This window comes from Zingiber officinale, chromosome 1B (assembly GCF_018446385.1).
Source record: "Zingiber officinale cultivar Zhangliang chromosome 1B, Zo_v1.1, whole genome shotgun sequence".
NCBI lineage: Eukaryota > Viridiplantae > Streptophyta > Magnoliopsida > Zingiberales > Zingiberaceae > Zingiber > Zingiber officinale.
This window is the reverse complement of record NC_055986.1, coordinates 68,459,464-68,603,642: the sequence shown is the minus strand read 5'-3', so window position 1 is coordinate 68,603,642 and position 144,179 is coordinate 68,459,464. Positions and strand designations below refer to the sequence as shown.

At 41.4% G+C, this 144,179-nt stretch overlaps 1 protein-coding gene across 1 annotated transcript; it reads right to left on the bottom strand.

The window, feature by feature from the left end:
- Positions 1–96,591: 96,591 nt before the first annotated feature.
- On the bottom strand, positions 96,592–97,896 carry LOC121970578 (xyloglucan galactosyltransferase KATAMARI1 homolog). Its single transcript, XM_042521403.1, has one exon. The coding sequence runs from the start codon at positions 97,828–97,830 to the stop codon at positions 96,592–96,594; it is 1,239 nt and encodes a 412-aa protein (XP_042377337.1). The 5' UTR covers positions 97,831–97,896.
- Positions 97,897–144,179: the final 46,283 nt, after the last annotated feature.

The window sequence follows — 144,179 nt, the reverse complement described above, 5'->3', positions numbered from 1 at the left end:
ACAAAATGCGGAAGATGGACTTAGACAGCTCTGAATCACATGAAACAAGTTCTTATGGCTTCGTATCGATCTCCTGATCATAATGATGATCTCAAACATTTTTTCTATAAAATATATTTGGGTGAGTGATTTTTGGATATAAAAATCACTTTACCATTTTCAAACTCTAGCTTTTTTCCCCTAAGTCAAAATCCATCTAATTATTATTATGATTCAAAAAATGTATTAGGTATTTGAGGTCATCATTATGATCAGGAGATCGATATGAATCCATAGAAACTTATTTTATGTAATTCGAAGCTCTCAAGATTCATCTTTCACATTTTGGACGTATTTATTTTGATTTTTAAAAAATTTAAATTCTACGACGAACTTGGAAATTCATCCCAAATCTGGGATGAACTTCCAGGTTCGTCACAAATTAGGGATGAATTCCAAAATTCATCCTTATTTTTTTTTAGTTATACTTTTAAAAATTGGAAGATGACCCTAGATAGCTCGGAATGACACAAAACAAGTTCTATGGGTTTGTCTCATTCTCCTAATCTTATTAATGCACTCAAACAAAATTTTTAACCAATACACCGACATTTATAAATTTTTACCCCTAACTACTAATAAATATTAAATCTTATTTCAAAAATTTATAAACATCGGTGTAATGGTTAAAAATTATATTTGAGTGCATTAGTAAAATCAGGAGAATGAGTCGAACCCATAGAAATTTGTTTCGTGTTATTTCAAGCTTTCTAGGGTCATCTTCTATCTTTTTAAAAGTATAACTCAAAAAAAAAAATTGGGGACAAATTTTGGAATTTGTCCCTAATTTGCGACAAAACCTGGAAGTTCAACCCAGATTTGGGACGAATTTCCAAGTTTGTCACAAAATTTAAAATTTTCAAAAATCAAAATAAAAGCTTCCAAAATGCGGAAGATGGACTTAGACATCTCCAAATCAAATGAAACAAGTTTCTAAGGTTTCGTATCGATCTCCTAATCATAATGATAACTTCAAACATTTTTTCTACAAAATATATTTTGGTGAGTGGTTTTTGGATATCAAAATCACTTTACCATTTTCAAACTCTAGCTTTTTTCCCTAAGTCATATGATTTATAAACTCCATCTAATTATTATTAAGATTAAAAAAATTTATTAGGTATTTGAGGTCATCATTATGATCAAGAGATCAATACGAATCCATAGGAACTTGTTTCATATGATTCGAAGTTCTCTAGGTCCATCTTCCGCATTTTGGATGCATTTATTTTGATTTTTGAAAAATTTAAATTTTGGGACGAACTTGGAAATTCGTCCCAAATCTGGGACGAACTTCCAGGTTCATTGCAAATTAGGACGAATTCAAAAATTCATCCCTAATTTTTTTTAAGTTATACTTTTAAAAAAATGGAAGATGACCCTTGAGAATTCGGAATGATATGAAATAAGTTTCATGGGTTCGTCTCATTCTCTTAATCTTACTAATGCACTCCAACATAATTTTTAACCAATACACCGACGTTTATAAGTTTTTTTAATTACCCCAAACGACTAATATATTAAGTTCTTGTTCCAAAAATTTGTAAACATCGGTGTATTGGTTAAAAATTATGTTTGAGTGCATTAGTAAGATCAAGAGATTGAGATGAACCCATAGAAACTTATTTCGCCTCATTCTAAGCTCTCTAGGGTCATCTTCCATTTTTTAAAGTATAACTTGAAAAAAAAATTGGGGGACGAATTTTGGAATTCATCCCTAATTTGCGATGAACTTGGAAGTTCGCCCCTAATTTGTGACAAATTTACAAGTTCGTCGCAAAATTTAAAATTTTCAAAAATCAAAATAAATGCTTCCAAAATATGGAAGATTGGCATAGAGAACTCCGAAACACAGAAAATAAGTTTCTTTGGCTTCGTATCGATCTCCTGATCATAATGATGAACTCAAATATTTTTTTTTACAAAATATATTTTGGTGAGTTATTTTTGGATATCAAAATTACTTTACCATTTTCAAACTCCAACTCTTTCTCCCTAAGTCATACGGTTTAAAACTCCATCTAATTATTATTACGATTAAAAAATATATTAGGTATTCAAGGTCATCATTATGATCAGGAGATCGATACAAATTCATACGAACTTATTTTATGTGATTCGGAACACTCTAGGTCCATCTTCCACATTTTGGACGTATTTATTTTGATTTTAAAAAAATTTAAATTTTGCGACAATCTTGGAAATTTGTCCCAAATCTAGGATGAATTTTCAGATTCGTCGCAAATTAGGGTGAGTTCCAACATTCGTCCCTAATGTTTTTTTAAGTTATACTTTTAAAAAATGGAAGATAACCCTAGAGACCTCGGAATGACACGAAACAAATTTCTATAGGGTTGTCTCATTCTGCTAATCTTACTAATGCACTCAAATATAATTTTTAACCAATACACTGATGTTTATAATTTTTTTACCCTTAACGACTAATAAATATTAAAATCTTGTTTCAAAAATTTATAAACATTGGTGCAATAGTTAAAAATTATATTTGAGTACATTAGTAAGATCAGGAGAATGAGACGAACCTATAAAAACTTGTTTTGTGTCATTCCGAGCTCTCTACGGTTATCTTCCATTTTTTAAAAGTATAACTTAAAAAAAATTGAGATGAATTTGGAATTCATCTCTAATTTGCAAAGAACCTAGAAGTTTGTCCCAGATTTGGGACGAATTTCCAAGTTCGTCGCAAAATTTAAATTTTTCAAAAATCAATATAAATGCTTCCAAAATGTGGAAGATGGACCTAGACAACTCCGAATCACATGAAATAAGTTCATATGGCTTCATATCGATTTCCTTATCATAATGATGACCTCAAATATTTTTTCTATAAAATATATTTTGGTGAGTGATATTTGGATATAAAAATCACTGTACCATTTTCGAACTCTAGCTTTTTTTCCCTAAGTTATACGATTTATAAAATCCATCTAATTATTATTATGATTAAAAAAATTTATTAGGTATTTGAGGTCATCATTATTATCAGGAGATCGATATGAATCTATAAGAACTTGTTTCATGTAATTTGGAGCTCTCTAGGTCCATCTTCCGTATTTTAGATACATTTATTTTGATTTTTGAAAATTTTAAATTTTGTGACGAATTTGAAAATTCATTCCAAATTTGGGACAAACTTCCAGGTTCGTCGCAAATTAGGGATGAATTCCAAAATTCATCCCTAATTTTTTTTAAGTTATACTTTTAAAAAATAGAAGATGACCCTAGAGAGCTTGGAATGAGACTAAATAAGTTTCTATGGGTTCGTCTCATTCTCCTGATCTTAGTAATGCACTCAAATAGAATTTTTAAATAATACACCTATGTTTATAAATTTTTTACCCCGAACAACTAATAAATATTAAATTCTTGTTCCAAAAATTTATAAACGTTGGTGTATTGGTTAAAATTTATGTTTGAGCACTTTAGTAAGATCAACAGAATGATACGAACCCATAGAAATTTGTTTCGTGTCATTTCGAGCTCTCTAGCATTGTCTTCCCTTTTTTAAAAGTATAACTTCAAAAAATAAATTTGGGACGAATTTTGGAATTCGTCCCTAATTTGCGACGAATTTAGCGATGAACATATATTCGTTGCTAATTAGCGATGAATCTAGAGATTTGTCGCAAAAATTGCTTTGTTTACATCAGCTTCTACGGCGAAGAATCTTTTTTGTCACAGATTTTATAAAATTTCCAACGAAGTTTATATTTCGACGCTGATTGGGAACGAATTCTGTGATGAAAATATATTTGTTGCTAATTTGTGACAATGTGACAAATGTTTTTCGTTGCTATTTTTGTTGCTAATGTGCGATGAATTAGGTTTGTGTTGTAAACTCCATCACAAATTTACAACGAATATAGGGAACACTACTCTTAATCATTCCTAGTCGAGTATTAACATTCAGGGACGATGTTAATGCAATAAGACTAGCATGTAGGTCAACTCGATGACTTGATCTCACAAGTCATGGATATGGAGATATCAAGTTGACACATGGGTATATATTGGAGAATGTATACTGAATGACCCGCCATGAGAAAGTATCATGGATCGTTATATGAGTGTCATATACTTTCTCATGTGGCTATTAGTATGACTATTAGTCCTTAGACCTGAAGTCACCATGGATCCCTACATAAGGAGTTATATACTCGACCCCATGCTATTAGAATGGATGAGTATAAGGGTGTATTACATAGTTGACACCTTAGATGAGAGTATCGTTGTATTACATATATATATATATATATATATATATATATATATATATATATATATATATATATATATATATATATATATATATATATAATTAAATGTTGATATAATTAAATGATTTTAGGGGAAATAAAAATCTTTTAGTCGATAATATATCATGAAATAATATTTTATGAATTTATAAAATTTTTTCAGAATTTAAATGAGTTATTTTAAGTTTTAAGGGTATAAATAGGTAAGGGAAAAGTTTGTTTAGAAATATCCAATTAAAGTGAGAGTTGATTGAGTATATAAGCTAAGGTTTATTAATCAAACCCTAAGTTGGTTTCTATTCCTGTCTGCGCGACCACCGTATCCGTGAGACCGCCGACACCTGATATCCTCTCACAGCCACCGTCGTGTCTCTCCTCCACTCTTCGATGGGATCTCGTGCCGTGCGATTCATGTCGATTCCGCTCCTCTTCTTTGTACGGCAGCGCTGCTCTCCGCCATGCAACCGATCCAAGACCACCATCGCCGTTGCCTTCCCCACGCGTGATATACGCCTCACAGTTGGCCATCAGCACCGTGCGCTGCTGCCCACACCACCGTCCTTGGTGGTCGGCCGAAGGCAAGCCACCCGCCCGTTCACCCCACCGTCGGCGGGGGTTGGTACTCGCTGAGTGCCTTTCGCGAGAAGCTTAATCGCGGTGACCATCGTCTCCTGCTCTCCTGTTGTAGCCCACTGCCCTCTTCTTGCAAGTCACCATCCTTGCGAGCAGCCATGGCCGGTTTTCCCTTGTCGTTGCTGCCATCCTCCCTCCCGGTCGCCTGCCTTCAAGTAGCCACGAAGGGCACAGGAAAACCAGGAGAAAGACTCTCCTTGCTCATTGTCGCGAGCTCCTAGTGGCCGGCAACCCTTCTTGTTGCCACTGATCTGACGAGAAATTGTTAGTGCCTACAGTCGGACCTGCTACCGTTGCCAGCAGCAATGACCTCAGCCCCTGGATGTTGGTTTCATCGTTGTCGTCCCTGTCCTTCCAAACCAACGACAGTCATCATGTGCCAGCACATCTAAGTCATCGTCACAAACCAGTAGGTAAACATTAATTAATTCATTAATTATGCTTTGAATTAATTAATGTTGTTTGGTTAGTTTAATTAGTGTAATGTGGATGATAAATTAATTAGATTAATTATACGAATTAGGTGGTTACCCAACAGATATTTCATAACTTATGTAATTACAAATATATATATATATATATATATATATATATATATATATATATATATATATATATATATATATATATATATATTTGGGTTAATGGTTTAACATAGGAATCAGTTAATGGGTTGATAAACTGATTAAATTGGGTTATTAGGATTGTCCTAGTACTTAGTTTTTCTACTTCGTATCTTATACTTGTAGGATTCGAGCATGAGGCAGATCATTGACTTGAAGATGATTAGAACGATCTACAATCAAGGTGGGTAGATCCTGCTTATCTTCTTGATAGTTTTGATTATAGTGCATGATTGGTTATTGTCATGCATTGATGAGGTCGTAGTTTCTTGATTACCTTATGTCACGCCCCGGGGGAGTCTCTGCCAGAAGAAATTTCAGCAGCATCTCCCCTGTACGGGTGACAATCTAAAACTTTCTACATCAATCCAAATACCTGATCAACCAACACAGCTCGAACAATATATATATATATAAATAAGCAATCACCACGCAGTTTAATAGTAAAACTAAACAAATACAACAATAAGAAAATCATGTCAAAAAACCTACTCAACTACACCCATAAAGCTCAAAACCGATATCCTACTCCACTACACCCATAAAACACAAATCACAATGAACTCACCTCTTCTGTCATCCAGGCAGACATGTAGCAAAAACACATTCAAATAAAACTCATCAACAATAAAGATAACACAATATCCAAGTGTCAAAGCTAGAACAAATCTAAAAAGTACAATAAGAAACCAAAAGATAAAACACATCCTCGCGATCTGCAGGGGACTAGCGACTGGAACTCTCCGGACAACCTCAACATGAAAATAGTAAATATCCACGGGGTGAGTCAACTCCTCAGTGGGTAATATTGACATGCATAGTAAGAAAATAACAACTAGTACTAATCATGCGTACAGTCTCCTGATATAAAAATGATAAATGAAACTGAAATAAACAGGAGAAAACTATACTAACTAGGACCTGGTGTATGAATAATCAACCGAGAGGTATAGGAATCCTCTATGCATGTCAAACAAATGCATCCATCCAATATGCAGCATACAAGTGTAGCAAACACAAGCAATAAATGCATCAATGTGTATGATGCCAATGATATGTTCTGGTCACCCCTACTCTCCAATCAGCCGTCTCACACACGATGGTGAGACCGAGTGGGTAGAGCTGTGACAACCGTGCACTTTGCCATCACTGCTCCTGATGAGTGACCGAATGGACGGGATGCTGTCAGAGTACACCTATCCTCCTACCCTAAATCATAAGTGGGGGAGCTCAATGCTCTCATCTCCCTGAGCAAGTCCAGAGGCGGGATCCCTGTCCTGCTACAACGCTACGTCACACTATCCATGAGTGGACCAACGGAGCCCTTGACAGAGCACCTGCTGCAACACATAGTACCTGATAAAAAAACCACTAATCCATGAGCGGTTGTTTGTGCAGATCTATGTAACTGGTGATGTGCTCAACAATAATGGAGACAACTATCGCACAACATGTAATCATGCGAGATGGTGCATGATACTAAGCATGGGAATATCCTGAACCTATCCATATATATAAAATGTGTACCCTAGCATCAATAGATCAAATCCAAAGATCTAAGGTACACAGGTAAGGTATGATAAAAACCTAGTCCGGTATATCAAAAGGCATGGTATGTCATTACCTCTATGATCATAAGCAATCTGAAAGGTATAAACATGAACGCTAAACAGGTAACAATCAAAGCATGCTCAGGTAATAGATAATGACATACCGATGCAGATATAAACATAACTATTACTCTTTGTTAAAATCTACTATGCATATCAAATGACCATATCAAAAGATAAGTCAAGGTACCCACCTCCAATAGAAAAGTCCAATCCAGTCCAAATCCGACGTCGAGATACTCGTCTCTCGTCAAAGTCCCGTGTCATCAATATAAATATATTTTATTTATCTACAATTCTTATAAATAGCTAAATAAAATCTCTAACCCTAAATTAGGGTAAAACCCTAATCACATGACCATCATCCTGCCTAAACAAAATTGACGATCAATTAGGGTTAGTTACCTAATCCCCAATCAACCATTAGATTAATAATAAAAACCTAATTCCTTTTACACATAAATAACTAATTACATAATCCATAATATACCTAATTCAACTCATATATCAAATTCCTATCCTTACCTTATATCAAATCCCTACCCTTACCTCAAGTTTACAGTCGTTCTTGCTGCTGGAATCAAAGAGTTGCTGGAATCCTGTAGCTTCTATGGTAGCAACACAGAAAATGCCAATCTTCAGAACAGCAAGCACTAGGAACTACGACACAAGAGGAAGAAAGGTTACCTGAGGTAGGGCAGAAAGAAAGGTTGCTACCGGTGGTTTCGCTGTCGCGATCAGCGTCGAGGACAACTAGGGTTCGACTGAACCTGGTGCTCAGATGCTGGTGGTACTAGGGTATAGGCGACGGCGGTGCTAGGTCGGACCTGGTGGTTGACGACAATGCTAAGGCACAAGGCGTCGGACAATCGGCCAATGGGAAAAAGGGCTCGACTCCTTGCTCCTATCTGAGACCAACCCGAGCAAGGTGGCGCCTCCGATCGGGAAAATGACAGCCTGATCAGGTGCTAGGGCGCCGTTGGAATGAGGGCTCGCGTGTCGATGGAGGTGGATTGGCCGAGAAGGGACAGTAGCACGAGGAAAGATCCGTCGGTGATGATGCCCAGTGTCAGTTGATTGGAACGATGGGGGACCGAGAGTAGTGGTGGCCGGCAATCGCGCGGTGTCTAGGATCTCTGTGACGACAAGGCGACGGGCAGAGGAGGGGAAGGCAATGGTAAGTCCTCAGAGCTTTCCTTGGCCGATGACTTTTGTACTGAAGGGGAAGAAACTGTCGCGTGGCAACGGTTGAGGAAGGTGAAGTGGCTTCGGCGTCGGGTGAGGGAGAGAAAACGACGTCGCGAAAGAAAAAGAGGAAGTTGGGGGAAGGAAACGGGGAAGAGAGGAAAATAAGGAAAAGGAAACAAAGAAAAAGAAAAATAAATAAATAAATTTAACTTTTCCTCTCCTAAATGGGGTACCATAAACAAGCATTCCCGGGGCCCAGTTTTATCCCCGTAACTGAAGCCATATGGTTTCCCAAAAATTCCAGAAAATTCTCTTATGGTGATTCGCCCATTTTTCAGTATTTTACTTTCTCCCCCTCTAATAAAAATTTGTTCCCCCAAATTTCATTATCTACCATCAGCAAATACTAATAACAGAGAGAAAGTATAAATGCTGAACGGTAAATTAATCCACATACCTCATGTGAAAAGGTGGGGGTATCGAGCTCGGATCGTATCCTTGAGCTCACAGGTAGCCTCCTCGTCCGTATGATGTTGTCATCTGACTTTAACCAGTTGGATAGTCTTGTTCCGCAGCCGACGCTCTTTCTGGTCCAGAATCTATACCGGAACCTCCTCGTAGGTAGCGTCAGACTGAATGGGAACTGAGATATCTGTCAGCACATGTGTCAGGTCGGATATGTATCTCCTCAGTATAGATACGTGGAATACGTCGTGGATGCCTGCCAGGGACGGTGGTAGTGCCAGATGATAAGCTACTACTCCAATCCTCTCCAGGATCTGGAAAGGGCTAATGTACCGCGGAGCTAACTTACCTCTGAGGCCAAATCTCTTCCCCCTTTTGTGGGTGAGACTCGCAGAAATACATGGTCGCCAGTAGAGAACTCCAGGGGTCTTCATCTCCGATCAGCATAACTCTTCTGGCGGTCCCGCCTCTAACATCTTCCGTCTGATAGTACGGATCAACTCTGCCTCATGTTGAGCTCTATGCGGCCCTAGCAACTAGGCCTCCCCAACCTCATCCCAGAGGGTGGGTGTCCGACAAGGCATACCATACAACACTTCAAACGGTGCCATCTGGATAGCCGAATGAAAGCTGTTGTTGTAGGCGAACTCTGCCAATGGAAAATGGTCCTCCCAACTACCTCCAAAATCCAATACACAAGACCTCAGCAAAGTCCTCTAGAGTCTGAATGGTTCGCTCTAACTGTCCATCTGTCTGCGGATGGAAAGCTGTACTGAAATGGAGCTGAGTGCCCAAGGCCTACTGCAGACTCTGCTAGAATCGAGACGTGAACCGGGGGTCTCTATCCAAAATAATAGTCAAAGAAACACCATGTAATCTGATGATCTCCCGGCAATACAGATCTGCCAATCGATCCAGGGAATCAGTCTTCCGGATCGCTAAGAAGTGCGTCGATTTGGTTAATCGATCAATAACTACCCAAATCACGTCATGGCCTCGACGTGTCCTAGGCAAACCCACCACAAAGTCCATGGTAATGTGTTCCCATTTCCACTCAGGAATAGGAATCCGCTGAAGTAATCCGGCAGGTCTCTGGTGCTCAGCCTTCACCTGCTGACAGACAAGACATCTAGCTACAAATCCGCGATGTCTTTCTTCATACCGTTCCACCAGTAGAAACGCCTCAAATCTTGATACATGCGGGTCCCACCTGGGTGGATCGCAAATCGAGAGTGATGAGCCTCCTGAAGTAGCTCCTATAAGACCGGGTGAGACTGAGGTATGCATAATCTATCTCAGAAGTATATAATACCCTCCTCATCTCGTGTAAACTCGGTCTACTGCCCGGAAGCTATCTGGCTGCTAATAAACTGTAAATATTGATCACCGGCTTGGGCCTCTCAGATCCTCGTTCTAATCGACGACTGAGCAATCATGGTAACAAGAATACCCTGCTCTGTCTGTCCCTACTCCTCAAGGCCCAACTCGGAGAATCCCTGAATCAAGTCCATGACTGAAGCTCCGAAGCAAGCCAAAGTCCCTTTGGACTTCCTGTTGAGTTCATCGGCAACCATATTATCTTTTCCCAAGTGGTAGCTAATGGTACAATCATAATCCTTTAGGAACTCCATCCATCTCCTCTGTTGGAGATTAAGCTCCTTCTGGGTGAACAGATATTTGAGACTCTTATGGTCAGTGAGAATCTCAAAGGTAGTACCGTACAGGTGATGCCGCCAAATCTTCAGAGCAAATATAATAGCGGCCAACTCCAGATCATGTACCGGGTAGTTCTTCTCATGTTCCTTCAACTGTCGAGAAGCATAGGAGACTACCCTGCAGTGCTACCTCAGAATAGCGCTCAAACCCTGTAGAGATGCGTCGGTGTAGAGCACGAATCCGTCCTCTCCAATGGGCAAATCCAAAACTGGTGCCGACACTAATCTCCACTTCAGATCCTGAAAGCTGGTCTCGCAGTCTTTTGTCCAAGTGAACTTCATGCCTTTCCTGGTCAGGCGTGTCAGTAGTATAGCAATCCGGGAGAAACCCTCGATGAACTGTCTGTAATATCCTGCTAGTCCCAGAAAACTGTGGATCTCCTGTACTGATTTCGACTGCTCCCAACTGGTGATATCCTCGATCTTCTGAGGGTCTATTGAAATACCTCGGCTAGAGACCACGTGTCCCAGAAAATCGACTGAGGATAACCAGAAAGCACACTTGCTGAACTTCGCATACAGTTGATGTCGTCGAAGAGTCTCTAAGACTGTACGAAGATGTTGCGCATGCTCCTCCTCGGAACGCGAGTAGACCAAATATGTCATCGATGAAAACGATAACAAACTGATCAAGATACTCCAAGAATACGCGGTTCGTCAAATCCATAAATACCGCTAGAGCATTGGTAAGCCCAAATGACATTACCAAAAACTCTTAATGGTCGTATCTGGTATGGAATGTTGTCTTCTGAATATCAGATTCTTTGACTCTCAGCTGATGATATCCGCACCGCAAATCAATCTTAGTACACTAATGTACCTCTGACCTGATCAAACAAATCCTCGATCCGTAGTAAGGGGTATTTATTTCTGACGGTCATTGCATTCAGCTATCTGTAGTCAATGCATAACCTCAGTGTACCATCATTTTTCTTGACAAATAATACCGGAGAACCCCATGGAGAAGCACTAGGGCGTATAAATCCCCGGTCTAAAAGCTCCTGGAGTTGAACCTTCAGTTCATTCAACTCTTTTGGTGCCATACGATAAGGAGCTTTCGATGTCGGCGTAGTTCCCGGAATCAACTCAATAGCAAACTCCACTTTCCTTCTGGGATGCAAACCTAGTAGCTCCTCTGGAAATATATCTGGATACTCTCGGACTACTGGAACATCGGAGAGTTGAGAACTACTATCGTCTTCAGTATGAATCAAAGATAATAGAAAACCCTGATAGCCATGTGACAGCAGCTTCTGAGCCTGAATCACCGAAATGATCGATATGTCGTCGTCTCTAATGCCAGTGAAATCCCACACGAGTTGATTCGGAGGCCAGAATGTAACCACCCTCATTTGGCAATCAACAGTGGCATGATATGCTGACAAATAATCCATGCCAAGAATAATATCGAACTCGACCATTTCCAGTACTAATAGATCTACCATAAGTATATTGTTGCCAAAGTCTAACGGGCAACCTTTGACCTCCTGGGTGACGTCCAAAGCATCACCGGATGGTAGAGAGACGGTCAGTCGCTGCGGTCTGAAGGTGGGTAATCTACCAATCTCCCTCATAAAGGTACGGGATATAAAAGAATGCGAGCTACCAATATCTATCAGTATATCAACAGATAAGGCATAAATAAAAATCATACCTCGGAAAACGGATCCATCGGCCTGCTACGCATCCTCTCTAGTAATCGCGTGTATTCGTCCAGTCTCTGGCGAAGGTAGAGGTGGTAACGCTGCCAGCGACTGCTGCATCTGGGCAGGAGCTTGCCACTGAGGCGGTGCTGGAGACTGTGCCAGAGGTGGATGAAAGGGCTGCAACTGATATTGTACTGGTAGCTGAGACTGCGTCTGGTACTGAACTAGTGGCTGGGGCTGCAGATCTTGGACTAGGGGCTGAGGCTGCAGCTGATACTGCCCCTGAGTCAAATACTGTGGTCCCGGAACAGAGCTCTGTGGTACTATGAGAGTACTGAGGTACTCATGTCCGTGTTGGTTGGTCCTAGGAAGATCGTACCGGTTCCACTGTACAAAAATTTTGTACAAGTGTCGAACCTTTCCTAACAACCTATTGTGTTCTTTAAAAATTAAATTCAGAATCGCAAACGGAACTTAACATTATTGATTCCAAATTTAACTTATATGTTCTTAATAGTTTAGACTTGGATCGCAAGCGGAACTTAACATTATTGATCCAAATCTACCTATATTACAAATTCAAATAAATATTCATTTTGGAAATTGGCTCCCAGGTCAAACATGGTAAGGCACATGACCTTCTTGGGTATAGGAGCATCCAACACTGCCTCGACAAAGCCTCTTAACGAAATTCAATATTTAATTTCCTAAAATAACATTAGGTTTAACTAAAAAAAAATAATCGAATCACAAGATCAAAAAAATAAAAAAAACACAACTTCGAATATCTAATCCGAAAATCTAGAATCATATGCCTCTTGTGTTTAGAATTCATACAAAGAAAAACTAGTATGATGCAGAAAATAATTACTAGTTATACCATTCTTTGTACGCAACGACCTCTTGATCTTCTACCATATTCCTTTTCTTATCTCGGACATTGTGTGGGCAATGATCTACCGAGATGAGAACCACCCAAGCCCTTCTTCTTCCTCACCAAGTTTCGGCCACCACCACCAAGCTCCAAGGGATGCAAGAAACAAAGCCTCCTTTCTCTCCTTCTTCTCCAAGCATTATCCGGCCACCTTCCAAGCTCCAAAGGATGGAGAGTTTCGATCAAGGAGAAGAAAGAAAAAGGAGAAGGGAGAACTAGAAGGGCCGACCACACCACCAAGGAAAAGAGGAGGAGACTAGAATAGAGTTCTTAGCCATGAAGACACCCCTACCCCCTCTTTTATAATCCTTGGTCTTGACAAATAAGGAAAATTTAAATAAAAAACTTCCTTATTACTTTTCCATGAAAAGGAAAATTTAATTAATTAAAACTTATTTCCTTTTCTTAAACAATATGTTTGGCCACCTCATAATCCCAAACAAGGAAAGTGTTAACAAGAATTAAAACTTTCTAATTTGTTTCCGGAAATTTTAAAATAAAAATTTCTCTAATAATTTATCCCTTCATGGTTGGTTATAAAAGGAAATATATAAATTAAAATTTCTCTATTAAAACATGTAGATGATTTCTAAAAAGGAAAGTTATATTTAAAATTAAAATCTCCTTACAATCTACAAATAAGGAAAGATATCAAATCTTTTCATAATTTTTTGTAGAAACTTATAAAAGGAAATATTTAATTTTAAACTCTCTTTTTAAATCATGAACATGGATACAAAAAAGGAAAGTTTTATCAAAATTAAAATCTTCCTTTCAATCTACAAATAAGGAAAGTTATCAAATCTTTTCTCAATATTTTGTAGAAAGCTATAAAAGGAAAGATTTAAATTTTAAACTCTCTTTTAAAACCATGGAATCCACATAATAAAAATTTTAAAATAAAAATCCTTTTAATTTTCTTAGGGCCGGCCACACCATGGGGCTCTAATCATTGGCCGACCACATACTTGGCTTATCCTATTGGTCTTGGCCGGCCCCTAGCTTGGGTTCCAAGCTAGCTTGGCCAGCCCCAATAGAATGGGTATAAAGGTGGGTATAGGTGGGTATAATACTTTATAAATAAGAGGCTACGATAGGGACCGAGAGGAGAAATTGATTTTGGTCTCCCGATGAAATTAAGCTTCCCGTGTTCGTCCCAAACACCCAACTTAATTTCATCAATAATAATTCATACCACTAAAGAATTATTATTGAACTACCGCACCAATCTCAAATTATGTTTTGGGATCCTTCTTATTATGAGTGTGTTAATCTCCCTGTGTTTAAGATGTCGAATGCCCACTAATTAAATGAGTTACTGACAACTCACTTCTCAACCTTATCATCATGTCGGGCTAAGTCCACCTGCAGGGTTTAACATGACAATCCTTATAAGCTCCTCTTGGGGACATTATCAATCTAGATTACTAGGACACAGTTTCCTTCTATAATCAACAACACACACTATAAGTAATATCATTTCTCAACTTATCAGGTCTATTGATTTATCGAGCTAAATCTCACCCTTTGATAAGTCAAATAAATAAATACTAAATATATGCGCTTGTTATTATATTAGGATTAAGAGCACACACTTCTATAATAACTAAGGTCTTGTTCTTTTATTTAGTCAATATAAAAAGAACTTACCTTAAATGGTCCTACTCAATACACTTAGAGTGTACTAGTGTAATTTATTAGTCAAGATAAACTAATACCTAATTACACTGCGACTATTCCAACGGTTTGCTTCTTTCCATCTTAGTCGTGAGCTATTACTTATAAGAACCGATAACATAATCTTCTGTGTGTGACATCACACACCATGTTATTTACAATATAAATTAATTGAACAACTACATTTAGCATATAAATGTAGATATTGACCAATATATTTTTTATTTCTAAGTTAATGTTTATATAAAAAACTAGGCTTTTAGTATACATTCCAACAATCTCCCACTTATACTAAAATATTATGCTTCCATATATCCTGCTATACATCTTATTCTCATCCCTTCAACATGCCCATCAAAAGCTCTTGCCTTAAGGGCCTTAGTGAAAGGATCTCCCAGGTTATCACCTGATGCAATCTAGGCGGCAACAACTTCTACTCGTTATACGATGTCTCGTATTGGGTGGTACTTGCGCTCTATTGTGTTTACTTGTCTTATGGGCTTATGGTTTCTTCGAGTTTGTTACTACACCACTATTATTATAATAAATTGTAATAATTTTTGGGTAAACCAGAAATCATGTCTAAGTCCATTATGAAGTTTCTGAGCCATATAACTTCTATGGCCACCTTAGAGGCTGCCACATACTCAGCTTCTATGGTGGAGTCCGAAAAAGCACCTATGCTTAATACTCCTCCATCGTTATGGCTTCATCTCCTAAAGTAAACACAAAACTCCGAGGTCAATTTACTATTGTGTCTATCTGATTGGAAGTTAAAATCCGTGTAACCCACAGGGATCAAATTATCTGCCTTGTAAACTAGCATATAACCTCTAGTTCCTCTAAGGTACTTTAATATATGCTTTACGGTAGTCTAGTGTCCCGGTCCTGGGTTACTTTGATATCTGCTAACTATGCCCTGGGCAAAAATAGATATCCAGTCTCGTACAAGCATAACATAAATTAGACTTCCGATTGTCGAAGCATAAGGAACTGCCTTCATGTCCTCTATCTATTTTGATGTCTTCGGAGACATCTCTTTAGATAAAGATTCTCCATGCACAAAAGGTAGAAAAACCTTTCATGGAGTCTTGCATGCTTAAATGAGCTAGGATAGTATGAAGCTCGGGATAAGCATAACATTCTTTTCTTGTGATCCCTTTGATCTCGACAATATGTGCGCACTCTCCCAAGCCCTTCATATCGAATTGTTTGGACAATCATACCCTTACTTCCGACAACACTTTGATATTGTTTCTAACTACCAAAAATGTCATCTACATATAGTACAAGAAATACCACCACATTTCCATCACACTTCTTGTATACACAAAACTCATCCGGACACTAAATAAATCCATAGGTCTGGATTACTTCATCAAACCGGATGTTCCAAGACCTTGAAGCTATGTTTCTGTCCATAAATAGACTGATTGAGATTACATACTATATGCTCTTTTCCCTTTACAATGAACCCCTCTGATTGCTTTATATGGATGCTTTCTTCAAGACTTCCATTAAGGAAAGTTGTCTTGACATCCACTTGCCAAATCTCATAATCAATATGAGCAACAATAGATACAAGAATCCGGATAGACTTAAGTATGGCTACTGGTAAAAGGTTTCCCTTTTTCAACAAGCCTTTCTTTGAAAATTTTCACCTTCCCATCTATCCCTCTTTTTCTATTGTAGACTTATTTTCACCCAATGGCTTTTACACCATTTGGTGGTTCTATAAGCTCAGTATGCATTGCTCTTTGCCAAGATGCTACATCTTTATCTTGAAGTGCTTTATCATATGTCCGAGAATTAGGTTCATGTTCACCAGGGATCAAGTCTAAAAACTCTCCTAAAACATGAATCTTTTAGGTTGTCTAACAACCCTCCCACTACGACGAGGCACTTTGTCCAATTATGTATCATTTGTGATACGTGTTACAGTTTCTTGTGATATCTCATCTTGTACAGTTGGTACTAGATTAGACGTGTCCTTTATTATTTCCTTAAGAAAAAATTTACTTATGGACTTGTGGTTCATACATAGTCCTTTTCTAAAATCGGGCATTGGTGCTAATAATGACCTTCTGATTTTTAGTACTATAAACCTTCTTTCGTTTCTCTAGGATAACCCATAAACAAGTGAACTCTTGTTCTTAATTCCAACTTATCAGTGTCTCCCTTCAGCACATGTGCTGGACTACCCCAAATCCGACTATGCTTTAGACTAGGCTTACGCCCATTCTACAATTCTATGGGAGTAGAGGGTTCTGATTTAGAAGGTACTATGTTCACTTTCGTTTCCAAAGTATATCCTCAAAATGAATTTGGTAATAACTCATCATCGATCTAAGAGTCCTATACCTTCTTTCTGTTAGTTAGAGCCCTAGAGCCAATCATTTGATGATTGTATTATGGACTTGTTGTATCATATTCTTATATAAATAAAGGCATGTGTTTTGGTTATTATACTTACTTATATTGGTGCAAAATAAATTAAGTATAATAGCGTCCTTGAGTAGAAGGTTCTCACCTATATCAATCGGTTAGTTGAACCAATAGTGAGATGATATAGGGAACACTACTCTTAATCATTCCTAGTCGAGTATTAACATTCAGGGACAATGTTAATGCAATAAGACTAGCATGTAGGTCAGCTCGATGACTTGATCTCACAAGTCATGGATATAGAGATATCAAGTTGACACATGGGTATGCATTGGAGAATGTATACTGAATGACCCGCCATGAGAAAGTATCATGGATCATTATATGAGTGTCATATACTTTCTCATGTGGCTATTAGTATGACTACTAGTCCTTAGACCTGAAGTAACCATGGTTCCCTACATAAGGAGTTATGTACTTTGGTTTCATCAAACGTCACCCGTAATTGGGTGGACTATAAAGGCGATTACTGGGTATGTAATGAATTATGCAGAGGGATGTGAGTGATGTAGATGCGATCTATCCCTCATATATGACGGGAGAGACATCGATATTCTTGAGACCACGAAGTGCATGGTCATACCCAAATGAGTCAATATGAGATATTAAGCTCATTTGATTTAGTGAGTCTACTTGGAGTTCAAGATTTAGTTTGATCAGAGGATGACACGGTCTATGCCTCACATTGATCAATCTAGATGTCTAAGATAGAAGGACACTTGTCATATATTGTGAGGAGTCACAATTAGTAGTCACAAGGTGATGTTGGATCTCAACATTCTTGTAACTTGGGTAGTAATGATGTGTTGCTAGATACCGCTCATTACTTATGCCCCTAAATGGGTTTAGGGGTGTTGCCAATGTTACAAGAACCTATAGGGTCACACACTAAGGACAATTAGATAAAGATTAGGTTCATATGATGAACCAAGAGGATTAGATTCATTTGATGAATCAAATTGGATTAAGAGTAATCCTAATTGGGCTAATTGAGTTGGACTCAAGTTAATTCATGTGTTCAATGAGTCTAATTTAGATTATGACTCATTGAATCAATTTAATTAAATGAATTAGATTCATTATATTAAATTGGCTTGAATTAAATGGTTGGATTAGATCAACCATGAGAGAGATTAAGTCAAGTTTGACTTGACTTGAGAGGAAGATGAAGAGTCAAGTTTGACTTGACTTTATGCCACCTCATTGGTGAGTTGGCAAGATGTGGACCAATGATGATGCTCCACATCATCATGGTTACTTAGGTGTGTGCCACATCATGGAGGTTACAAGCCTCCTTTCCTTTTAATGTGGCCGGCCACATTAATTGTAGAGGAGTTACAATTGTGGCCGGCCACACATAGTGAAGGAAAATTCATTTTTCTCATTCAAGGCTATTCACTTCTTCCTCCTTGAGCTCTCTCTTCTTGCTCTCCTTCTCCTACCTTGGCCGAACACCCTGGTGCTAGCACACCTTGTTTGGTCCTTCTCCATCTAGTGTGTTCGTGTGGATACGTGTAGAGGAATGTTTACGTTGACAATCTTGAGGTCCGGCAAGCCATTGGACGAGCGGGATACGAAAAGGGCACGCATCGAAGGTATAAAAGGTTTTCCCTTTGTAGATCTACTATAGATCGTAATTTTGAAACTCGTACTTGTATTTTTTCGAAAGATTTTTCTTTGCACGGATCCGGTGGCTGGGGCTTTCGGGGTTTCCGCGACGCGAAAAGGCGGTTTTCATGGCCCGAAAAACCCAACAGTGGTATCAGAGCCACGTGCAAAGAATTTTACGAGTTTATTTTTGATTTTTATGAAAAATATAGCTTCTGTGATTTTCTGTAAATTTAGGTTTTTTATAGTTTTCATGGGTAATTTTCTCGTAGAAGCGAAGCACAAGTGTTTCAGCACTTGTTGGCTTCCGCTACCGGGAAGATTTTTCCAAAACGGCTTGTTTCGCCCCAAATCCTTTTGGGACAGCAGGCTAAGGCGCTATAGGATCGCTAAGGAACCCTCGCGATGGTTAGATCACAGGTAAGGGCACTTCCCCTGGCCCCGCAAGGGGATTCGTTCCGCGATTGCGCCCGAAAACCGCTAAACGGGACCGCCGGGAATTTTTACTCATAATAATTGTAAAAATTGGTATTAAAATTGCAGAAAATTATAGAAAATACATAATTTAGAATTAAGTATAATTTGTGATAGTCATGGCCCAAAAGACCCAATTGGAGTGGAATAAATGTGTTGTAATTCATAATACGGCCTGCGTGCCGTGATGTGATGTGCGTGTTGTATTTTTATTTTTATTTTTTTCGCGACCTGCGCGTCGTGCCTTTCTCTTTTATTCTTGTTGTAAATTAGTTTAGACTCGAATGTAACTCGAGTTTCAAAATTGTAATGTACAAAATTGGAGCTGTGGAAGGTCCACATGAGACGGAGTTACGAGGAGGGCGCGAGCAACACAAGGTGGTCAAAGGAAGAAGCTTGAGAAGCTGTTGACCTTAGGTTGACCATCTGATCTTCTCATTGGCTTGAGAAGATCGTAGTAGGGCCATGACTAAATCACAAATTAATTTAATTAATTACTTGTGTATATGTGATGCATAATTAAGTAATTAATTAGTGCCTAACGATTAGATTAGATCTAAGTCGTGCACATGATGCACCCTTCGATTAAATTAGATCTATCGAGTATATGATACGCATCATCGTTTAGATTAGATCTAAATCACGTCAACTCCAATGCCTACCGTGCCGTGATACCTATCACTACCTTGATCACATGTGTTGTTGAATCTGCCAAAGCAGAGCAACACATATTACCTTGGTAGGGTACGGAGGGACAATCTTGGTCCCGCTTATCAACGCATGGGCGAATACAAACTCAATTAGATTGAGTATTCCTAGTTAACTCGGTTGGATCGAGTACAACTATAGGCATTCTTCCAATGGTTGGAAAGATAGGACATAAATCACATTTATATTAATTCTTGGGCGTATTAGCCAAAGCTAACTCAAGTTTTAATATAACTGCGGATAATGATCCTATAAACAAGAGTTGCATAGAGATGTAATTGGTAAATCGTTACCTACCGATCATACTAAGTCTTGGGCGTATTAGCCAAAGCTAACTCAAGGGTTAGTATGATGTGGATCTTGTCCCACATGAATTATAGAATTCAGTGGGAGCATCATTTAGTTAAAGGCCTAATTAAATGATTTAAAGAATATGATATTTATTTTATGCATTTTTCTGTTGTAGATAAACCATGACGTCGAATACGAACACCTTCTCTCTGCGTTCTGTCCTTGAGAAGGACAAGCTTAACGGAGCAAATTTCCTGGACTGGTACAAGAACTTGAGAATAGTTGCAACCCATTCCGGAGGCTCCTCCTGCCAATGCCCCGCGAGCTGATAAAGATGCTTACAAGAAGCATCAAGATGACGCATTAGATGTGTCCTGTCTAATGCTCGCGACCATAAACTCTGAGCTTCAGAAGCAACACGAGTTAATGGACGCTTACGATATGGTTGAACATTTTCGTCAACTGTATCAAGGACAAGCGCGGCATGAGAGATTTGAGATCTCAAGGGCATTATTTCAGTGCAAGATGTCAGATGGGGCTCCCGTAGGCCTATATGTACTCAAAATGATTGGGTACATAGAAAACCTACAGAGGTTGGAATTCTTGCTTGGCCAAGAGCTGGCCACTGACCTGATCTTGCAATCCTTGCCGGATAGCTATAGTGAGTTCGTTCTAAACTACAATATGAATGAAATTGACAAGCCACTGCCCGAGCTGCTTAGCATGTTAAGAACTACTGAGCTAAACCTTAAGAAGGCAAAGCCCCACTCTGTTCTGATGGTTCAGAAACACAAGGCACTGAAGCCTAAAGGAGGAGTCGCCAAGGATGCTACCTGCTTCCACTGCGGTCAGACCGGACACTGGAAGAGGAACTGCAAGGTGTACCTGGAAGATCTTAAGAAGAAGCGAAGTAAAACTTCCACTTCAGGTATATATGTTATAGAAGTCAATCTATCTATTTCTTCATCATAGGTATTATACCGGATGTGCATCTCACATTTGTACTAATGTGATAGGGCATTGGCGAAGGGCGAGGTGGACCTACGCGTAGGCAATGGAGCATGGGTTGCTGCTGTTGCTGTAGGGACTTATCATCTATCTCTGCCCTCTGGGCTTGTATTAGAATTAGATGAATGTTGTTACGTGCCTACATTAACTAAGAACATAATTTCAGTTTGTTGTTTGGACAAGAAAGGTTTCTCTTTTATTATAAAGGACAAAACTTGTTCTGTTTATTTAAAAGATATGTTCTATTGTAGGCACCTCTGATGAACGGACTCTACATTCTAGATCTTGAAAGCCCTATCTATAACATAAATACCAAGAGGTTCAAGTCAAATGACCTGCTAAACCAAACCTATCTCTGGCACTGTCGCTTAGGTCATATAAATGACAAGCGCTTATCCCAGCTCCATAAGGATGGTTTGCTGGACTCATTTGATTTTGAATCTTATGAGACGTGCGAGTCATGCCTACTAGGCAAGATGACCAAGACTCCCTTTAGTGGGCACAGCGAAAGAGCGACTGATTTGTTAGGACTCATATATAGTGATATATGTGGCCCTTTCAATGTCACAGCTAGAGGCGGTTATAGGTACTTCATCACATTTACTGATGACTTTAGTAGATATGGTTATGTGTACTTGATGACACATAAGTCTGAATCCTTTGAAAAGTTCAAAGAATTCAATAATGAAGTACAGAACCAGCTTGGCAAGAGTATTAAGATACTTCGATCAGATCGAGGTGGAGAATACCTTAGCCATGAGTTTCGTGACTACCTAGCTGAGTGTGGGATTCTATCCCAACTCACTCCTCCTGGAACACCACAGTGGAATGGTGTATCCGAAAGGAGGAATCGTACCCTATTAGATATGGTACGATCTTTGATGAGTCACATAGATCTTCCGACATTCCTTTGGAGCTATGCTCTAGACACGGTAGCTTTTATACTCAACCGAGTTCCATCCAAGGCCGTGATAAAGACACCATATAGGATATGGACTGGGAGATATGCCCAGGAGTCTTTCTTGAGGATTTGGGGTTGTGAGGCTTACGTTCGACGTCAAGTCTCAGATAAGTTAGGACCCAAATCCGACAAGTGCTACTTTATTAGATATCCCAAGGAAACTAAGGGATATTATTTCTACATTCCCAGTCAGCACAAGGTAGTTTGTAGCAAAGACTGGGGTCTTTCTAGAAAGGGACTTTGTTTCTAGAAAGACTAGTGGGAGCACGTTCGATCTTGAAAAAGTTCAAGATGTGAACAATGGCACTGAAGCCTCGATGGAAGTTGAACTGGAACCACAAAGTGTTGTGGATGATGTTGTTCCACAAGGAGTTGAGGAACAACAACCAGTTCAAGTAGACATACCTCTTCGCAGGTCTGATAGGATACGTCATCAGCCTGAGAGATACGTTGTGCTCATAGATGATGAGCCTACCACCTATCGGGAAGCTGTGATGAGACCAGATTCGAGAAATGGCTAGAGGCCATGAGATCCGAGATGGAATCCATGTACACCAACCAAGTATGGACTTTGGTTGATCCACCAAAAGTGGGTGTAAGTGGGTCTTTAAGAGAAAGACAGATGGATGGGCTTATCTATAAGGGTCGCTTAGCTAAAGGTTTCAAGCAAATTCATGGTATTGACTATGATGAAACCTTTTCTCCAAGAGCGATGTTTAAGTCCATTCGGATCATGCTTGCTATTGCACCCACCATGACTATGAGATATGGCGGATGGATGTCAAAATCCGCGTTTCTGAAAACCTGCTCGAGGATGTGTGCATGACACAACCCGAGGGTTTTGTAGATCCACAAACTACCAGAGTATGCAAGCTACATAGGTCCATTTATGGACTAAAGCAAGCTTCTCGTGGATTCTTCGATTCGATGATGCAATCAAACAGTTTGGTTTCATCAAGAACGAAGATGAGCCTTGTGTCTACAAGAAGGTTGTAGAGGATATAGTTGTCTTCCTCATATTGTATGTGGATGACATACTACTCATTGGGAAGGACATCCCTATGCTTCAAGACATGGCTAAGGAGTTACTTCTCAATGAAGGACTTAGTGAGGCATCATTCTATGGAGATAGATCTATAGAGATAGATCTAAGAGATTGCTTGGCCTAAGTCGAGTACATATATTGACAAGGTACTCCTTGGTTTGCCATGCAAAAGAAGGGATTTCTGATGTCACATGGCGTGAGTCTTTCAAAGACTCAAGGTCCCTCTTCTAGGGAGGAGAGAGACCGCATGGATCAGATCCCTTATGCCTCAGCCATAGGATCTATCATGTGATGTCTCGTATGCTTTGAGCATGACGAGCAGATACCAGTCAGATCCAGGTGAAAGTCACTAGATAGCGGTCAAGAATATTCTTAAGTACTTAAGTAGGACTAAAAATATTTCTTGATATATGGAGGCAATGATGAGCTAGTCGTAAAGGGTTACAAGCTTCCAGAATGATCGGGATGATTATCGATCGTAGTCGGGGTTCAGATTTTGCATTAATGGTGATGTGTCGGAAGAGGACACAATAGTGATTCTACGATAGAGGAGTACATTCGCATCAGGCAAAGGAGGCGCTGATCCGCAAGTTCATCATCAACTTGGGGTGGTTCATGACCCTATTGAGCTCTATTATGACAACAATGGAGCTATAGCACAGGCGAAGGAACCTCGCTCACACCAGCGGACCAAACACATACTACGACGCTTCCATCTCATTCGAGAGATTATCGAGAGAGGAGATGTGAAGATATGCAGAGTACCTATAGAGGCTAACATCGCAGATCCCTTGACCAAGGCTTTGGCACAGAGGAAGCATGATGGTCACACTAGGTCATTGGGGCTTAGACCCTACACTGATTGACACTAGTGCTAGTGGGAGATTGTTAGTTAGAGCCCTAGAGTCAATCATTTGATGATTGTATTATGGACTTGTTGTATCATATTCTTATATAAATAAAGGCATGTGTTTTGATTATTATACTTACTTGTAATGGTGTCAAATAAACTAAGTATAATAGCGTCCTTGAGTAGAAGGTTCTAACCTATATCAATCGGTTAGTTGAACCGATAGTGAGATGATATAGGGAACACTACTCTTAATCATTCCTAGTCGAGTATTAACATTCAGGGACAATGTTAATGCAATAAGACTAGCATGTAGGTCAGCTTGATGACTTGATCTCACAAGTCATGGATATAGAGATATCAAGTTGACACATGGGTATGCATTGGAGAATGTATATTGAATGACCCGCCATGAGAAAGTATCATGGATCATTATATGAGTGTCATATACTTTCTCATGTGGCTATTAGTATGACTACTAGTCCTTAGACCTGAAGTCACCATGGTTCCCTACATAAGGAGTTATGTACTTTGGTTTCATCAACGCACCGAATCGTGGCACTATAAAGCGATTCTCTATGTAAACAATTATGTGGAGATGATAGATGTAGATGGGATCTATTCCTCCAATATGACGGGAGAGACATCGATATTCTTGATAGAGTGAGACCACGAAGTGCATGGCCATGCCCAAATGAGTCAATATGAGATATTGAGCTCATTTGATTTAGTGAGTCTACTTGGAGTTCAAGATTTAGTTTGATGAGGGACGGCTATCTCATGCCTCACATTGATCAATCTAGATGTCTAGGATAGAAGGACACTTGTCATATATTGTGAGGAGTCACAATTAGTAGTCAGGTGATGTTGATCTCAACATTCTTGTAACTTGGGTAGTAATGATGTGTTGCTAGATACCGCTCATTACTTATGCCCCTAAATGGGTTTAGGGGCATTGCCAACGTTACAAGAACCTATAGGGTCACATACTAAGGACAATTAGATGGAGATTAGGTTCATATGATGAACCAAGAGGATTAGATTCATTTGATGAATCAAATTGGATTAAGAGTAATCCTAATTGGGCTAATTGAGTTGGACTCAAGTTAATTCATGTGTTCAATGAGTCTAATTTAGATTATGACTCATTGAATCAATTTAATTAAATGAATTAGATTCATTATATTAAATTGGCTTGAATTAAATGGTTGGATTAGATCAACCATGAGAGAGATTAAGTCAAGTTTGACTTGATTTGAGAGGAAGATGAAGAGTCAAGTTTGACTTGACTTTATGCCACCTCATTGGTGAGTTGGCAAGATGTGGACCAATGATGATGCTCCACATCATCATGGTTACTTAGGTGTGTTCCACATCATGGAGGTTACAAGCCTCCTTTCCTTTTAATGTGGTCGACCACATTAATTGTAGAGGAGTTACAATTGTGGCCGACCACACATAGTGAAGGAAATTCATTTTTCTTTGCATGGATCCGGTGGCTGGGGCTTTCGGGGTTTTCGCGACGCAAAAACGCGGTTTTCACGACCCGAAAAATCTAACACTTTCTGCCACACCATTCTGTTGGGGTGTACCAGGTGCAACCAGTTGGGATTGAATCTCAACTTCTGATAAGTGACTCCTAAACTCTCCTAAGAGGTACTCACCACTATGAACTCACCGCAGTGTCTTGATACTTTTACCTTGATGTTTCTTCACATCAGCCCTGTACTCTTTTCAAAGTACTTAGACTTGTGGCGCATCAAATAAATGTACTCGTATCTTGAATAGTCATCTATTCAAAACCACCTCTTGCCTGGATAGTCATAGGTCTACACAAATCAGAATGAACCAATTCTAACACTTCTTTGGCTCTATACCCCTTAGACTTAAAAGACCTCTTGGTCATTTTTCCTTCCAAGTAAGACTCGCTGCTGGTTGGAAAGTTTTCCACCACCAATGAACCCAAAAGTTCATTGGCTATTATCCTTTGAATCCTACTCAAGTCAATGTGACCTAGCCTTAGATGCCAAAGATATGATTGGTTCATCTCCGAAGGTTTCTTTCTCTTAAAGATGTGTTATTAATTTTCATTTGTTGCATCATGAAATTTATTGGATTTATATAAATTGTCAACCAACGTACCAGAACAGATAACTTTCCTCTTTTTCTTGATAACAACTTTGTTATTAAAAGAGATAGAACATCAAGTTCTTTGATAGTTTAGAAACCGAAATCAAATTCTTTCTAAACTTGGTACGTAAAGAATAATTTCTCAAAATCCATATTTTATTCCTATCAGAGGATAAACATCTCCCACTGCAACAGTTGCTACTTTTGCAGTAGTGCCCATGTAGACAGTGTTTGCCCTTTCATATGGTTGTCGAGTTTCCTAGAACCCTGCAATGAATTGCAGACATGATCAGTGGCTCCTCGTATCTACTCACCAGGTACTGGTAGATAACACCACTAAATATGTTTTAACAACTAATGAATAAAATACACCTATATTGTTCTCAGTTCTGAGAGGGCAGTCCATCTTAATGTCCAAGTCTTATTTCCAATCATTATAATTGGGGCAACTAAGTCTATTCTATAGTATAACAACTAGGGGATTGACAAACATTTGAAATCCTAAGAATCACAAAAATATTTGGTCAAGACCAACACCTTAAAATCCACGTGAATTTTGTATGCCACGATAGTGTGGACGTATACAAAATCAAAGAGGAGATTTTATCCATTAATTTTATTATCTTGTCAACCTAACTTTATGACAAATAAAATTAATAATTGATCTATCTCTGATCAAATATTTGGTCAAAACTTTGAATTTAAAATAATATTGATTCCTCAAAACAATATTATTTAAATTCACCAACACCTCAAACACCGTGAATTTTGCATGCCACGATAGTGTGGACGTATACAAAATCAAACATTTGTAAGAGGAGGGTTTAGCCCATTAATAACCTTGTCAATCTATCTTTATGACAAATAAAATTATCTCAAACACCGTGAATTTTGCATGCCACGATAGTGTGGACGTATACAAATCCAAACATTTGTAAGAGGGGTTTTACCCATTAATTTTATTATCTTAACAAATAAAATTACCTCAAACACCATGAATTTTGTATGCCACGATATTGTGGACGTATACAAAATCTCAACATTTGTATGAGGAGGTTTAATTTATTATCTTGTTAACCTATCTTTATGACAAATTAATAGTTGGTTTTCCTTCAGTCACACAAATAATAGCAATGACTCTGATGGGGAGGATACTATTAGATGTGCCTAATTGTATACCATTACTTGACACTTAGTCCATTAATTAAGATTGTGCCTCTTCCGATGGGGAAGATCACACGCTCCTAATTAATTTTCTATAGTCATCCAAAATGGAAGTTTGATCTAGTGATCCAAAGACAAACTCATCCGATATTGAGGAAGGCACTCAGAGCCAACGCGCAAGTTTGTTTGCATCACTTACAAACCAGTAATGGAGACCATGGAATTTATTTAAAAATCTCTCTCCCACTTAGTTATTTAAGATGAGGAATTTTAACCTAGCAAGCACACATCACAGTAAATAAAATATGGAAATTAATTTTCCAACTATTATGGCCTTTTCCATAACTGTCCTTCGCGTGCTGCCAACCCTAGGGTTCATGCCGTCGGGTCCATCGAGCTTCCTTTTCCGCTGCGCCTCTAGTCTTCCAATAGCACCACGCCTCGCAAGGATACGATCCGCGAAAAAAAAAAAAAATTTTACATACATCGATCCTATATTCCACAAGGGAATGTACATCAAATCTAGATCGAACATAAATGTAAAATTCTAGGGCTAATATAGCTCCTGCTATATTAGTTAAATACAATCATGCACACATAATAAAATGCCCTTGACATGTCCAAGGGTCCAATCACACACAATATCTATAAGCCATAATAGTTGGAGCCTGCAATCACAGAGTTAGCACATCCTACTATTATCCTGCCTAAATTATGTATGACATGTGCATAACTAAATTGAAAACCAAACACACAGAGGCAAACCCTAGCTCTGATACCAATTGTTGGTTGGTCCTAGGAAGATCGCACCGGTTCCACTGTACAAAAATTTTGTACAAGTGTCAAACCTTTCCTAACAATCTATTGTGTTCATTAGAAATTAAATTCGGAATCGCAAACGGAACTTAACATAATTGATTCCAAATTTAACTTATATGTTCTTAATGGTTTAGACTTGGATCGCAAGCGGAACTTAACACTATTGATCCAAATCTACCTATGTTACAAATTCAATTAAATATTCATTTCGAAAATTGGCTCCCAGGTCAAACATGGCAAAGCACATGACCTTCTTGGGTATGGGAGCATCCACCACTTCCTCGACAAAGCCTCTTAACGAAATTCAATATTTAATTTCCTAAAATAACATTAGGTTTAACTAAAAAAAAAACAATCGAATCACAAGATCGAAAAAATAAAAAAAACACAACTTCGAATATCTAATCCGAAAATCTAGAATCATATGCCTCTTGTGTTTAGAATTCATACAAAAAAAAACTAGTATGATCCGGAAAATAATTACTAGCTATACCATTCTTTGTATGCAACGACCTCTTGATCTTCTACCGTATTCCTTTTCTTATCTCGGACATTGTGTGGGCAATGATCTACCGAGATGAGAACCACCCAAGCCCTTCTTCTTCCTCACCAAGTTTCGGCCACCACCACCAAGCTCCAAGGGATGCAAGAAACAAAGCCTCCTTTCTCTCCTTCTTCTCCAAGCAATATCCGGCCACCTTCCAAGCTCCAAAGGATAGAGAGTTTTGATCAAGGAGAAGAAAGAAAAAGGAGAAGGGAGAACTAGAAGGGCCGACCACACCACCAAGGAAAAGAGGAGGAGACTAGAATAGAGTTCTTAGCCATGAAGACACCCCTACCCCCTTATAATCCTTGGTCTTGGCAAATAAGGAAAATTTAAATAAAAAACTTCCTTATTACTTTTCCATGAAAAGGAAAATTTAATTAATTAAAACTTATTTCCTTTTCTTAAACAATATGGTTGGCCACCTCATAATCCCAAACAAGGAAAGTTTTAATATGAATTAAAACTTCCTAATTTATTTCCGAAAATTTTAAAATAAAAATTTCTCTAATAATTTATCCCTTCATGGTTGGTTATAAAAGGAAATATATAAATTAAAATTTTTCTATTAAAATATGTAGATGATTTTCAAAAAGGAAAGTTATCTTTAAAATTAAAATCTCCTTACAATCTACAAATAAGGAAAGATATCAAATCTTTTCTTAATCTTTTGTAGAAACTTATAAAAGGAAATATTTAATTTTAAACTCTCTTTTTAAATCATGAACATGATTATAAAAAAGAAAAGTTTTATCAAAATTAAAATCTTCCTTTCAATCTACAAATAAGGAAAGATATCAAATCTTTTCTCAATCTTTTGTAGAAAGCTATAAAAGGAAAGTTTTAAATTTTAAACTCTCTTTTAAAACCATGGAATTCACATAAGAAAATTTTAAAAATAAAAATCCTTTTAATTTTCTTAGGGCTGGCCACACCATGCTTGGGGTCCAAGCATTGGCCGACCACATACTTGGCTTATCCTATTGGTCTTGGCCGGCCACTAAGCTAGCTTGGCCGACCCCAATAGGATGGGTATAAAGGTGGGTATAGGTGGGTATAATACTTTATAAATAAGAGACTACGATAGAGACCGAGAGGAGAAATTGGTTTTGGTCTCCCGATGAAATTAAGCTTCCCATGTTCGTCCCGAACACCCAACTTAATTTCATCAATAATAATTCATACCACTAAAGAATTATTATTGAACTACTGCACCAATCCCAAATTATGTTTTGGGCTCCTTCTTATTATGAGTGTGTTAATCTCCCTGTGTTTAAGATGTCGAATGCCCACTAATTAAATGAGTTACTGACAACTCACTTTAATTAATTTCTTAGTCCAAGAATAGTACCACTCAACCTTATCATCATGTCGGAATAAGTCTACCTGCAGGGTTTAACATGACAATCCTTATGAGCTCCTCTTGGGGACATTATCAACCTAGATTACTAGGACACAATTTCCTTCTATAATCAACAACACACACTATAAGTAATATCATTTCCCAACTTATCGGGTCTATTGATTTATCGAGCTAAATCTCACCCTTTGATAAGTCAAATAAATAAATACTAAATATATGCGCTTGTTATTATATTAGGATTAAGAGCACACACTTCTATAATAACTAAGGTCTTGTTCTTTTATTTAGTCAATATAAAAAGAACTTACCTTAAATGGTCCTACTCAATACACTTAGAGTGTACTAGTGTAATTTATTAGTCAAGATAAACTAATACCTAATTACACTACGACTATTCTAACGGTTTGTTCCTTTCCATCTTAGTCGTGAGCTATTGTTTATAATTCATAAAGAACCGATAACATAATCTTCTGTGTGTGACACTACACACCATGTTATCTAAAATATAAATTAATTGAACAACTACATTTAGCATATAAATGTAGATATTGACCAATATGATTCTTATTTCTAAGTAAATGTTTATACAAAAAGCTAGGCTTTTAGTATACATTCCAATAGTCTGAGCATGCCAAATACAGCTGCTGCAGGGGAAGCTGTCCTCTGCTGACGATGTGAGGATTGGGCTCTGTACCGTCCTCGCTGAGTCCCTGTTTGACTGAGCTGAACTCCATGACCAAAAACTTCGAAAGCAATATGCTGAGCTTTCAGCGCACAATCTTGGCTCATGTGCCCAGGTAGTTTGTAATAATAACAAACTGACTGCCCCAAGGTGTAGGTTGATGTGGTGTGCTCTTTGGACTCACACCGGGCGTAGTGGATGTCACTGATGGTTTGTTTCCGGGTCTACTGAGGAGGTCGGAAACGTCCTGATGAAGACCGCCTCGATTCTGTGGCTAACCAGAAGCCCCAGAAGTACCCTGACCTGGCCAACTACGACCAATCTGCTGTTGTGTAGCCTGTGGCTGCTGGATCTGTCTAGATGTCTGACCCGTCCGCTTCCTTTTCTTGTCCGGATACGCTCTCTGGTGAGCTGACTCTATCATCATGGCTCGATCTAGTGTCTCTATGTAAGATGCGTTCCCAATACCGACAAGCTTTACTTGCAGATGTTCATCCAGTCCCTGAATAAACTGCTGCATATGGGAACTGTCCTCAGCAACTAGTTCTAGACAAAATCTGGCCAATCGGTTAAACTCTGCATTATACTCGGTCACCGAGCGGTTGTTCTATCGTAGACTTAGAAAATCCTGATGGCAAGTCCTCTGATATGCCCGTGGGAAGTAGCGGCTCTCAAAAGCCTCTCTGATTCTGGCCCAGGTGATGTTCTGCTCGCATATGATGGAACGTTGCGTAACCCACCAGGTGTCGGCCTCATCTTGTAGATGGAAAGCAGCCAGCTGCTTTCTCCCACTCAGAGCAAGCCAGGTAGAAGAAGGTCCGTTCCATGGTCTCTATCCAGGGCTGGGCCACGCTCGGATCAAGCTCTCCTCGGAAGTGTGTGAATCGACTCTTCATCGACTCTGCCAACGCTGGGATCCGGGCTCGTGCCGCGACAATATCAGTGAAGTGTGTAGGGACGGCTGCAGGAACTGGTGGAACCACTGGAGCTGGTGCTATAGGTAGTGCTACTGGATAGACCGGGGGAGGTACTTCCGGTGCTGCTGCATAAGCTGGAGCATATACCGCTGGTGGTACTGCAGGGTCGATATGAGTGGTCGCGGCTGAAGGTACGGTAGGTGGTGGTACCAGAAATGGAGCAACTGGTATCGCTGGTGCGGATGTTGGATACACTGTAGGTCCAAGTGGCGGTGGTGCCGGGTATGCCGCAGGCTCGACCGGAGCAGGTGCCGGGTATGCCAGTGGTACCCCTGGTGGTACCATAAATACGGTAGGGGTGGGTACAACGAGTGCAACCGAGATAGGTACCTCTAAAGGAGCCATCGGGGTTTGAGAGCCCGACGCGCCCGCAGTATCCTGAGTCTGTCCCTGACTGACAGGCTTAAACCCAATAGGGATCTCTGGTGAGTCTGTTACCAGAGATTCCAAAGTCCTCTTACGTGGTCGTCCAGCACCACGTCTCGCAGCTAATCGTGTAGATCTCCTCATATCTGTTAAGTTATAACACAAATATCACAGCAAGTATAAAAATTATAAAACTACCTTTATACCTATTTGTCGTCTGGAGATGTTCCGTCGCTGTCCAGTTCCCATTTTATGACCTTGGAATCTCATACGAGAAAATCGACGAAAATTCGTACAAATCCAAAGTGGAAATCCAAACAAATCCAAAAATAAATACCCAAGTTTACTAGCAACCTGGGCTAACCCTAAAATCCAGAACACCAAAAGAAGGTATCATAACCCGCTCTGATACCAAATAAATTGGTATCAGATAAATCTCAAAAATTCAACACACAGAAATCAGACAAGTATAGGCAACCTGGCTCTGATACCAAATAAATTGGTATCAGATTAACACGTAAAACCAAAATACGAAAACCAAGTATTCGAAACCTGGCTCTGATACCAAATAAATTGTCACGCCCCGAGGGAGCCCCTGCAAGAAGAAATTTTGGCTGCATCTCCCCTATATGGGTGACAATCTGAAACTTTCTATATCCATCCAAATACCTCGGCCAACACAGCTGGAACAATATATATATATATATATATAAACAAGCAATCACCAAGCAGTTTAAAAGTAAAACTAAACAAATGCAACGATAAGAAAACCAAGTAAAAAATCCTACTCAACTACACCCATAAAGCTTAAAACAGATATCCTAGTCCACTACACTCATAAAACACAAATCACAACGAACTCACCTCTTCTGCCATCCAGGCAGGCATGTAGCAAAAACATATTCAAATAAAACTCATCGATAATAAAGATAACACAATATCCAAGTGTCAAAGCTAGAACAAGTCTAAAAAGTATAATAAGAAACCAAAAGATAAAACACATCCTCGTGATCTGCAGGGGACTAGCGATTGGAACTCTCCGGACAGCCTCAACCTGAAAATAGTAAATATCCATGGGGTGAGTCAACTCCTCAGCGGGTAATATTGACATGCATAGTAAGAAAATAACAACTAGCACTAATCATGCGTACAGTCTCCTGATATAAAAATGATAAATGAAACTGAAATAAACAGGTGAAAACTATACTAACCAGGACCTGGTGTATGGATAATCAACCGAGAGGTATAGGAATCATGTATGCATGTCAAACAAATGCATCCATCCAATATGTAGCATACAAATGCAGCAAACACAAGCAATAAATGTATCAATGCGTATAATGCCAATGACATGTCCTGATCACCCATACTCTCCAGTCAGCCATCTCACACACGATGGTGAGACCGAGTGGGTAGGGCTGTGACAACCGTGCACTCTGCCATCACTGCTCCTGATGAATGACCGAGTGGATTGTAACACCTATAGGATCCCTAGTAATTTCATATAAATTATTGCATGATTAAAATGGGCTTTATGTAGACTTTTCAAAAATAAAGAGCAAAAAAAAAAAAAAAAAGGAGGCATGACCAAGGTTTGAACCTTGAACCTCTTGGTAGGTGGTTGTATGTGATAACCAGTGGCCCCAGCAGGGGTGTGCTATTAGGAAGAGAAGGGAGATTGTAGTTAAGGGTGGTGAAAGTGAAGGCCCCCTTCACTTAGAAGGAAAAGTTTGAGTTTCCTTCTTCCTTCCCAATGAAAAGATGGTTTTGCCTTCTTCCTTCATTTAGCATAAATAAGAGAAAGGAAAGGAAAACTTTATTTTTTCTTCTTTCTTCCTCCTCCTTCCTTGTCCCACCGAAATCCCAAACCCATCTTCTTCATTGCCGAAACCAAGCTAAGGGGTCTTCTTCCTAGGAAAAACTTATCAAGCAAGGATACTTTTCCTTAGCGAAAGGAGGTAAGTATTCCCTCACCTGCAGTACAAGTAGCTTTTGTATGCTTTATGCTTAAAGGTTGCTTGAAAAACCTAGGGTCTTACCTTGTAAAGTTTCGGCCAAGATAAAGTTAAGAGGTTACCTATGGTTACTAAGGGTTTTCATGCTTCATGTTGTTAAAAAAATATAAAAACACTTGGAACTATGCTTTTAGGGTTTCGGCCAAGAAGAAATAGAGGAAGTTGTTAGACCTATACTATGCTTGCTTATACTTCCTCATGATGTATGACTTTCTATATAATGTTAGTTTAAGTTTCCATGTCTTATGTTGCATTAAAAACCTAGAGTCTTACCTTTAGGTTTCGGCCAAAGGAAATGAAAAGGTTTAGAGAAAGTTTTTAGATTTAAACTATGCTTGCTTATGCTTCCTCATGATGTATGACTTTCTATATAATGTTAGTTTAAGTTTCCATGCCTTATGTTGCATTAAAAACCTAGAGTCTTACCTTTAGGTTTCGGCCAAAGGAAATGAAAAGGGTTAGAGAAAGTTTTTAGACTTAAACTATGCTTGCTTATGCTTCCTCATGATGTATGATCTTCTATATATTGTTAGTTTAAGTTCCATGCCTTATGTTGCATTAAAATTTAGAATCATGCTTCTAGAGGTTTCGGCCAAGATTTGAACATTAGGGTTAGAACCTCATTTATGCCTACTAAGAGTCTCACTTGCTATAATATGTATGGTGTAAAAGTTTCATGCTTTAAGTTGTTAAAAGAAAACTAGAATCATGCTTACATGTTTCAGCCAATGCTTACATGCATTGGAGAATGTATACTGAATGACCCGCCATGAGAAAGTATCATGGATCGTTATATGAGTTTCATATACTTTCTCATGTGGCTGTTAGTATGACTACTAGTCCTTAGACCTGAAGTCACCATGGTTCCCTACATAAGGAGTTATGTACTTTGGTTTCGTCAAACGTCACCCGTAACTGGGTAAACTATAAAGGCAATTACTGGGTATGTAACGAATTATGCAGAGGGATGTAAGTGATGTAGATTGGATCTATCCCTCCTATATGACGGGAGAGACATCAATATTCTTGATAGAGTGAGACCACGAAGTGCATGGCCATCCCCAAATGAGTCAATATGAGATATTGAGCTCATTTGATTTAGTGAGTCTACTTGGAGTTCAAGATTTAGTTTGATCAGAGGATGACACGGTCTGTGCCTCACATTGATCAATCTAGATGTCTAGGATAGAAGGACACCTGTCATATATTGTGAGGAGTCACAATTAGTAGTCACAAGGTGATATTGGATCTCAACATTCTTGTAACTTGGGAAGTAATGATGTGTTGCTAGATATCGCTCATTACTTATGCCCCTAAATGGGTTTAGGGGCATTGCCAATGTTACAAGAACCTATAGGGTCACACACTAAGGACAATTCGATGGAGATTAGGTTCATATGATGAACCAAGAGGATTAGATTCATTTGATGAATCAAATTGGATTAAGAGTAATCCTAATTGGGCTAATTGAGTTGGACTCAAGTTAATTCATGTGTTCAATGAGTCTAATTTAGATTATGACTCATTGAATAAATTTAATTAAATGAATTAGATTCATTATATTAAATTGGCTTGAATTAAATGGTTGGATTAGATCAACCATGAGAGAGATTAAGTCAAGTTTGACTTGACTTGAGAGGAAGATGAAGAGTCAAGTTTGACTTGACTTTATGCCACCTCATTGGTGAGTTGGCAAGATGTGGACCAATGATGATGCTCCACATCATCATGGTTACTTAGGTGTGTGCCACATCATGGAGGTTACAAGCCTCCTTTCCTTTTAATGTGGCCAGCCACATTAATTTTATAGGAGTTACAATTGTGGCCGGCCACACATAGTGAAGGAAATTCATTTTTCCTCATTCAAGGCTAATTCACTTCTTCTTCCTCCTTGAGCTCTCTCTTCTTGCTCTCCTTCTCCTACCTTGGCCGAACACCCTAGGTGTTAGAACACCTTGTTTGGTCCTTCTCCATCTAGTGTGTTCGTGTGGATACGTGGAGAGGATTGTCTACATTGACAATCTAGAGGTCCGACAAGCCATTGGACGAGCGGGATACGAAAAGGGCACGCATCAAAGGTATAAAAGGTTTTCCCTTTGTAGATCTACTGTAGATCGAAGTTTTGAAACTCGTACTTGTATTTTTTGAAAGATTTTTCTTTGCATGGATCCGGTGGCTGGGGCTTTTGGGGTTTCCGCGACGCGAAAACGCTGTTTTCGCGGCCCGAAAAATCCAATAGTGGTATCAGAGCCACGTGCAAAGACATGTACGAGTTTATTTTTTGATTTTTATGAAAAATATAGCTTCTGTGATTTTCTGTAAATTTAGGTTTTTTATAGATTTTATGGGTAATTTTCTCGTAGAAGCGAAGCACAAGTGTTTCGGCACTTGTAGGCTTCCGCTACCGGGAAGATTTTTCCAAAACGGCTTGGTTTCGCCCCAAATCCTTTTGGGACAGCGGGCTAAGGCGCTGTAGGATCGCTAAGAAACCCTCGCGATGGTTAGATCGCGGGTAGGGGCGCTGCCCCTGGCCTCGCAAGGGGATTCGTTCCACGATTGTGCCCGAAAACCGCTAAACGGGACCGCTGGGAATTTTTACTCGTAAAAATTATAAAAATTGGTATTAAAATTGCAGAAAATTATAGAAAATACATAATTTAGAATTATGTATAATTTGTGATAGTCATGGCCCAAAAGACCCAATTGGATTGGAATAAATGTGTTGTAATTCATAATATGGCCTGCGTGCCGTGATGTGATGTGCGTGTTGTATTTTTATTTCTTTTTTTTTTGGACCTGCGCGTCATGCCTTTCTCTTTTATTCTTGTTGTAAATTAGTTTAGACTCGAATGTAACTCGAGTTTCAAAATTGTAATGTACAAAATTGGAGCTGTGGAAGGTCCACATGAGACGGAGTTACGAGGAGGGCGCGAGCAACACAAGGTGGTCAAAGGAAGAAGCTTGAGAAGTTGTTGACTTTAGGTTGACCATCCGATCTTCTCATTGGCTTGAGAAGATCGTAGTAGGGCCAGGACTAAATCACAAATTAATTTAATTAATTGCTTGTTTATATGTGATGCATGATTAAGTAATTAATTAGTGCCTAACGATTAGATTAGATCTAAGTCGTGCACATGATGCACCCCACGATTAGATTAGATCTATATCGAGTATATGATACGCATCATCGTTTAGATTAGATCAAAATCATGTCAACTCTAATGTCTACCGTGCCGTGATACCTATCACTACCTCGATCACATGTGTTGTTGAATCTGCCAAAGCAGAGCAACACATATTATCTTGGTAGGGTACGGAGGGACAATCTTGGTCCCGCTTATCAACGCATGGGTGAATACAAACTCAATTAGATTGAGTATTCCTAGGTAACTCGGTTGGATCGAGTACAACTATAGGCATTCTTTCAATGGTTGGAAAGATAGGACATAAATCACATTTATATTAATTCTTGGGCGTATTAGCCAAAGCTAACTCAAGTTTTAATATAACTGCGTATAATGATCCTATAAACAAGAGTTGCATAGAGATGTAATTGGTAAATCGTTACCTATCGATCATACTAAGTCTTGGGCGTATTAGCCAAAGCTAACTCAAGGGTTAGTATGATATGGATCTTGTCCCACATGAATTCAGTGGGAGCATCATTTAGTTAAAGGCCTAATTAAATGATTTAAAGAATATGATATTTATTTTATGCATTTTTCTGTTGTAGATAAACCATGACGTCGAATACAAACACCTTCTCTCTGCGTTCTGTCCTTGAGAAGGACAAGCTCAACGGAGCAAATTTCCTGAACTGGTACAGGAACTTGAGAATAGGCAGCCCATTCCGGAGGCTCCTCCTGCCAATGCCCCGCGAGCTGACAAAGATGCTTACAAGAAGCATCAAGATGACACATTAGATGTGTCTTGTCTAATGCTCACGACCATGAACTCTGAGCTTCAGAAGCAACACGAGTTAATGGGCGCTTACGATATGGTTGATCATCTTCGTCAACTGTATCAAGGACAAGCGCGACATGAGAGATTTGAGATCTCAAGGGCACTATTTCAGTGCAAGATGTCAGATGGGGCTCCCGTAGGCCCATATGTACTCAAAATGATTGGGTACATAGAAAACCTACAGAGGTTGGGATTCCCGCTTGGTCAAGAGCTGGCCACTGACTTGATCTTGCAATCCTTGTCGGATAGCTATAGTCAGTTCATTCTAAACTACAACATGAATGAAATTGACAAGCCACTGCCCGAGCTACTTAGCATGTTAAGAACTGCTGAGCTAAACCTTAAGAAGGCAAAGCCCTCCTCTGTTCTGATGGTTCAGAAACACAAGGGCAAGGGCAAGCCCAAAGGCAAGGGAAAGTCCCAAGCCAAGGGCAAAGGCAAGGCACTGAAGCTTAAAGGAGGAGTCGCCAAGGATGCTACCTGCTTCCACAGCGGTCAGACCGACCACTGGAAGAGGAACTGCAAGGTGTACCTGGAAGATCTTAAGAAGAAGCGAAGTGAGACTTCCACTTCAGGTACATATGTTATAGAAGTCAATCTATCTATTTCTTCATCATGGGTATTAGATACCAGATGTGCATCTCACATTTGTACTAATGTGCAGGCGCTGAGAAATAGCAGGGCATTAGCGAAGGGCGAGGTGGACCTATGCGTAGGCAATGGAGCACGCGTTGCTGCTGTTGCTGTAGGGACTTATCATCTATCTCTGCCCTTTGGGCTTGTATTAGAATTAGATGAATGTTGTTATGTTCCTGCATTAACTAAGAACATAATTTCAATTTATTGTTTAGACAAGAAAGGTTTCTCTTTTATTATAAAGGACAAATGTTGTTCTGTTTATTTAAAAGATATGTTCTATTGTAGTACACCTCTGATGAACGGACTCTACATTCTAGATCTTGAAAGCCCTATCTATAACATAAATACCAAGAGGTTCAAGTCAAATGACCTGAATCAAACCTATCTCTGGCACTGTCGCTTACGTCATATAAATGACAAGCGCTTATCCCAGCTCCATAAGGATGGTTTGCTGGATTCATTTGATTTTGAATCTTATGAGACGTGCGAGTCATGCCTACTAGGCAAGATGACCAAGACTCTTTTTAGTGGGCACAGCGAAAGAGCGACTGATTTGTTAGGACTCATACATAGTGATGTTGTGGCCCTTTCAATGTCGCTGCTAGAGGCGGTTATAGGTAGTTCATCACATTTACTGATGACTTTAGTAGATATGGTTATGTGTACTTGATGACACATAAGTCTGAATCCTTTGAAAAGTTCAAAGAATTCAAGAATGAAGTACAGAACCATCTTGGCAAGAGTATTAAGATACTTCGTTCAGATCGAGGTGGAGAATACCTTAGCCATGAGTTTCGTGACTACCTAGCTGAGTGTGGGATTCTATCCCAACTCACTCCTCCTGGAACACCACAGTGGAATGGTGTATCCAAAAGGAGGAATGGTACCCTATTAGATATGGTACGATCTATGATAAGTCATACAGATCTTCCGACATTCCTTTGGAGCTATGCTCTAGACACGACAGCTTCTATACTCAACTAAGTTCCATCCAAGGCCGTGATAAAGACACCATATAGGATATGTACTAGGAGAGATGCCCAGGTGTATTTCATGAGGATTTGGGGTTGTAAGGCTTACATTCGACGTCAAGTCTCAGACAAGTTAGGACCCAAATCTGACAAGTGCTACTTTATTGGATATCCCAAGGAAACTAAGGGATATTATTTCTACATTCCAAGTTAGCACAAAATAGTTGTAGAAAAGACTGGGGTCTTTCTAGAAAGGGACTTTGTTTCTAGAAAGACTAGTGGGAGCACGTTCGATCTTGAAGAAGTTCAAGATGCGAACAATAGCACTGAAGCCTCGATGGAAGTTGAACTGGAACCACAAAGTGTTGTGGATGATGTTGTTCCACAAGGAGTTGAGGTACAACAACCAGTTCAAGTAGACATACCTCTTCGCAGGTCTGATAGGATACGTCGTCAGCTTGAGAGATACTCATTTCTCTTGTTTGACCATGATGACGTTATGCTCATAGATGATGAGCCTACCACCTATCAGGAAGCTGTGATGAGACCAGATTCCGAGAAATGGCTAGAGGCCATGAGATCAGAGATGGAATCCATGTACACCAACCAAGTATGGACTTTGGTTGATCCACCTATAGGGGTAAAACCGATTGGGTGTAAGTGGGTCTTTAAGAGAAAAACTGATATGGATGGGCTTATCTATAAGGGTCGCTTGGTAGCTAAAGGTTTCAAGCAAATTCATGGTATTGACTATGATGAAACCTTTTCTCCAGTAGCGATGTTTAAGTCCATTCGGATCATGCTTGCTATTGCAGCTCACCATGACTATGAGATATGGCAGATGGATGTCAAAACCGCGTTTCTGAATGGAAACCTGCTCGAGGATGTGTACATGACACAACCTGAGGGTTTTGTAAATTCACAGCATACTACCAGAGTATGCAAGTTGCATAGGTCCATTTATGGACTAAAGCAAGCTTCTCGGAGCTGGAATCTTTGATTCAATGATGCAATCAAACAGTTTGGTTTCATCAAGAACGAAGATGAGCCTTGTGTCTACAAGAAGGTTGTAGGGGATATAGTTGTCTTTCTCATATTGTTTGTGGATGACATACTACTCATTGGGAAGGACATCCCTATGCTTCAGTCTGTCAAGACCTGGCAATGAAGGACTTAGGTGAGGCATCCCGCATTCTAGGGATATAGATCTATAGAGATAGATCTAAGAGATTGCTTGGCCTAAGTCAGAATACATATATTGACAAGGTACTCCTTCGGTTTGCCATGCAGAACTCCAAGAAGGGATTTCTGCCGATGTCACATGGCGTGAGTCTTTCGAAGACTCAAGGTCCCTCTTCTAGGGAGGAGAGAGACCGCATGGATCAAATGCCTTGTGCCTCAGCCATAGGATTTATCATGTACGCCATGCTATGTTCTCGACCTGATGTCTCGTATGCTTTGAGCATGACGAGCAGATACCAGTCAGATCCAGGTGAAAGTCACTAGATAGTGGTCAAGAATATTCTTAAGTACTTAAGAAGGACTAAAGAATATTTCTTGATATATGAAGGCAATGATGAGCTAGCTGTAAAGGGTTACAGTGATGCCAGCTTCCAAATCGATCAGGATGATTATCGATCGCAGTCAGGGTTCGTATTGAGTTCATATTTTGTATTAATGGTGGTGCTGTGAGCGGGAAGAGTTCAAAGCAGGACACAATAGCTAATTCTACGACAGAGGCCGAGTACATTGCTGCATCAGAGGCAGCAAAGGAGGCAGTTTGGATCCGCAAGTTCATCACTAAACTTGGGGTGGTTCCCAGTATTGCTGACCCTATTGAGCTCTATTGTGACAACAATGGAGCTATAGCACAAGCGAAGGAACCTCTCTCACACCAGCGGACCAAACACATACTACGGCGCTTCCTTCTCATTCGAGAGATTATCAAGAGAGAAGATGTGAAGATATACAGAGTACCTACAGAGGCTAACATCGCAGATCCCTTGACCAAGGCTTTGGCACAGAGGAAGCATGATGGCCACACTAGGCCATTGGGGCTTAGAGCCTACACTGATTGGCACTAGCGCTAGTGGGAGATTGTTAGTTAGAGCCCTAGAGCCAATCATTTGATGATTGTATTATGGACTTGTTGTATCATATTCTTATATAAATAAAGGCATGTGTTTTGGTTATTATACTTACTTATATTGGTGCCAAATAAACTAAGTATAATAGCGTCCTTGAGTAAAAGGTTCTCACCTATATCAATCGGTTAGTTGAACCGATAGTGAGATGATATAGGGAACACTACTCTTAATCATTCCTAGTCGAGTATTAATATTCAGGAACAATGTTAATGCAATAAGACTAGCATGTAGGTCAGCTCGATGACTTGATCTCAAAAGTCATGGATATAGAGATATCAAATTGACACATGGGTATGCATTGGAGAATGTATACTGAATGACCCGCCATGAGAAAGTATCAAGAATCGTTATATGAGTGTCATATACTTTCTCATGTGGCTATTAGTATGACTACTAGTCCTTAGACCTGAAGTCACCATGGTTCCCTACATAAGGAGTTATGTACTTTGGTTTCGTCAAACGTCACCCGTAACTGGGTGTTACTGGGTATGTAACGAATTATGCAGAGAGATGTGAGTGATGTAGATGGGATCTATCCCTCCTATATGACAGGAGAGACATCGATATTCTTGATAGAGTGAGACAACAAAGTGCATGGCCATGCCCAAATGAGTCAATATGAGATATTGAGCTCATTTGATTTAGTGAGTCTACTTGGAGTTCAAGATTTAGTTTGATCAAAGGATGACACGGTCTATGCCTCACATTGATCGATTTAGATGTCTAGGATAGAAGGACACTTGTCATATATTATGAGGAGTCACAATTAGTAGTCACAAGGTGATGTTGGATCTCAACATTCTTGTAACTTGGGTAGTAATGATGTGTTGCTAGATACCGCTCATTACTTATGCCCCTAAATAGGTTTAGGGGCATTGTCAATGTTACAAGAACCTATAGGGTCACACACTAAGGACAATTATATGGAGATTAGGTTCATATGATGAACCAAGAGGATTAGATTCATTTTATGAATCAAATTGGATTAAGAGTAATCCTAATTGGGCTAATTGAGTTGGACTCAAGTTAATTCATGTGTTCAATGAGTCTAATTTAGATTATGACTCATTGAATAAATTTAATTAAATGAATTAGATTCATTATATTAAATTGGTTTGAATTAAATGGTTGGATTAGATCAACCATGAGAGAGATTAAGTCAAGTTTGACTTGACTTGAGAGGAAGATGAAGAGCCAAGTTTGACTTGACTTTATGCCACCTCATTGGTGAGTTGGCAAGATGTGGACCAATGATGATGCTCCACATCATCATGGTTACTTAGGTGTGTGCCACATCATGGAGGTTACAAGCCTCCTTTCCTTTTAATGTGGTCGGCCACATTAATTGTATAGGAGTTACAATTGTGGCCGACCACACATAGTGAAGGAAATTCATTTTTCCTCATTCAAGGCTAATTCACTTCTTCTTCCTCCTTGAGCTCTCTCTGCTTTCTCTCCTTCTCCTACCTTGGCCGAACACCCTAGGTGCTAGCACACCTTGTTTGGTCCTTCTCCATCTAGTGTGTTCGTGTGGATACGTGTAGAGGATTGTCTATGTTAACAATCTTGAGGTCCGACAAGCCATTGGACGAGCGGGATACGAAAAGGGCACGCATCGAAGGTATAAAAGGTTTTCCCTTTGTAGATCTACTGTAGATCGAAGTTTTGAAACTCGTACTTGTATTTTTCGAAAGATTTTTCTTTGCATGGATCCGGTGGCTGGGGCTTTCGGGGTTTTCGCGACGCGAAAACGTGATTTTCGCGGCTCGAAAAACCCAACAGATATGCCATGATATGATAAGAACATGATATGCCATGATATGACAAGAAACATGATATGCCATGATATGATAAGAAACATGATATGCTATTTTACTTTTGTATGACTTGTACCGGGGATGGGCTCCTAAGTTGCCCCTAGGTCGATGGTCAAAGAAACGGGCCTAGTAAGGGATGGGCTCCTAAGTGCCCCTAGGTCTATGGTCAAGGAAACGCGCCTAGTTCTTAATAGGTTCGAGATTAGCTACCTCGGATCTATTTAGGATGCGCACAAATTCATGTATGTGGAACAAAGTCGGGCCCTCATGTTGAGATTATGTTTAAGTACTTATATGATATATGTTTTCAAAAGGACATCTTGCATATACTCATTTCATGATACATGTTTTCAAAAAGGACATCTTGCATATACTTATTTCATGCTAAATGGTTTTCTTTATGCTTTAGTAAGATGCCTTTTGAAAATATGTCTATGATGCCTAGATGATCATGCTACTACTTTATGTTTATGCTCTCATATGCTATGTTATGATTTGCTTAAATGAGTATGACACTACTTTATGCTAGCATGCAAATTTTATATCTAGATGTTGGTTAAATGAACATGTCACTACTTTATGCTTAAATGCATGATTTATGTTTTTGTGAGTAGGAAAGGATCTTACTAAGCCTATGTGCTTATAGTTTAATTTCCCTTGTACTGCAGAAAAGGGAAAAGAATGGTTAAACTAAAAGGGAGCAGCAGGAAGGGCAAAGATGTGTGTGGCAGTGGCATGGTGGAATAGATCATCTTTATGCTTATATGTTTTAAAGCTTTGCATGTGATCCTATTTTGCTACATAATGCTTTTGATGGATGATACTTGATGGTTTATACTCATTATGAACTTTTGTTTTCATGTTCCATGTTAGTATGCTTTATGCTCTAGTAAGTAAAATATCATGTATCATGTAGCAAGGAGTAGATGTTAAATCAAGTTATAAATGCTAGCATGTTCACATGTTAATATGATACATGATTACATTGTTCACATGACATGTTTTGATATATGCTTTATGATAACGGACATTCTTCTATGATAATATGATTATTAGTTTTTATTTATTTACTTCCGCTGCTATATATGCATGTATTTATGTTTCAAGTAACCCCGTCCTCCGTAAGCAGTGGAAGGGCGGGCGTTACAGTTTGGTATCAGAGGCAAGTTTGCCTTTCCACTACACACACATCAAGCCTCCATCCTGCTGCTCTAAGTAAGAATTTCTATGCCTACTCTATTTTTTTTTATGTATGATAAGGAATGTTTTAATCTAAGTATGCATGCCTACTCTATTCTTTTAATTATGATAAGGAATGCTTTAGTCTAAGTATGCATGAATATAAGTTAGAATGGTAATATTATGCTAGCCTTGTTGTCATTGATGAAGATAAGAATGGCTAGAAGATGCAATACCAGAGCTGATGAGATAGTACCCCCACCTGATCTGATGCATGTAGTTACCGAGCTCCAGCAACAGGTTACAGAACAGCAGCAGGTGATTAATGCTCTGATGAATCAGCAGGGGAACCCTGCTACCCCACCAGTAAATCAGAATACGATGCCAGTCGTACCAACAGCCATACCAGTACCACCCGTGGGCCCTGCCCTAGTGGTTCGACAGGAGGCGTACCTGATTCAGTGGCAAAGGCTGAAGCCGGAAGCCTTCTCTGGTACTTGTGAACCATGGGACGCTCAAGCCTGGTTCAAGACTGTAGAGAGTATAGTAGAACTATTGGACTGGCCTGAACATGAGAAAGTCAAGTGTGGATCATTCTGCCTTACGGGAGATGCCAGAATGTGGTGGGATAAAGTTAAAGAAAAGAGACAAGTAAATCAAATGAGATGGACGGACTTTGAAACTGAATTTTTCAAAGAATTCTTCCACATGCATGCGACAAACAAGCACTACGACGAGTTCACTGTGTTCCGGCAAGGTGACCTATCAGTTAATGAAGCTATGAAGAGATTCAACCGACTCGCGCGCCTATGCCTAGAGCTGGTCAGTACAGAAAGAGAAAGGGTCAGACTCATGCTAAAGATTCTCAGACCCGAGATAGCTCTGAATGTGGCCGGCAGAGCTAATAGACCGCAGACCGCAGACCACAGAAGAGCTAACCAGCAGTTCCCTGATCACCGAACATTACTTGAAGGCGCTGAACGAGGGCAAGAGTCAAGCCCAGTCAGGAGGATAGAAATCTCAAAGCACCAAAGCCAGCTGGAAAGGAAACCACAGTGGCATGAGGGAGAAATGGAACGACACTAAGGGTGGTCCAGCGAACAAGCAACCTATGTACCCTCAGTGTACAATATATGGAAAGAAGCATCCTGGAGTATGTCGTATGGGCACAAATAGGTGCTACAATTGTGGACTGGAAGGACATAGTGTTAGTTAGAGCCCTAGAGCCAATCATTTGATGATTGTTATATGGACTCATTGTATCATATTCTTGTATATAAATAAAGGCATTTGTTTTTGGTTATTATACTTACTTATATTGGTGCCAAATAACTAAGTATAATAGCGTCCTTGAGTAGAAGGTTCTTACATATATCAATCGATTGGTTGAATCGATAGTGAGATGATATAGGGAACACTACTCTTAATCATTCCTAGTCGAGTATTAACATTCAGGGACAATGTTAATGCGACGAGACTAGCATGTAGGTCAACTCGATGACTTGATCTAACAAGTCATGGATATAGAGATATCAAGTTGACACATGGGTATGCATTGGAGAATGGATACTCAATGACCCGCCATGAGAAAGTATCATGGATTGTTATATGAGTGTCATATACTTTCTCATGTGGCTATTAGTATGACTACTAGTCCTTGGACCTGAAGTCACCATGGTTCCCTACATAAGGAGTTACGTACTTTGGCTTTGTCAAACGTCACCCGTAACTGGGTGGACTATAAAGGCGATTACTGGGTATGTAACGAATTATGCAGAGGGATGTGAGTGATGTAGATGAGATCTATCCATCCTATATGGCGGGAGTGACATCGATATTCTTGATAGAGTGAGACCACGAAGTGCATGGCCATGCCCAAATGAGTCATTATGAGATATTGAGCTCATTTGATTGAGTGAGTCTACTTGGAGTTCAAGATTTAGATTGATTAAAGGATGACACGGTCTATGCCTCACATTGATCAATCTAGATGTCTAGGATAGAAGGGCATTGTCATATATTATGAAGAATCACAATTAGTAGTCACAAGGTGATGTTGGATCTCAACATTCTTGTAACTTGGGTAGTAATGATGTGTTGCTAGATACTGCTCATTAATTATGCTTCTAAATGGGTTTAGGAGCATTGCCAACGTTATAAGAACCTATAGGGTCACACACAAAGGGCAATTAGATGGAGATTAGGTTCATTTGATGAACCTAAAGGATTAGGTCCATGTGATGAACCAAATTGGATTAAGAGTAATCCAAATTAGGCTAATTGAGTTGGACTCAATGTGGTTCATGTGTTAGTTGAATCTAATTTGGACTTAGACTCATTGAATCAATTTAATTCAATGAATAGGGATTCATTAAATTAAAATTAACTTGAACCAATGGTTAGATTTGATCAACCATGGGAGAGAAGTGGTCAAGTTTGACTTGACTTGAGAGGAAGATGAAGAGTCTAGTTTGACTTGACCATTTGCCACCTCATTGGTGAGTTGGAAATAAGTGGACCAATGATGATGCTCCACATCATCATGGTTGCTTAAGTGAGATGTCACCTCATGGGAGTTACCAAGAGTTGTGACTCTTGGCATCCCATGGAGGTTACAATCTCTCTTAAAGTGGCCGGCCACTTTAGATGAGGGAGTTAGTGCATTTTGTGTGCTTGGTGAGTAACTCCTTCTTCTTCCTCAAGCTCTTATCTTCTCTCCCTCTCGTCCACCATTACTGATCTTGTAAGGTTGCTAGCACATCCTTAGAGGTTCTCTCCATCGAGTTGTTCGTGTGGATGCACATAGAGGAGTATCTACTTTGATACTCTCGAGATCCAACGACGAACCTTGGACGAGCGGGATTGCGAAGGGCTTCGCATCAAGGGTAACCTTTTTATTTTGTAGATCTAATGTAGATCTAGGAGTAGAAAACATGTATATGAAAGTTTTACATAATTTTATTTCTTCGCACGGATCCGTGGCATGCGGGTTTCGGGGTTTCCGTAACGCAAAAAGTGGTTTTTGTGGCCCGAAAAATGCAACAGTGGTATCAGAGCCACGTGCGAAGCGTATACATGTTTTATTTTGAATTTTATGAAATTCTACAGATCTATAAGTTTTTGTATTTTTATGATTTTTATAGATTTTATGGGTAATTTTCTCGTAGAAGCGAAGCACAAGTGTTTAGACACTTGCAGGCTTCGACTACCTTGAAGATATTTCCGAAACGGCAAGGTTTCGCCCCAAATCCTTTTGGGACAGCGGACTAAGGCACTGTAGGATCGCTTAGAAACACTCGCGATGGTTATATCGCGGGTAGGGGTGCTTCCCCTGACCCCCCAAGGGGATTCGTTCCGCGATTGTGCCCGAAAATCGCTAAACGGGACTGTCGGGAATTTTTTACTCATAAAAATTGTTAAAATTGTAAGAAAAATTACAGAAATTTATAGAAATTACTTAATTTAGAATTATGTATTATTTTGTGATGGTCATGGCCCAAAAGACCCAATTTGATTGGAAATTGTGTGTTGTAATTCATAATACGGCCTGCGTGCCGTCATGTGATTGTGTGTGTTGTATTTGATACGCGACCTACGCGTCGTGCCTCTCTATTTTATATTCTTTTGTAAAATAGTTTTAGACTCGAATGTAACTCGAGTTTCACCTTTTGTAATGTACAAAATTGGAGCGGTGGAAGGTTCAGTTGTGACGGAGTTACGAGGAGGGCGCGATCAACACAAGGTGGTCAAAGGAAGGAGCTTGAGGAGCTATTGACCTTAGGTTGACCACCCGATCTTCTCATTGGCTTGAGAAGATCATAGTAGGGCCATGACTAATCACAAAATATTTAATTAATTACTTGTGTGTGTGTATGTGATGCATGCTAGAATAAGTAATTAATTAGCGCCTTAACGATTCGATTCGATCAATCGCGTATATGATACACCTCGACGATTAGATTAGATCTAAATCACGTACATGATGTACCCTAACGATTAGATTAGATCTAAATCACGTATATGATACACCTCGTCGATTAGATTAGATCTCAATCACGTCAACTCGTAATGCCTACCATGCCGTAATACCTATCACTACCTCGATCGCATGTTGTTGTTGAATCTGCCAAAGCAGAGCAACGCATACTATCTTGGTAGGGTACGGAGGGACAATTTTGGTCCCGCCTATCAACGCATGGGTGAGTACAACTCAATTAGATTGAATAACTAGTTAAGTCAATTGGATCGAGTTTAACTATAGGCATTTTCCAATGGTTGGTAGATAGGTCAAAATCACGTTTATATTAACTCTTGGGCGTATTAGCCAAAGCTAACTCGAGTTTTAATATAAATGCGGATCTTGATGCTATAAACAAGAGTTGCATAGAGATGTAATTGGTAATTAGTTACCTATCGGAAATACTAAGTCTTAGGCGATTTAGCCAAAGGTAACTCAAGGCGTAGTATGATATGGATCTTGTCCCACACGAATTATAGATAGTTGGTTAGAATTTAGTTAGTGTGGTTTGACCACATCACTCACTTGATTCTACAAAAATTCTATAATTCAGTGGGAGCATCATTTAATTAAAGGTCTAATTAAATGATTAATAGAATAAGATATTTATTTTTCTACATTTTCCGTTGTAGATAACCATGACGTCAAATACGAACTCTTTCTCCCTGCGTTCCGTCTTTAAGAAGGACAAGCTCAACAAAGCTAATTTCCTAGACTGGTACAGAAATCTGAGAATAGTTCTCACTCAGGAAAGAAAACTGTACGTCCTGGAGCAGCCCATTCCCGAGGCACCTCCTACCACTGCCACGCGAGCTGATCGTGATGCTTACAAGAAGCATCAAGATGACGCATTAGATGTGTCATGTCTTATGCTCGCAACCATGAACTCTGAGCTTCAGAAGTAACATGAGTTGATGACTGCTTATGATATGGTTGAACATCTTCGTCAACTGTATCAAGGACAAGCAGGGCACTGGAAGAGGAACTGCACAAGATACCTGGAAGATCTTAAGAAGAAGAGAAATAAGATTTCTACTTCAGGTATACATGTTATAGAAGTCAACCTCTCAATTTTTTCATCGTGGGTATTAGATACCGGATGTGCTTCTCACATTTGTACTAATGTACAAGCGCTGAGAAATAGCAGAGCATTGACGAAGGGCGAGATAGACCTACGAGTAGGCAATAGAGCACGGTTGCTGTTGTTGCTGTAGGAACTTATTCTCTATCTCTGCCCTCTGGGCTTGTACTAGAATTGGATGATTGTTGTTATGTGCTTGCTTTAACTAAGAACATTATATCAGTTTCTTGTTTGGACAAGAAAGGTTTTTCATTTATTATAAAGAACAAATGTTGTTCAGTTTATTTAAATGAAATGTTCTATTGTAGTGCACCTCTGATAAACGGACTCTATATTCTAGATCTTGAGAACCCTATCTATAACATTAGTACCAAGAGGTTCAAGTCAAATGACATGAACCAAACCTATCTCTAGCACTGTCGCTTAGGTCATATAAATGACAAACGCTTATCCCAGCTCCATAAAGATGGTTTGCTGGACTCATTTGATTTTGAATTATATGAGACATGCGAGTCATGCCTTCTAGGCAAGATGACCAAGACTCCCTTTAGTGGACACAGTGAGAGAGCGACTGACTTGTTAGGTCTTATACATAGTGATGTATGTGACTCTTTCAATGTCACTGCTAGAGGTGGTTATAGGTACTTCATTACATTTACTCATGATTTCAGTAGATATGGTTATGTGTACCTGATGACACATAAGTCAGAATCCTTTGAAAAGTTCAAAGAATTCAAGAATGAAGTACAAATTCATCTTGGCAAAAGTATTAAGATACTTCGATCAGATCGAGGTGGTGAATATCTTAGCCATGAGTTTCGTGACTAGCCGAGTGTGGGATTCTATCTCAACTCACTCCTCCTGGAACACCACAGTGGAATGGTGTATCCGAAAGGAGGAATCGTACCTTATTAGATATGGTACGATCTTTGATGAGTCACACAGATCTTCCTATGTATCTTTGGGGCTATGCTCTAGACACAGCAGCCTTCATTCTCAACCGAGTTCCATCTAAGGCTGTAATAAAGACACCATATAAGATATGGACTGGGAGAGATGCCCAAGTGTCTTTTATGAGAATATGGAGTTGTGAGGCTTACGTTCGACGTCAAGTCTCAGACAAACTAGGATCCAAATCCGACAAGTGCTATTTCATTGGATATCCCAAGGAAACAAAGTAATATTACTTCTACATTCTCAGTCAACACAAGGTAGTTGTGGCAAAGACTGGGGTATTTCTAGAAAGGGACTTTATTTCTAGAAAGACTAGTGGGAGTACATTTGATCTTGAAAAAGTTTAAGATGTGGACCATAGCACAGAAGCCTCAATGGAAGTTGAACTGGAACCACAAAGTGTTGTGGATGATGTTGTTCCACAAGGAGTTGAGGAACCACAACCAATTCAAGTAGACATGCCTCTTCGCAGGTCTGATAGGGTACGTCGTCAGCCTGAGAGATACTCATTTCTCTTGTCTAACCATGATGACGTTGTGCTCATAGAGGATGAGCCCACCTCCTATCAGGAAGCTGTGATGAGACCAGATTCCGAGAAATAGCTAGAGGCCATGAGAACCGAGATAGAATCCTCGTACACTAACCAAGTATGGACTTTGGTTGATCCACCTGAGGGTGTTGGTTGCTACTCGGAAAACCTAATGGTTCCACTGTACAAAAATTTTGTATAAAGGTCTGAACCTTTTCCTAGCTACCATGTGTTTTTTTAAATTAAACTTGGATCGCCTGTGGAACTTAACACGTTTGATCCAAAGTTTAATTTATTGTTCTTTAGGTTTAGACTTGGATCTCCTGCGGAACTTAACACGTTCGATCCAAATCACCTAGGTTATTAATTCCATTAAATATTAATTTCCAAAATTGGCTTCCAGGTCTGCATGGCGAGGGACATGGCCTTCTTGGATATGGGAACAACCACCACCGCCTAGACAAAGCCTTTTAAGGAAAGCTAATATTTAATTTCCTTAAATAACTTTAGGTCAACCAAAAAGAACAATCAAATCACAAGGAAAAGAAAAATAAAAGAACACAATATCAAAAACTAATTCGAAATACTAGAATCGCATGCCTCTTGTATTTAGTATTTTTACAAAGAAATAAAATTAGTATGATGCGGAAATTAAATACTAGTATACCTTTTCTTTTGCAAACAAAAATCTCTAGGTCTTCTACCATATTCCTCTTCTAACCTCGGACATTGTGTGGGCAATGATCTTCTGAGATGAGAACCACCAAGGCACCTTCTTCTTCCTTCCTTCAAGTTTCGGCTAAGCAAAAACTTCCAAAGGATGAAGAACTTTTTCCACCAACCAAGCTCCAAGGGATGCAAGAAACAAGCCTCCTTTCTCTCCTTTTCTCCAAGCTAGATCCGGCCACTTTTATGTCTCCAAGAGATGATGAAGTCTCGGCCACAAGAAGGAGAAGAGAGAAGAAGAAAGGGAACCTCTAGGGGCCGGCCACACCAAGGAAGAAAAGAGAGGAAGAAAAAGAATAGAGTCGTTAGCCATGAAGCCTCCTCTACCCCCTCTTTTATAATCCTTGGTCTTGGCAAATAAGGAAATTTAAATAAAAAACTTCCTTAATTCTTTTTCCATGAAAAGGAAAATTTATTTAATTAAAAATAATTTTCTCTTCTCCAATTTATTTGGTCGGCCACCTCTTTCCCCAAAACAATGAGAGTTTTAATTAAAACAAAAATTAAAACTTCCTAATTTGTTTCTAGAAATTTATAAAAATTTCTTCAATAATTTTAATCCCTTCATGATTGGTTAATAAAAAGAAATTTTATAAATTAAAATCTTTCTTTTAAACATGTGGATAATTTTCAAAAAGGAAAGTTATCTCTAAAAATTAAAATTTCCTTTCAATCTACAAATAAGGAAAGATATTAAATCTTTTCTTAATCTTTTGTAGAAACTAATAAAAAAGAATTTTTAATTTTTAAACTTTCTTTTAAATCATGAACATGATTAAAAAGAAAGTTTTTACCAAAATTAAAATTAACCTTTTAATCTACAAATAAGGAAAGAGATTTTAACTCTTCTCTTAATCTTTTGTAGAATCTTATAAAAGGAAAGATTTAAATTTTTTAAACTCTCTTTTAAATCATGTTATCCACATAAAAAAAAAATTAAATTAAAATTCCTTTTTATTTTAATAGGGTCGACCACCTAATCTTGAGTTCAAGCTAGGGCCGGCCACATGAATTCACCCATGAACCAAACCATGGCCGACCCTAGCTTGGTCTCCATGCTAGCTTGGCTGGCCCCTATAGGATGGGTAAGAAGGTGGGTATAGGTGGGTATAGTACTCTATAATTAAGAGGCTACGATAGGGACCGAGAGGAGGAATTGGTTTTGGTCTCCCGATGAAATTAAGCATCCCGTGTTCGCCCCGAACACACAACTTAATTTCATCAATAATAATTCATTCTACTAAAGAATTATTATTGAACTACCGCACCAATCCCAAATTACTTTTTTTGGGCTCCTTCTTATTATGAGTGTGTTAGTCTCCCTGTGTTTAAGATGTTGAATGTCCACTAATTAAGTGAGTTACTGACAACTCATTTAATTAATATCTTAATCCAAGAGTAGTACCACTCAACCTTATCGTCATGTCGGACTAAGTCCACCTGCAGGGTTTAACATGACAATCCTTATGAGCTCCTCTTGAGGACATTCTCAACCTAGATTACTATGACACAGTTTTCTTCTATAATCAACAACACACACTATAAGTGATATCATTTCCCAACTTATCGGGCTTATTGATTTATCGAACTAAATCTCACCCACTGATAAATTAAAGAAATAAATATCAAATATATGTGCTTGTTATTATATTAGGATTAAGAGCACACACTTCCATAATAACTGAGGTCTTTGTCCCTTTATAAAGTCAGTATAAAAGAGACGACCTCTAATGGTCCTACTCAATATACTCTAAGTGTACTAGTGTAATTATATAGTTAAGACAAACTAATACCTAATTACACTACGACCTTCCAATGGTTTGTTCCTTTCCATCTTGGTCGTGAGCTACTGTTTATAATTTATAAGGTACTGATAACATGATCCTCTGTGTGTGACACCACACACCATGTTATCTTCAATATAAATTAATTGAACAACTACATTTATCATAAATGTAAATATTTGACCAATATGATTCTTATTTCTAGATAAATGTTTATACCAAAAGTTAGGCTTTTAGTATACATCCTAACAGAGGGCATAAAACCCATAGGGTGTAAGTGGGTCTTTAAGAGAAAAATTGACATGGATGGACTTATTTATAAGGGTCGCTTGGTAGCTAAAGGTTTCAAGCAGATTCATGGTATTGACTATGATGAAACCTTTTCCCCAGTAGCGATGTTTAAATCCATTCGGATCATGCTTGCTATTGCAGCATACCATGACTATGAGATATGGCAGATGGATGTCAAAACCGCATTTCTGAATGGAAGCCTGCTCGAGGATGTGTACATGACACAACCTGAGGGTTTTGTAGATCCACAGCATACTAGCAATGTATGCAAGCTGCATAGGTCCATTTATGGACTAAAGCAAGCTTCTCGGAGCTGGAATCTTCGATTCGATGATGTAATCAAACAGTTTGGTTTCATCAAGAATGAAGATGAACCTTGTGTCTACAAGAAGGTTGTTGAGAGCACAGTTGTCTTCCTTATATTATATGTGGATGACATACTACTCATTGGGAAAGATATCCCTTTGCTACAATATGTCATGACTTGGCTAGGGACTTGTTTCTCAATGAAGGACTTAGGTGAAGCATCCCGCATTCTAGGCATACAGATCTATAGAGATAGATCTAAAAGGTTGCTTGGCCTAAGTCAGAGTACATACATTGACAAGGTACTACTTCGGTTTACCATGCAGAACTCCAAGAAGGGATTTCTGTCGATGTCACATGGTGTGAGTCTTTCAAAGACTCAAGGTCCCTCTTCTAGAGAGGAGAGAGACCGCATGGATCAGATCTCTTATGCTTCAACCATAGGATCTATCATGTACGCCATGCTATGTACTCGTCCTGATGTCTCGTATGCTTTGAGCATGACGAGCAGATACCAGTCAGATCCAGGTGAAAGCCACTGGATAGCAGTCAAGAATATTCTTAAGTACTTGAGAAGGACTAAAGAATATTTCTTGATATATGGAGGCGATGACGAAGCTAGCTGTAAAGGGTTATAGTGATGCCAACTTCCAAACCGACCAGGACGATTATCGATCACAGTCAGGGTTCGTGTTTTGCATAAATGGTGGTGCTGTGAGCTGGAAGAGTTCGAAGCAGGACATAGTCGCTGATTCTACAACAGAGGCTGAGTATATTGCTGCATCAGAAGTAGCAAAGGAGGAAGTTTGGATCCGCAAGTTCATCACTGAACTTGGGGTGGTTCCTAACATCGCTGACCCTATTGAGCTCTATTGTGACAACAATGGAGCAATAGCACAGGCTAAGGAACCTCGCTCACACCAGTGGACCAAACACAAAGTACGACGCTTCCATCTCATTCGAGAGATTATCGAGAGAGGAGATGTGAAGATTTGCAGAGTACCCACAGAGGCTAACATCGTAGATCCCTTGACCAAGGCTTTGGCACAGAGAAAGCATGATGGTCACACTAGGGCATTAGGCCTTAGAGCCTACACTAAGGCTAACATCGTAGATCGCTTGACCAAGGCTTTGGAACAGAGAAAGCATGATGGTCACACTAGGGCATTAGGCCTTAGAGCCTACATCGATTGGCACTAGTGTTAGTGGGAGATTGTTAGTTAGAGCCCTGAGCCAATCATTTGATGATTGTTGTATGGACTCATTGTATCAAATTCTTGTATATTAATAAAGGCATTTGTTTTTGGTTATTATACTTACTTATATTGGTGCCAAATAACTAAGTATAATAGCATCCTTGAGTAGAAGGTTCTTACCTATATCAATCGATTGGTTGAATCGATAGTGAGATGATATAGGGAACACTACTCTTAATCATTCCTAGTCGAGTATTAACATTCAGGGACAATGTTAATGCGACGAGACTAGCATGTAGGTCAACTCGATGACTTGATCTCACAAGTCATGGATATAGAGATATCAAGTTGACACATGGGTATGCATTGGATAATGTATACTGAATGACCCGCCATGAGAAAGTATCATGGATCGTTATATGAGTGTCATATACTTTCTCATGTGGCTATTAGTATGACTACTAGTCCTTGGACCTGAAGTCACCATGGTTCCTTACATAAGGAGTTACATACTTTGGCTTCGTCAAACGTCACCCGTAACTGGGTGGACTATAAAGGCGATTACTGGGTATGTAACGAATTATGCAGAGGGATGTGAGTAATGTAGATGGGATCTATCCCTCCTATATGACGGGAGTGACATCGATATTCTTGATAGAGTGAGACCACGAAGTGCATGGCCATACCCAAATGAGTCATTATGAGATATTGAGCTCATTTGATTGAGTGAGTCTACTTGGAGTTCAAGATTTAGATTGATTAGAGGATTACACGGTCTATGCCTCACATTGATCAATCTAGATGTCTAGGATAGAAGGTCATTGCCATATATTGTGAAGAATCACAATTAGTAGTCACAAGGTGATGTTGGATCTCAACATTCTTGTAACTTGCGTAGTAATGATGTGTTGCTAGATACTACTAATTACTTATGCTTCTAAATGGGTTTATGAGCATTGCTAACGTTATAAGAACCTATAGGGTCACACACAAAGGGCAATTAGATAGAGATTAGGTTCATTTGATGAACCTAAAGGATTAGGGTCCATGTGATGAACCAAATTGGATTAAGAGTAATCCAAATTGGGCTAATTGAGTTGGACTCAATGTGGTTCATGTGTTAGATGAGTCTAATTTGGACTTAGACTCATTGAATCAATTTAATTCAATGAATAGGGATTCATTAAATTAAAATTGACTTGAACCAATGGTTAGATTTGATCAACCATGGGAGAGAAGTGGTCAAGTTTGACTTGACTTGAGAGGAAGATGAAGAGTCAAGTTTGACTTGTCCATTTGCCACCTCATTGGTGAGTTGGCAATAAGTGGACCAATGATGATGCTCCACATCATCATGGTTGCTTAAGTGAGATGCCACCTCATGGGAGTTACCAAGAGTTGTGACTCTTGGCATCCCATGGAGGTTACAATCTCTCTTAAAGTGGCCGGCCACTTTAGATGAGGGAGTTAGTACATTTTGTGTGCTTGGTGAGTAACTCCTTCTTCTTCCTCAAGCACTTCTCTTCTCTCCCTCTCCTCCACCATTACTGATCTTCTAAGGTTGCTAGCACATCCTTAGAGGTTCTCTCCATCGAGTTGTTCGTGTGGATATACATAGAGGAGTATCTACTTTGATACTCTCGAGATCCGGTGACGAACCTTGGAGGAGCGGGATTGCGAAGGGCTTCGCATCAAGGGTAACCTTTTTCTTTTGTAGATATAATGTAGATCTAGGAGTAGAAAACATGTTTATGAAAGTTTTACATAATTTTATTTCTTCGCACGGATCCGTGGCATGGGGGTTTCGGGGTTTTCGCAATGCAAAAAACGATTTTTGCAGCCCGGAAAATGCAACATATAGAGCCAGAGACTGCCCTACCCAGGTTTAGACACCTCTTCAGTAGTATGTCCAGAACAGGGGTGCTCCCCCACAGCTATGCCAGATGCAGACTGCTATAGAAGGGACTTCAATAAGCCAAGGGAGATTGGAAGCCCCGCCAGTTACAACGAATGCTAGGATTTTCTCCCTCACTAAGGAAGACATGGCAAATGCTTCTACAGTTGTCACAGGTCAGATATTTATTTTCAATCAGCATGCTACTGTATTATTTGATACTGGGGTAACTCACTCGTTCGTCTCTACACCTTTCACAAGGAAGATAGACATGTCACCACAGACTTTAGATTGCAAGTTCTTAACGACCTTGCCCTCGGGAGAAGTGATGTCATCTACTCATGTGCTATGAGCTGCACCTATTAGAATCACAGATAGAGATCTCTATTGTGATCTAATAGTGCTCGACATGCAGGATTATGATATTATATTAGGCATGGATTTCCTAAGTAAGTACGGTGCTTCGATTGAGTGCCGTAAAAGAAAAGTGGTCTTTCAGCCTGAAGCAGAACCAATGTTTGAATTCAGTGGAGATCCAAGGAAAAAAACTAAAAAATTCTTATCAGCCTTAAGGGCACAAAAGATGTTAGACCGCGGATGCACTGGATTTCTAGCACATGTAGTCGATACCAGTTAAGCAGAGGACCAGAAGCGGGAAGATGTCAGAGTTGTGTGCAACTACCCAGAGGTATTCCCCGATGAACTACCAGGGTTATCCCCCGATAGAGAAGTTGAATTTGAGATCGAATTGATTCCTGGTACTAAACCGATCTCTAAGGCACCGTTCCGTATGGCGCCGGCTGAATTGAAGGAACTTCAGGAACAACTACGGGAGTTACTCGACAAGGGACTCATTTGCCCTTGTCACTCTTCATGGGGAGCTCCAGTACTGTTTGTGAAGAAGAAAGATGGGTCTATGTGAATGTGCATAGACTACCGAGCGTTAAATAAAGTGACGATCAAGAACCGGTACCCTCTACCACGGATTGACGACCTGTTCGACCAGTTAAAAGGTGTCACCGTCTTCTCTAAGATTGACCTGAGGTCTGGCTATCATCAAGTAAAAGTGAAACAGGATGATATACCGAAGACGGCTTTCCGCACAAGATACGGAACTATGAGTTCGTAGTTATGCCCTTCGGAGTGACGAATGCTCTTGCTCTGTTTATGGACCTGATGAATCGGGTATTCTTGGCATTTCTCGACAAATTTGTGATCGTTTTCATTGACGATATCCTCATCTATTCGAGAACCCAAGAAGATCATGCCGAACACCTGGATATAGTATTGCGGATTCTTCGGGAGAAGCAACTGTATGCGAAATTCTCCAAATGCGAGTTTTGGCTAGATCGAGTATCCTTTTTGGGTCATGTTATCTCCAAGGATGGAGTAATGGTAGACCCAATCAAGATTGAAGCTGTAAGCAACTGGAATAGACCAAAGAATGCCAGTGAAATCAGAAGCTTTCTCGGGCTAGCAGGCTATTATAGAAAGTTTGTAGAAGGTTTCTCTAGGATTACAGCCCCTATAACCGCTCTCACCAGGAAGAATATGAAGTACGAATGGACAAATGATTGCGAGAAGAGTTTCAAAGAATTGAAAAGGAGACTGACCAGTGCTCCAATCCTCACTCTTCCGGAAAGTAGAGAAAGTTTCGATATGTACAGTGACGCTTCCAGATTAGGACTCGGAGCTGTACTCATGCAGAATGGCAAGGTCATTGCCTATGCCTCTAGGCAACTCAAGGAACATGAAAGAAATTATCCCACTCATGATCTAGAGCTAGCAGTCGTGGTCTTTGCTCTCAAAATATGGAGACATTATCTATATGGAGCTTAGTGTAGGATTTATACAGATCACCAGAGTCTGAAATATTTTTTCACACAGAAGGACCTAAATATGAGACAACGCAGATGGCTCGAGCTAGTCAAGGACTATGATTGCGAGATATTTTATCATCTGGGAAAAGCAAACAAAGTGGCCGACGCACTCAGTAGGAAGTCCCATGCCATATCACCTTGAGGTCACTATCGGCAATATCCCCACCCTAGTAAGGTAAGTTATGAGTTACGATAGGAAACAAAAGTACCCGGAGTTATTCTAAGTTCAAGAACGAACTTTTAAGAGGTATGGGGGATTGTAACACCTATAGGATCCCTAGCAATTTCATATAAATTATTGCATGATTAAAATGGGATTTATGTAGACTTTTCAAAAATAAAGACCAAAAAGAACAAAAAAAAAAAGGAGGCATGACCAAGGTTTGAACCTTGAACCTCTTGGTAGGTGGTTGTATGTGATAACCAGTAGCCCCAGCAGGGGTGTGCTGTTAGAAAGAGAAGGGAGATTGTAGTTAAGGGTGGTGAAAGTGAAGGCCCCCTTCACTTAGAAGTAAAAGTTTGAGTTTTTTTCTTCCTTCCCAATGAAAAGATGGTTTTGCCTTCTTCCTTCATTTAGCATAAATAAGAGAAAGGAAAGGAAAACTTCATTTTTTCTTCTTTCTTCCTCCTCCTTCCTTCTCCCACCGAAATCCCAAACCCATCTTCTTCATTGCCGAAACCAAGCTAAGGGGTCTTCTTCCTAGGAAAAACTTCTCAAGCAAGGGTACTTTTCCTTAGTGAAAGGAGGTAAGTATTCCGTCACCTGCAGTACAAGTAGCTTTCGTATGCTTTATGCTTAAAGGTTGCTAGAAAAACCTAGGGTCTTACCTTGTAAAGTTTTGGCCAAGATAAAGTTAAGAGGTTACCTATGGTTACTAAGAGTTTTCATGCTTCATGTTGTTTAAAAAAAAAAACTTGGAACTATGCTTTTAGGGTTTCGGCCAAGAAGAAATAAAGGCCTTAGAGGAAGTTGTTAGACCTATACTATGCTTGCTTATGCTTCCTCATGATGTATGACTTTCTATATAATGTTAGTTTAAGTTTCCATGTCTTATGTTGCATTAAAAACCAAGAGTCTTACCTTTAGGTTTCGGCCAAAGGAAATGAAAAGGTTTAGAGAAAGTTTTTAGATTTAAACTATGTTTGCTTATGCTTTTTCATGATGTATGACTTTCTATATTATGTTAGTTTAAGTTTCCATGCCTTATGTTGCATTAAAAACCTAGAGTCTGACGTTTAGGTTTCGGCCAAAGGAAATGAAAAGGGTTAGAGAAAGTTTTTAGACTTAAACTATGCTTTCTTATGCTTCCTCATGATGTATGATCTTTTCTATATATTGTTAGTTTAAGTTCCATGCCTTATATTGCATTAAAATTTAGAATCATGCTTCTAGAGGTTTCGGCCAAGATTTGAACATTAGGGTTAGAACCTCATTTATGCCTACTAAGAGTCTCACTTGCTATACTATGTATGGTGTAAAAGTTTCATGCTTTAAGTTGTTAAAACAAAACTAGAATCATGCTTACATGTTTCGGCCAATACAAGAAAAATGAGGTTAAGGAGCTAACTACGGTTTCTAAAGGTCTCACATGTTATGATTAGTATTATGAGAACTTAGGTTATTGATCCCATGCTTTTATGTTGCTTGAAAACCTAAGATTCATGCTCTCAAGTTTCGGCCAAGACAAGAAAATGAGGTTAAGGAGCTACCTAGGGTTTCTAAAGGTCTCACATGTTATGTTAAGTATTATGAGAACTTAGGTTATTGATCCCATGTTTTTATGTTGCTTGAAAATCTATGATTCATGCTTATATGTTTCGGCCAAGTTTTGATTTAGGGTTTGTAGGAAGTTCAAAACCCCAACCATGCATGATAATGACTCTTTATGATGTGATATGGATTTTATGTCACCATGTTATATGTTATGTGCACTTATGCCATCATGTTATGCTTTCTCTATGATATGCTATATGTTATGTGCACTTATGCCATCATGTTATGCTTTCTCTATGATATGCTATATGTTATGTGCACTTATGCCATCATGTTATATTTTCTCTATGATATGCTATTGTTATGTGCACTTTATGCCATCATGTTATGCTTATGCAAGGCTTATGTATGATGAAAAGCCTAAGAGATGCTTCCCTTAAGTTGGGATTAAGAGCACTCTTCATGATATGACAAGAACATGATATGCCATGATATGACAAGAACATGATATGCCATGATATGACAAGAAACATGATATGCCATGATATGATAAGAAACATGATATGCTATTTTACTTTTGTATGGCTTGTACCGGGGATGGGCTCCTAAGTTGCCCCTAGGTCGATGGTCAAAGAAACGGGGCTAGTAAGGGATGGGCTCCTAAGTGCCCCTAGGTCGATAGTCAAGGAAACGGGCCTAGTTCCTAATAGGTTCGAGATTAGCTACCTTGGATCTATTTAGGATGCACGTAAATTCATGTATGTGGTACAAAGCCGGGCCCTCATGTTGAGATTATGTTTAAGTACTTATATGATATATGTTTTCAAAAGGACATCTTGCATATACTCATTTCATGATACATGTTTTCAAAAAGGACATCTTGCATATACTTATTTCATGCTAAATGGTTTTCTTTATGCTTTAGTAAGATGCTTTTTGAAAATATGTCTATGATGCCTAGATGATCATGCTACTACTTTATGTTTATGCTCTCACATGTTATGTTATGATTTGCTTAAATGAGTATGACACTACTTTATGCTAGCATGCAAATTTTATATCTAGATGTTGGTTAAATGAACATGTCACTACTTTATGTTTAAATGCATGATTTATGTTTTTGTGAGTAGGAAAGGATCTTACTAAGCCTATGTGCTTATAGTTTAATTTCCCTTGTACTGTAGAAAAGGGAAAAGAATGGTTAAACTAAAAGGGAGCAGCAGGAAGGGCAAAGATGTGTGTGGCAGTGGCATGGTGGAATAGATCTGCTTTATGCTTATATGTTTTAAAGCTTTGCATGTGATCCTATTTTGCTACATAATGCTTTTGATGGATGATACTTGATGGTTTATACTCATTAAGAACTTTTGTTTTCATGTTCCATGTTAGTATGCTTTATGCTCTAGTAAGTAAAATATCATGTATCACGTAGCAAGTAGTAGATGTTAAATCAAGTTATGAATGCTAGCATGTTCACATGTTAATATGATACATGATTACATTGTTCACATGACATGTTTTGATATATGCTTTATGATAACAGACATGCTTCTATGATAATATGATTATTAGTTTTTATTTATTTACTTCCGCTGCTATATATGCATGTATGTATGTTTCAAGTAACCCCGTCCTCCGTAAGCAGTGGAAGGGCGGGCGTTACATGGACGGGATGCAGTTGGAGTACACCTATCCTAAATCATAAGTGGGGGAGCTCAATGCTCTCATCTCCCTGAGCAAGTCCAGAGGAGGGATCCCTGTCCTGCTACAACGCTGCATCACACTACCCATAAGTGGACCAACGGAACCCTTGACAGAGCACCTGTTGCAACACACCCTGCCTGATAAAAAAACCACTAACCCATGAGTGGTTGTGTGTGTAGATCCATATAACTGGCGATGTGCTCAACAATAATGGAGCCGACTATCGCACAGCATGCAATCATGCGAGATGGTGCATGATACTAAGCATGGGAATATCCTGAAACTATCCATATATATAAAATGTGTACCCTAACATCAATGGATCAAATCCGAAGATCTAAGGTACACAGGTAAGTTATGATAAAAACCTAGTCCGGTATATCAAAAGGCATGGTATGTCATTACCTCTATGATCATAAGTAATCTAAAGGGTATAAACATGAACGCTAAACAGGTAACAATCAAAGCATGCTCAGGTAATACATAATGACATACCGATGCAAATATAAACATAACTATTACTCTTTGTTAAAATCTACTATGCATATCAAATGACCATATCAAAAGATAAGTCAAGGTACTCGCCTCCAATAGAAAAGTCCAATCCAGTCCAAATCCGATGTCGAGATACTCGTCTCGCGTCAAAGTCCTGTGTCACCAATATAAATATATTTTATTTAGCTATAATTCTTATAAATAGTTAAATAAAATCTCTAACCCTAAATTAGGGTAAAACCCTAATCACATGACCATCATCCTGCCTAAACAAAATTGACGATCAATTATGGTTAGTTACCTAATCCCCAATCAACCATTAGATTAATAATAAAAACCTAATTCCTTTTACACATAAATAACTAATTACGTAATCCATAACATACCCAATTCAACACATATATCAAATCACTATCCTTACCTTATCAAATCCCTACCCTTACCACAAGTTTACAGCCGTTATTGCTACTGGAATCAAAGAGTTGTTGGAATCCTGTAGCTTCTGTGGCAGTAACACAGAAAATGCCAATCTTCAGAACAGCAAGCACCAGGAACTACGACACGAGAGGAAGAAAGGTTACCTGAGGTAGGGCAGAAAGAAAGGTTGCTGTCGGCGGTCTCGCTGTGGCTATCAGCGTCAAGGACAACTAGGGTTCGGCTGAACCTAGTGATCAGATGCTGGCGGTGCTAGGGCACAGGCGACGGCGGTGCTTGGTCATACCTGGTGGCCGGCGACAGTGCTAAGGCACAAGGCATTGGACAATCGACCGATGGGGAAAAGGGCTTGACTCCTTGCTCCTGTTTGAGACCAACCCGAGCAAGGTGGCACCTCCAATCAGGAAAACGACGGCCTGATCAAGTGCTAAGGCACTGCTGGAATGAGGGCTCGCGTGCCGACGGAGGTGGATTGGCCGAGAAGAGGCAGTAGCGCGAGGAAAGATCCGTCGGATGCCGAGTGTCGCTGATCGGCTCGATGGGGGACCGAGAGCAGCGGTGGTCGGCAATCGTGCGGTGTCTAAGATCTCTGCGATGATGAGGTGACGGGCAGAGGAGGGGAAGGAGATGGTAAGGCCTCAGAGTTTTCTTGGCCGATGACTTTTGTACCGAAGGGGAAGAAACCGTCGCATGGCGATGAAGTGGCTTCGGCATCGGGTGAGGGAGAGAAAATGACATCGCGAAAGAAAAAGGGGAAGTCAAGGGAAGGAAACGGGGAAGAGAGGAAAATAAGGAAAAGGAAAAAAAAGAAAAAGAAAATAAATAAATAAATTTAACTTTTCCTCTCCTAAATGGGGTACCATAAATAGGCTTTCTTGGGGCCCAGTTTTATCCCCGTAACCGAAGCCATACGGTCTCCGAAAAATTCCTAAAAATTCTCTTATGGTGATTCGCCTATTTTTCGGTATTTTACACCTTAAGTCTGTCCTATATCACTTCTGAGTTTGATACATTATTTCTTGCCCTTACATGTTGATATATTGTGAATAGCTATGCAGTTATGCTTAATATTCATAATTCTGTTTATAGATATGCATGTTATTACCTTACCGTAGTGTAGGACATTGGATCCTACTAGACCCCTTAGTTGCTATACCATCTCGACCATTGTCTCCCATTCGTGGTTCAGAGAATCGTCAGCAACCGTTGGTATATTCTGTCGACCATTGTCTTTCATTCATGGTTGAGAGAGTCGTCAGCAACCGTTGGTATATCCTATCGACCATTGTCTCCTATTTGTAGTTGAGAGAGACGTCAGTGACCATTAGTATATCCTGTCTCCCATGCATGGGTGAGAGAGTCGTTAGTGACCATTGGTATATACCCTGTCTGCCCACGAGACCATCCGTGGTAGAGCATTCTCCCGTAGATAGTGACTAGTTATTTACCCTATCCGCCCACAAGACCATCCGTGATAGAGCGTTCTTCCGCGGATAGTGACTAGTCATTTATCCTAACTGCCCACGGGACCATCCATGGTAGAGTGTTCTTCTGCAGTAAGTGTTTGTTATATACTTGATTTATTATAGGTCATGTATTTGTTCATGCATATTTGGATGTACTGTAGGTGTTCGTTGCTATTCGGAATATCATTCTAGTTTCCCTGTACAAAAATTTGTACAAGCATAGAACTATCCTAGCTACCCATGTGCTCTACTGAAGTTAAATTTGGATTGCAAATGATGCTTAACATTATTAATCCAAATTACCCTTCAGAAGTTAAACTTGGATTGGAAACGATACTTAACATTTTTACTCCAAGTTTAACCGATGTGTTCTTCATAAGTTAAACCATATTACAGAAGTTAATTAAATATCTATTTTAAAGATCGACTTCCAGGTTAAACATGGCAAGACACTAGGCCTTCTTGGGTATGGGATCATCCACCACTTCCTAGACAAAGCTTTTCAAAGAAATCAGATATTTAACTTGTTATAGTAAACTAGGTTTAACTACAGAGACCTCAATAGAAGCACAATATCGTAAACATGAAATTGAAACACAAAATCGATAACAAAAACGATAGCCTAAAATTGATAGCCTCTTGTGTTTGATTTTTCAAGATCTATACAAAGAAGATGAACTAGTTATGATGCGGAAACAAATAACTAGTTATACCTTTTTTGTAGCTTATAGACCTCTTGATCTTCTGTTGTATTCCTCTCCTTCTCTTGGACGTCGTGTGGCCGACGATCTACCAAGATGAAACCCACCCAAGCTTTTTTTCTCCTCCAAGACTTTCGAGCCACCAAGGGATGCCACTATAGTAAACTTCCTTTCTCTTCTTCTTCTCTTCCAAGTAGCCGGCCACCAAGGAAAAGGAACTTCTTGATGTGTCGCTGGCCTTGAGAGAAAGAAACAAGGAGAAAGGGAAGAAACAAGGGTCGGCCATACAAGGATCAAGAGAGGAGACTAAGGTTATCATGAAGGCTCCCTCTCCCTCTCTTTTATAATCCTTGCTCAAGGCAAAAAAAAGAAAGTTTTAAAACAAAATTAAAACTTCCTTTTAATCCTTGCTAATGACTAAAAACGAAAGTTTTAAAATAAAAATTAAAACTTCCTCTTAAACAATACATGGCCATCCACACAAAAGAAAAAGATGAAAGATTTAAAATAATTAAAATCTCTATCTTTTTAAATTTCCTATTATACATGTCAATAAAGGAAAGTTTTAAAAATTAATCTCTCTCTTTTAAAACATGTAGACAACTACAAAAATATAAAGATTAATTAAAAATTTTATTTTTAAATCATGGTTACAAAAAAAGAAAGTTTTATCAAAAATTAAAATCTCTCTTTTAAACATTATAGATAACTACAAACATGGAAAGATTTTAACAAAATTAAAATCTCTCTTTAATTTTTTGTAGAAAGCTATAAAAGGAAAGATTTTAAAATTTTAAAACTCTCTTTTAAAACCATGAGGATGGATATAAAAGAAAATTAAAATCTTTCTTTTAACCGTTATAGATAACTACAAAAAAGGAAAGATTTTAACAAAATAAAATATCTCTTTTAACCATTATAGATAACTACAAATAAGAAAAGATTTTAATAAAATTTTATTTTAAAACAAAACTTCCTTTTCCTTTTCTAGTGGTCGACCCCTAACTTGGGCATCAAACTTGGCCGGCCACCTCTTGGCTTCCAAGCCCATGCTTGGCCGGTCCCTTTGCACCAAGCAAGGATGTGGCCTACCCATTACTTGGATAAGAAGTGGACTTTGTGGATATAAGGCTTTATAGAGGCTACAACAGGGACCGAGAGGAAGAATTTGTTTTGGTCTCCCGATGAGCTTGAGCTTCCCGTGTTCATCCCGAACACCCAACTCAAGTTCATCAATAATAACTCTTACCACTAAAGAGTTATTATTGTTGGTGCAACCTTAGGTCAAGGTTGACCTGACTCGAGTTGACCTGACTCGAGTTGTATTTTGATGTTTGACGAGAATAGAAAAGTTCTATTTTGATGTTTGACAAGAATAGAAAAGTTCTATTCTGATGTTTGACGAGAGTAGAAAAGTTGTATTCTGATGTTTGACAGAATACAAACTTGGGAGATTGTGGGTGCAATCTTTGGTCAAGGTTGACCTGGTTGACCCGAGGTGAGTCGACCTGATTCGGGAAATCCTGGTGAGTGAAGCCAGGTGAAAGTCCTGGTGAGTGAAGCCAGGTGAAAGTCCTGGTGAGTGAAGCCAGGCAAGGGAAAATCCTGGTGAGTGAAGCCAGGTGAAAGTCCTGGTGAGTGAAGCCAGGCAAGGGAAAGTCCTGGTGAGTGAAGCCAGGCAGTTGGAAAGTCCTGGTGAGTGAAGCCAGGCAAGGGAAATCCAGATAGGTCAAGGTTGACCAGATATCTGGTGAAAAGTCCAAGTATGGAGACTTGGCACGAGAAAAGTCCAAGTATGGAGACTTGGCACGGAAAAGTCCAAGTATGGAGACTTGGCACGGGAAAAGTCCAAGTATGGAGACTTGGCACGGAAAAGTCCAAGCAGGGAGCTTGGCACGAGAAAAGTCCAAGTATGGAGACTTGGCACGGAAAAGCCCAAGCAGGGAGTTTGGCACGGGAAAAGTCCAAGTATGAAAACTTGGCATGGGAAGTCGGAGAGGGCTTGGTAGCTCATTCTCCGGACTAGATCAGAGAGGGCTCGGGAGCTCGTTCTCTGGACCGAACGTGGAAGTCGGAGAGGGCTCGGTAGCTCATTCTCCGGACTAGGTCAGAGAGGGCTCGGGAGCTCGTTCTCTGGACTGGATGAAGTCGGAGAGGGCTCGGTAGCTCGTTCTCCGGACTAGGTCAGAGAGGGCTCGGTAGCTCGTTCTCTGGACCGGATGGAGTCGGAGAGGGCTCGGTAGCTCGTTCTCCGGACTAGGCCAGAGAGGGCTCGGTAGCTCATTCTCTCGACGAAGTCGGAGAGTGCTCAGTAGCTCGTTCTCTCGACGAAGTCGGAGAGGGCTCGGTAGCTCGTTCTCCGGACTAGGTAGGGTTTAGGGCTGGGAGCTCTAAACCTGGATCGGTCTGGTGACCGATCCAGTGATACGCTGGTTGACTGATCGGTCTGGTGACCGATCAGTAACCAAATAGTGTGTTTCTGTGAATTACCTGATCGGTCTGGTGACCGATCAGAAGCGAAGAAGATCTGGAGAAGAAAGAGGGGGGATCGGTCCGTGGACCGATCTACCTGAGTCCTGATCGGTCCACAGACCGATTAGAAACGAGGCCAACTCTCTGTGAGAGTTGGCTGATTGGTCTGGGGACTGATCAGCCTAAGGCCTGATCGGTCCCAAGACCGATCAGAACACTCCTGGACCGATCAGGAGTGTGCCTGATCGGTCCAGGCCTAGCCGTTGTGACACAACGGTTATCTCTGCTTCGTCTGTTTTCGTCTATTCTTCTTTGCAGGTTACAGGGAGATACCAGATGATATAAGGCCTCTACAGTGAAGAACGAAAGACAACACTGAAACATTGGAAGAGCTGCTTCTGCTAATTCTTCTTCTTCCTCTTGAGCTTTGCTGAGCTCTCGGTTTGCTGAAGCTTCGCGTGAGCTTCGTGCTGGTTTTCTAGCTGCTGGAGCCGTGAAGCTGCTGCTTCATCAACGGACTCCGACGAGAAGGCAAGCAAGTGTGTTTACAATTTCTATTGTTCTTGTTTGTTTCTTCTATTGTTGTACTCCTCTGTTTTGCTGTTGCAAAGACTTTGTGGTGAGGTTTCTCCACCCAAAAGGAGTTCATATTAGCCGGTTATCCGGGGTTTCATCCACCGACGGATTGATAGGCTTCGTCCACCTTACGGACACGCCGAGGAGTAGGAGTATCATCTCCGAACCTCGTTACATCGCTGTGCTTGAGGTTTGATTTCTCCATTTACGTTTCTGTTGTTATTTTTCCGCTGCGCTAACTTGATTTGTAGAAAGAAACGCAAAATTGGGGTCGGCTATTCACACCCTCCCTCTCTAGCCGCATCCGAAGATCCTAACAAGTGGTATCAGAGCGAGGTTGCTCTTCGTCGGATTAACACCCGGGGGAGCACAAGCTAGAGAATGGATCGACTCGGAGAAGACATCACGATTCCACCCTTCTACGAGTGCTGCGACTTCGCATATTGGAAGGTAAGAATGAAGTATTTTCTTATGACTAACCTAGCAAATTGGAATTGTGTACAAGTAGGTTTTATTCCTCCGGTGGATAGAAAAGGAGAACTTCTCAAGAAAAAGAAGTGGACGAAAGAACAAATCCACCAATCCACAATCAACGATGAGGTAACAAAAATCCTTGAATTTTCATTACCTAGTGATATCTTGTGTAAGATTGGTGGATACCACAATGCCAAGGAGTTGTGGAACAACTTGGCTAAGTTCCATGAGGAGAGCTCTAATTCAAGTCATGAAGAGGAGTCAAGTGAGCCAAGTAGCTCACATCATGGAGGTAAGGAATTAGAAGTTGAGGGCTACTCAACATCTATGGAAGAAGAGGAGGAGAGTTCTTCTTCAAGATTGGAGCAAGAAAAAGAAGCCTCTACTTCCAGAAGGGATGAAGAAGAAAACATACAACTATCCTCAACCCTAGGTAACTCAAGCAATTTACTTTCAAGTAAATTACATATAATGTGCTTTGAGTGTAGGGAATTTGGGCATTACAAGAGTAAATGTCCAAAGAGGATTAGGAATACTCCACCGGCGCCAAAGGTCAAGAAAGCCGGAGTCCCGATACGTAAGGGTAAGGAGCACGTGGTGTGCTTCCAATGCAAGCGAAGGGGACACTATAGGAGCCAATGTCCGAGGGGGAGGCAATCTCACAAGGACAAGAGACCGAGCACATCGATAGGGGGAGCTAAGGCAAACCCTAAGGTAACCTTTAAGGCACATTCTTGCAATTTGAATAAGACACATGTTAATAGTAGTTTTGTTGCAATTGTCAATAAAGATAGGCATGACAACAATAGAAATCAATACATGTGCTTAGGTGTCAAACATGTTAGCCTAGGTAAGGACAATTCTAGAAATGCTAACCCTAGAATTACCTCATCTAAGGCTAAGGAGAACCTAGGTAGAAATCCCAAAACAACTAGACATATGCCTAGGAATACCTCAAAGAAAAATGACAAATTAAAACTTGAGGTATTAGAAAAGGAAAATCAAGTCTTGAGGTCAAGACTTGACACCTTAGAAAAGACCCTTAAGAATTTGGAGAAGTCAACTCTAGGGTCTAAGGGTCAAAAGCAAAAGCCCAAGGACATGAGAGGTTTGAGTCACAAACCTAAGTCTCAAGTGGTCAAGCCCACTTACCATAATGTTCCATTCGATTATGGAACAAGACCTAGGGCTAGGAAGACCATCACCAAGGTCACAAGGGGAGTCACCCCTAGAGTTGATCTTGATGAGTCCCAAATGACCAAGACTTTAAAGCCTAGGAGGGTCATTAGGAGGGTTGCTAGGGAAGTTATCCCTAGTGAATATTTAGTGAACCCAATGAGCTCAAATAGGTATTGGATTCCTAGGAGCGTGATTCCATCATGCTAGATGGTTTAGGGTGTGCCAACCTTACTTGAATAGGTAGTTAACCTAATCATGGCAAAAGGTGGCACTTTAGGAATTTTCAAGGTGTAATCAAGCCTTGAAAATGAAATGGAAAGTTATTCCTAAGATGATTAGCATGTGCCAACCATATTCAAGGAATTCTCTAGGGTCAATCTAATTGGCACATAGTGATCTAAAAATCTTTAGTATATGATTTTAGGTCTATTACACTTAGGAATATGGAATTTATGGCAAAATGATCAAAATTACCAAAAATGGCAACTAAAGCTAGAATTAGGTATCTTCTATACCTTTACATGTTATTTGCCATATATTGTTTGCCATATGTCATGTCATGACATCATATTTAGTTTATTGTCATTTGAAATGTCATGATAATGCTTAGGTTAGTTAAATGTCATGCTTTAGTTAAGTTTCATACTTTATGTCATGACATCATGACATTGGCACATGTTTCCACTTATGATATTATTTTATGCCATGTCATCATCTCTTGCATGTATGATCAATTAAATTGATTTAAGGATAAAAACACAATTTGATATGGAGTTCAAATTGTTGTTTAGAAAATGCATGAGAACTTAGATTAAGATGACCTAAACCATATCTCACATCAAAATTGACTTGGATGTGTTTGATACACCTTAGATGTGTGTGAGATATTAGGATCATGAGTTAGGATCAAGGTGCATAGTTCTTGTACCTAGATGAGCCTAATTCAAAATGGAGGATCATAGGGAAAGCTTGTGTACAAGTCATGTACACTTAGCCCTAAGATTGTGGTCCTAAATTGAATGGTTTAAAATCATTTTAAAATTGATTTGAAAAACCTTGATGAAGCTTTTCTAGTGATAGCATTCATCATGGAGCAAGTTGATACAAAGTTGAGGTAAACTTGAACTATTTCAAAATCTTTTAAACTTTTTATCAAGATTTGAAAATGGAAGTTATTTTCATAGAAAACTATTTTTTCTTGATAATATATGTTATGAGGAATGTATCCTCAAAGTTTTACAATTTTTGGAATTTTCTGGAATTTTCTAGGAGTTTCTGAATTTCGGGAGGAAAATCAGAAATTCTGATATCAGACTTGTGGACCGATCAGAGAGGATTCTGATCGGTCCAGGAAAGTGTGGATCGGTCACTAGGACCGATCCAGGAGAGTGTGGATCGGTCTGGTGACCGATCAGAGCGTGCCAAATGCTGATTTTTCGACTGTTGACTGAAATTCAGCTATGGAAGTTGGTGGTTTAGATTTCTAAAGGTTTGAAACTCTCCAAGACATTGTTGGTGCAATGGTCAAGGGGGAGTTGACTTTGATGGGGAGTTTTACCTATTAGTCAAGGGGGAGTTTTTATTCTAAAGACTTGAGTGATATGGGATTATCACTAAGTTGATTGTTGACTTTAGTATCAAGGGGAAATTAAGGGTTTCAATGAAAGGTATGGGACTTTCATTAGGAAGAAACTCTTGGCCTTGAATCACTCTTTTTGATGTGTATCAAAAAGGGGGAGAATGAGAGAATGTCCAAAGAATGTTCAAGGAAGAACATTAGAGTTTGGGGAGAATGTTCAAGGAAGAACATTAGAAAACCTAAGTTAGGTTATCGGGTTAACCTAACTTGATTATGGTTTTTGTCAAACATCAAAAAGGGGGAGATTGTTGGTGCAACCTTAGGTCAAGGTTGACCTGGTTGACCTGACTCGAGTTGACCTGACTCGAGTTGTATTTTGATGTTTGACGAGAATAGAAAAGTTCTATTTTGATGTTTGACGAGAATAGAAAAGTTCTATTTTGATTTTTGACGAGAGTAGAAAAGTTGTATTTTGATGTTTGACAGAATACAAACTTGGGAGATTGTGGGTGCAATCTTTGGTCAAGGTTGACCTGGTTGATCCGAGGTGAGTCGACCTGATTCGGGAAATCCTGGTGAGTGAAGCCGGGTGAAAGTCCTGGTGAGTGAAGCCAGGCAAGGGAAAGTCCTGGTGAGTGAAGTCAGGCAAGGGAAAGTCCTGGTGAGTGAAGCCAGGCAAGGGAAATCCAGATAGGTCAAGGTTGACCAGACATCTGGTGAAAAGTCCAAGTATGGAGACTTGGCACGAGAAAAGTCCAAGTATGGAGACTTGGCACGGGAAAAGTCCAAGTATGGAGACTTGGCACGGAAAAGTCCAAGCAGGGAGCTTGGCACGAGAAAAGTCCAAGTATGGAGACTTGGCACGGAAAAGTCCAAGCAGGGAGTTTAGCACGGGAAAAGTCCAAGTATGGAAACTTGGCATGGGAAGTCGGAGAGGGCTTGGTAGCTCGTTCTCTGGACTAGATCAGAGAGGGCTCGGGAGCTCGTTCTCTGGACCGAACGTGGAAGTCGGAGAGGGCTCGGTAGCTCGTTCTCTGGACTAGGTCAGAGAGGGCTCGGTAGCTCGTTCTCTGGACCGGATGAAGTCGGAGAGGGCTCGGTAGCTCGTTCTCCGGACTAGGTCAGAGAGGGCTCGGTAGCTCGTTCTCTGGACCGGATGGAGTCGGAGAGGGCTCGGTAGCTTGTTCTCCGGACTAGGTCAGAGAGGGCTCGGTAGCTCGTTCTCTGGACCGGATGGAGTCGGAGAGGGCTCGGTAGCTCGTTCTCCGGACTAGGTCAGAGAGGGCTCGGTAGCTCGTTCTCTGGACCGGACGAAGTCGGAGAGAGCTCGGTAGCTTGTTCTCCGGACTAGGTAGGGTTTAGGGCTGGGAGCTCTAAACCTGGATCGGTCTGGTGACTGATCCAGTGATACGCTAGTTGACAGATCGGTCTGGTGAATGATCAGTAACCAAACAGTGTCTTTCTGTGAATTACCTGATCGGTCTGGTGACCGATCAGAAGCGAAGAAGATCCGGAGAAGAAAGAGGGGGGATCGGTCTGTGAACCGATCCACCTGAGTCCTGATCGGTCCACAGACCGATCAGAGACGAGGCCAACTCTCTGTGAGAGTTGGTTGATCGATCTGGGGACCGATCAGCCTAAGGCCTGATCGGTCCCAAGACCGATCAGAACACTCCTGGATCGATCAGGAGTGTGCCTGATCGGTCCAGGCCTAGCCGTTGCGACACAACGGCTATCTCTGCTTCGTCTATTTTCGTCTGTTCTTCTTCGCAGGTTGCAGGGAGATACCAGATGATATAAGGCCTCTACAGTGAAGAACGAAAGACAACACTGAAACTTTGGAAGAGCTGCTTCTGCTAATTCTTCTTCTTCCTCTTGAGCTTTGCTGAGCTCTCAGTTTGCTGAAGCTTCGCGTGAGCTTCGTGCTGGTTTTCTAGCTGCTGGAGCCGTGAAGCTGCTGCTTCATCAACGGACTCCGACGAGAAGGCAAGCAAGTGTGTTTACAATTTCTATTGTTCTTGTTTGTTTCCTCTATTGTTGTACTCCTCTGTTTTGCTATTGCAAAGGCTTTGTGGTGAGGTTTCTCCACCCAGAAGGAGTTCATATTAGCCGGTTATCCGGGGTTTCATCCACCGACGGATTGATAGGCTTCATCCACCTTACGGACACGCCGAGGAGTAGGAGTATCATCTCCGAACCTCGTTACATCGCTGTGCTTGAGGTTTGATTTCTCCATTTACGTTTCTGTTGTTATTTTTCCGCTGCGCTAACTTGATTTGTAGAACAAACGCAAAATTGGGGTCGGCTATTCACACCCCCCCTCTCTAGCCGCATCCGAAGATCCTAACAATTATTGCACTACCGCACCAATCCCATATTACAATATGGGCTCCTTCTTATCATGAGTACGTTAGTCTCCCTGTATTTAAGATATCGAATGCCCACTAATTAAATAAGTTACTGACAACTCACTTAATTAATATTTAGCTCCAAGAGTAGTACCACTCAACCTTATTATCATGCTGACTAAGTCCACCTGCAGGGTTTACATGACAATCCTCATGAGCTCCTCAAGGGGGCATCATCAACCTAGATTACTAGGACACAGTTTCCTTTTATAATCAACAACACACTATATAAATAATATTATTTCCCAACTTATCAGGCCTCTTGATTCAACGAGCTAAATCTCACCCATTGATAAATTAAAGAAATAAATACTAAGTATATGTACTTGTTATTATATCAGGATTAAGAGTACACACTTCCATAATAATAGATGTCCTGTTCTTTTATGCAGTCAGTATAAAAGAACAACCTCAAATGGTCTTGCTCAATACACTCATAGTGTACTAGCATAATTTTGTAGTTAAGATAAACTAATACCAAATTACACTACAACGATTCCAATGGTTTGTCCCATTCCTTCTTGGTTGTGAGCAACTATTTATAATTTATAAGGAACTGATAACATGATCTTTTGTGTCACACCAAACACCATGTTATCTACAATATAAATTAAATGGACAACTGCATTTAACTAAATGCAGACATGACCAATGTGATTCTCATTTCAAAATAAATGTTTTATACCAAAAGCTAAGCTTTTAGTATACATCCCAACAATCTCCCACTTATACTAAAAGACTATACTGCCATATATGCTGCCATACATCTGATTCTCATCCCCTCAACACACCCATCAAAAGCTTTCGCCGGAAGGGCCTTAGTGAAAGGATCTGCCAGGTTATCATCTGATGCAATCTTGGCGACAACAACTTCTCTTTGTTTTACGATGTCTCTTATCAGGTGGTACTTGCGCTCAATGTGTGTGCTTGTCTTATGGGCTCGTGGTTCCTTCGAGTTTGCTACTACACCATTATTATCACGATAAATTATGATAATTTTGGGCAAACCAAGAATCACATCTAAGTTCATCAAGAAGTTTCTGAGCCATGCAACTTCTTTGACTGCCTCAGAGGCTGCCACATACTCTTCTTCTATGGTGGAGTCTGAAACGCATTTCTATTTAACACTCCTTCATGTTATGGCTTCACCTCTCAAAGTAAACACAAAACCCCGAGGTCGACTTACTATTGTCCCTATCAGTCTGAATCTTTGTAACCCATAGGGAGTAAATCATCTGCCTTGTAAACTAGCATATAATCTCTAGTCCTTCTTAGGTATATGCTTTACGGCAGTCCAGTGTCCCGGTCTTGGGTGACTTTGATATGTGCTAACCATGCCCATGGCAAAACAAATATCCAGTCTTGTACATATTAGGCTTCCTACAACCGAAGCATAAGGAACTGTCTTCATCTCCTCTATCTCCTTTGATGTCTTAGGAGACATCTCTTTAGATAAGGGTACTCCATGCCGAAAAGGTAGAAAATCTTTCTTTGAGTTTTGCATGCTAAAACGAGCTAGGATAGTATTGATGTATGAAGCTTGGGATAAGGACAATATCCTTTTCTTGCAATCCCTTATTACTTTGATCCCAAGAATATGTTCACATTCTCTCAAGTCCTTCATATCAAAACACTTGGACAACCATACCCTTACTTCTGACAACATTTTGACATTAATACCAATGAGCAAAATATCATCTACATATAGTACAAGAAATACCACCACGTTTCTGTCACCCTTCTTATATACACAAGACTCATCCAGACACTTAATGAATCCATAAGACTGGATAACTTCATTAAACCGGATGTTCCAAGATCTCGAATCTTTCTTTAGTCCATAGACCGATTGAGCTTATATACAAGATGCTCTTTGCCCTTCACAATGAATCCCTCTGGTTGCTTCATATGGATGTTTACTTCAAGACTTCCATTAAGGAAAGTTGTCTTGACATCCATTTGTCAAATCTCATAATCCATATGAGCAGCAATAGATAAAAGAATCTGGATAGACTTAAGCATGACTACCGGTGAAAAGGTTTCCTCATAATCAATTCCCTCTTTCTGAGTATACCCTTTTGCAACAAGCCGTGCTTTGGAAGTTTCCACCTTCCCATATGCCCCTCTTTTTCTTTTGTAGACTCATTTACACCCAATGGCTTTTACACCATTTGATGGTTCTACAAGCTCCCAGACTTGATTAGAATACATAGATTCTATTTCAGAGTTTATTGCACAATGCTGCATCTTAATCTTGGAGTGCTTCATCATATGTGCAAGGATCAAGTTCATGTTCACCAGGGATCAAGTCTGAAGACTCTCCCAAAAATATTAATCTATCAGGTTGTCGAACAACCTTCCCACTACGATGTGACACTGTTTGTAATTGTGCACCATTTGTGACATTTGTTGCAGTTTCTTGTAGTATCTCATCTTATACTATTGGTACTAAAATAGACGTGTCTTCTATTATTTATTCAAGAACAATTTTACTCATGGGCTTGTGGTTCGTTGCATAGTCCTCTTCTAAAAATTGGGCATTGGCGCTAATAATGATCTTCTAATCTTTAGGACTATAAAATAAACCACTTTCTGTTTCTCTAGGATAACCCACAAACAAGCGAACTTCTGTTCGTAATTCTAATTTATCAGTGTCTCCCTTCAGCACATATGTTGAACTACCCCAAATTTGAATATGCTTCAGACTAGGTTTACGCCCATTCCACAATTCTATGGGAGTAGAGCGTACTGACTTAGAAGGTACTATGTTCACTGCCATTTCCAGAGTATATCCCTAAAAGGAATTTTGATAATTCTGAATAACTCATCATTAATCTAACCATTTCCATAAGAGTTCTATTCCTTCGTTCTGCTACACCATTCTGTTGGGATGTACCAAGTGCAGACAGTTGAAATTAAATCCCTGTCTTTGATAAGTAACTCCTAAACTCTCCTAAGAGGTACTCTCCACCACGATCAGACCGTAGTGTCTTGATACTTTTACCATGACATTTCTCCACATCAGCCTTGTACTCTTTGAACTTATCAAAGCACTCAGACTTGGCGCATCAAGTAAATGTACCTGTATCTCGAATAGTCATCTATAAAAGAGATAAAATATTCGAAACCACCTCTTGCCTGGATAGTCATAAGTCCATACAAATCAGAATGAACCATTTCCAACACATCTTTGGCTCTATACCCCTTAGCCTTAAAAGGTCTCTTGGTCATTTTCCCTTCCAAGCAAGACTTACAGGTTGGAAAGTTTTTCACCACTAATGAACCCAAAAGTCCATCGGCTATTAACCTTTAAATCCTACTTAAGTTAATATGACCTAGCCTTAGATGCCAAAGATATGTTTGGTTCTTTTCCGAAGGTTGCTTTCTCTTATTAGAATTAGAAGATGTGTTATTAATTTTCATTTATTACATCGTGGGAGTTATTGGATTAAGAGTATACAAATTATCAACCAACGTACCAGAACAGATAATCTCCCTATTTTTCTTGATAACAACTTTGTTATCAAAAGAGACATAATATCCATCCTTGAATAGTTTAGAAACTGAAATCAAGTTCTTTCTAAAACTTGGTACATAAAGACAATTTCTCATAATCAATGTTTTATTCCTATAAACATCTCCCACTACAACAGCTGCTACTTTTGTAGCAGTGCCTATGTAGACGGTGATTTTCCTTTCATTTAGTCGTCGGGTTTCTTGGAACCCCTGCAATGAATTGCAGACATGATAAGTGGCTCCCGTATCTACACACCAGATATCAGTAGATAACACCACTAAACATGTTTCAACAACTAATGAATAGAATACACATTTATTGTTCTCAATTTTGCGAGAACAGTCTACTTTTTGTTTCCAATCAAATTGGGAATTTGTAAGTGTATTATCTAATATAACAGGTAGGGAATTGAAAAACATTTGAAATCCTAAGAATCACAAAATATTTGGTTAAATTCTTAAAATAATATTGATTTCTCAATATCATTTACCAACACCTCAAAACACCATGAATTTTGTATGCCACGTTAGTGTGGACGTATACAAATTCAAACATTTGTAAGAGGAGGTTTTATTAATTTTATTATCTTGTCAACCTTTCTTTATGACAAATAAAATTAATAGTTGGTATGTTTTCGATTAAATATTTGATCAAAACTTTAGAATTTAAAATAATATTGATTCCTCAAACAATATCATTTAAATTCACCAACACCTCAAACACCGTGAATTTTGTATACCACGATAGTGTGGACGTATACAAATTCTAGCATTTGTAAGAGGAGGGTTATACTTATTAATTATCTTGTCAACCTAACTTTATGACAAATAAAATTACCTCAAACACCGTGAATTTTGTATGCCACGATAGTGTGAACATATACAAATTCAATCATTTGTAAGAGGAGATTTTACCCATTAATTTTATTTTGTCAACCTAACTTTGTGACAAATAAAATTACCTCAAACACAATGAATTTTGTATGCCACGATAGTGTGGATGTATACAAATTCAATCATTTGTAAGAGGGGATTTTACCTAGCTTTATGACAAATTAATAGTTGCTTTTTCTTCGGTCACACAAATAATAGCAGTGACTCCGATGGGGAGGATACTATTAAATGCGCCTAAGTGTATACCATTACTTGATACTGAGTCCATTAAATAGGATTGTGCCCCTTCAGATGGAAAAGATCACACGCTCCTAAATAATTTCCTATAATCATCCATTAAGGAAGTTTGATCTAGTGATCCGCAAACAAACTCATCCGATGTGGAGGAAGGCACTCAGAGCCAACGCGTAAGTTTGAATGCATCACTTATAAACCAGTAATGGATACCGTGGAATTTAATTAATTCCTCTCCCACTTAGTTATTTGGAAACGAGGAATTTTAATATGCACACAAGCACACGAACACAGCACATCACAACATAAAAGGCAATAAATATGAAAACTAATTTTCCAACTATTATGACCTCATCCATAGCTGTCCTCCGTGTGCCACTAGCCCAGCAGTCATCAAACCTAGCCGCCAGCCCTAGGGCTCATATCGTCGCGTCCATCGAGTTTCCTTTTTCGCTGCGCCTCTAGTCCTCAAATAGCACCACACCTCGCAAGGATACGATTCGCGAAAAAAATAAAATTTTACATATATCGATCCTATATTCCACAAAAGAATGTACATAGAGTCTAGATCGAACAAAATGTAAAATTCTAAAACTAATACAGCTCATGCTGTATTTAATAAATACAATCATGAACACACATAAAATGTCTTCGACATATCTGAGGGTCCAATCACACATAATCACAATAGGCCATAATAGTTGGAGCCTGCAACCACAGAGTTAATCTATTTGCACATCCTACTATTTTCATGCCTAAAATATGTATGACATCTGTAAAATTAACTAAAAACCAAACACACAGAGGCATAAACCTAGCTCTGATATCAATTATTGGTTGCTACTCGGAATACCGTTCTAGTTCCCCTATACAAAAATTTATACAAGTATCCTAGCTACCCATGTGCTCTACTGAAGTTAAATTTGGATTGTAAACGATGCTTAACATTATTAATCCAAATTGCCCATCAGAAGTTAAACTTGGATTGGAAACGATACTTAACATTTTTACTCCAAGTTTAACCGATGTGTTCTTCATAAGTTAAACCATATTACAGAAGTTAATTTAATATCTATTTCAAATATCGGCTTCCAAGTTAAACATGGCAAGGCACTAGGCCTTCTTGGGTATGGGATCATCCACCACTTTATAGACAAGGCTTTTCAAAGAAATCAGATATTTAACTTCTTACAGTAAACTAGGTTTAACTACAGAGACCTCAATAGAAGCACAATATCGTAAACATGAAATCGAAACATAAAATCGATAACAAAAATGATAGCCTAAAATCGATAGCCTCTTGTGTTTGGTTTTTCAAGATCTATACAAAGAAGATGAACTAGTTATGATACGGAAACAAATAACTAGTTATACCTTTTTTGTAGCTTATAGACCTCTTGATCTTCTGTTGTATTCCTCTCCTTCTCTCAGACATCGTGTGGGCGACGATCTACCAAGATGAAATCCACCCAAGCTTTCTTCTCCTCCAAGACTTTCAAGCCACCAAGGGATGCCAAAATAGGAAACTTCCTTTCTCTTCTTCTTCTCTTCCAAGTAACTGGCAACCAAGGAAAAGGAACTTCTTGATGTGCCGCCAGCCTTGAGAGAAAGAAACAAGGAGCAAGGGAAGAAGCAAGGGCCGACCACATAAGGATCAAGAGAGGAGACTAAGGTTATAATGAAGACTCCCTCTCCCTCTCTTTTATAATCCTTGCTCAAGGCAAAAAAAGGAAAGTTTTAAAACAAAATTTAAACTTCCTTTTAATCCTTGCTAATGACTAAAAAAGAAAGTTTTAAAATAAAAATTAAAACTTTCCTCTTAAACAATACATGGTCGGCCACACAAAAGCAAAAGAGGAAAGATTTAAAACAATTAAAATCTCTCTCTTTGTAATTTCCTATTGTACATGGCAATAAAGGAATGTTTTAAAAATTAATCTCTCTCTTTTAAAACATGTAGACAACTAAACTTCTCTTTTTAAATCATGGTTACAAAAAAGAGAAAGTTTTATCAAAAATTAAAATATCTCTTTTAAACATTATAGATAACTACAAATAAGGAACGATTTTAACAAAATTAAAATCTCTCTTTAATCTTTTGTAGAAAGCTATAAAAGGAAAGATTTTAAAATTTTAAAACTCTCTTTTAAAACCATGAGGATGGCTATAAAAGGAAATTAAAATATTTCTTTTAACCATTATAGATAACTACAAAAAAGGAAAGATTTTAACAAAATAAAATCTCTCTTTTAACCATTATAGATAACTACAAATAAGAAAAGATTTTAACAAAATTTTATTTTAAAACAAAACTTCCTTTTCCTTTTCTAGTGGTCGGCCCCTAATTTGGTCACCAAACTTGGCCGGCCACCTCTTGGCTTCCAAGCCCATGCTTGGCCGGTCCCTTTGCACCAAGCAAGGATGTGGCCAACCCATTACTTGGGTAAGAAGTGGACTTTGTGGATATAAGGCTTTATAGAGGATACAACAGGGACTGAGAGGAGGAATTGGTTTTGGTCTCCCGATGAGCTTGAGCTTCCCGTGTTCGTCCCGAACACCCAACTCAAGTTCATCAATAATAACTCATACCACTAAAGAGTTATTATTGTACTACCGCACCAATCCCATATTACAATATGAGCTTCTTCTTATCATGAGTGTGTTAGTCTCCCTATGTTTAAGATATCGAATGTCCACTAATTAAATGAGTTACTGACAACTCACTTAATTAATATTTAGCTCCAAGAGTAGTACCACTCAACCTTATTGTCATGCCAGACTAAGTCCACCTGCAGGGTTTATATGATAATCCTTATGAGCTCCTCAAGGGGACATCATCAACCTAAATTACTAGGACACAGTTTCCTTCTATAATCCACAACACACCGTATAAATAATATTATTTCCCAACTTATCGGGCCCTTGATTCAACAAGCTAAATCTCACCCATTGATAAATTAAAGAAATAAATATTAAGTATATGTGCTTGTTATTATATCAGGATTAAGAGGACACACTTCCATAATAACAGAGGTCATGTTCTTTTATGCAGTTAGTATAAAAGAACAACTTCAAATGGTCTTGCTCAATACACTCATAGTGTACTAGTGTAATTTTATAGTCAAGATAAACTAATATCAAATTACACTACAACCATTCCAATGGTTTGTCCCATTCCATCTTGGTTGTGAGAAACTATTTATAATTTATAAGGAACTGATAACATGATCTTCTGTATCATACCAAACACCATGTTATCTACAATATAAATTAAATGGACAACTGTATTTAACTAAATGCAGACATGACCAATATGATTCTCATTTCAAAATAAATGTTTTATACCAAAAGCTAAGCTTTTAGTATACATCCCAACAGTAGGTACACTTGATGAGAAGGTTAGTGTTATTGATTATACTTTAGTTAGCTGATGATTGTTTTGGGGCACTTATGTTAGTTAGTAAGTATTTTACCCGAGACTGTATCTTTTGATCTCCTGTCGGTATACTATTCATGCACTATTTTCTTATACCTACTGAGTGGTTGTACTCACTACCCTTTACCTTTCCTATGACTTTCAGATTACAGATAGAGGAGGTGTTTTGTCGCTCAGAGGTCCTGACTGCTAGTCCCACTAGAGTTCAGATTTTTGTTCGAGTTATTTGGGTTATTTTTCGCTACTTGTATTTATAGTTTTCTTTCTGTATTAAATGCTTGAGTGTTGCTATTAGCTTGATGATGTGCGTAGATTGTATACTCTTGTTTAGCATGTTTTGACGCACATTCACATACTTTGAGCAAGCTTTATTTATGCATTTTTGTACTTCCAACTTTTCTTTCAGCATATTTACTCTTTTTGTTTGGAGATCTGCTTTTGTGCATTTTCTGTATACATGGGTCGAATTTGGTGAAGGATTCATGTTCGAGGCCAAATTTGCAAGCGAAGCTAGAGAGAAAGGCGTTGTACCTGAACCTCACACGACCTTGCCATGGGGTTGCCCAAGCCGTGTGGAGATCCTTGGACATAAGGTTGTAGTAGAAAAGGAAGTGGCTTCGGCCGTGTGAACCTCACACGGCCGCGCCAAGATTTGATGCCAAAAGAAGCCTCGGCCGTGTACGGCACACGGTCGTGCAAGGTTTCCATAGGCAGAGGCAGTGCAGGCCGTGTAGATCTACACGGCAATGCAAAGGGAGTTGTGGAAGAAGCATGTCACGACCGTGTATCACACACGGCCGTGTAAGGTAGGCAGAGAAGGGAGTGGTCTTGGCCGTGTGAACCTCCCACGGTCGTGCCTCGGGGTCGTGTGGCGCCCAAACCTCCCCTCTGTATAAGGCCTCCTTCATGAATTGAAAAGGGATCTTCTCCCTTTTTTGGGGAAATCAAAATTTGGGTGTTCCTCCACCATCTTAGAGGGATTTTCAGATGATTCAAGGGCGGATTTTCAACGCTTCGACTCCAAGATTATGGATCAGATTCAGAGACGGTTCTTCATCATAGATAAGCTTTCTTTCTTCCTCTTCTTGAATTTAGGATCAAGAATGCTTGTAATCTTCCTCTCTTCGGATTTCTTTCCCCATTTTATGGAGTAGATTTCTTTGTTCTAGGATGGAGGGAGTAATTGTAAGGATGATTTGATGTAAAACTCTTAAAGATATGCTCATTTCCTATTTCTATGATTTTGCCCTGTTTGTATCCATTCTTTCTTGTGTGGATTGTTGTGATTATGGCTTAATTACCATGCTTGATTGAATGTTTGGATATCTTGTGGATCTTATAGAGGTAATTCCTCATTCAATTTTTCGAGGGACGTACGTGACAGACATGCCCGTGTAAGGATGTTTAAGGGATGATCTTGAAGTTGAAATAGGGTTATTCAAGGGGGTAGGATAGATAGTATACAAAAATCTTTGTATGTTTATGTGGTTGATGAATTATGAATTCCTATGTTGATTATCCGAGGGACGTTCATAACAGGAACAAACCCATGTAAGGACAACATAGATTCATACCTAATTGATCACATTTAGGTATAGATTTTAGTCCTAGGTTGGTTGTCTATTACAAGAGAGAACCGGTAGCCTTTTACAAATAATGGACAATTGAGGAATAAGATTTGGTAGATCATTTACATTTGATAATCTTACAAAGAAACCAAAACTCCTAGAGCATTCCTTATCATTGCCCGTATTCTTGTTTCTTATTCTTTTATTTCTATGTTTTACTTTTCATAGTTACACTGTGCTTTTGTGAATCAATTGATTAGTTGTTTAGCCAACTCGCATTGAGACATCTTTAGTGGTTATTCCAGTCCCTATGGATACGATATCTTTTATTATTACTTACGAAATTTCTGTACACTTACGGAGAGTCAACAAGTTTTTGGCGTCGTTACCGGGGACTGCGCTATAACATTAGGGATTATCAATTAAGTTACACTAAACATAACTTTTCTTTCCTTTTCATTTGCATAGTTGAATCTAGTTTTTAGAATTCTGTTTTCATAACTTTTTCTTGTATTCTTTTCTACTTTTTTCTTGTTGCAATTTTAATTCTGCACTTTTAATTTTCTAACATTCTAATATAATTTTTCTCTATTTTTCTTGTCTTTGATTCAGTTTTATTTTTCTTTCTTTTTTCTTTTGAACAACTATCATTTTGCAATCTTATTCTTGTGTATGGGAAGATCTAACTTTGCAGGAGAACTTCTTCCTCTAGACCCTGAGATAGACAGAACATTTCATAGAAGAAAAATTCTGCAAAAACATTTAGAAGAACAAGAACATTCTATCATGGCTAATAGACCACTAAAGGATTATGTAGCACCTTACGCTAGAGGGTTTAGATCTAGCATTTCAAGGCCTTCAGTGGAAGCAAATAATTTTGAGATCAAACCTGCAATTATTTCTATGGTGCAGCAAAATCAGTTTGGTGGAGGAATGCATGAAGACCCGAATCAACACTTGAAGGTCTTCTATGAGATATGTGGCACAATGAAGATGAATGGTGTTCCTTCTAAAGTGGTGTGCTTACCCGGTTCGGAAGGAAGTTGGAGAACTAGGAAATACTTAATTTAGTTTACTCTGAACTCAATGGGTCTATACCCGGTTCGCTTGGAAATTGTAGAAGTGTGACGACTTTGATGTTTTCTGCCAATTGACTTTCTCGGTCTTTGCTTTGAAAAAGAGCTTTTACTCGAGGAGCTCCTTCTAGCACTAGCAGCGACTCTTGCTAATACCGGCTCCTTACGCTAGAGGGTTTAGATCTAGCATTTCAAGGCCTTCAGTGGAAGCAAATAATTTTGAGATCAAACCTGCAATTATTTCTATGGTGCAGCAAAATCAGTTTGGTTGAGGACCGCATGAAGACCCGAATCAACACTTGGAGGTCTTCTATGAGATATGTGGCACAATGAAGATGAATGGTGTTCCTTCCGAAGTGGTGTGCTTACTATTGTTTAGGTTTTCTTTAAGAGATAGAGCTAAGCAATGGTTGAATTCTTTAGCTCCAAATAGCATCACCACATGAGAACAATGTGAGCAATAATTTCTTGATAAATTCTATCCTCTAAGTAAAACGACTTATATAAGGAATCTTATTGTAAGTTTCAAACAAGCTGACTCAGAATCTCTATTTGAAGTTTGGAATAGATATAATAGTATGCTCAGACAATGCCCACACCATGGTTTAGAGAGGTGGTTAGTGTTACATACATTCTATAATGGTATCAATTATCACATTAAGGTGTCCCTTGATTCAGCTGCTGGAGCGGCACTTATGAACAAGATCTTGGATGAAGCCGAAGAAATAATTGAAAGTTTAGCACAAAATCACCATCAATGGGCTAATGAAAGAAGTGACTATTCTTGTGGGAACCCAACAACAAAAGCATCAGGGAAATTTGATGTTGATGCAGTTACTTTATTGGCTGCAAAACTGGATGCTCTTACAAAGAGATTTGAAAACATGGGAGCTATTCCAAGTACGGTCAATGTCATTGTTTTTTCTTGTGAAGTATGTGGAAGTTCTGAACATTCTAATGACCCATGTCCATTGGGGGCTATCATTGCACAAATCAATCAATTAGAGCAATGTGACGCCATTATGGATCTTAATCAAAGGCAGAACAACCCATACTCAAATACATACAACCCTGGGTGGAAAAGTCATCCTAATTTTTCCTATAGGAATAATCAAGAACAAGGACCATTTATGGGGGCAAGACCTAATTTTCAGTCTAGGCAGCAGAATTTCTAGCAACAATCTTCTCAAGGCTTTCCTATGTCTAAAATCGAAAAGATGTTTGAAGAAATTATCTCTAATCAGAATGTAATGAAGCAGGATATATTGAAGCTTACTCAGAGAATGTATAATTCTGAAAGACATCAAAAGATTCAGGATAGTCAAATTGCCCAATTAGCTTTCTCATCTTCTAGAGCACCACGATAATTACCTGGTAAACCTGATGTTAATCCTATGGAGCATTGTAATAGAATTGAACTTAGGAGCGGACGAACCTTGGGAGATCCCTAAGTGATTGCTCCAAAAGGGATGCAAACTGAAGAAGAGCTCTCTCCTCCAATGCCAACTTAGATTCAAGATGATGAGGAGAGTACCACTAAGGTTGAAGAGACTCTTCCACTTAACCAACAAAGTAGAGTTGTCCCTTTTCCTCAAAGACTTGTAATGCTCAAGAAGGATGAAGAGTTTGGCAAATTCTTGGAGAAAGTTAAGGAAATATGTGTTGAAGTGCCACTTATTGATGCAATTCTACAAATGCCCAAGTTTGTCAAATTCTTGAAGGACATCATGTCGAACAAAAGAAGGAGAGGAGATATAGAGACCATAGCACTTACAGAGGAATGCAGTGCTCTTTTTTAGTAGAATACTTCCCCAAAGCTGAAGGATCCAGGGAGCTCCTATATTCCTTGCAATATAGGAACTGAATTTATCGAGAAAGCTTTTTGTGATTTGGGGGCAAGTGTTAGCCTCATTCCTTGTTCTATTTGTAATAAATTAGGTCTCAAAAATTTTAAACTTACTACTATGACACTACAACTTGCTAATCATTCCTGCAGGTACCCTATGGGTATCGTAGAAGATGTGCCAGTAGAAGTAGGTGGGAGTATAATTCCCACCAACTTTGTTGTGCTAGACATGGACGAGGATCCAAAAATCCCTATCATATTGGGAAGATCATTCCTTACTACAGCGGGAGCTATTATAGATGTTAAAAATCATAAACTTTCTTTGGTAATTGGTAAGGAACGGTCGGAATATGATTTATCTAATGTCTCTAACCATGTTTCTTCTCTTTTGAATACTTGTAGCAGGGCAAGCATTTACAAACTTGAGGAATGGAACTTCCATCCTCATGGGAGGCCACCAAATGATGGGAATAATGTGGTGGAAAATGTTGGGGGAAGGCCTCCCAACAAAAATGAAAAATATGTCTACCCTCCCAGCGCGAGGAAAAGAGAAGAGTGATCAAGATTGGTCGAGCTAAAGACCTTAAACAAGCGCTTCTTGGGAGGCAACCCAAGTGTTCTTTTAGTTAAATGCATTTCATGTTTTTTTTTATTTTTCATTAGTAGTACTTTTACTTTGTTTTTGCTTTTGTTTTCAGGTCGAAATTTTGCTTCCATGAGTTGGCCATGATTGCTTCATGGGCATGGAAGTATTGGAGAAGCAAGAACGGAGAAAAATCATCAAGTGGAGCAAAACAGAGCATGGTCATGTGTTGTACATAGCCAGGCATATGCTGCAGAGGAGGAGGTTGCATGGGCCATGTCTACATGACACGGTCATGTAGAGTCCCCAGAGAAGAAAAGGTGCATGGTCGTGTCCCAGACACGGCCGTGTGAAGACTCCAGAGGAGGAAAGCTTCTTGGTCGTGTCTCACACACGGCCGTGTGAAGAAACCAGTACAGAAGCATGCACTGGCCGTGTCATCCGACATGGTCATGTGCTAATTCCAGAGGAAGAAATGGGTGAAGTCGTGTCCCAGACACGGCCGTGCAAGGATAGCCGAGGAGAAGAAGGTTATGGCCGTGCCAATTGGCACGGTCGTGTGAGTCAACCCAAGAGGGAGAAGGGAGGGGTGGTGTAGATCTACATGACCCGTATGGAGAAAATTGTTCAAGTCATGTCTCCTATACACGGCCAGATTTAAGCCGTGTCCACCACACACCCCCTCATCTCAACACCCTCTTCTCTCGAAAACTCCTTTCTTCTTCAACCTTTTCTCCAAATCTTCTCAGATCTAGGTCTAAAACTCTTTCTTTTCCACAAACTTCATCTAGATCTAGATTTTTCTTTTCTCCTAGACTCAAGATCTCCACTTTCATAACCCTAAGATCTTATTCTTCAAGATCTATTTCTTCAATATCTAGCTTCTCTAATCTCAAACAGTACCCTTCCCCACTCAAACTTGACAATATGTCCAACCTTCTGAAGAGACTTCGTAAGGGGGGTGGTGGATCTAGTGGAGACAAAGAGAATGAGCCAACCAAAGATAAAGGGAAACAACCGGTGAAAGGCAAAGGAAAGAGGACCTCACGTGACGAAGGTAATGACAACGAATTCAATATCGTGGTTAGAAATGATGATCAAATAACTAGATTTGTAATTCTTGTCAATAGAAAGATCGTGTGTACTAGGTATATGGACCCAACCATTTTAGATATGATTGGAATTAGAGATGATATAGATTGGATGATTGAGTTCTTAGATTGGAGTGATATTTTGTATACACATCTACCTACTTATCCTCGCCTTGTTTTGGAGTTTTTAAGTTTACTAGATGCCCATTTTTCCAATGAGGATGATTATATTGGCAAGATAACTTTTAGATTAATGAGTCAAGAATTTCAATGGACATTTAGTGACTTTAACACTTGTTTTGGATTGTCTTCCGGTAGCTTTAGGAGGTTTGATTCTAGGTTTAATTGGAACAATTTTTGGAGTTTGATCACCGGATTAGATCAACCCTATGAGCCCTCTAGAGCCAAGGCTTCTCACATGTAAAATCCTATTTTTAGATATCTACATCGAGTCATGAGCAAAACTATTTTTGGTAGGGGGGAGAGTAATGGGGTTGTTAAGAAAGTAGAGCTTTATTCTCTATGGGCTATGTTACATAAGGTTGATTTTGATTCCGATTTTCATTTTTTGTAAACCTTAGTGAGAGCTGCGAGGGCATCTTCAGGATCAATAGTTATTGGTGGTTTGATTACTCAAATAGCCATTAACTTGGAACTTAATTTAGATGGGTTGGAAGTTATTCATGGCAATGGTATGATCGACATGGATGCATGTCTTGCTATAAAAATGATTGTTCGGGATGAGAATGGTTTTGTATTTCCTAGGAGGAATGATTTTCCTTTACCTCTTCCTTGTCCCGAACGAACTTCCGTTCGTAACCCTACTAATTGGGTTATCACGGATTCAGACCCTGAGAATATTCCTTCCATATCCAAAGATACAGAGCCACACATTGAGCCCTCGACATCTGGATACCCCAGCCCTCCGGTCATTCGGATCCTGCTAGACATTCTTTTGCCTATGGTATGGGTCCCTCCAAATTTGACTTTTCAGATTTTCGTGCATCTCTAGACTCACTTCATGAGAAGCAAAATGTCCAATGAGTAATGTTGGAAGGTCGCTTCTCTTTATCGAATGATCAGTTTAGAGAAGTACAAAATCACTTTCAATTCACAAGGAATTTTCAAGGTCAAGTGGCTGAATTCGTCCAGGACTATGATACTGATCAGGCTAGAATGAGAGATTTTATGCAGAGCATAAGTGTCACTAGCCAACAAGTTGATGCATTGTTTGAGTATCATATAATCCTGAGCGAAACTCCAAGTTTTCCTAGTTTTCCCATTGGCCAACCTCGTAGGCCTAGGACTCCTTTCCCTCGTCCACCTCCACCTCCTCCACCATATTGATTTCATCGGGACAATGAAAAATTTAAGTCGGGGGGGGGGGGGGGGTGTTAATAACCTGACCTGAATTTTTTGATTTTTCTTTTTCTTTATGCATTAGTTCTCAATTTTTGCTTGCTTTCTGCATGTTTAGTTTTTTTTTTGCATTTGTTCTTGTTTTGATTGCTTGATTTTTGATAGTCACTTGACTATCTTTTGAAAATTTTGTGGCATACATCTTGAGAACATCAAAACTTCACTTATATGTTTTCTTGTCTTCAAGATTAAATGTTAGCACGTTCATTATCTAGATTCATGATGTTTTAAGTGGTGCTAGTAGTATGCTTAATGAACCTCTTTTCTCTATCTTGAGTAGTATGAAATAAGCTAAGTATCATATAGAGATAGGTTTTAGTTTTGGCTTGATCTTAAGGATCTTACCTTCACTTCACTTCTACTTGATGCTTGAATGATTGATATCATTGAAAAAGTCATGATTCATCTTGTTTGTTTAGTACTTGGTTTCCATGGTGATTTCTCAAACTTCATTTTGGTTACTGGATGAGGCTCAAATCATGTAAGCTCATTTGGAAGAATCAAAATATCCCAACAATTGTGCTAAAAGTACATATGTAAATAAGTTTTGCACAATGCAAATACTTAAAAAAAAAAGTAGAAAAAAGTAGAAAAAAAAATTGAATAAGTGATATAAAAAATAGTTGTTGTGAGTGGAATCTAGCAAGTCACCCCTTTGAGACCCAGTTCCGTTACTGGGGAAATGACTGCTTACCTTCTCTTGAGATTGAGCATGCCTTTGAGACCTTGGGTTGATTGAGAAATATGAACCAAGTGTGTGGCAAATAAGTGTCTATCACTGGTTACTTGTCTATCATCGGAAACATTAGGAATTCAAATTTGATGACGACTTGACTAGGACATAGATTGAAACTTGAAGAATTTTGAGTTACCTTGCACTGTACACAAGAGACTTATGCTTGAGCCATACTTAACTTGTTTCCATGATCATGCTTGTTAATGAAATTTTTTGATAGAGTTAGGATAATGCATTAGGGATATGAGAGCATTGTAAAACATATGAATTTAGATTGCAGCATTTTGCTTGAGAACAAGCAAAGGTTTAAGTCTGGGGATGTGATGTGCATTGATTGTATACTCTTGTTTAGCATGTTTTGACGCACATTCACATACTTTGAGCATGCTTTATTGATGCATTTTCTGTTGGGTTCATCGGGCCGCGAAAACCGCTTTTTCGCGTCGCGGAAACCCCGAATCACCCAAAGCCATGGATCTCGTGCAAAGATTCGTAAACAAAACTTTTCGAAAAACCTTTTTCTTGTACGAGTTTGTAAAAACTTTAGATCTACACTAAAGTTAAGATCATTACCCTTGTAGCGAAGCCCTTCGCGTTCCCGCTCGTCCAAGGTGCCGGATCTCTAGACCGTCAAGTGTACGGTCCTCTAGAAGTATCCACACGAACAATCCTTGATGGAGAAGACCAAACAAAGGTGTGCTAGCACCTTTTCTTGTTCGGCCAAGAGAGGAGGAGAGGGAGAAGAGAGAGCTCTAGAGGAAGAAGATGACTTAATCACACTTGAATGAAAAATGAATATTTTCATTTTCCACTAGAGTGGCCGGCCACATCTTGGAGGTGTAACTCTCCACATTAATTCCAATTAATGTGGAGACCATTAAGAGTTGTAACCCCCATGAGGTGGCACTCTAGGATGATGTGAATCAACACTATTGGTCCACATCTTGCCACCTCACTAAATGACATGGCAACAAGTGTAACCTCCTCATTTAATGTGGGCTGGCCACATTAAATGCTATGGAGGCTTTTAACCTCCATGAGGTGGCACACATTGATGATGTGGAGCAATCATATTGGTCCACATCTTGCCAACTCACTAGTGATGTGGCAAAAAGTCAAGTCAAACATGACTTTTTCTCTTCCTCTCAAATCAAGTCAAACTTGATCAAATCTCTCTCATGGTTGATCTAATCCAACCATATGATTCAAGCCAACTTAATATAATGAATCTAATTCATTAAATTAAGTTGATTTAATGAGTCATAATCTAAATTAGAATCATTAAATACATGAATCAACTTGAGTCCAACTCAATTAGCCCAATTTGGATTACTCTTAATCCAATATGATTCATCAAATGAATCTAATCCTCTTGGTTCATCATATAAACCAAATCTCCATCTAATTATCCTTAGTGTGTGACCCTATAGGTTCTTGTAACGTTGGCAATGCCCTAAACCCATTTAGGAGCATAAGTAATGAGCGGTATCTAGCAACACATCATTACTACCCAAGTTACAGGAATGTCGAGATCCGACATCACCTTGTGACTACCAATTGTGACTCCTCACAAAATATATGACATTGTCCTTCTATCCTAGACATCTAGATTGATTAATGTGAGGCATAGACCGTGTCATCCTCTAATCGATCTAAATCTTGAACTCCAAGTAGACTCCCTCGATCAAATGAGCTCAACATCTAATGTTGACTCATTTGGGCATGGCCATGCACTTAGTGGTCTCACTCTATCAAGAATAGCGATGTCGCTCCCGTCATATGGGAGGGATAGATCTCATCTACATCACTCACATCCCTCTGCATAATTCGTTACATACTCAGAAATCGCCTTTATAGTCCACCCAGTTACGGGTGACGTTTGACGAAACCAAAATACATAACTCCTTATGTAGGGATCCATGGTGACTTCAGGTCCAAGGACTAATAGTCATACTAATAGCCACATGAGAAAGTATATGACACTCATATAACGATCCATGATACTTTCTCATGGCGGGTCATTCAGTATACATTCTCCAATGTATACCCATGTGTCAGCTTGATATCTCTATATCCATGACTTGTGAGATCAAGTCATCGAACTGACCTACATGCTAGTCTTATTGCATTAACATTGTCCCTGAATGTTAATACTCGACTAGGAATGATTTAGAGTAGTGTTCCCTATATCATCTCACTATCGATTCAACTAATCGATTGATATAGGTATGAACCTTCTACTCAAGGATGCTATTATACTTAGTCTATTTGGCACCAATACAAATAAGTATAATAACCAAACAAATGCCTTTATTAATATACAAGAATATGATACAATGAGTTCATACAATTATCAAATGATTGGCTCTAGGGCTCTAACTAACATTTTCGTACTTCCATCTTTCCTTTCAGCATATTTACTCTTTTTGTTCAGAGATCTACTTTTGTGTATTTTCTGTATACAAGGGTCAAATTTGGTGAAGGATTCATGTTCGAGGCCAAATCTGCAAGCGAAGCCAGAGAGGAAGGCACTGTACATGAACCTCACACGGGCCTGCCATGGGGAGTTTCCCAAGCTATGTGGAGATCCTTGGCCATATGGTTGCAGCAGAAAAGGAAGTGGCTTCGGCCATGTGAACCTCACACGACCGTGCCAAGATTTGAAGCCAAAAGAAGCCTCGGTCGTGTACGCCACACGACCGTGCTAGGTTTCCAAAGGAAGAGGCAGTGCAGGCCGTGTAGATCTACACGGCCATGCAAAGGGAGTTGTGGAAGAAGCATGCCACGACCGTATATCACACACGACCGTGTAAGGTAGGCAGAGAAGGGAGTAGCCTTGGCCGTGTAAACCTCACACGGCCGTGCCTCGGGGTCGTGTGGCACCCAAACCTCCCCTCTATATAAGGTCTCCTTCATGAATTGAAAAGGGATCTTCTCCCTTTTGGGGGGAAATCAAGATTTGGGCGTTCCTCCACCATCTTGGAGGGATTTTCAAGCGATTCAAGGGTGGATTTTCAACGCTTCGACTCCAAGATTCTGGATCGGATCCGGAGACGGTTCTTCATCATATATAAGCTTTCATTCTTCCTCTTCTTGGATTTAGGATCAAGAATGCTTGTAATCTTCCTCTCTTCGGATTTCTTTCCCCATTTTATGGAGTAGATTTCTTTGTTCTAGGATGGAGGGAGTAATTGTACGAATGATTTGATGTAAAACCCTTGTAGATATGTCAATTTCCTATTTCTATGATTTTGCCCTGTTTGTATCCATTCTTTCTTGTGTGGATTGTTGTGATTAGGGCTTAATTACCATGCTTTATTGAATGTTTGGATATCTTGTGGATCTTGTAGAGGTAATTCCTCATTCGATTTTCCGAGGGACATACGTGACAGACATGCCCATGTAAGGACATTTGAGGGATGATCTTGAAGGTGAAATAGGATTATTCAAGGGGGTAGGATATATAGTATGCATAAATCTTTGTATCTTTATGCGGTTGATGAATTGTGAATTCCTATGTTGATTATCCGAGGGACGTTCATGACAGGAACAAGCCCGTGTAAGGACAACATAGATTCATACCTAATTGATCATATTTAGGTATAGATTTTAATCCTAGGCCGGTTGTTTATTGCAAGAGAGAACCGGCAACCTTCTACAAATAATGGACAATTGAGGAATAAGATTTGGTAGATCATTTACATTTGATAACCTTACAAAGAAACCAAAACTCCTAGAACATCTCTTATCATTGCCCTTATTCTTGTTTCTTATTCTTTTGTTTCTATGTTTTACTTTTCATAGTTACACTTTGCTTTTGTGAATCAATTAATTAGTTGTTTAGCTAACTCGCATTGAGACATCTTTAGTGGTTATTTCAGTCCATGTGGATACAATATCTTTTATTATTACTTACGATATTTTCGTACACTTGCGGAGAGTCAACACTTGATAGTTAGTATGATCACTTGTTCATGCATACATACACGCATTACCATTTGTCACTTGATGTTATTATTATATCGTATTGGCATTTGTGTTGGCTTGAATTGGTTTCATATCATATCTCCAATATTGTCACTAGAAGGTATGAGGCGTGACACAAGGTCAATCAATAGGTTTTAGTTAAAATCTACTGATCAATATAGAGACCTCAGATTATAATCATTTTAGATCTTTGAGATTTCTAAAATTATAAGGGGTCCAAATATTCTCTCCATTACTATTCTCGACTTTTCTAGGGGATAAAAAATATTTTTTTCCTTTCTATTGGGTCTGATATCTCCTCATATCAGGTCCACGTTGAGCCTGATATGAGGAGATATTAGGTCCAACACGGCTCATAACAAGTCTAACGAAAAAAAAGAGAATTTATTTTTTTTCAAAACCTCTGGACAATCTCTAGGAAAGTCAAAAACTAGTAATAGAGAGTATATTTGAACTCCTTATAATTTTAAAAATTTACAGGACTTAAAATGGTTGTAATTTGAGATCTCTAGACCGATCAGTGAGTTTTGGTCGAAAACTACTGATCAACCTAGAGACCTCAGATTGTAACTATTTTAGGTCTTGTGGATTTCTAAAATTATAAGAAATCTAAATATACTCTCCATTGTTAATTTTGATTTTACTAGTGATGGTCCAGAGATTTTTAAAAAAATTAATTCGTATTGAATAAAATAAAATAGGTGAGAGAAAAGAAGAAAGATATTTGATTATTTTTCACAAGTGGTAGGAGAGAGGTGATATAATTATCAGAGGGTGAAATAGAAAAATTAGATATATTAATACCTCCTTTAATAATTATCAAAGTAAAGTATGATACATCTTTTAGTAATTAAAAAGTTAGGTAAAGTTAGGTATTTTTTTGATAAATTGCCGAATATTCAAATGGATGTTGATGTTTTATTTCACAGTTGCATTACTATGGATAAAATTGAAGCATTTTAAATGTAATCTTCTATATATATATTCAACTAGCTAGCTAGTTGATGTGGAAGATTTGCTTATGCCAAATACACAAATTTGACTTAAGCGACGGAAAAATCATGATGTAGGTTGGGATGTTTATTAATCAGAAGGCGGTGGAAATAAGTATGAATCAGTTTCTTTTCACCTTCTCGATCCATCTTTTGTTTCTTTAGCTAATGATAAAAAAGAAAGTCAAAACAGCGAAGGTGGTGCTGAGCAACTACGTACTTTAATTTATCTACAAAATTAGGAAGAAACCGAAGTGTTAAAACAAATACAAAATATATATATATATATATATATATAAAGGCCTTAATTAGCATCTCAACCCGAAGCCATATGCTTGATCGGGTCGGATCGGGGATCGGACATGCTTAGATTTAATGTTAATTCCTCCCTTTGCGGAAGAAATGCTCCCACCCGGCAATTTCCTTCTCCCTCCCCACCAGTGCATACTTCCATGTTTCCCTTTCTTTGAAAACCACCGTAGCTTTTCTTCGTCTAATATCCCTCACCCTTTCGATCACGGCGGCAATTGCCACATCAAAGGCGTCCCTCACCCCTGGCGGTCTTGCTCTCGGATCCGCATACACCAACCTCGGGATCATCCTTATCACCTCCTCTCTCATCGCCCTCACCACCTTCTTCTTAATTTTCTTCAGTGCCTCCTCGATCCTCACATTCCCCTCCCTCACCTTGTCCTCCGGGATGAATACCGAGTACCTATTGTAGTTCCTCGGCAGGTGCCATAGATACTGAACGTAGGCCGACCCCGGGTGGAAGAAGACAGGCACGCACCCGGCCACCATGGCGTCGAACGTTGACCGCCGTGTGAATGAATCCCCCTGCGGCTGGAGGCAGAATACAGAACGCTCGAACATCCGCATCACGCTGTCCGGCGAGTGACATTTGCTGTAACCGATGTTGCACTCCAGCAACTTGCACTGTCGCGACTGCCGACACTGCTCCATTGCCTCGTTGCGGATCCACGCAGTCTCGCCTGTCCGCGCTCCGCCTGCGAAGGTGAACAACCACGGCCTCCGTGCCCGCCGCATCTTCTCCTGCCATGCTCGTACCTCGCTATCCGTCGATGGGTGGAAGTAGGTCGGGTAAGGTACTCCGACGTCGTTTCTCTTCCACGGGCTCGACTCGATCACTAGCACCGTCAAATTCTGTGCCTCTGGCAGAAGCATCAACTTGTTTCCCCAGTCATCATCGTGATCCGTCGGCCTTTGGAAGTCCCATGTGATGCGCCCTGCCACCATGAAGTGGTCCTGTCCACTCATGGCCCCCCACTCCGGCTTCGACCGGAGCCAACGGAATAGCTCCCGAGGAGTTGCATCGCGGACTGCCGCGGTGTTTGGAGCCCAGAGGTATCTCGCGATGTCAAGGCCGGCATAGTAGGGTACAAATATGGCAGCTGCGAGGGAAGAGTTGGTTGTGAGGCACTCATACTGCCGCATCCGGTTATGGAAGATAACGTCGAGCGCGAACTGATTTGTGGCGTACCATCCGCGGCCGGAGAAGACATTGCCATTTTTCTCTAGCTTGGGTCCGAGCCCCGCATTGGACGTGTACCGACACATATCGGTCCACCGGCTTAGCCTCCGGCAATGTTGGAGCATCTCGATGTTGAACTCGGGCGGAAGGTCGTGTACGAAAATGTAACGCCCGGCGCAGCGATCATCTTCCTTGACGATGGAGCGTCGAGGTTGTTGTTGCCGTGGCCGTGGTGGAGGCGACCGCGGTGGAGGGGTCCTTAATGGCGAAGGCGGAGCTGGAGGTGGAGAAGGTGGAGGTAGCGAAGTATGGGATGAAAGCAACCCGACTGGCATCCCAACGACAACTACAGGTTCCTCGGAATTCTTAGGATATAGGATTAAGAAGAACCACAAAGCACCGGAAACCGTGACGAGGAAGGCGCAGAAAATGGGGAGTAGGATCCAGTAGCGAATTTTGCTGCAGCCGATGATGTGTTTGTTGCCGAGTCTCGCCATGGCTGGCCTCAAAACCAGGCGGCGTCTCATGAAATGCCGCGGATGAGGTACTAGCTAGTTGAGGCAGGGAGCCAAATCCAAAGGCAAATCTTTGGTGGAAATTTTCTGCAATGATCTTTTGTCCTAAAATTTTAGAGGAATTTCGGTTCCGGCATTGATTGAATCTATTGTGGGGAGGGACAGGCCAACGACGACAATATCCTTCCCATTCTTAGCCGTGGCTGACAACGTCCATCTGTTTTTGGCCATGGCTTCCCGAAACATCGCGCATCAAGTGGACGAAGTAACGTTTGCACATGCGTGTTTTTCTTTTTTTTTTGAAATTTTGTAAATATTATTTGCTATTTAATTAATTCAGAACTCAAGAGCAAAGTGACCCTTGTTGAGGCAAATGTGGCAAAATTCTCGTCCTTAGTTCTTTATTTCTTCAGCTTGTTAATTGTGCTAGTCATATATGCTAAAAGACTGAGAGAATTCCTTTGAGATTGTAATTATAGGAGTATTATATTTCATGAGAGGATAATATATGCCATGAAGAGTATCAAGTGATGTTTAATTAGTAAAATTGCCATATTGATCATCTACAAGAATATATATTAGTAAATTGTACTCAAATTGAGTGCCCAATTGCAACTAAATTATTAGCAACAATTTTAATTGATTACATAATAGATTTATCTCCTGATTGCACTGATTGTAGTTACATGTGAAGTTGAAGATTCGTCCTTGAGAATGTGAAACAAAGGTTCTAGTAAGAGCTTTCAATATTTGGCAAGAGCTATCAAGTTCTACAATTATAGGAAATATATGCTTACTAAGTGTCTAAATCAGTCATGCCACAATTAGCTGATGTTTCTTGCTTCAGATAATATAATTTGGATCGTCTTCTTTGGGCTTAATATGGGTACCATCAAAACTCCAAGTAAAAAGGCGAGTAATGATAACTATCATTTTATTACATTATTTAGGTCATATACTCATACTTTTAGTCCTCTTGTGTGTTTTAATTTGTATTTATATTATATTTTACGAGTTTAGAATCATTTTAAGTTTTGATGTAATTTATCTTATATTTGTAAAATTATTACTAAATATTTAAATGTGCTATTCTTTGTAGACAATCAAGGGGCAATGAACTCGAGGCGGATAAAATCAAATTGAGCTTAAAGCTAAGGCTAAAGGAAGATAACCAATTTGTTCTAATTTGGACCGTTCATCCAAGATAAAGAGCTATCTGAGCCATCACTCAAAGATCTGGTCCATCCAAGTCTAAAGAGAGTAGATTGCACCTATTGATCAAGATATAGAGCCTTTGATTCCGGATCTGAACTGATCCAATTGTTGATCAAGATCTAAAAAATTATGTATCGTCCATTTAGATATGAGATAAATTCAAAACTAAGAAGCTACAATTGGAGGAGATGGTCAATTGGAGGCGGGGTGCAAAGTAGAGGAGGAGGAGAGAGTGATTTCCACCACCATCGTCGCCCATTAGAGTCCATCCATTGTCATCCACCGAGGTTAAGGGCTTTTCCTTCCTCATCTATCGACATCTGGAGAAGCAAGGGAATTCCCTACTTCCTCCCAGAGTAGTCACCAAGCTCCATTCATTAATTGCCCATCGACGCTGATATGGATATGGCATAGGGCAAAAGAGTAATTAAAGGAAAGAAGAGGGGTAATTTGACAAAAGGATGGTGTAGGGTTTTAAGGGGAGAACACTGTAGCAAAAAAGAGGGAGGGGAGGGGGGGGGGTGTTCGTGGAGCCGGTTTAAGCCGCCACCAACAGGAACCAAAGGGAGGTCTTCTTCCTCCCTCTTACAAGCCTCTCCGACGAGGACGTCGATCACTGGCTGCTACCCTCCCTTCCTTCCTCCAACAGCCACTTCTTCTCTTCTCTCTCGCTTCTACGCCTCTTCCGTCGTCAAAGAAGGAGGGAGCCAACTTCTCTCCCTCGTGCTCAACTCCTCGCCGGCGCCGGTTGTCGTTCTGCCCCTCTCTTCCTCCTCGCGACGCCACCGCTGAACCAGCCACTGCTCTTCTTCTTCTTCCTCACCGCTATGCCGTCGCCGGATAGCGTCGCAACACCGCTCCTCTACTGCTCCTCCAAAGCCGGCTGCCTCCAAGGACGACCACCCCCTTTCTCCATCTCGACCGCTGCCTTCATCTGTAACTCCGCGCACGTCGTCTTCTCGGGTTGCCACTAGAGTCGCCGGAGCCGACAGCCCACTACCCTCCTCTTCCTCTCTTCCTGCTGCCGCTATCGGAGCCGCTGCCGGCACCGCAGTCCACCGCCACAGCTGCTTTTCCCCTATTTTCGGTGGTCGTAGCCCTTATCGCCGGTGGGGCACGCCACCACCATCCTTGAATTTTTCAGCATCGTTATCCGCTCTATAACCCACAACAAGCAGTTCTTAGTCGTCGGTGTCGCTACCGGCATCGCAGATCTGTCGGTTCGGTTCTCTAGCTCTCGATCCATATTGTTGTATGTTTTCGCCATCGATCGGGCCTCCGGGCCACTGTCGCCATTATGCTTCGATCTGACATGTCTCTAACTTTTGAGCTGCGATTGTGTTTTACACTGTTTTGTGTCTAGTGTTCTTGTTGTTGTTATTTCTCGGCCTGCGTGTCGAGATCCTATCCTGGCCTGCGTGCCGCTATTAGTATCCCGACCTGCGTGCCGTTATTATTTCCCGACCTGCAGCTTATCTTCCGGATCCAGACCGCGTTTGGCTCTGTGCCTCTAGACTCAGCTCCACATCCGACTCTCGTTCGTCTACTCTTATGGGTCCCGACAACTAGAGCCGTGTCCTATCCGAGGGCGCCCCTGGGCCAGGGTACATTTTCCATACTCACCCCTCAATTATTTTATTAGTATATTATTAACCTGTTACTCATATATCCGTTGGATCCGCCTCGAGTCTCGAGATACCAGGGACCGGGGGGATGTTAGTTAGAGCCCTAGAGCCAATCATTTGATGATTGTTGTATGGACTCATTGTATCATATTCTTATATATATAAAGGCATTTGTTTATGGTTATTATGCTTACTTGTATTGGTGTCAAATAACTAAGTATAATAGCGTCCTTGAGTAGAAGGTTCTTACCTATATCAATCGGTTAGTTGAATCGATAGTGAGATGATATAGGGAACACTACTCTTAATCATTTCTAGTCAAGTATTAGCATTCAGGGACAATGTTAATGCGACGAGACTAGCATTTAAGTCAACTCGATGACTTGATCTCACAAGTCATGGATATAGAGATATCAAGTTGACACATGGGTATGCATTGAAGAATGTATACTGAATGACCCGCCATGAGAAAGTATCATGGATCGTTATATAAGTGTCATATACTTTCTCATGTGTCTATTAGTATGACTATTAGTCCTTGGACCTGAAGTCATCATGGTTCCCTACATAAGGAGTTACATACTTTGACTTCATCAAACGCCACCTGTAACTGGGTGGACTATAAAGGCGATTACTGGGTATGTAACAAATTATGCGGAGGGATGTGAGTGATGTAGATGGGATCTATCCCTCCTATATGACGGGAGAGACATCAATATTCTTGATAGAGTGAGATCACTAAGTGTATGACCATGCCCAAATGAGTCAATATGAGATGTTGAGCTCATTTGATTAAGTGAGTCTTCTTGGGATTCAAGATTTAGATTGATTAGAGGATGACACGGTATATGCCTCACATTGATCAATCTAGATGTCAAGGATAGAAGGACACTTGTCATATATTGTGAAGAGTCACAATTAGTAGTCACAAGGTGATGTTGGATCTCAACATTCTTATACTTGGGTAGTAATGATATGTTGCTAGATACCGCTCATTACTTATGCTTCTAAATGAGTTTAGGAGCATTGCCAATGTTATAAGAACCTATAGGGTCACACACAAAGGGCAATTAGATGGAGATTAGGTTCATTTGATGAACCTAAAGGATTAGGTCCATGTGATGAACCAAATTGGATTAAGAGTAATCCAAATTAGACTAATTGAGTTGGACTCAATTTGGTTCATGTGTTAGATGAGTCTAATTTGGACTTAAACTCATTGGGTCAATTTAATTCAATGAATAAAGATTCATTAAATTAAAATTGACTTGAACCAATGGTTAGATTTGATCAACCATTGGAGAGAAGTGACCAAGTTTGACTTGACTTGAGAGGAAGATGAAGAGTCAAGTTTGACTTGACCATTTGTCACCTCATTGGTGAGTTGGCAAAGAGTAGACCAATGACGATGCTCCACATCATCATGGTTGTTTAAGTGGGATGCCACCTCATAGGAGTTACCAAGAGTTGTGACTCTTGGTATTCCATGGAGGTTATTAACCTCTTAATGTGGCCGGCCACAATTTATTCAAGAGAGGAGTTTTTCATTTTGTGTGTAACTCTCATCTTCTTCCTCAAGCTCTCTTCTGTCCCTCTCTTCCTCCATTGCCGTGAGCCACAAAGGGTGCTAGCACACTCTAGTGTCTTTTCTCCATCTCCTTGTTCGTGTGGATATACATAGAGAATTGTCTACTTTGACATTCTCGAGATCCGGCATCATTTGGACGAGCGGGATTAAACGAAGGGCATCGCTTCAAAGGTATACCTTCTGATCTTGTAGATCTAATGTAGATCTAGGAGTAGAGAAACTCGTACACGAATTTTTAAACTTCACACAGATCCGGTGGCATGGGATTCGGGGTTTCCGGAACGCAAAAAGGCGGTTTTTGCGACCCGAAAATCCCTACAGTGGTATCAGAGTCACGTACGAAGCGTGTACGTGTTTATTTTGTGTTTTTATGAAAAGCTTTCAGTTCTGTAACTTTCTGTGAATTTCCTAATTTTATGTGTTTTATGGGTAATTTTCTCGTAGAAGCGAAACAACAAATGTTTCGGCACTTGTAGGCTTCGACTACTGAGAAAACCTTTCTGAAATAGCAAGGTTTCGCCCAATTCATTTTGGGACAGCGGACTAAGGCGCTGTATGATCACTTAGGAACACTCGCGATGGTCATATCGCGGGTAGGGGTGCTGCCCCTAACCCCACAAGGGGCTTCGTTCCGCGATTGCGCCCGAAAATCGCTAAACGGGACCGACGGGAATTTTTACTCATAAAATCGTAAAAATTGTGGGAAAATTTACAGAAATTTATAGAAATTACATAATTTAGAATTATATATCATTTTGTGATGGTCATGGCCGAAAGACCCCAGTTTAATTGGAAAAAAATTATGTTATAATTTATATTATGGCCTGCGTGCCATTTTCTGTGATGTGCGTGTTGTATATGATACGTGACCTGCGCATCATGCCTTTCCTATTTTATTTCCTGTTGTAAAATAGTTTTGACTCGAATGTAACTCGAGTTTCACCTTTGTAATGTACAAAATGAAGCGGTGGAAGGTCCACTCGAGATGGAGTTACGAAGAGGGTGCGAGCAACACAAGGTGGTCACCAGAAGGAGCTTGAGAAGCTGTTGACCATCTGATCTTCTCATTGGCTTGAGAAGATCGTAGTAGAGTCATGACTAATCACAAAAAGTTTAATTAATTTCTAGTGTGTGTATATGTGATGCATGCTAGATTAGTAATTAATTAGTACCTTAACGATTAGATTAGATCTAAGTCGCGCACATGATGCACCTCCACGATTAGATTAGATCTAAATCGAGTATATGATACACATCGACGATTAGATTAGATCTCAATCGTATCAACTCGAAATGCCTACCATGCCTGATACCCATCACTACCTCGATCACATGTTGTTGTTGAATCTGCCAAAGCAAAGCAACGCATATTATCTAGGTAGGGTGCGGAGGGACAATCTTGGTCCTGCCTATCAACGCATGGGTGAGTACAACTCAATTAGATTGAGTAACTAGTTAACTCAATTGGATCGAGTTTAACTATAGGCATTTTTCAATGGTTGGTAGATAGGTCAAAATCACATTTATATTAATTCTTGGGTGATTTAGCCAAAGCTAACTCAAGTTTTAATATATATGCGAATCTTGATCCTATAAACAAGAGTTGCATAGAGATGTAATTGGTAATTAGTTACCTACCAATCATACTAGGTCTTGGGCGATTTAGCCAAAGCTAACTCAAGGCGTAGTATAATGTCGATCTTGTCCTATTTGAATTATAGAATTCAGTGGGAGCATCATTTAATTAAAGGCCTAATTAGATGATTAATTGGAATATGATATTTATTTTTCTGCATTTTTCTATTGTAGATTATCATGTCGTCAAACACAAACTCCTTCTCCCTGCGTTCTGTCCTCGATAAGGACAAGCTCAATGGGGCTAACTTCCTGGACTGGTACAGGAACCTGAGAATAATTCTCACACAGGAACAAAAACTGTACATCCTGGAGCAGCCCATTCCTGAGGCACCTCCTGCCACTGCCACGCGACCTGATCGTGATGCTTACAAGAAGCATCAAGATCACGCATTAGATGTGTCATGACTTATGCTCGCGACCATGAACTCTGAGCTTCAGAAGCAACACGAGTTGATGGGCGCTTATGATATGGTTGAACATCTTCGTCAACTATATCAATGACAAGTGAGGCACGAGAGATTCGAGATCTCTAAGGCACTGTTTCAGTGCAAGATGCAAGATGGGACTCTCGTAGGCCCATATGTACTCAAAATGATTGGGTACATAGAAAACCTACAGAGGTTGAGATTCCCGCTTGGCCAAGAGCTGGCCACTGATCTGATCTTGCAATCATTGCCAGATAGCTATAATCAATTCGTTCTAAATTATAACATGAACGAAATTAACAAGCCACTTCCCGAGCTACTTAGCATGCTAAGAACTGCTGAGCTCAACCTTAAGAAGGTTAAGCCCAACTCTATTTTGATGGTTCAGAAACACAAGGGCAAGGGCAAGCCCAAAGGTAAGGGAAAGTCCCAAGCCAAGGGCAAAGGTAAGGCACTGAAACCCAAAGGAGGGATTGCCAAGGATGCTACCTGCTTCCACTGTGATCAGACCAGGCACTGGAAGAGGAATTGCAAAGTGCACTTGGAAGATCTTAAGAAGAAGAGAAGTGAGACTTCCACTTCAGGTATATATATGTTATAGAAGTCAATCTATCTATTTCTTCATCATGGGTATTAGATACCGGATGTGCTTCTCATATTTGTACTAATGTGCAGGCGCTGAGAAATAACAGGGCATTGACGAAAGGCGAGGTGGACCTACGAGTAGGCAATGGAGCACTGGATGCTGTTGTTGCTATAGGAACTTATTCTCTATCTTTGCCCTTTGGGCTTGTACTAGAATTGGATGATTGTTGTCATGTGCCTGCTTTGACTAAGAACATTATATCAGTTTCTTGTTTAGACAAGAAAGACTTTTCATTTATAATAAAGAATAAATGTTGTTCAGTTTATTTAAATGATATGTTCTATTGTAGTGCACCTCTGATGAACGGACTCTACATTCTAGACCTTGAAAATCCTATCTATAACATAAGTACCAAGAGGTTCAAGTCAAATGACATGAACCAAACCTATATCTGGCACTGTCGCTTAGGTCATATAAATGACAAACACTTATCCCAGCTCTATAAGGATGGTTTGCTGGACTCATTTGATTTTGAATCATATGAGACATGCGAGTCATTCCTTCTAGGCAAGATGACCAAGACTCCCTTTAGTGGACACAGTGAGAGAGCGACTGACTTGTTATGTCTTATACATAGTGATGTATGTGGCCTTTTCAATATCACTACTAGAGGTGGTTATAGGTACTTCATTACATTTACTGATGACTTCAGTAGATATGTTTATGTGTACCTGATGACACATAAGTCAGAATCTTTTGAAAAGTTCAAAGAATTCAAGAATGAAGTACAAAACCAGCTTGGCAAGAGTATTAAGATACTTCGATCAGATCGAGATGGAGAATACTTTAGTCATGAGTTTCGTGACTATCTAGCTGAGTGTGGGATCCTATCCCAACTCACTCCTCCTGGAACACCACAGTGGAATGGTGTATTTGAAAGGAGGAATCGTACCTTATTAGATATGGTACGGTCTATGATGAGTCACACAAATCTTCCTATGTATCTTTGGGGCTATGCTCTAGACACAGCAACCTTCATTCTCAATCGAGTTCCATCTAAGGCTGTAATAAAGACATCATATAGGATATGGACTGGGAGAGATGTTCAGGTGTCTTTTATGAGGATTTGGGATTGTGAGGCTTACGCTCGACGTCAAGTCTCGGACAAATTGGGACTCAAATCCGATAAGTGCTATTTTATTGGATATCCCAAGGAAACAAAGGGATATTACTTCTACATTCCCAGTCAACACAAGATAGTTGTGGCTAAGACTGGGGTATTTCTAGAATGAGATTTTGTTTCTAGAAAAACTAGTGGGAGTACGTTCGATCTTGAAGATGTTCAAGATGTGAACCATAGCACTGAAGCCTCGATGGAAGTTGAACTGGAACAAAAAAGTGTTGTGGATGATGTTGTTCCACAAGGAGTTGAGGAACAATAACCAGTTCAAGTATACCTACCTCTTCGCAGGTCTGATAGGGTACGTCGTCAGCCTGAGAGATATTCATTTCTCTTGTCTGACCATGATGACGTTGTGCTCATTGAGGATGAGCCTACCTCCTATCAGGAAGCTGTGATGAGACCAGATTCCGAGAAATGGCTAGAGGTCATGAGATCCGAGATCAAATTCATGTACACTAACCAAGTATCGACTTTGGTTGATCCACCTGAAGGGGTCAAACCCATTGGGTGTAAGTGGTTCTTTAAGAGAAAGACTGACATGGATGGACTTATTTATAAGGGTCGCTTGGTAGCTAAAGGTTTCAAGCAAATTCATGGTATTGACTATGATAAAACCTTTTCTCCAGTAGCGATGTTTAAATCCATTCGGATCATGCTTGCTATTGCAGCATACCACGATTATGAGATCTGGTAGATGGATGTCAAAATCGCGTTTCTAAATGGAAACCTGCTCGAGGATGTGTATATCACACAACCTGAGGGTTTTGTAGATCCACAGCATACTGGCAGAGTATGTAAGTTGCATAGGTCCATTTATGGACTAAAGCAAGCTTCTCGGAGCAGGAATCTTCGATTTGATGAAACAATCAAATAGTTTGGTTTTATCAAGAATGAAGATGAACCTTGTGTCTACAAGAAGGTTGTTGGGAGCATAGTTGTCTTCCTTATATTGTATGTGGATGACATACTACTGATTGGAAAAGATATCCCTTTGCTGCAGTCTGTCAAGACTTGGCTAGGGACTTGTTTCTCAATGAAGGACTTAGGTGAAGCATCCTGCATTCTAGGCATACAGATCTATAGAGATAGATCTAAGAGATTGCTTGGCCTATGTCAGAGTACATACATTGACAAGGTACTACTACGGTTTGCCATGCAGAACTCCAAGAAGGGATTTCTGCCGATGTCACATGGTGTTAGTCTTTCGAAGACTCAAGGTCCCTCTTCTAGAGAGGAGAGAGACCGCATGGATCGATCCCTTATGCTTCAGCCATAGGATCTATCATGTACGCCATGCTATGTACTAGTCCTGATGTCTCGTATGCTTTGAGCATGACGAGCAGATACCAGTCAGATCCAGATGAAAGTCACTGGATAGCGGTCAAGAATATTGTTAAGTACTTGAGAAGAACTAAAGAATATTTCTTGATATATGGAGGCGATGACGAGCTAGCTGTAAAGGGTTACAATGATGCTAGCTTCCAAACTGATCAGGATGATTATCGATCGCAGTCGGGGTTCATGTTTTGCATAAATGGTGGTACTGTGAGCTGGAAGAGTTCGAAGCAGGACACAGTTGCTGATTCTACAACAAAAGACGAGTATATTGGTGCATCAGAAACAGCAAAGGAGGCAGTTTGGATCCGTAAGTTCATTACTGAATTTGGGGTGGTTCCTAGCATAGCTGATCCCATAGAACTCTATTGTGACAATAATGGAGCAATAGCATAGGCTAAGGAACCTCGCTCACACCAGCGGACCAAACACATACTACGACGCTTCCATCTCATTCGAGAGATCATAGATAGAGGAGATGTGAAGATTTGCAGAGTACCCACTAAGACTAACATCGCAAATCCCTTGACCAAGACTTTGGCACAGAGAAAGCATGATGGTCACACTAGGTCTTTGGGCCTTAGAGCCTATACTGATTGGCAATAGTGCTAGTGGGAGATTATTAGTTAGAGCCCTAGAGCCAATCATTTGATGATTGTTGTATGGACTCGTTGTATCATATTCTTATATATATAAAGGCATTTGTTTATGGTTATTATGCTTACTTGTATTTGTACCAAATAACTAAGTATAATAGCGTCCTTGAGTAGAAGGTTCTTACCTATATTAATCGGTTAGTTAAATCGATAGTGAGATGATATAGGAAACACTACTCTTAATCATTCCTACTCAAGTATTAACATTTAGGGACAATGTTAATGCGACGAGACTAGCATGTAGGTCAACTCGATGACTTGATCTCACAAGTCATGGATATAGAGATATCAAGTTGACACATGGGTATGCATTAGAGAATGTATACTGAATGACCCACCATGAGAAAGTATCATAAATTGTTTTATGAGTGTCATATACTTTCTCATGTGGCTATTAGTATGACTATTAGTCCTTGGACCTGAAGTCACCATGATTCCCTTCATAAGGAGTTACATACTTTGGCTTCGTCAAACGTCACCCGTAACTGAGTGGACTATAAAGGCGATTACTGGGTATGTAACAAATTATGCGGAGGGATGTGAGTGATGTAGATGGGATCTATCCCTCCTATATGACGGGAGAGACATCGATATTCTTGATAGAGTGAGACCACTAAGTGCATGGTCATGCCCAAATGAGTCAATATGAGATGTTGAGCTCATTTGATTAACTGAGTCTACTTGGGATTTAAGATTTAGATTGATTAGAGGATGACACGGTCTATGCCTCACATTGATCAATCTAGATGTCAAGGATAGAAGGACACTTGTCATATATTATGAAGAGTCACAATTAGTAGTCACAAGATGATGTTGGATCTCAACATTCTTATAACTTGGGTAGTAATGATGTGTTGCTAGATACCGCTCATTACTTATGCTTCTAAATAGGTTTAGGAGTATTGCCAATGTTATAAAAACTTATAGGGTCACCCACAAAGGGTAATTAGATGGAGATTAGGTTCATTTGATGAACCTAAAGGATTTGGTCCATGTGATAAACCAAATTGGATTAAGAGTAATCCAAATTAGGCTAATTGAGTTGGACTCAATTTGGTTCATGTGTTAGATAAGTCTAATTTGGACTTAGACTCATTTAGTCAATTTAATTCAATTAATAGAGATTCATTAAATTAAAATTGATTTGAACCAATGGTTAGATTTGATCAACCATGAGAGAGAAGTGGTCAAGTTTGACTTGACTTGAGAGGAAGATGAAGAATCAAGTTTGACTTGACCATTTGCCACCTCATTGGTGAGTTGGCAAAGAGTGGACCAATGATGATGCTCCACATCATCATGGTTGCTTAAGTGGGATGCCACCTCATGGGAGTTACCAAGAGTTGTGACTCTTGGTATTCCATGGAGGTTATTAACCTCTTAATGTGGCCGACCACAATTTATTCAAGAGAGGAGTTTTTCATTTTGTGTGTAACTCTCATCTTCTTCCTCAAGCTCTCTTCTCTCCCTCTCTTCCTCCATTGTCGTGAGCCACAAAGGGTGCTAGCACACTCGAGTTTCTTTTCTCCATCTCCTTGTTCGTGTGGATATACATAGAGGAGTGTCTACTTTGACATTCTCGAGATCAGGCATCATTTGGACGAGCAGGATTAAGCGAAGGGCATCGCTTCAAAGGTATACCTTCTGATCTTGTAGATCTAATATAGATCTATGAGTAGAGAAACTCGTACACGAATTTTTAAACTTTTCACGGATCCGGTGGCATGGGATTCGGGATTTCCGCATCGTAAAAAGGCAGTTTTTACGGCCCGAAAATCCCTTCAGGGGACCCAGTCGCTGGTTGCAGGTAGCGTTGACCAGAGGACTTCTGAACACTTGGTCAACACAGAAGCCATCTCAGCACACCCCCCTCCAGGACGTCGCGACTCGGTCAACATTCTCGCCACCTCACCCAACGATCCGTCTGACTTAGCTTCCGGACGGGATAAATTTGGCACCGTCTGTGGGAATCTCCTTCACCTATTTTGGAATGTGAAGATGGACGACGTCGGGAGGTTCTCTGCCATTATCACTGTCCTGGAGGATTCCGACAGGCATATTATCTTCTACCCACACTTCACGGGTATTCGGGAGTTGAGGGATCGAGTGGAGCTTCAGTTGGCCGACAGGTTAGTTTTTCCATTATGTTTTTTCCTGACTCCACGGGTATTCGGGAGTCAAGGGACCGAGACAAATACTTAGCCGGTTGGCACGACTCCCCGATTAGGTACGTTACAAACTCTGCTCCCTTTTTACGGTTATAGGAGCTGCTATAGCTCCCTGATAAAAGACTAAGATCCTAGTTCCTTGATCAAATACTAGGGTCTTCGGTTTTTGATCGGACACTAGGGGTCCAACTCCCCGCTCATACAGTAGAGACACAGCTCCCCGATCATTGACTCGCAGCACGACTTCCCGATCAGGATCTAGGAGTCTCGTTCTTTGATTACATTCTAGGGACCTTACTCTCCAATCAGGGACTAGGGGCCCAACTCCCCGATCAGGTGTGGTACATGCTCTGCACCCTTTACCATGGGACTCTGCATCCTCTTACTGTTATAGGCGCTTCACTCTGTTGCTATCATATGTTCTACATTCTCCACCTGTTTTGCGTCCTCTTACATCTACAGGTTATGCTCCCTTTACTCACGGTGCTATGCTTTCTTATATGACTATGGATTTTGCTCCTATATATTGGCTTCACTCCCTTTGACGGTCAGGGCTCAGATTATTATCTTCTCCCCTCAATTCACGGGTATTCAGGAGTTGAGGAGCCGAGACAGATCCTCAGTCGGTCGACATCACTCCGCGATCAGGTATGATAAAGGCTTTGCTCCCTCATGTTGCTACGGGATCCGCTTCTACGAACTTCAGGGCTTATCTTCCCCTGGTCGGGGTTGAGCAGTCTTCATTGGTCTCGGACCGAAGTATATCATCTCTTACCTCTCCTGTTCGGGGTCGAGATAATCACCACCGGTCTCGGGTCAGAGTATATCATCTCTTACCTCCCCCGTTCGAGGTCGAGATAATCGCCACCGGTCTCGAACCGGAATATATCATCTCTTACCTCCCCCGTTCGGGGTCGAGATAATCGCCACTGGTCTCAGACCAGCGTATCGCCACCGGTCTCGGACCGGACTATCGCCACCGGTTTCGAACCAGAGTATCGCCACTGGTCTCAAACCAGAGTATCGCCACTGGTCTCGGACCGGAGTATCACCACTAGACTAGAGTATCGCCACTGGTCTCGGACCGGAGTATCACCACTAGACTAGAGTATCGCCACGGGTCTCGGACTAGAGTATCACCACTGGTCTCGGACCAGAGTATCACCACCGGTCTCGGACCGGAGTATTGCCACTAAACCAAAGTACGCCAGGGTCTCAGAGTCTCTCCCAGTACGAGCTATAAGTGAGCATGCTCTCACGCCCAACGACCTCCCGGTCGGCACTCACCGCTCACTTGCTGCTCTACTCAGCACTCATCATACTCGCTCCACTCGCCGCTCTGCCCGACACTCATCATGCACGTTTCGCTCACCGCTTTTGCTCGGTCGACACTTACCGCTCACTTGTCGCTTTGCTCGGCACTCATCGCATTCGCTCCACTTGCCGCTTTGCCCGGCACTCATCGTTCGTGACTTACTACTCTGCTCGGCACCCATCGTTCGCATCTCAATCACCGATATGCTCGACACCCACCATTCACGTCTCAATCTCCACTATGCCTGACACTCACCGCTCTTGCCTCACTTGTCGCTTTGCCCAGAACTCGTCCCTCGCATCTCCCTCATCGCTTTGCCCCGCATCTGGCGCTCGGTCGACATTTTTTCGGTCGTGCTCACGGCTCTACTCGCCCATCATTCTCTTTATTACGTGGTAGCAAATTATTGACGCTCTGTCAATATTTTTCTCGATCGGGCTCACGGCTCTGCTCATCCATCATTCTCTCTATTGCCCGGTCATGATTTATTATCGCTCGGTCGACATTTTTTTAGTCGTCCGGTCGTGATTTATTGTTGCTCAATCACGCGCTCGACACCGCTCACCCTTCGTCTTTTGATCCGTTCAACATTTTTTGATCCAGGTCGGCCTTATTCGATGGCCCGGTCGCGATTTACTATCGCTCAGTCGACACTTGCTCGGTCGCGCTCACAGGTTTGCTAGTCCATCAGTCTCTCTATGGCTTAGTCGCGATTTACTATCGCTCGGTCGACATTTTTCTCGATCGCGGTTACTCTCGTTCGGTAGACATTTTCTCGGTCGCGCGTTTGATACCACTCGCCTATCGTCTCTCGACCCGCTCGGTTGTCGCCCTATCACCCGATCGACATTAGTGTTTTACTTCTCGCTTGGCATGTACATAATCGCCCGATCGATCTGCTTAGCATCACTCGACCGTCTGCTCGATATCGTTCAATTTTTCGCTTGACCTCCGATCAATCGCTTGCTCGGTATTGCTCGGTCTCTCATTTAGCATTCGACCGATTGCCCGCCCGACACGATGATCAGACTCTACATTCAGGAGGGATTTTGTTCTTAGTTTGGTTGGATCTAGTCAGTCGGAATCACGCCTCCTTCGACTAGACTTGAAGGGGAGGCTTGTGATATGGATATGACATAGGGCAGAACAGTAATTAAAGGAAAGAAGAGGGGCAATTTGGTAAAAGGATGGTGTAGTGTTTTAAGGGAGAACTATCGAGGAGCCGGTTTGAGCCGCCACCAACAGGAACCAAAGGGAGGTCTTCTTCCTCCCTCTAACAGGCCTCTCCGACGAGGACGTCGATCGCCGGCTGCTACCCTCCCTTCCTTCCTCCAACAGCCACTTCTTCTCTTCTCTCTCTCGCTTCTGCAACTCTTCTGCCGCCAAAGAAGGAGGGAGCCAACTTCTCTCCCTTGTGCTCAACTCCTCGCCGGCGCCGGTTGCCGTTCTGCCCCTCTCTTCCTCCTCGCGACGCCACCGCCGGACCAGCCACTGCTCTTCTTCTTCTTCCTCCCCGCGATGCCGCCGTCGGATAGCGTCGCAACACCGCTCCTCTACTGCTCCTCCAAAGTCGGCTACCTCCAAGGCCGACCACCCCCTTTATCCATCCCGACCGCTGCCTTCATTTGTAGCTTCGCGCACGTCATCTTCTCGGGTTGCCACCAGAGTCGCCGGAGCCGACATCCCATTGCCCTCCTCTTCCTCTCTTCCTGCTACCGCTATCGGAGACACTGCCGACACCGCAGTCCACCGCCACAGCTGCATTTCCCCCATTTTCGCACACCTCGTCCATTCCTTCTCAGTGGTCGTTGCCCTTATCGTCGGTGGGGCACGCCACCGACTATCCTTGCATTTTCCAGCATCGTTATCTACTCTATAACCCACAATGAGCAGTTCTTAGTCGTCGGCGTCGCTACAGGCATCGCAGATCTGTCGGTCCGGTTCTCTGGCTCTCGATCTGTATTGTTGTATGTTTTCCCCATCGATCGGCCCTCTGGGCCACTGTCGCCATTATGCTCCGATCTGACCTGTCTCTAGCTTTTGAGCTATGATTGTGTTTTACACTGTGTTTTGTGTCTAGTGTTCTTGTTGTTGTTATTTCTCGGCCTGCGTGCCGAGATCCTATCCCGGTCTGTGTGCCGTTATTATTTCCCGACCTGTAGCTTGTCTTCCGGATCCAGACCGTGTTCGACTCTGTGCCTCCAGACCCAACTCCACATCCGACTCCCGTTCGTCTACCCTTCTGAGTCCCGACAACTCGAGCCGCATCCCATCAGAGGGCGCCCCCCGGGCCAGGGTACATTTTCCATACTCATCCCTCATTTACTTCATTATTATATTATTAACCTATTACTCATATATCCGTTGGATCTTCCTCGAGCCTCGGGATACCAGGGACCGGAGGGGACCCGGTCACTGGCTGCAGGTAGCATTGACCAAAGAACTTCTGAAGACTTGGTCAACACAGAAACCATCTCAGCACACCCCCTCCAGGACATCGCGACTCGGTCAACATTCTCGCCACCTCACCCGACGGTCCGTCTGACTTCGCTTCCGGACGGGATCATACGCCATCCGCGATCCACCGAAGATCCAATCCAAGGAGAAGCAAGGGGATTCCCTACTCTTGCAACTGCATCCATCTTATACTTAGGAATCCACACCCAATCACCATCTTCCTCAGACATAATGAGCATGAACAGGACATGGAGCAAAGGTGTAAAATACGACATACGAATAATAATTAAATAATAAGGTTATTTGGCAAATAATTTTATGAATTTTTTAAAAAATTTTAGAATTTTTTCAAGATTTAAACGGAGTCCGTATGACACGTTTAAGAGGATAAAGCTATTAGGCGTGGGGAAAACTTGTTTAGAATATCCATTTAAAGTGAGAGTTGATTGATTTCAATTAACCTAAGTTGTAATCGAATAACTTAAGTATAATATATATAAACCTAGGTATATATCTAATAACCTAGGTTTTATTCCCATTTGTTTCTCCATTCTTCTCTTCCATTCTCTGATCCTTCTCCTTCCCCTCTCACGTCTCTGCTCGACATCGCCGGCTGACACCCATGCCACCTGACCAGTGATGCCACGACCATTTTTTATTTGGATTGGGGACTTTGATTCAAGGACTTTGTTTTGGGACGAGCATCTCGATGTAGGATTTCTGGACACGATCTACGTATAAAGGCGGGTATTTCTTTCTTGGCTTCTATTAGTTCTTTGAACTTTAAAGCATGCCTATATTTGGATGTTTAGGTTGTGTTTACCTTAAATCTGTATGTTTGCTGCTTTCCTGTTTGATACTTATGCTTGATCTTTGAGACAATCTAGTTATATTCTATACAGTCTCGTTTCTTGATACCTGAACTCTATTGTATATACACATGTAGAGTATGTATCATAGGGATGTCTGGTTGATTTGGGTTAACATGCTAATTATGTATATCTTTGTTGATTGTACACATGATTGGTATGTATTATAGGAGTTACATGATTGACTGTCCATTTGCATATAGTGTGTGTACACCTCTCCAGTGTAATTATGGTGGGTTTCTTGTGGATTATACCTTTGTGGTTATGGGCATATGTGTTTTGTATGGCTATCGGAGGATTCTGGTTGATTATATCTATGTGGTTATGTGTATGTGTCTGGTTGTGATATTGGAGGTATTATGTTGATTATACCTACATTGTAGAGTGCGTACGTGTATGGTTGGTACGCGCCTGGTGTGCTATTTGATATACTTTGTTGTTTAGTAGACACCAGTTGGATTTACCTATACCTAAAGGTGTTAGATGGATTTTTATACTGGAAGTGCTATGTGGATTGGGGATGTTGCATCGATGATGATCATGTCGGTATCATGATTATTTATCATGTTCATCATTCATTACATGTTGACGACCATTGTCTCCCTTGTGGTGTGAGATAGTCGTAAGTCATTCATAGTTGCCTATTCGGCCACTGTGGGAGAGTGGTAGCTAGGAGTGGACTAGTCCTGTTTTGCTGTTGTCATTTTTTTACAAAGACAATATTTTTACAACGCTTAAAAAGCGTTATTTTTTTACAAAGACAACGATTTTACAATGCTTAAAAAGCATTATTATTTTTATGCAAAAGAAAATGCTGAGCATTGTCATTCTTTGTAAAGACAACACATAAAAAATGTTGTTTATTTTATTTACACCATGAATTACTTAATTAAATCCTTATAAATAACACCAATTAAAATATCATGAAAGTACAACTAATCAATCTTCTTACTATTAAAATAGGAATGTGTCATACAATTCAAATAAAAAATATATAGACATAATCCACAAACTTTGGATTCATATTAAGTCAATATAAAAACAAAAAACCTACATACTAGACATGTATATTAGTTATAACATATCTTACTTTTTGGATTGAATCTTTCTGGTATATTGCATCTTTTTAGAAATATATGAGTACCTTTTTTGACAAAACAAAAAGTCCACTTTTAGTTTCTTTCCACATTCATCTGGAAGGAAGAAAAATATTACATTATAATTAAGATAAAACAAGCCACATAATCAATACATTAAATTATTATATTATAATTAAAATGAAGTAGCTCACATAATCAATACATTAAACTCAATGAATAGATTTGACAATGACAATAAGCTAACAACAGATATACCATTTATATATTAAACTCAAGATAATAAGCAAACTCACATAATTAATTGTTGTGAATCTCTCTCGATAGTTTCAACTTCTTCAATAATTTCTCATAAATTTCATCACATAATAAGCACATTTTTTTCTATATTATTGTCAAGGAGCTGATGGTAATTAGAGACAAATTCACTTAGTATTTCTTCTACCTTTGCTTCCTTGTTTTGAAAAATGTTAAGGCCCTTCATACGTTAATATAATATGCACGTTTCAAATGATTTTAAGAATGCTACATGTGAAAAAGTTGGCTCTACGTAACATAGTACCTGTGCAATTTGGCTCTACATAAAGTTCTTGTCTAGTTGAGCTTGCATCATATTCTTCTTCCATTCTCTTGATACATGTTTATCTTAAAAATATATATATATAACAGGTAAGAAAATCTTTGTAATAAGCAGGTGGTAGAAAATTTAGTTGCTTGTGGCATGATCATTGTGTATTCTCAATAGAAAGGAACAGAAAAACTAAAATCAACAACAAGTAACTGATATCCATTATTTTTATTCCACTGAATGATATCAACAAGAGAGATGAAAACTGATATTGATGCATGGCAAGTAATTAGGGTTCAGATCATTAACATAACCACTTTCCTTCTTGCACTACTAGAATAATGCTCTTTAAGGACACACATAAATGTCCTTAAAGACCAAATTGTTACTTTGATATATTAGAAGCAAATACATTTAGGAAGGAATCTTTAAGTTGTTCCTATGTAAGACACGCTAGACAAGCAACCAATGTGACCATGCACCAAGCTATATCATTCAAGGACCAAATTATTGCAATAGTTTAAGTTCTTGTAGAGCTGTGTGTTCTATTACCAGGGACTTGAACCTTATTAATTGACAATAAAAAATAAGGGGAAAAAGATTTTTGATATCAGTTCTTAGTCTCAGTTACTTGTACAGTTGTGTTCAGTTCCGAGCCCCTCCTGAAAATGATTCAATGACATTTTATTGTGTGTAAATAGCAAGCAGAAAAATCCAAAAATGCTAATGTATCATCATTTTCAGAAGAACTGTCAACAAACTACAAAGGAATCAACACAATCAAATGTATCATAGCTTAGGTTCCTTTGCTGATCCCTTTGGTAGAAAATAACCCTATATCCTCCTTCAAGTTGACCTAGATTTGCCTTTCTCTTTTTGTTTTGCCAATGGAAAAGGCAAATTTTAGTTTATTGATTTAGGACAAGTCGAAAGCAATGTCCATAAAAGGATAGATAGTGATCCCGTCCGGAGGCTGAGTCGGACGGAGGCTGGTCGAGGTGTCCCGATGGTTGACGGAAGGTCGTAGAAGATGATTCGACTCCCGCGGGTGGCTGACGCTGCTGCAAGACCCTGCACACACTCAGACAATCTCCCCCCTCATATTAGAGACCGAAACCCAGGGAAAAAGTCCCCGGATCAGGCCCTCCGACGCTCAAGTCAGGTCCTTTTTCCTCAGAAAAAAAAGCAGAGAGAAGAAGAAGAGAAAACTAGTTGTAGAAAAAAGTGACGAGGGAGTGTGTGCGCGTACCTGCGTACGAGGGATTTCTCCCCTTTTATGCGTCCTCCTTTTAGAACCTGTCATCCTGTCAGAAAACGTTAGGCACCGGGCTTTGTCCTGTAGTCCCGGACACCTGTCGCGCTGCTATTTGCCGTGAAAGCATCTCTCTGTTTTGGAAACTCCGCCTTCGCATATGGGTTTTGTCTTGTAGCGAGAGACAGCTGGCGGGCTACTATTGGATATGAGGGCATCTTTTCATTTTAGGAACCTCCGCCTTCGCACGTATTGTTGGTATGTAATGATTATCCTCGACGGACCGTTGAGATTCTCCGCACCCGAACTACTTGGCTTCTCCGATCCATTGCGACTTGCACTGGCCTTGCTTCTCCCTAGCAGTTCCAGCCTCTAAGTGTCACCTGCCAGACGGTCTGACTCTGCTCAGCTTTGCCGATCCCCACCTGCTTCTGTCTGGTTCTGCCGATCCCGATTTGCTTCCGCCTGGCTCTGCCGATCCCGATTTGCTTCCGCCTGGCTCTGCTGATCCCGACCTGCTTCCGCCTGGCTCTGCTGATCCCGACCTGCTTCCGCCTAGCTCTGCCGATCCCGATTTGCTTCCGCCTGGCTCTGCTGATCCTGACCTGCTTCCGCCTGGCTCTGCTGATCCCGACCTGCTTCCGCCTGGCTCTGCCGATCCCGACCTGCTTCCGCCTGGCTCTGCTGATCCCGACCTGCTTCCGCCTGGCTCTGCTGATCCCGACCTGCTTCCGCCTAGCTCTGCCGATCCCGATTTGCTTCCGCCTGGCTCTGCTGATCCCGACCTGCTTCCCCCTGGCTCTGCTGATCCCGACTTGCTTCCGCCTAGCTCTGTCGATCCCGACTTGCTTCCGCCTGGCTCTGCCGATCCCGACCTGCTTCCGCCTGGCTCTGCCGATCCCGACCTGCTTCCGCCTGGCTCTGCCGATCCCGACCTGCTTCCGCCTGGCTCTGCTGATCCCGACCTGCTTCCCCCTGGCTTTGCCGATCCCGACTTGCTTCCGCCTGGCTCTGCTGATCCCGACCTGCTTCCCCCTGGCTCTGCCGATCCCGACCTGCTTCCGTGCTTCGCCTGTCCTCTTTCCTCATTCTCCTACAACTTTGCTCCTTCGATCAACAAGTCTGTCTGACCCTTGGCTACCCCCTATGCTGAACTCTGACTGCCCCGTCAGCCTGACTTTTTGACCGCCAAGTCGTCATGACTATTGACTGCCACCTCCTCTTGACTTTTGACCGCCACATGGCCTTTGACTCCTCTAATCCTTTCCTCTTGGGCCCCTCTATTACCAACCGTATCACAAGCCTCCCCCTCAAGTCTAGTCGAAGGAGGACGACAGTCTGACTGACTAGACCTCCGCACATTTCTGTGACTTCGACATATCTCTGTGATCTCAGCATATCTCTGTGTATCTACCTCAGCGTATCTCTATGACCTCAGCATATCTCTACGCGCCCTGCTTCCTGCCTCAGGCGCCAACTTTTGTGTAGCGTCACTTGGGATACCATGCCTCATTTATTGCGTCGCCAGCCGCTTGGGGCGCCGCGCCCACGCAGTTGCTTTGACTTAGCTGCTACTCCTCTTTATAAGGAGCCTTAAGGTCGCTTCTCCATGCTATCCCTTCTTTTTTACGCTGTCTTACCCGCGTTCCGCCAAACGCTTCCCCACACAATGCATTCTCCTCCCTCTTCTCAGGAAGTTGACCAACCACCCTCCCGAACGCTGGTAAACGAACTCACCACGCTACTTGTCTCGAGAGAGTGCGAGCTAAATCGCGTGTCTCAGGATCGAGATCGCCAGGTATCTGCTCTGCGTTCCATGGAAGACCAGTATCGCCTTGCAAAAGTACTGCATGGATGTGGAGAAGACGAGGAAGGAGCAGTGCCAGGCTAGCCTGCAGCGTCAACTTGGTCTCCAGGAACAGTTGCGTCGAGAGCATGAAAAGGAGCTCTCCCTCCCCCGCGCGGGCCTCGAGGATAAGCAACGCACTATCACTCAGCAGCAAGCAGTCATCAAATCTTTATGCGCGGAGCTGGCTCAAGCTGTGGATGCCACTAAATCTCCCGACAGGTCTTCACGCGGAAGTGTTCATTCCCCAGGGCTAATTCCTTCCCCGAGTCAAAGCCGGCCTGGGGAATAGTTGTCGCAGTGACTCCTTTGTCAGGAGGCGTTTTTGCCTGCGGCCTTGGCTGTATCCCTCTCTTGCTGACCTGCGCTGCTATGCTTGTAGATCCGTCCCCTTTTGGCCAAGTTTCTCCTGCTCAATTTTCTTCTAGCAAGTATTTTTTTAGAAACTGGCCCGTATGTAAGAGCCCAGAATTGTTTCATGATTCCTTTTCATGTATGAATTTTGGATAGTAAAACTGATATAAAGCTTAAAAACTGTAGTAGACGTGGAAAACATGATTTCGTAGTAAATATCGACGCTGTAGGAGTAGGGCAGATGGCCTGTCGCATCCTTTGCCCTGCGCATTTGCTGCATATTTGCAATTTGCGTAAAATAAAGCCAGATGTAGCTGACCTGATTATAGAAAATGCTCCGCTCAATGTGAGGCGCATCCCTCAGAAAAGGCGGTAAGGTGTGGGCACCGAGCTCGCTTATGACTTTCGCAGGGGGGTTGATTTTTGATTCCCGCATGGGGCCGACCTGAAAGGTCGTTGGGCGTGAGGACAGAGCTCACTTTTGAATCTCGCATGGGAGCCGACCTAAAAGGTCGTTGGGCGTGAGAGCAGAGCTCACTTATAACTCGCACTGGGGCGAGAGTCTGGGACTACCGACCTAAAAGGTCGTTGGGCGTGAGCACAAGGCTCACTTATAATTCTCGCATGGGAGCCGACCTGAAAGGTCGTTGGGCGTGAGAGCAGAGCTCACTTATAACTCGCACTGGGGCGAGAGTCTGGGACTACTGACCTGAAAGTTCGTTGGGCATGAGCACAAAGCTTACTTTTAATTCTCGCATGAGAGCCGACCTGAAAGGTCGTTGGGCGTGAGAGCAGAGCTCACTTATAACTCGCACTGGGGCGAGAGTCTGGGACTACCGACCTAAAAGGTCGTTGGGCGTGAGCACAAGGCTCACTTATAATTCTCGCATGGGAGCCGACCTGAAAGGTCGTTGGGCGTGAGAGCAGAGCTCACTTATAACTCGCAGGGGAGCCGACCTGAAAGGTCGTTGGGCGTGAGAGCAGAGCTCACTTATAACTCGCACTGGGGCGAGAGTCTGGGATTACCGACCTGAAAGGTCGTTGGGCGTGAGCACGAGGCTCACTTATAATTCTCGCATGGAAGCCTACCTGAAAGGTCGTTGGGCGTGAGAGCAGAGCTCACTTATAACTCGCACTGGGGCGAGAGTCTGGGACTACCGACCTAAAAGGTCGTTGGGCGTGAGCACAAGGCTCACTTATAATTCTCGCATGGGAGCCGACCTGAAAGGTCGTTGAGCATTAGAGCAGAGCTCACTTATAACTCGCACTGAGGCGAGAGTTTGGGCTACTCCGGTCCGAGACCGGTGGCGATGGCGCTGGTCCGAGACCAGTAATGATACTCCGGTTCGAGACCGGTGGCGATGGCGCTGGTCCGAGACCAGTAATGATACTCAAACGGTAAAGGCATGGATGCATAGCTCTTCTTCCCTTTCACCTGTCCCGCCTCCGCCGACCCCATTGCTTTAGTTAATCTGGTCGCTATTGCTAGCTTTGGGCGTACTCATTTGTGTCGCGTTTCTTCCTACAATTGCATTACGCACAGTATAGAATTAAGAATGGAAGAGGGAGCGTAAAAACCCTTACTCAACCCCTGGGCCACAGTGCCCTTGCATCTTATGGTGACCCCGCAGTCCTCGTGACGAGCCCGGTTAGCTGCTCAGATCGGGGCTACCCACGCAGAGCTACTTGCTCGGTCGAGGAACATCCCCGCAGACCTGCTTGCTACTTTTCTGGTTTGGCAATCGCTTCTGCTGCCCCGTCTTACCTACGACCCTTTTGAATTGCTTGGCTTCTGCAGCTTCATGAAACTTCCCGCCTAGCCTCGAGCCTTTCACGAAGAATGCTTCTTTTTTTGAGGCCACGCCCCTTCATGATTACCTTGCCTTGTCGACCTTTAATGCGTTCCTTCTCGCGATGACACCTGTCCGACGCCTTTACTGCGCACGCCTCTTGACGCCAGCATCTGACCCCCTTTTGCACCCTTCGGCGCTTATTTCCCATTCGACGGCGTTGAGGCACGTTGCCCTAAAAAGATATGCGGCTCAACTCTCGATGTTTCCTAGGAATGAATGGGCTTTATAAACCCTAAAGGCAGTCCGCTTTCCTTACCCCGACGCTTCGCCATCCTGCTCCCTTCGTTCGAGGCCGTTTCTAGCAGTGCAGCTCCTTGTCTTCCTGCTTACGCCTGACCTGTGACCCTTCTTGTCTTCATCCCCCTCGCCTGCTTGCTCCTCACAGCCATGGATGGTAAGGACCCTCTCTGGTATTCACATTACATCTCTGATTTAGACCATCACGACCTGTCTTCACTGCAATCCAACTTGGGGCTAGACGCCACATATGAGCTTCGCCTTCCCACGACAGACGAACATCCTTCTTCTCCCCCCGCAGGGTTTATCACTGTCTTTAAGGATCAGGTCTTAGGCGGTCTTCGCTTCCCTTTACATCCTTTTCTCTCTGAGTTGAGTCAGTATTGCGGGATTGGTATCTCTCAGTTTGCTCCCAATGTATTCCGAGCGGTCTGTGGAACCATCATCTTGTGCCGTATTTATCAAATTCCCTTGACCGCTAGACTGTTCCATCACTTCTATTCTTTCCGGCGAGCTGAGGCAGGGGTATTCAATGTTCAGGCCAAGCCGGGCCTTAAGTTTTTTGACGACCTACCTTCTTCCAATAAAGGCTGGAGATCTCGCTTTTTCTTCCTTAAGCCCCCTGCCCCCTTAGCTAGGCCTTCCCAATGGCGGCCTATCCTTGCTACTGACCTTCCTTCACATGCTCACGATTCCGCCTGCTACACAGCCTCAGGCAAGTTGAGCGGCGTTGTCGTTCGCTTGTCGGGAAACAACCATGCGGACTCAATGGGAAGCGTGCCAAGCCACCCTCCAATCCTTGCAAGCAGAGTTATCGAAGGCCCAGGAAGCGGTGTCTCAGGGCCAGAGCGATTTGTCCTTGGCCCGCGTCGAAGCTGAGGAGAATCGGAACAGTTTGGAGGTGTACCGGGCTGGCGAATCAGAGCGGCTAAAGGCGTACAGACTGGCCTACGTTCGCTCTTCCTTCTTTCTCTACAAGCTGGGACGCTGGATGGTCTTGTTGCTCTGTCATGGGGCTGCGGGTGGGGTCAGACAGGCCTTTGAGCAGGGCTTCCTATGCTCGGCACCTCTTGCCACGTTCTTGGACACAGCTCGCCTGACCAGGGAATTACCGCAGGACACCTTCCCTTCTTTTGAAGCGGATGAGGGACTTTTCCTCTTGGAGGCTCCTCCACCTGCGGCCGATCCAGCTCTCGGGGATATCTCTGCCCAGGCCCCTTCCGTTGCTGCCTCTGACACGTCTGCTGATCCTGCATCTCCCGACACAACACCAGCCGACCCCGGGCTCATTCCTTCGGCTTCCGTTGACTAAGTGCCTTCTCCCCCGGATGTGGTATGACGAGCGATGTGTTGTAATGTTCACCTTTTGGGTGTTGATGTTGAACCTTCTGTGATTGTACTTGCTCGTATGGTTGTATTGAATTTCGGATAATTGTCTCGCTTCCCCTTCATGCATTCTTAGCCTGTTTCTTCCCTTAGTAGATCGCCCGTGGTTTTAATAGATCCATGCTAACCTGCTCTCCCTTGCTCCTTTTGCTCGCTTTGTTCGGCCACATAGCTCTTCCTCCGATAGCTGCCTTTGTACCTAGCCCGACCCGGGCCAACTCTTGCCTCGCATGTCCCTGAAGCCTGCTGACCTGCACTGCCTGTCTCTCTACTGGCTCTTCCGTACACTTTTGTCTTGGTTGGAGCGACTCCTTTAGGAGACGCTTCGTATTTCGAGCCCTCGCCTTTCCCATAATGCCCTCTGGTTATATTTTCGGGGCTTATCACAGAGCGCTCCCTGCCTGCCTCCGCCCCTGCATCCACCGTCCGTTGCGGACTTACGAAAATATCCTTCCTCCACCATACCTATAAGTATCTTCTTCCTCTCTCCCTTTTGTTATGATTCGCCATCGCCACGAAGTACTCAAACGTCGCCGCCGCTGACTGATCGTTTCTGAGGCTGCGCCGCGCTTCTTCTTTTTTCTCCAAGCCCCCCTCTCTTCATTTGTTCCTCCTACCTCCTGCTATAATCTTCCTTGCAATGGCTTCTCCTTCTTGGGCTTCCTTGCTGGCGGAGCATTTCCCAGGCGCTTTAACTTTCGCTGAGTTAGATTGGGATGACCTACGGTACACTTATGAAATCCCTACTAGCTTTCGCCCCATCATCCCTACCGGTGTGAACTTGTACTTCGATCCCCCGCCGGGTTCTTGTACTTTCTTTACTGAGCAATTCGTATCTGGCCTTCGTCTACCCCGCATCCTTTTTTGTCTGGAGTGTGCCGCTACTTTAAGATTCCCTTAGGTCAGCTAACCCCCAACTCCATAAAGATTTTATGTGGCTTTGTAGTACTCTGCGAAGTTTGTGAGGTTTCCTGGTCAGCTCCCCTTTTTCATTGCTTCTTCACTCTCGTTCGGCGTGCCGATGGTCTCTTTGATTTCCAAGCCCGCAGCCAAACCGCTTTCTTTTCTCCGGTTTCCGGAGAAAACAGACTGGCCCATGCATTGGCAACCTGAACTGCCTATGACTCCAGCGCTGGACGAATTCCACATGGACCTCTCTTATGCCACGGCTGCTGATCGACTGGGGGATTGACGCTTGAATCTGACGAGATTACTATCTGAAGATCTGCTTTCTTTCTTCAGGCTAAGCCGCTGTACCTCTGACACACCGCGCTCCTTAGGTAAGTTCGTGTTGAATGGCTCCTTTTCGATCACTTTCCCTGTGAGAGTGACTTCTCGTGTTGGTGCCTTCAGCTGAAGTTTTGTATCGTGCGTCGGAGGTTCTGCCTCTGCCCCTCGATGACCTGGAGATAATGCACGCGTGGTCGGGCAATCTTGGACAGGAGGCTACTCCCTCACCTTGGGTCTGCCTCAGTCGGGGCAGCGACTCAGCCTGCTCCCAGCCCTGCCTCACACGCCGCTTCTCCTTCCCCTGCCGCCTCGAGCCGAGGTCGGGGTCGGGGCCAAGCTACTCGCCCGGCCAGAAGCGCCTTCCGAGGAGCCTCGCGGGCATCCGGACGCGGTCGCGCAGCTCTTCATCACGCAGGTCCGAGCTCATCCGGCCGGGGCGCCACTGACAGGGGTGCAGCGGCCTCTTCACAGGGCCAACCTCGCTCTGATGATTCTGACTCTGATAACCAGCCCCTGCTTCACAGGCGGCGCCGAAGACCAGGTCTGACTTCATTAACGCTTGGTTCTATTTTTTCATATGACCATACTGCCCCTCGCTACTGTCGTGACTGGCTCTGACATTACTTCCCTCTTTACTTCTATTTCCCTTATCTGGCAGCCTCTCCTAACCCCTACAGGGGGCGACCAGCTGCGTTCCGCTCTGCTCCTACTGCTACAGAGTGAGACAGCCCCGGCGATCATCAAAACCCGGTGCCCACTGAGCCCGTTCCCGAGCCACCTCCGGCCCTTCCTGGTGTTGACGCCGGCCCTTCTCAACCTTCCTTCTCCGCCCGCCATCGTTACAGGACCACAATCCCCTCTGAAGCTGCTCTAGCTCGGCAGCCTGACGCCCCCACAAGCCTTTTGATGATGAAAGGCTGCCTCGGCAGTTTGTGGGCAGAGAGTATGGATCAAATGGGTGACGCACCTCCATTAGCCCAGATGGACAGGTTCTCGAAGTCCTGGGCTAAAGTAAGTACTCTTCACCTTATACTAGGTAGTGGTTGGCCTTAACTGAGGGTTATATCTTTCCTCCAGACTCATGCAGAATCCCTAGTGCTGAACCAATCTTTCCACACCCTTCATCATGAAAGCAAGGAACTCCAGGAGAGAGTCTCCGAATTAGAGTTGCAATTGAACGATCCCGCCCAAGCCAGTTATGCTTTGCGAGCGGAGATTCAGGCCCTAACCAATCAGACCGACCGACAGAAACAGTCCCTGATACAGGTGAAGGATGAGCTCCGAGCTATGAGGGAGGAGAGAGCTGCATCTGAGGCAGGGTATCAGCATCAACTTGCCCATCAAGCTCAGGTGATACAGTCCAGAGATACCCTTCTGCAAGAGAGGAGCGAGAAATTGGAAGTGCAGGCAGCTCAACTGGAGACTCAGGCAGCTGAACTGAGGGCTCTGAAGGCAGAATTATCCCAGTCTCGAGCGGCTCTGTCGGGAGTATCCACCGCCTTGACCGTCTATCAAGAAGGAGAGGAGGACCGTTGCCTACAAAGTCGAATGTCCTACCTGACCTCCCCCGAATTTTTGTCCCAGGCTGGGGCACGCTTTGCTACGACCGTGCCATATACGGCGGCTGGAGTTATCAGGCAACTGCACGCACAAGGCTTCTTGAGCTCCATCCCCGCAGCAGACTTTTTGGATCACGACCAGATCATTCAGGGCTTTCCGGACAAGATTTTTGCTCCTTTCAAATGATCTGTATTAGCCACTTAAATTGGGAAATTTTTACATGTACACATGCCTCTTCGAATTTTTGATTGACTATCCCACCATCTCCGGCACCTTCGGCCGACCTGGCTCATACCCATAGAGTTGGCACCCTTCAAACTCGATAGGGCCGTAGGTAGTTAGCACTCCAAGGTCGGTCTAAATTCTTTCCTTGAGCATCCTGCAAATAATAGGCCCCTGATGCCAGCTTCTTGATGACTTTGTATGGTCCGTCCCATTGTGGTGCTAGCTTCGTCACTTCCCCCAAGGGCTTCACCTGCTTCCAAACTAGGTCTCCTTCTCCGAAGAAATGAGGGATCACCCTTCTATTATAGTTTTGCCTCATTCTCTGTCTGTAGGCCTCCAACCTGGCCGCCGTTTGTTCACGAGTTTCGCTGATAAAATCTAGCTCAGCCAGCCGTCGCTCTGTGTTCCCTTCGTCGTACATCATTCTTCTCACGGACGGTATCCCGACCTCCAGGGGCACCACTGCTTCATTACCGTATACTAAATGGAAAGGTGTCAGACCTGTACTTTCCTGGGGTGTCGTACGATAGACCCATAAAATGCTTGGTAGCTCGTCCACCCAACTGCCTCCCGTATGATCCAGCTTGACTTTGAGCCCCCGCACTATTTCTCGGTTGACTACCTCTTTCTGACCATTGCTTTGCGAATGCGCCACTGAAGTGAAGGCCTGATTTATGCCGAACCCCTTGCACCAATTTTGTATCTTGCGCCCTTGAAATTGCCTACCATTGTCCGACACCAGTTTGTGAGGCAGGCCGAATCTGCAAAAGATATTCTTCCATAAGAACTGGATCACCGCATCTTCAGTGATTTTAGCCAGAGCTTCTGCTTCCACCCACTTGGAGAAGTAATCCACTGCTACAAGCAAGAAACGCCTTTGCTCCGTAGCCATCGGGAAAGGACCCACGATATCCATACCCCACTGGTCAAACGGGCAAGACACTATAGAAGTTCTCAGCAGCTCTGTAGGTCGGTGCGTCAGATTCTGGTACCTTTGGCATGACAGGCAAGTATTCACCAGCTTCTGTGCGTCCTTCTGCAAGGTAGGTCAGAAATATCCGGCCAATAGTACTTTACGAGCCAGCGTTCTCCCGCCTGCGTGATTACCGCAGCACCCCAAGTGTATCTCCCGTAAGGCCTGATCTGCTTCTTCCATATTCAGGCATCTGAGCAGAGGTCTGGAGAAGGATCTTTTGTACAGTTGATCTCCAATCATAACATAAGAATGAGCATGTCTCCTGAGCATTCGTGCATCTTCTGGGTTGGTGGGTATAATTCCCTGCTAGAGGAAACTTATTATGGGCGCCCTCCAATCAATTACTTCTCCCAGATTATTCTGCAGATCGATCTGAGCTATAAGGAAGGTCTGCGCTATAGGTCTGTCAAGTACCCAAGTAGTCAGAGAGCTGGCCATTTTAGCTAGTTCATCTGCCCTTTCATTATCAGCCCTGGGAATCTTGGTGACTATGACCTCTTTGAAATCTTTCCTCATCTTCTCATAGGCCTCCTTGTAAACTTGCATCTTTTCATTGTTTGCTTCGAAGTGTCCGGTCACCTGCTGAGTTACTAGCTGCGAATCTGAATGTATTACGACTTTGCTCGCCCCCACATGCCGAGCTGCTTGCAAACCTGCCAATAGGGCTTCATACTCTGCCTCATTGTTGGTAGCTCTGAAATTCAGCCATACAGCCAGCTGCATAATATCTCCCTGTGGAGATATTAGAAGTGCGCCTACACCACTTCCCCGATGGGTAGCTGATCCGTCTACATAAATCTTCCAGACCTCCTCCGAGTCGGCCTGATAAACTTCTGTCAATAAATCCGCCAGAGCCTGTGCTTTGATCGCGGTTCGGGGCTGATACTGTATATCATATTCCCCTAGCTCGGTTGCCCATTTGATAAGCCGACCTGCTACCTCCACTTTGGTGAGAGCCCGCCCCATTGTGCTGTTTGTCAAGACAGTAATAGGATGAGCCAAGAAATAGGGTCGCAGGCGCCGAGCCATGAGAACAAGTCCGTAAACCAACTTTTCCAGGGTTGTGTACCGAGACTCAACCCCCTTCAATAGATGACTGAAAAAATACACTGGCCGTTGTACATTGTCTTGCTCCTTAACCAGCACGGCCCCCACGGCCTCGGGGGTAGCTGACAAGTAGACCCAAAGAGGCTCTCCCACAACAGGCTTGAACAGTGACGGTAAGGACTCCAGGCACTGCTTGAGCTCCTCAAAGGCCTGTGTGCATTCTTCCGTCCACTGAAACTTGGCCGCTTTCTTGAGCACTTTGAAGAAGGGCGCCGCTCTATCTGCAGATCTGGAGATGAATCGGGACAGTGCTGTTATCCTGCCGACCAGCTTCTGCGTTTCCTTCAGATTCTGAGGGATCTGCATGTTTCGAAGTGCTTGCACCTTCTCAGGGTTGGCCTCTATCCCTCGTTCGATCACCAGATAGCCCAGAAACTTTCTTCCTTTGGCCCCGAACAAACACTTCAGGGGATTCAGCTTCACCCCATATTGCCTCAGAGTCCCATAGGTTTCTTCTACATCTTTTATTAGGCTGGACGCCAGGGGGGACTTGATCAGGATATCATCAACATAGACCTCTACGTTCCGCCCGATCTGACTCCGAAAGACTTTGTCCATCATCCTTTGGTAGGTAGCCCCAGCGTTCCTGAGTCCAAACGGCATGACCGTATAGCAAAAAGTATCGTCGGCCGTTATGAAGCTGACTTTCTCCTGATCCTCCTTAGCCAAGGGTATCTGATGATATCCCTGATAAGCATCCATCATGCATATCCTCTCACAGCCAGCAGTAGAATCCACCACCTGATCGATACGCGGGAGAGGATAACAGTCTTTGGGAGTGGCTTTGTTGAGGTCGCGAAAGTCTATGCACACCCTCCACTTGTTGTTTGGCTTCTTCACCAACACGACGTTAGAAAGCCAGGACGGGAATTGTACCTCTCGAACATGCCCTGCCCTTCTGAGCTGATCCACCTCAGCTCGGATAATCTTATTCTGGTCGGCGGAGAAGTTTCTCTTCTTCTGCTTGACTGGCTTAGCCTCGGGTATAATATGTAACTTGTGCTCAGCTACTTCTGGCTTGACCCCGGGCAACTCTTCTGATGACCAAGCAAAAACGTCCCTGTTGCGGATCAGGCACTCTATCAGCTCCGACTTAAGCTCCGGCTGTAAGTCGCTGGCAACGCGAGTGATGCTCTCTTCTCGGTCCGTATGCAGCCGAATTTCCTCCCAAGGAATGGGCTCCTCTGCAATAGGCAGAGGCTCTTCTTGGATAGTATGTACTCCACCATCCTGAGTCCGCCGGCTCTTGCGCGCCTCTACCCGGACCATATCTATGTAGCAGCTGCGAGATACCTTTTGCTCTCCCTTGACTTCTCCGACCTGCTCGCCGACCGGGAACTTGATTTTCTGGTGAAAGGTGGAAACGGTAGCCCGGAACTCATGCAGGGTTGGCTTTCCCAGGATAACGTTATAGGAGGAAGGCGAATCCACCACAATGAAAGTGCTCCTCCGCGTGCGCACCAATGGCTCAGTGCCCATGGAAATGGCCAGCTTGATCTGACCCATGGGTTTGACTTCATTACCTGTAAACCCATACAAGGAAGTGGTTACAGGTTGGAGCTCAGCGGCGTCGATCTGCATCTCCTCAAACGCAGCCCTGAATAAAATGTTGACCGAGCTCCCGGTATCCACAAAGACCCGAGCCACTCGGCTGTTAGCAATAACGGCCTTGATTATGAGGGCGTCGTCGTGGGGCAGTTCTAGACCCTCCAGGTCTTGAGGCCCAAAGCTAATAACAGGGCCGGAGGCCTACTCGTGGCTGCATCCCACGGCTCCCACATACAACCGCCGAACGTGTGACTTACGGGCTCGGCCTGAGTCCCCGTCAGTGGGCCCCCCTGAAATCATACCAATCTCTCACACAGCAACGTTACCCCGGTTATCCAGTTCTCCGGCATCTCTTCGGTCTTCGCCGGGGCCAGCTTGGTTAGATGGGCCGGCTAGGTCGGGTCGGGCCTGCCGAGCACGCCCAGCTGCAGCCCGTTCTTCCTCCATTCTCTGTATTTGGGGCGCCAACGCCGGGGGAGGCAAGCCCTGCTCTGCAGCTCGCCGGGAGTCACGGGCGAATTGGAAGCAGTTACTGAGATCGTGTGTCCTGGATCGATGATATGTGCAATATGGTGCTCCCCTTGGTCCAGGCCTGGGCGCGTGTATGGCGGCGACTCCCCTGAGCGGGCTGGGGGGCAGGCCTGGGTTGAACGCGCTGGAAGGGCTGAGCTGGCTGCGGTGCTCTCCTTTCAGGTCGGTTGCCCGGAGCCACCGTCTTTTCGGCTTTCCGCCTAGCGGCCTGCGCTTCTTCCACCTTGATGTAGCAAGAAGCTTTCTCCACCATATCGTCGAAGCTTCGGGCGGGGTTTTTGATGAGGTCCCTGAAGAATTTCCCTTCTCGCAATCCGTGGGAGAAGGCGCTCATCAATATTTCTGAGGTGGCGGAGGGGACGTCGTTGGCCACCTGACTGAACCGGTTGATGTAGCTTCGCAAGGGCTCAGTCGAATCCTGCTTGAGAGCAAAAAGACAGTGGTCGGTTTTTTGATACTTACGACTACTGGCGAACCGGCGCAGGAAGGCCGTTTTGAAATCCACGAAGCGATTGATGGACTCTGGGGGCAATCCATCGAACCACTTTTGTGCCGACCCAGACAGGGTGTGTAGGAACACTCGGCATTTGACAGCGTCGCGGTATTGATACAAGATAGCCGCGTTCTTAAACTTCCTCAGGTGCTCTTCCGGGTCCTTGCTCCCATCGTACTCTCGAATGTTCGGGGCTCGATACCCTTTAGGCAGGCTTTCCCTCAGGATATGAGCCGAGAAGGGTACCTTGTCATCCAGATCTTCAGGTAGATCTCCGGCAGGGATTATAACTTTTCCCTTTCCTGAATCCCGAGGTGGGTGTAAAGAGCTTTCCGCCACCGATGCCGGCGGCTCCTCCTTCTTCGGACTATGCTCACGGGGTCTGGCTCGATGATAATTGCGGCGAGGCTCCCGGAACGAGGCACAGGGGGGTTCTTCCTGCTGCTTCCTCTTCGAGCCCCTGTCGGAAGCAGGAGCCGGTTCTTTGGACGTTTCAGGTGCTAGGCGGGGCCGCGAAACTGTCCCTTGCTTTTCAGAGGCGGCTTGCTTTCTAACCTCCTTGAAGAGCTCGTACTCCCCCGCGGTCATGGTTACGTTGATCCTCCTGCTAGAGCTTCGACTAGAGTCCTCCATCTTCACGCTCTGGAACAGGTTGTTGTGTTCCCACAGACGGCGCCAAATTTGATCCCGTCCGGAGGCTGAGTCAGACGGAGGCTGGTCGAGGTGTCCCGATGGTTGACGGAAGGTCGTAGAAGATGATTCGACTCCCGCGGGTGGCTGACGCTGCTGCAAGACCCTGCACACACTCAGACAATCTCCCCCCTCACGTTAGAGACCGAAACCCAGGGAAAAAGTCCCCGGATCAGGCCCTCCGACGCTCAAGTCAGGTCCTTTTTCCCCAGAAAAAAAAAGCAGAGGGAAGAAGAAGAGAAAACTAGTTGTGGAAAAAAGTGACGAGGGAGTGTGTGCGCGTACCTGCGTACGAGGGATTTCTCCCCTTTTATGCGTCCTCCTTTTAGAACCTGTCATCCTGTCAGAAAACGTTAGGCACCGGGCTTTGTCCTGTAGTCCCGGACACCTGTCGCGCTGCTATTTGCCGTGAAAGCATCTCTCTGTTTTGGAAACTCCGCCTTCGCATATGGGTTTTATCTTGTAGCGTGAGACAGCTGGCGGGCTACTATTGGATATGAGGGCATCTTTTCGTTTTAGGAACCTCCGCCTTCGCACGTATTGTTGGTATGTAATGATTATCCTCGACGGACCGTTGAGATTCTCCGCACCCGCACTACTTGGCTTCTCCGATCCATTGCGACTTGCACTGACCTTGCTTCTCCCTAGCAGTTCCAGCCTCTAAGTGTCACCTGTCAGACGGTCTGACTCTGCTCAGCTTTGCCGATCCCCACCTGCTTCTGCCTGGTTCTGCCGATCCCGATTTGCTTCCGCCTGGCTCTGCCGATCCCGATTTGCTTCCGCCTGGCTCTGCTGATCCCGACCTGCTTCCGCCTGGCTCTGCTGATCCCGACCTGCTTCCGCCTAGCTCTGCCGATCCCGATTTGCTTCCGCCTGGATCTGCTGATCCCGACCTGCTTCCGCCTGGCTCTGCTGATCCCGACCTGCTTCCACCTAGCTCTGCCGATCCCGATTTGCTTCCGCCTGGCTCTGCAGATCCCGACCTGCTTCCCCCTGGCTCTGCTGATCCCGACCTGCTTCCGCCTAGCTCTGTCGATCCCGACTTGCTTCCGCCTGGCTCTGCTGATCCCGACCTGCTTCCCCCTGGCTCTGCCGATCCCGACTTGCTTCCGCCTGGCTCTGCCGATCCCGACCTGCTTCCCCCTGGCTCTGCCGATCCCGACTTGCTTCCGCCTGGCTCTGCTGATCCCGAGCTGCTTCCCCCTGGCTCTGCCGATCCCGACCTGCTTCCGTGCTTCGCCTGTCCTCTTTCCTCATTCTCCTACAACTTTGCTCCTTCGATCAACAAGTCTGTCTGACCCTTGGCTACCCCCTATGCTGAACTTTGACTGCCCCGTCAGCCTGAATTTTTGACCGCCAAGTCGCCATGACTATTGACTGTCACCTCCTCTTGACTTTTGACCGCCACATGGCCTTTGACTCCTCTAATCCTTTCCTCTTGGGCCCCTCCATTACCAACCGTATCAGATAGTAAGGAAGAACAATTTACATAGCATCATAGTAAGACTACTTGGAACAAACTATGTAGAAGGATGGCAATTACAGTGCTGAATATTTTAGGAAGCAAGATGAAAGTATGAAGTGGAATCAGATGCTCAAAGTTCAGGATGAGCAACAGAAATTCCAACCACTGCAGGAAATCCAAAAGAAACCATGAAATCTAGAATTTACAACATAAAGATCTAAATTTACTAAAGATAATGGAAAGTTTATTAAGAGAGCGTCAAAAGATTAAAAATAAGCATGAAAAGGAGAGACTAAATAGCAGGGATAACAAATTGTGTCACCAACTCAGTATAATTAGGTCAGCTAGTTTCGGCACATTATGTCACAGCAGAAAAATTTATTGTAAAACAATATCAAGTTTTGTTGAAAGAAAACACAAGCAACAAAAAAGTTAAAATGATTTAATCATGCTAACTTCTACCAAGGAACAGAATATAGCATATAATCTGCAGAAAGAAATTGAGAAAGAAAATAGTTTTTCACGCAAAAGAAGAAGAATACCGAAGGCTCTCAAACAAATAGTTAGAAGAATTAAGATCAGCAGTGCATATTGGTAGAGAAGATTCGAGTGTAAATACACCGACAAGACTATTGAGCATAAGCTGCATAGACATTTCTAGAACAGAGAATAGATTGGTTTCGTGATACAATTAGATGGAAAACTAAGAACTGATTCTGTAGTAAAAAATTGACCAACAAAACATCAATTTGACTATTGTACAAAGATTTTTCGAACAAATAGATAACAGAGAAGGAGTAGGATCGAGAAGTAGGAAGTTGCAATTATCAGTTCAGCAGACAAAGAGATAATTGAAATAAAGAAGAGACAGAAGCCAACAGAGATATCATCAACAACCAAGATCCAGCAAAGTTTCGATCCAGATAATTGATTATAGAAAGGAAAAAAGATAAAATCAATGAATGTCAAGCTCCGAATACACTCAGAAAAAGGTCGAAGGGCAATACCTAGACACTATTGTAGCCAGCAAGGTGGAACAAGGCATACTGAGGATGCAAACATGGTCAGCGGAGAGCACAAACCGATATCGGTTGAACAAGTAGGTGTTCTTTGGGTTGTACTTCATGACCTCGTCGTACAAAATGTGTCCCATGGGTGTGCACCCCATGGGGAGGCGATGTTGGTTACGTGGAATCTGATGGTGTTCTTCTCGACGAAGGAGGTACTTATGAGATGTTTAGATTTATTAGATTAATGATTTATTGAATTAATGATTAATTTAATATAATAATTCAATCCATTAGTTTATTCGATTAATAGTTTATTTGGTTAATGGTTAATTCAATATAATAATCTAACCCATTAAGAAGAAGACAAAGAGATAAAAAAAATTCCTTGATATTCATTGGATGAATATAAATAGGTTTCTTTGATCGAATATTTTATGAGATGAAAAATATGACTCTTGAGCTTCTCCTTCTTCTTCATGCTTGGTTGAACCACTCTTGCTTGCTAGCACAAGAAGGTGGTTCTTCTTTGAAGCTGTGTTCGTACGACGGATAGAACATGTTCGTGTTTATACTGTAGAGGCGCGACCACTTGATCATGTTGAGATTCATCGAGGACAAATTTGCTATCAAGAGTTCGTGTTCACACAACAAAGGTATAACTCACTTTAACAAACTTAGTATATGATTTTTCTTTCGCATGAATTTTCTAGAAAGGATCTAGTTACTTTTTCTCCTGCACTTTCTGATAGATCGAATGAGTGCAATAGAGGGGAGTGAATATCGCATTTTTTTTAAACTTTTCTTTTGCTTTGAAATTAGAGTCGTGTGTACTGCGTAAAGAGACAAGTTTGTTTCTACTCGAGTCTCGAGTCCTTATTGCACCGATGAGCAATCCACTAAGATTCTTCTTCCCGAAAACCTCGGAAAGAAGTAATGCGTACAAAATACAATGATATAAAATAGTAACAACCTACTATCTTATATAAGATTAAGTGCAATACAAAAACAATAAAGTATACCGACTGTATGTAAGAGTTGAATCTTGGTTGGCACTTGTTTGCGTGTAGAGGAATTGTAGAGTAGTCGCACGAGCAGCACTAGCACAGAATTGAATCACAACAGATTACATTACCAGCCTCAGACCTCGAGCTTCAATTTATAAGATCGTCGATGTTCGGTCGACCGATCCCTGTGTTCGGTCGACCGAACCATCTCCCTTCCTTCCTGACTGAGATCCGATTGTTGATTCGATCTTCGGCATTAACTGTCCATTAAAGGTTCGGTCGACCGATCCCATTTTTCGATCGACCGAACAGGCTCCTTCCCTATTTGTCAAGCTTTGCTGAGATCCGCATTTACTGTGCATTAATGGTTGATTGGTTCAGTTGACCGATCTTACGGTTCGATCGACCGATCAACTCAATTTCCTTCTGCTTCTGATCGGCGCTGATACTGTGCTGAGTCATCAGGGTTTGGTCGACCGATCTTACGGTTTGGTCGACTGATCATGGCTTGATCGGACTCGGTCTGTTTTGGTCTGATCTGAACACTGCTTTGATCTCTTCTTGTTCGGTCGACCGATCCTCCGGTTCGGTCGACCGATCCAACCAGACCTACAACACAGTGTTAGACAGAAAAGAATCCTGCAAAATAGATGTTAGCACAGTAATTATAATGCATGAGTAATATAAAAGGACAGTAGAACTGTCTTGATCTCAACTTGGAAACCTTCCTAGTCTCTTCAGTTGGATTAGCGACCTTAGGTTGTTCCCTTCAGGAACCCAACCTCACTATCGCTCCTCCAGTTGTTTACCTCAACTTACTTGTCAAACATGGTCCTCCAGACATGTTTGGACTTTGCTTGCTCAGTGTCTGATCACCTGATCCACTAAGACCTTTCCTGCAATACTATATTAGCCAATAGCAATAATAATGCAGAATACAATGGTAAACCTAAACCTAGATTTATCGAGATCCACTGGTTCGATCAACCTTGCTTGGAGTTCACTCCTCCAAGACTTCTCGTTACCTAAGGTTACCACCCCCTACGATTTTTTCCACCTGACTTCACTCACCAAGACTCATTATTCGTCTACCCAGGGATCAGGTCCTCCAAACCTATCCAAGTGGCTTCCACGATATACCGAGATTTCCCTTACCTCAGTATTCGACTACCCAGGGATCAGGTCCTCCAAACCTATCCACCTAGCTTCCACGATATACCGAGATTTCTCTTGCTTAGCCTCCAACTAGGACTTCCCTTGCCTAGCCAACAACTAGGACTTTCCTAGATCAAGCTCCATACTTAAAACATACTTAAACATATTTGTCTAACATTAACACCTTGGAGGTCGATTGCACCAACATTTTCTAGTTGTTTAGTGGTCTAAATCCTTACAAAGGTATCAGAGCCGTTTACGAAGGTGTATACTAAGTCATAGTTATATTTTTATATGTGATATATGTTGGGATCGATGATCGCGGCTAGAGAGGGGGGGTGTGAATAGCCGACCCCAAATTCTCGTTTCTTCCTACGAATTAGGTTAGCACAGCAGAAATAAACACAAGAAACGAAAACAAGAAGATCAAACCTCAACGCGTCGATGTAACGAGGTTCGGAGATGAAACTCCTACTCCTCGGCGTGTCCGTAAGGTGGACGAAGCCTATCAATCCGTCGGTGGATGAGTCCCCGGAGAACCGGCTAATATATACTCCTTGTGGGTGGAGAAACCTTGCCACAATAACTCTTGCAACAGCAAGATAGAAGTACACAAAATACAAAGAAGCACAAGACAATATGAATGTAAAACAAGCACGCTTGCCTTCTCGTCGACTGGTTGAAGCAGCAACTTCACGAGACGCCTACAACAGCAGGAACCCAGTCGGAGAAGCTCACACGAAGCTTCGGAACTCAGCAAAGCTCAAGAGCACACCAGCAGCTCAGTCAAAAGAAGAGAGAAGAAGAAGTCGTAGAAGCAGAGGCTCGATCTCCTTTTATAACCTGCGAAGAAGAAGACACAGACACTAGCCGTTGTGTCGCAACGGCTAGGACCTGGACCGATCAGGCTCCACCCTGATTGGTCCAGAGCTTCTCTGATCGGTCATGGACCGATCAGTCATATCTTCACAGAGCTACTGATCGTGCTCTGATCGGTCTGTGGACCGATCAGGCTCTAGGCTGATCGGTCCCCAGACCGATCAGCCAACTCTCTGTGAGAGTTGGCTCGTCTCTGATCGGTCTCCAGACCGATCAGAAGAGCCTCAGTAAGCCACTGATCGTTATCTGATCGGTCACCAGACCGATCAGATACCCAGCGTATCGCTGGATCGATCCACTGATCGATCCAGAGCTTGGTTTTTGCCCAAACCAAGTCCAAACCAACATCCGGTCAATCTTGACCTGTTGGTAAATTGCGCCTAGCATCCGGTCACTCCCTTGACCTGCTAGGACTCCCCGCTAAGTGTCCGGTCAATCCCTTAGACCCACTTAGACTTTTCTCTCCGTACCAAGTATCCGGTCACTCCTATGACCTACTTGGACTTCCCATCACCAGATGTCCGATCACCCTTGATCCATTTGGATTTTCCCTTGCCCGGCTTCACTTACCAGGACTTTCACCTAGCTTCACTCACTAGGGTTTTCACCTGGCTTCACTCACCAGGATTTCCACAACTGCCTGGCTTCACTCACCAGGACTTTCCAACTGCCTAACATCCCAGTTATGACTTTCCCATTCACCTAGCTTCACTCACTAGGATTTTCACCTGGCTTCACTCACCAGGATTTTTCCCGAATGCCTGGCTTCACTCACCAGGACTTTCACCTTCACCTAGCTTCACTTACTAGGATTTTCACCTGGATTCACTCACCAGGATTTCCCGACTGCCTGGCTTCACTCACCAGGACTTTCCACACTGCCTAACATCCCAGTTAGGACTTTTCCGTGCCAAGTCTCTATACTTGGACTTTTCCAGTGCCAAGTCTCCATACTTGGACTTTTTCCCGAATTAGGTCAACCAGGTCAACCTTGACCTACGGTTGCACCAATAATCTCCCAAACATCTATTCTTGTCCCATATCAAGAATACAACTCTTCCACGAGTGTCAAACATCAACTTGCAACTCAACTAGGTCAACCTTGACCTAAGGTTGCACCGACAATCTTCCTAAGTCAAACATCAAAATACAACTCGAGTCAGGTCAACTCGAGTCAGGTCAACCAGGTCAACCTTGACCTAAGGTTGCACCAACAATATAGAAATTATATGAGATGCTTACTATGATTTGCATGATTATGAGTCTTTCCTTTTATTGGGAACGAAATAGTTTGTGTTGAACAAACTAAAGTATATAGCATCTTCATACATGTTATGAACGTGTGTTATAGCCAATTTCATTTGATAAAAATATACTTACAAGGTCTTGGCCAAAAACTATTGTGAATAGCAAGGTCTCGGCCAAACTGTTATGAATAGCAAGGTCTCAATTTTTGTTGGCAGTAGGGTCTCAGGTATTGTAGCAACTCATATAATAAGTATGTAAAATAATTTTGGGTCGGGGGTGTTGTCCCCTAACCCAGTGGCGTTGCGGCTCATAATTCTTTGTTGAAATCATAGTAGATTTTATGTCATAAAGATATTGTGAATGTCATATGACATGATGCATGGTTATGACCTTTAACACCAATGTGATTAGATGTGTGTATGTTGTAATTCATAATATGGCTTGCGTGTTGTGTCTTTCTTTTTTTTTCAACTGGTTGTAAATTTAGACTACCCTTGAATATAACTAGAGGTTTCTTTAGATTTTGTAATGTACAAATTAGAAAAGAACTAGTCTACTGGATGATGGTGAAAATGGGAGAATGACAACAACACACGATGACTAAGGAAGTACTTGGAGAAGATGATTTGATCTATGTTGACCTTTCGATCTTCTCATTGGTTTGAGAAGATCATAGTTGATGGAGATATAACCATGTCACGTTTAATTTAGCATATATGTTGATGTGTCCCATGATTGTATGTAATGCATGTGTAGCTATCGTAATTAATTCCTTTTCATATGCCTACCAAAGTTTGATACTCACTACTACCTCGATTAATTATAGTCAGATTTTGCCAAATTAAAATGACTCAATTTATCTTGGTAGAGTGTGATAAGATAAATGTGATGTCCAACTATTAGACTTTGGGTGTAATTTAACTAAGTTACCTCTATTGGATTGAGAACTTAGAGGCATATCCCATACGATGTAATTCAATTATATTAGTCTTGGGCGATTAGCCAAAGCAAGATGAGTTATAATATAAATTTCATGAGATGGGAAAATGAACAAAATAGTCTTGTTCACCTAACTATATAAGAGTCAAATATGATGTAACTAGTAAATGTTGTTTACCTAAATTATACAAGTCCTAGGCGATTAGCCAAAGCTAACTCAAGATGAGGTATAATATGGATCTTGTCCAATTGGTACACGTTGCCTACCTAAGTTATACTAAGTCTTGGGCGATTAGCCAAAGCTAACTCAAGATGAGGTATAATATGGATCTTGTCCCACTATAATATTATTGCTTGTGGGTATGGAACTAGTAGTGTGGGTAAAACCACATCCATGATTTACTCTTACCAAGCTTTATAATTTAGTGGGATAATCATTTAATTAAAGACCTAATTAAATAATTTAAATATGATACTTATTTATACATTTCTTGTTGTAGATAGTCATGTCATCTAGTACGTTGAATACTCTCTCTACGATCTGTCCTTGATAAATACAAGCTCAATGGAGCTAATTTCCTGAATTTGTACAAAAACTTGAGAATTGTCCTCAAGCAAGAAAATTGTACGTCCTAGAGCAAGCTATTCCTGAACCACCTACCACCATTGCCATTCGAGCTGATAAGAATGTTTATTAGAAGCATCAAAAGATGCATTAGATGTGTCATGCCCATAAACTCTAAGCTTCAGAAGAAATATAAGAACATGGATGCTTATGATATGGTTGAACACCTTAGATAACTATATTAAGGACAAGCAAGGCATGAGAGATCTGAGATCTCTAAGCCTTTGTTTCAATGCAAGATGCAAGAAGGCAGTCCGGTAGGATCATATGTACTCAAAATGATTAGGTATGTAGAGAACCTACAAAGATTAGGATTTTCATTAGGCCAAGAATTGGCCACTGGCCTTATTCTACAATCATTACCAGAAGGCTACAATAAGTTCATCATGAACTATAACATGAATGAAATTGACAAGTCGTTGGCTGAGATGTTAAACATGTTGAGAACTTCTAAACTCAATCTTAAGAAAGCAAAGCCTAGTACCATTTTGATGATGCCAAAAGGAAAAGGTAAATGGAAGTCCAAAGGTAAGGGTAAGACCTAAGTCGAAAGCAAGGGCAAGACTCATGCATTGAAATCTAAAGGTGGGGTTACTAAGGAAGGAACCTGCTTCCATTGCGGTGAGATTAGACACTAGAAGAGGAACTGCAAATTATACCTAGAAGAAGTGAAAAGGAAGAGAAGCGAAACTTCTACCTCAGGTATATATATTATAGAAGTTAATCTATCTATTTCTTTTTCATGGGTATTAGATACCGGATGTGCATCCCACAGTTGTACTAATGTGCAAGGGTTGAAAAAATAGTAGATTATTGACAAAGGGAAAAGTGGACCTATGAGTTAGCAATGACGCAAGAGTTACTGCTATAGCTATAAGAATATATTCCTTATCTTTATCCACTGGGCTTATTTTAGAACTAGAAGAGTGTTGTTATGTGCCTACTTTAACTAAAAACATTATCTCTATTTCTTATTTGGACAGAAATAATTCTCATTTATAATAAAGGACAAATATTGTTTCATTTATTTAAATGAAATATTCTATTGTAATGGACATCTTCTGAATGGACTCTATGTTCTAGACTTTGAAAACTTAATCTATAACATAAATACAAAATAATTCAAATCTAATGATTTAAACTAAACATATCTCTCACATTGTCGCTTGGGTCACATAAATCAGAGTCACATATCCCAACTCCATAAGAATGGGTTTTCATATGAGGCATGCAAATCTTGTCTTCAAGGCAAGATTACCATGACTCCATTTAGTGGGTATAGGGAAAAGAGCTAATGATTTATCAGGACTCATACATACTGATGTTTACGGTCCTTTCAAAATAGTAGCTAGAGGATGTTATCATTACTTTTACTAATGATATCAGTAGGTACGACTACGTGTATCTAATGAGACATAAGTTGAAATCCTTTAAAAAGTTCAAAGAATTCAAGAATGAAGTACAAAATCAACTTGAAAAATATATTAAGATACTTCGATCATATCAAGGTGGGAAATATCTTAGTTAAGAGTTTAATGATCATCTCATTGAGTGTGGGATCATATCTCAACTCACTCCACTTAGAATACCACAATGAAATAGTGTATCAGAAAGGAGGAATTGTACTTTATTAGATATGGTAGGATCGATAATGAGTTAAATAGATCTTCCTACTTCCTTCTGGGGATATGCTCTAGAGACAACCACTTTTGCACTTAACTATGTTCCATCTAAGGTCGTCATAAAGACACTATATATGATATGGACTAGGAAGAGTCCCAAGATGTCTTTCATGAAAATTTAGGGTTGTGAGGCTTATATTTAGTGACAAGTCTTAGATAAACTAGGACTCAAATCAAACAAGTGTTATTTTATAGGATATCCCAAAGAAACAAAGGGATATTACTTTATAATCCCACATAGGGTAAAGTATTTGTTATCAAAAATGATGTCTTTCTAGAAAGAAAATTTATTTCTAGAAAAACAAGTGGGAGTAAAGTCGATCTTAAAGAAATTCAAGATGCACAAACTAGCATCGAAACATTGATGGAAATTGAATAGGTACCATAGGATATAGTGGATCATGATTTTATTACACCATAAGAAGTTGTGGAGTAACAACCTATTCAACTAGCACAAACTTTATGCATATCTGATAGGACCCACCGTCAACCTGAGAGATATTCTCTTCTCTTGTCTGACTACAGTGATGTAGTACTTATTGGCCTCAATGAGCCTACATCTTATCAGGAAGCTATACAGGGCCCAGTTTCTAAGAAATGGCTAGAGGCCATGAAATCCAAAATGAAATCCATGTACACTAACCAAGTATAGACTTTGGTTGATCCACCTAAAGAGATAAAACCTATTGGGTGTAATTGGATCTCTAAAGTGAAGACTGACATTATGGTCTTATGCATACCTATAAAAGTAGATTGGTGGCAAAAGGATTCAAATAGGTTCATGGTATAGACTATGATGAAACTTTTCACCAGTTGCGATGCTTAAGTCAATTCAGATCATGCTTGCTATTGTAGCTTACTATGATTATGAGATCTGGCAAATGACACAACATGAGATGTGTACATGACACAACCTGAATATTTTATAGATCCAAAGAATGCTAGAAAGGCATGTAAGTTGCAAAGATCCATTTATGGATTAAAGCAAGCTTCTAGAAACTGGAATCTTCGATTTGATGATACAATCAAAGCATTTAGTTTCATCAAGAATGAAGATGAAACTTGTGTCTACAAGAGGGTTAGTGGGAGCATAGTCATCTTTATCATATTATATGTAGATAATGTTGGTTGTCCTAGGAAGATCGTACCAGTTCCACTGTACAAAAATTTTGTACAAGTGTCGAACCTTTCCTAACAACCTATTGTATTATTTAGAAATTAAATTTGGAATCACAAACAGAACTTAACATTATTGATTCCAAATTTAACTTATCTATTCTTAATGGTTTAGACTTGGATCGCAAACGATGCTTAACATTATAGATCCAAATCCACCTATGTTATAAATTCAATTAAATATTAATTTCTAAAATTGGCTTCCAGGACTACATGGAGAGGCACTAGGCCTTCTTGGGTATGAGATCATCCACCACCGCCTAGACAAAGCCTTTTAAAGAAATTTAATATTTGATTTCCTTATATAACTCTAGGTTTAACCAAAAGGAACAATCTAATCACAAATTCGAAAAACAAAACAAAAGAAACACAACTTTGAATATCTAATCCGAAAATCTAGAATCACATGCCTCTTGTGTTTGGAATTCATACAAAGAAAAACTAGCATAATGCGGAAAATAATTACTAGGTATACCTTTCTTTGTATACAACGACCTCTTGATCTTCAACTGTATTCCTCTTCATATCTCGGGCGTTGTTGTAACACCCACGAAATTATAAGATATGGGTATTATTTTTCGTTAGAGCATAAAGGTAAGAGGAAATCAAAAGAAATAATAGAGATAAAAAGAAAGAGAGGGAAAGTTTGAATCTTGAACCTCCCACAAATAATAGAGTTAAATTGGTGTATGATAACCACTAGAATAATGAATAATAGATGGATAGAAAGGAATGGAAATTGTAGTTAAAGGTGAGAAGAAAG

What these genes read in the sequence shown, in the direction of transcription:
- LOC121970578 (XM_042521403.1), bottom strand. Translation starts at nt 97,830, where the DNA reads ATGCTCCAACATTGCCGGAGGCTAAGCCGGTGGACCGATATGTGTCGG.